The sequence below is a fragment of the Antechinus flavipes genome, chromosome 2, assembly GCF_016432865.1.
Source record: "Antechinus flavipes isolate AdamAnt ecotype Samford, QLD, Australia chromosome 2, AdamAnt_v2, whole genome shotgun sequence".
NCBI lineage: Eukaryota > Metazoa > Chordata > Mammalia > Dasyuromorphia > Dasyuridae > Antechinus > Antechinus flavipes.
The window spans coordinates 499,469,424-499,613,602 of record NC_067399.1 but is presented as its reverse complement, the minus strand read 5'-3'; the positions used below and the strand labels follow the sequence as shown (position 1 = coordinate 499,613,602).

Here is a 144,179-nt window from a genome sequence, read left to right as displayed (position 1 = left end):
AGCTTATATGGATTTATTGTATCTATTGTATTACCAGGACAACTTTCCTGAAACCAATAGGAATTTAAGCCAAGACCAGTGTTGCAAAGTTAAGGCATACCAAACATACTGATTCCATAATTCAGATTCATCTGAACTCTACAATCTAAATCAGACAATTAGTAGCCTTCAAAGTCAAATTCAACCCCTCCAAGGTCAATCTTTTATCAAATAGTTTGGTGGCTGACCAAGTGTTTTTAGGGAGGAAAACACCAATCATAAAACTTCCAATCAAGGTAAGCAGTCACAAAGAGTGGAGTAGCACCATGCAAATTCCAAAGTCACTTTTTAATTAATAAAAATCCACTTAGCACTTAATTACCAAATGCTTTAATGTAACAGACTTCAAAAAAAAAAATCACTTCAGTTTACCTGTCTATTTCATTCTGTACTTCATCAATATGTTCAATTGCTTCCTGTTGCTCTTTTTCTGCAAAAAAAGAAGTTAGGATAATATATATTTGAAAAGAAAAAAAGCTTGAATTCTTTTGGGACATAGTACTTTAATTTTCAAGTACAATGATTTTACTATCATTTTTTGGAGTAACCATTTCACCCAATTAAAGTTACTCAAATTAATGTGAAAAATATTCAATATTTATGATCAAGCTGCTTAATTTTTAAAAAACCACTGTTGCAACAAAAAACTATTTGTTCTACTAAAGCAAGCATTAAAAAACAGTTCTTTTATGGAATAATCGGAGACGAAACTATATATGCATAGGACTATTCCCTTATAATGCCTTAAAATATCCACAACTTCCAAAATAGACTAGCAGCTGCTAACCAGGAGCCCCCAAGTATCCAACAAACAATAAACACCCTATTAATTTAAACACAGTGGCTATGCTTGGTTTTTTTCCAAGGGCATGATAATCTTGCAACTCCTAAGAACATAAAACAGCAGCGGTTTTATACCAGACATCATTCTACTCGCTTTTTAAGTTTACCTCCTTCTTATATGGTCAAATTCAAATTCCTGCCGGATCAGTATCCCCAAAGACCCAAACCAAAATTTCTGGCGGGCTGTTGATCCTAAGCATTCGGCATGAAATCGGGGCACAAGTATATGAAGCACGTGTTGAAGTAAGAAAACTTTCTTAGGGGAGATGTTAGGCAAAAGAGGTAGACAATGGAAAATGATTTTTTTTTCCTTTTAACAAGTTCTTAATAAGGAGAAAGGCGGGCAAGTTAACAATCAGGCATGAGGAGAAGGTGGGGAAGTGTTTCCGGGAACCATCCAGAGCTCAGGGATAACCCCCTCCCCCCCAACTCAATCTCAAAAAGCCAAGCTAGAGGAAGCCCACCAACCTCGCCTAACTCCAGGTTTTGTTTGGTGATGCCTTTTTAAGGGAGCTAAAAAAAAATCCCCTCAATTCCTCTACCCCGGGGCAGTTTGAGGGAAACAGCTAGTGGAATGAAGATCCCACGTGGGGGGCTCTTCCCCGCAGCCAGGAGTGGCGCTGGCCAGGGTATCCCCCCAATGAGGCCCGAACATCAAGGAGATGGACAGAGCCCAGTGCCTAAACTGGCCGCGTGGTTTCCACTCCCCTCCAACCTCTCCAACACCCCACCCCGCCCAGCGCCCTCGGGGGACGCGGCAGTGGGGGAGGGGAAGGGAGAAGGGGGAGGACAGAACACCGGGCTCATGCTGCAGCCCTTGGAGGGAGCAGCCCGGCCGCCCTGGGCCTGGGGCCGTGTCCAGAGGCAGCCGCACCATGTGGCGGTGGCGGCTGATGGGAGAGAGAAGCATCATGGCGGAACACAATAAAGAGCCGCTTCTCGGGGAGGGGGAGGGGGGGTGAAGTGGGAGGGGGGAAAGAGGAGGAGGAAAGAGGAGGAGGAAAGGGGGAGGAGTGGGGGTGGAGGGGGTCTCCCTCCGCCGCTAGAGCAGCGCGATGCAGGCCGCAGCGCCCCCGTCTTTGCAAGCCCCGTCCGCGGCGGCTGTGTAGCCACATAGGAACACAATGCATGGGGGCACACCACGCATGTACAAACACCATCAAAAAATAAAAATGTTATGATAATAAGAAAAAGGCGCTAACATGGCCTCCCCTTCTTCGCCAACACCGCGAGGACGGGCCTTTCGGCCCGCGCGCCGGCCCTGGCCTCCCCCCCTTCCCGTTCCCTGCGCGCGCTACCTCGCGCCGCCGGCCTCCCCGCGCGCCACCCTCCTACGCCCGCCCGCTCCCCCCCTCCGCCCAGCGCCCCCCGCGCGCCTAGCGCCCGCTACCGCGCGCCCCAGGCCCCCCGCGCACCCCGAGCAGGAGAAATGAGAAGGAGAGAGGGAGGGAGGGGGGATAAAATGGCGGCGGCCCCCGCTTCCCCTCACCTGAGGTCTCATCGGCTCCGTCGTGGTTGGAGTTGAGATCCTTTTTACTGACTTTGGCCGCCGGCGCCGACATGGTGGTGCTCTCTCCGCGCTCACCGGCTCCGGGGAGGAGAGAAGGGAGAGGGGGGGCGGGCGGGCGGCTGCCTTTCACCTCACACACCACACGGGGCGGGCGGCTTCGCTCGGTCCGCGCGCTCGGGGCTCGGGGGGCCTCGGCCGCCTCCTCCTGGGGCTTCGGGCGCTCTCTCCGCGCGGCCTGACGGGGAGGGGAAGGGGGGGGACCCTGAGGCGGGGAAGGGGAGGGGCGGCGGCAGTGTCTTCCTCGGTCAGAGGCTTCTCCTCCTGCTCTCAGAGACGCGTAGACGGCGCTCCTTCACTCACGCTCTCTCCCTCTCTTCCCAGAGCCGCCTCCTCCACCACCACTACCAGCACCACCACTACCTCCACTACCTCCTCCACCACCTCCTCCTCCTCCTCCACCACCTCCTCCTCCTCCTCCTGGCGGCGAGGGGCGGGCGACAGGGCGCAGGCGCGCCAGGCCCCACGCGCAGACCCCGCCCCCAGTTCGGGTGGCTCGCGCCGCCGCCCCATTGGCTGTAGCACCCAAGAAGAGGGGCGGGGCCCTGCGCGGTGGAGACACAAGACCTCGGGAAGAGGCGGGAGAAGGGAGGGAAAAGAACGCGGCGTACGAGATTAGCCCTTTCCCCCTCCTCCCCTTGCCTTTCCCTTCTTCACATACCCTGGACGTCAGCGCGCTAGTAGCGCGCGGCGGCGGCGAAGGCAGGAGGAGGGAGGGGACCGAGGAGGAAAGGAGCGGCAAGGGGGCGTGGCTTCTGTATCCACCTCGCGCGCTGCGGCGGAGCTTCGGCGAAGCGGCTCGCGCGCTGGCTCCGGGAGGGGGAAGGGCGGGGAGGGGGTGTCTGTCACGTGACCAGCCGATCGGCCTCTTTACTCGGTACGGCACCCTAGTCCGGGCCGCGTGCTTAGTTTTTACTGCTGTAGCTCGCGATTATTACTGGAGGCGCGGAGAGGGCGACGCTCTTCAGCTGGAGACCTTGGGCCTCCGCTAGGACCTTCCTAAGTCCTTATGAACCTGCGGCTCCGGAAGACTAAGATGGGGGTTTCTTGTTAATTACATATATGGATCCCCTGTATTACTCCCAGCCTTGCATTCCGGAGAATGAAGGCCAGGATTGCCAAACACAAAGCTTTGAAAAGTGTGCCTTATTAGAGTCCAAATGGAAACTTGTAGCCATGACACTTTGTAGCCATATGAAGGTTAAAGGGCAAGTCCTTTAATCTTTTAGGCCTCCTCTTTTTACTGTAAAATGAGGATAAAGTTTAAAATATCCTTGGAAATGATAGCTGTTATCTAGTTTATTATCTGATGGCTAATTTATGTCTGACTGGGAAATTCTTTTAACCTTTTTATCAAGGGAGGGGTTGGCCTATATGGTCTCTTCCTTAAGGGCTTGAGTTTCTTTTATCCAATGGGTCTATATGTCTATCTAGTGAAAAGAAATATTAAAGTCTCATTCACATAAAACTGGACAGGAATGGAATGGCAGAAATATTGGTTGGATTTCTGCTATCTCAGTACTGCATTAACCCCTCACTTTATGGTCTACCTTCATAGTAGCATAGCCACCTGGCATAGCTATAGGTCAGTCACTGAGCCGCTAGAATTTTCTCGACCCATAAGATCCCTTATCTCGAGTTTGAAGTGATTTGGTGTTTTCTTCCTCTGAACTTCAACTGCCCATCAGAAGAAGAAAAAACCCAGAATATAATTAGGAAATGAACCTAGATTCCTGTAACTAACATTCAATGCTAAGCTATCCATTTCAGTTAGGGTGTTGGTGTTTATCAGAATATCAAGCACTCTGCTTATGTGAAGATAATTTTGGCCTTTGGAACCTGGATTTGACTGTATCCTCATAGCAAACCTTGTTAGCCTCCCAAAGAAGTGTCTGATTGCTTTGTTTTACAGTTTTTCTGGATGTTTCTAATAAAGTTTTGAGGGTTTCAGTTTTAAATGAGAGGTCAGGGCCATATTATAGAAGTGAAAGGAATTTTAGAAATAAGCTAATCTAACCTCCTTAATTTACAAAAGAGGAAACTAAGGTGAAAAGAGAAAGGAAGTGTCAAATTCAAAGTGCAAGGGGAATTACTGGTAGATAACTACCAGGACCCAGGTCTCCTGCCTCTCAGTCTCATGTTAGTTTTGCTATATACCATACTAGGTAATTATTTTTAATAATAATAATAGTAGTAGTAGCAGACTTTAAAGATTTAGACCACTTTTAATATACATTATCTCATTTAATTCTCATGACAATCCTTTGAAGTAATTACAAGGACTCTCATTTTGCATCAGTGGGAATAAGTTCAAGTTTATCTACTTGGTGTCAGAGGTAGGATTTGAACCCAGGTCTCTATTAACTTCAGATCCAGGACCCTTTCCATTATACCACTTTGCAGTATAGTTGATGATGTTATTCATAGTTAGAAAGCCTTGGATAAAGCCTTTTTCTATCTCTGGCCCAGTGCCCTTATTGGGAAAATAAACTGTTTGGCATACTGTTTGGCATAATGATATTTGAGTCTTCTTCTTGCCCTAACAACCAATTAGTTTATGATTTCCTCCTGGGTCACCAGGATCACAGAAGCATAGATAGAGTAGATCTAGAAAGAGATTTCAGAATAAGGGTATCAATAGATACTTATTGACTAATACCTTCCTTTCCCTTTTCATTAGCCTATCTGTATACATTACCTTACCAGGACACACTTCTTCAGTTTTTGCTCTTCACTCCCCTGATTAGTAATTTATCACAGAATCATATCAATACTAAATTCCCTTCCCAAAGAACTTTTATTTCAAGAAGACAATTTTAGATGAAGTGTTAAGAGAATGTGTCACAGGGAAGAGTACACTTGAGATGAACCTTGAAGAAAATTGGGCAAAGCTGGAGACTGTTTTTGTGGCATGAGGAGAGAGCCTGCATGAAAGCAAAACTAGCCAATTCATGAAAAGGAAGAGACGTGAAATAAAGGTGGAGGGTTCGTTGGAGCCAGGTGGTAGAGAGCCTTGTTAATGCTAGAAATAAAGTCTTTGTCCCTTTCCTGGATCATTTTCTGCATTTGATGCCCCTTGTTATTACTGTCTTCTCCATCCTAGAATCAGCTCTTTTTCTGTAGCTGTTGGGCATGAGCAATCACTTGCCATCTCAAGATTTAGGAACCAGGTGAGAGGTGTAAATGGAGAATAGAGCATAATTCCTTCTCAGTGCCCTGGCTAGTCCCATGAAATAAATTAACTACAGATATTTGTGCTTATTTACATGACAGTTGGGAATAAATCTCTTAGAGGCAGTAATTAGCAACTTTCAGAAATAACATTTAGAATGGCTATTTGGTAACAGCTATCTTTTGTGAGTGGGGGAAAAGTGAGCTACCTGTAAATCATTTCATATTTGAGGAAATTTTAAGAGAGAAGCTGTTATGAGTAGCAGTAATAAACTATAGTGAAAAGCTCACAAATCCAGAAAAATCTTAGTTTGAATTTGCCCTCCATTATGTATTAGTTAGGTGACCATGGACTAGTCACTTAATTTTTCTTTTAGCCCCAGTCTTTTTAATCTGTAAAATGCAGGTAAAAATAGCCTGCTTCACAGGATTATTATAAGGACCAAGTGAGATAATAAATATAAAGTACATTATAAACCTAACTAACATTAAGGAGGCCAATAATAGTGTAAGTACCAAAATAGTGCTGTTATAGCAAAGCATTACAAGAAACAAAGAGCTTTGAGTCCCAGACATTCTCCTTATTTCCATTTTTTTCAATCAAGAACAATGACCCAACATATCTGATAGTGACTATTCATCTGGGATGAAAACATCTGGCAAAACCAGCAGTCTTCAGAGAAAGAAGTATAAACCATTTGCTAATGGTCGTCTGTACTCTCTAACAGTTTTTACAAAATCTCTCCTAATGTGGCACAAAAGGATTAGTACAAATAATTTCCCTCCTTATCTTAATACGAGGTGCTTTCTCTGTGTTGATAAAAATTAATAATCTAACTCCCCTCTTATCAATGAAAATGAGTGAACAAATCTAATGGATGAATTGTTCCTGATAGAATTGACTATTAATTTGGAAAGAAATTATGTTTCATAACTGTGAAAGTGTTTGCAGAAATTTAGACTGATTTAAAGGGAAAGAGGAGAGCACCATTATAGTACAATCCATAGTTTTATTCTGTTCATTTTTTAGATAATTATGTAGTATGTGTTAGGAATATAAGAACAAAAATAATCACAGAACTTACCTTAAAGAGCTTATTTTCTATTAAGGTAGATTGTGTAGGAAAGAAGGGAAAATATGACTTGTACACAGATGGATGTAGTACAGAATAGATTGCAATGGGGAAGGAAAAAAACAGACAAAAGTGCTATAAAGAAATCTAAGGAGAAATGACCATTTCAGCAGAGGCATTATGGGAAGCCTTCAAAGATGTGGCTCTTGAGTTGAATCCTGAAGAAAACAAGTATTTCAAAAGGTAGGTTGAAGCCAAGTTGTAGAGAATCAAATATAAGGGCAAAAAACACCTTCTAAAAAGAGTCTAAAAGAAGAAACTACACACAAATAACTATGTATAAACATACAGGATAACTTGGAGATACTAAATAAAGAAAAGGAAAAGGTACCAGCACTAAGGGGAATCAAGAAAAGCTTCTTGTGGAAAGTTGGACTTTACAGAAGCCAAGGAAGCTGAGATAAGAAGAGAATTCTGCATAAGAGAGACAAGGGAAGACTTAGGATTTAGGAAATGGAGTATCGTGTCTGAGGAATTAGGAGGCTGGCATCACTGAATGATGGAGAGGAGTAACGTATAAGAAAAAGGAAAGGCAAGAAGAGACTGGGATAGATGTCATAAAAGAGGGGAAAGTACCCACATGTGCAAAAATTCATGGCAGCCCTTTTTGTAGTGGCAAGAAACGAAACTGAGTGGATGCCCATCAATTGGAGAATGGTTGAATAATTATGGTACATGAACGTAATGTTATGTTATTGATGATGCAGACTGATTTCAGAAAAGCTGGAAAAGAGTTATATGAATTGATGCTAAGTAAAATGAGCAGAATCAAGAGAGCATTGTATATAGCAATACTAAGATTATGTGATGATTAACTGTGTTGGGCTTTTCAACAATAAGATGATTCAAGGCAATTCCACTAGACTTGTGATGGAAAGAGCCATCCACATTCAGAAAGAGAGAACTATGAGCACTGAATGTGAATCCAAGCATAATATTTTCATCTTTTTTGTTGCTTGCTTTTTTTTTTCTTTTTCCTGTTTTTCCTCCTTTTTAATCTGAGTTTTCCTATACCACATAACGAATATGGAAATTTGTTTAGAAGAATTATATATGTCTAACCTTTATCAGAGTGCTTCCTATTTAGGAGAGGGGGCAGAGAGGAGAGAGAGAAAAACTTTTGGAACACAAGGTTTTGCAAGGGTAAATGTTGAAAACTATCTTTGCATGTATTTGGAAAAATAAAATACTATTTAAAAAAAGAGACTAGGACTTGAAGGATGTTAAAAATTAATCAAAGACAATATATTTGATCATGGAGGCACTAGGGAACCACTTGAATTCATTAAATAAAGGGCTGCTATGATCAGATTTTCACTTTAGGAAGATGAATTTGACAGCTGAATGGATAATGCCCTAGATGGGAAAGATAAGGCAGGCAGACAGGAAATAAGCATTTACTAAATGCTAAACATTTTACAAAATTGTTAAATCTTTGAAAAAACTCTAGGAAGTAGTTACTATTTTTATCCCTATTTTATAGTTGAAACTAAAGCAGAGAGATAATATGACTTGCCCAGGGTCATACAGTCAGTGCTTGAGATCAGATCTGAACTTAGGTCTGACTCCAGACTCAGCACTCTATTTGCTGCTGTAATACCTAGCAACATGATATTTTGAGAAGGGGAAGAATATTATTAACTAAGGGAATCAGGAAGGGTTTCCTCTAGAGCAGGGGTGAGGAAACTTTTTTTCAGTTGGCCATTTTGATATTTTAAAAATTATTATATTAATCATTAATTTAAAAATTCAAGCACTGGGAGGTTATTGTACCTAGCTTTTAACTCATCATTGCCTGCAGTTATCTTGGCAGGGTAAAAGCAAATGGTTTTGAGGTTCAAACATTCCCCACCCCTGCTCTAGAATATGGCAAAACAGACCAAGATAAAACTAGACCTTGAAGAAAGGTGGTCACTTTAGGAGTTGGAGGAGAGAAAAAAAATGCATGGGAAACAATTTAGGCAAAGGCTTGGAGATGAGAGATCAATCAATCCAGTTAGCTGTTTGTCCAGATGACATCAAGGTGATGTATAAACTTTCAAAGGAGTTGAATTTAACTGAGGCACTTATGCAAAGTCATTAGCCTCATTTTTTTTCTATCAGATTATCTGGGTCTAGTGGTCAGATACAGATCAGAACAACTAGAGATGGCACTGAATGCATTGGGAGACCTTGGTCTTTTTAAGCTAAGATCTTTATAAATTTGACTGAGGCCACACCCATTCAGTGATTAAGGCTGGGTTGCAATTGAGGCAAAGAATGAACTCTTTTACCTAGTCAAAAAAATCAATCACTCAATCTGGGAGGGGAAAACACTCAAGCTTCCTGGCCAAAACAGAAAAGGTTGCCATTTACATTCACTCTGAGTGAATTAGGATTCAAACCTATTGGGATTTGGCCTAGGACCTTGTTGGTCAATCTGTGAGAGTTTGAGTGATTTGGGTTTAAGACATGATCCTTAAGAAAGAAACCTAGCAAGTAAACCCCAAGATATCTTAGGAAGGTTCAGTGATCCAAAAAAAAAATTATTTTAAAGAGCATTGTAGGTATTTGTGATACTCTATATGGACAGAAGGAAGGAAGGGAGGGAAGAAAGAAAAGGAAGGAGAGGAAGAAAGGAAGGAAGGAGGGAAAAAAGGAAGAGAAGGAAGAAAGAAAGAAAGAAAGAAAGAAAGAAAGAAAGAAAGAAAGAAAGAAAGAAAGAAAGAAAGAAAGAAAGAAAGAAAGAAAGAAAGAAAGGAAGGAAGAAGAAAGAAAGAAAGGAAGAAAGAAGGAAGGAAGGAAGAAAGAAAGAAAGAAAGAAAGAAAGGAAGGAAGGAAGGAAGGAAGGAAGGAAGGAAGGAAGAAGGAAAGAAAGGAAGGAAGAAGGAAAGAAAGGAAGGAAGGAAGGAAAGAAAGGAAGGAAGGAAGAAAGAAAGAAAGGAAGGAAGGAAGGAAGAAGGAAAGAAAGGAAGGAAGGAAGGAAAGAAAGGAAGGAAGGAAGAAAGGAAGGAAGGAAGGAAGGAAGGAAGAAGGAAGAAGGAAGAAGGAAGGAAGAAAAAAGAAAGAAAGAAAGAAAAAAGAAAGAAAGAAAAGAAAGGAAGGAAAGAAAGAAAGAAAAAGGGATAAAAGGAGAGAGGAAGAAAGGAGTTTCCTGACAAGTTGGGTCTCTAGTGGGGCACTTCTCACAGAGGTTGTTGTTTGTCCTATCTCAAGGATCATGACATCGGGGATGATGCCATGATATGCAAATGAATTGGATTTAAGTAAGGGATGGCTGTGCAAGGCCAACCATCTCACTTTTTTCTCCACAGCCATTTGGGACTAGTGACCAGATGTAAATCAGGACAACTGGAAATCAATGAGCATTTATTAAATACCTATTTTGTGAGTCACTTCAGACACTTAATACTTCCTAGCTGTATGGTCCTGGGCAGCAAAAAATCCACCTATTCTGTCTTGACACTGGGCATACAAATACAAAAGTAAGATCCTCTTCTTTTGAAAAGTTTACATCCTAATGAGAGACACAACATTAAGAGGAATGTTAGCCCAGGAAGGAAGTTTTAGTCTAGTCAATCAAGCTTATGAGTAGAATCATAGGACAATAGATTATTATGCTCTTTCCAGGATTGAGAGTAGTTTTAATTTGATTGTTATTCTTAAAGCTAGAACAAGAGATATGAAAAAAATGATATCAGAATAGATGACAAGATACATATGTTGGATTGGCCTTGGTAAATGGTTAGATAGGTTCTGAAACATGGTCCTACTGAGATATCTTGGATTAAATAATTGTTGATAACTCAATCATGACAATCATGAATCTAATCTCAGTTTCCTGCCACTCACCCCATCAATCATGACAGTTCAATACTAGGATAAATTCTCAAAACTGAGTTGGTTAATAGCACCACCACCTCCCCCTTCCTATACTACTCACTCTCTCTCATTCTCTCATGGCAGTTAAACAGTCTCTGGTGATCTGAGTCCTCAAGGTGCCTCTGTTCCTGGTGGAGATAAAGGACTATTGGCAATGCAGATGGGAAGATCAACTCCTCTCCCTTTACTGAGGAAGTTCTAAGGTATAGGGAAATGGAATGGAATTCATGCTGAGATGAAACACTAAATTCCATCACAAAACTGTTTGTTTTTCATATTTTTATATTTGTTTTCATATTTAAATATTTCCCTTGGTTTCTAGAGAATAGATCAATCTGACTACAAGGGGAATGAATAAATAAGCTTAGAAAGATAAGCAGGAACTAGATTATCAAGGCCTTTAAATAATTTTTAGGAGTATATAAAGAACACTGATGGGGGAAATGTATTGATAAAACTAGATAAAATTGATAACTTATTAATTTGGGCAGCATTGGTTCCAGAGGGAAGAGTTGATTTTGAGATTATGAATTTAGGGGACTAGAAGGATGCTAGTACCTCAATAGAAATAGGGAAGTTTGGAATAGGGAATATAAGGAAATTCATTTTGTACATAATGAGTTTGGGCTGCCAATAGGACATTTAGTTGGAGCTGTTCAACAGAAAACTAATATGGGACTGAAGTTCAGGGATCCTTTGTATGGAAATGATAATTGGTCCTGATTAATCATTAATTGAGAGAGAAAAGAAAAGGGGCTAGGACAGAGCCTTGGGGGGATACCAAGTATTGGGGAGAAAATTCTAGATTATAATTCAAAGAGAATGAGAATAAATCAAAGTAGGAAGAGAAAAAAAGCAGAGCAATGATCTCTAGTAACAAATGGGGATAATCACAAACGGATGATGGACTAAGACTGATAAAAGGCCATTTGACTTAGGAATAGAGATATCATTGTTGACCTTGAAGAGAATTGTTTCAATTGAATGATAAGCACTGAAGCCATTTTGCAGAAATCTGAGTATATGGGGAAAAAAGGGAAGGTAAAGAGTGTGGATGACTAAAAATTCATCTGATGCTTTAAAATTTACAGAGTGCCTAACCATATTATCTCATTTCATCCTCACAATAATCCTTAGAAGGGGGTGTTATTATTATTAACTCAGTTTTTTAGACGAAGAAAGTGAAGCAGAGATTAAATGACTTGACCAGGGTACTACAGCTTATAAATGTCTGAGACTGAATTTTAATTTGGGTCTTGGCTCTAGGTCCAGTGTTTTATCCATTGTGTCACCTATCTGCTGCTAAAAAAGGAATGAGAAGATAGAGAACAATAGCTTGAAGAAATATAGTCTCTGAAGATCTTTTTTTTTTTAATATGTGTTTTTTAATAAGAATGGGAGATAACTGGACTTGTTTGTAAACATCAGGGAAGGAGCCTGTTGATAAGGACTGATAGGGAATAATTGAAAAGGCAGTCTTCCAGATAGATACCAAAGACCTAAGTAGAGAGGTTGACCTTGGAGAGAAGGGACATTTCTTCCCAGAGACTGAAAAGGAAATGTCAAGAGGGTTTGAACTATAAAATAGAGGAAGAAAGGTAACCATGATCTCTATTTTCTGAAAAAGTATGAGATGAAATCTGGTACTCAAAGGAATAATAAAGGGGATTTGAGCAAAGAAGAAATTTTGAACAATTGCTGTAAGAAGAGTGGTAAACAGTCAACTGGAAAAAATAAAAGAACCGTTATTCAGTAGTGAGAACCCAGATGAGAAGAGAGAACTAATTTGTCACTGTGATTTCTCAAAATGGATTGTAGTGGAAAACAATGAGTATTAGTGACCTGATTGGAAACTGACAAAGCATTATCATTAATAGAAGGCAAGGGAGCAACAGATTTGACTGTAAAGGACAGTATAAAATAGAACTTGTTAACTCTTGGCTCTGGATGTCAGTCAACACCTTTACTGTTAACTATTAGTAGAAATTATCAGAGAAAATAAGCATTCATCTAGAAGAGGAGGTGGGAGGAAGGAGGGGAAAAATTGGAATAAAAGCTTTGGCAATTGTCAATGCTGTAAAATTACCCATACATATAACTTGTAAATAAAAACCTATTTAAAAAAAAAAAAAAGAAAATAGGCATATAGTGTTCAAAAGGAATTTAGGAATCAGTGGATACAATTTCCTTATGTTACAAAGGCCAGGAAAGAAATGATCTGCCCTAAACTCTCAGGGGCAGAACACCAGAATGCAAATCTCCCTGACTCCCTCTCAGCATTCCTTTCTTCTTTGGCAGCTCTCAGTATCATCTATTCTTTTTTCTTTCACTTTTTAAAGTTTTTTTTGTTCTTTATCCAAATGAGGGATTGTGAGAGGGAAAGGAATTTTTTTCTTTTTGGATAAGAACTCACTATTTGAGAAAAACTGCTGGGAAAATTGGAAACTAGTATCTAGAAACTACGCATTGATCCACACTTAAGACCGTATACCGAGATAAGGTCAAAATGGGTTCATGATCTAGACATAAAGAATGATATTATGAACAAATTAGAAGAACATAGGATAGTTTTTACCTCTCAGATCTATGGAGGAGGAAAGAATTTGTGATCCAAGAAGAACTAGAGATCATTATTGATCACAAAACAGATAATTTTGATTATATTAAGGGAAGGGATTTTTTAATAAGTGATCTCTGTGGTCCTTACTAGCTCTAAAAGTCTTTATTCTTAGGGCATATCCAGTCCTGTTGTTTCAAAAACAAACAAACAGGAATCTAGTATCAGAAAAGCCAAAAAAGTCAACTCTATAGAAAGAGATGCATGGTAAGTTGTACAGTACAGCGCATCAGCCCTGAAGTCAGGAAGACCTGAGTTCAAATGCAGCTTCAGATATTTATTGACTATGTGATCCTGGGCAAATCATTTAACTCTGTTTGCCCCAATTTCTTTATTTGTAAAACAAACTGGAGAAGGAAATGGCAAACCAGTCTAATATATATAGTATAAAGAGTCAGATACAACTGAACAACAACAATGATAATTACTAATAGAAAGAGACAATATTTACTAGAACATGCCTTGACAATGTGGCAAGCTTTCTTCCTTTTGCCCGACTTTGATTGGTTCTCTCTTTTGATGAGCTACAAAAAAAGCATGCTGAGTAGTTATCCCCTAAACCATAAATTATAGAAGAGGCTACAGATGTTATTAAAAATTTTTTTTCAAGGAAAACTTGTGATGGAAAGAAAGCCTTAACAGTTTCAGGAAAACATTGGAAGACATGAAATGATACAAAGTGAAGTAAGCAGAACCAGGAGAATATTTTATAATAATAGCAACAATAATGTAAAGACAATGGATACAATGTGAAGTTTAAAGTATTTTTTCCTTCCTTTTCTTTCTTTCTTTTTTCTTGTTTCTTCTTCTTCTTCTTCTTCTTCTTCTTTTTTTGATATGGCTAATGTGGGAATTTGTTTTGCATGATTATACATATTTATAATGGGCTTAGTTTTTCTTACCCTTTCAATGAGTGGAAGGAGAGAATTTGAAACTGAAAATAAAATTCAATTTAAAATTTTTTTCCCCCTCATTTACCTCCCCTATCCAATCAGTTGCCAAGTTTTGCTTACATTATCCCTCCCATCTGTTCCCTTTTCTTCACTTACATGACTACTATACCAGGTGCTTTTATCATCTCTCACCTGGACTGTTGCAACAGCTTCCTAATTGGTCTTCCTGTCTCAGTCTCTCCTCTCTCGAATTCATCTTTCACAATGATGACAAATTGTTACTTATAATGCACAAGTCTGCCCTGTTCAAGCAGTTTCAATAGATTCCTAATGCTTTTAAGAAAAAAAAATACCAAGTCCTCTGCTTATCATTTAAAACCCTTCTAATCTGGTTCTAAATTACCTTTTCAAACTCTTTTTAGACTGCCTTTCTTGTTCTTTATGTTTCAGCTAAACTGGCTCTGACATAACTCTCCACCTCTTATCTTTGCTTAACTATTCCCTTTGCCTAGAATGGTTCCTTTTCTCACTTCACCTTACTTTTTAGAATCTCTAGCATTTTCTAAGGTACCACTTACTTGCTATCTCTACCCAAAGATTTCCATAGTTCTTATAGCCCTCTCCGCTTTAAAATTGGTTTATATTTACGTTGCATATATTTTGTATTGACCTCTATGTCACATGTCATTTCTTCCCTATAGAAGGTAAACTAGTTGAAGGCAGGAATTATTTAGCTTTTGTCTTTCTATCCCCAGATTCTAGCAAGTTTGTTTGCATGTTGTTCAGTACTTTTCAGTCATGTCCAGTTCTCAGTGACCTCATTTAGGATTTTTTGGGCAAAGATACAGAAGTAGTTTGCCATTTCCTTTTCTAGCTCATTTTATAGATGAGAAAATAAAAGCAAACAAGATTAGGTGACTTGTCCACAGTCACATGGGTAGTAAGGGTCTGAGGCCAGATTTAAACTCAGGAAGATGAGTCTTCAGTCCTATTACTTGAGTAGGTGCATCATCTAGCTGCCATCCTTGTACTTAATAGCTGCACTTGATGAATAAATAAATAAGAAGGGAATAGGGAGGAATGGAGATTTGTAACCAAATTTCCCCATCTGTAAAATGAAGAAGTGGGACTAGATGACATCTTTTTTTATTTATTTTTAATTAAAACCTATTAAATTATTCTAACCAAACAAGAGTTGAACTTTAAGGAACCAGAGAAAATCATTCCTTTGACTTTATACCCACATTTCATATTTTGATTGAAAACAGAATTTCAGAGTTTGATAGCTGACCAGACAAGTGCATGTGACTTCATCAAATGACTAGAATGAACTTAGCACTTTTTCATTATAATTTTCCTAGAATGCTATAAGTTTCAGATCAAATCTCATCTTTTACAGATCCCCGCTCTTCCCATTTAATTCAATTTTCTTCTTCAAGATTACCTTTCTTCTATTCCCTATGCATCACTGATATACTTGTTTATTTACATGTAGTCTCCATCATTAAGATTTCAAGCTGCTTGAAAGTAGAGGTTATTGTTCTACTCTTACTTCTCTTTGAAAGACAGTGATAGTGATGCTAAAATCTTAAATAAGATATTAGCAAAAAGACTACAGAAAATCATCCCCAGGATAATACATCATGATCAAGTAGGATTTATACCAGGAATGCAGGGCTGGTTCAATATTAGGAAAATTATCAATATAATTGGCCATATTAATAATAAAATTAACAAAAACCATATGATCATCTCAATAGATGCAGAAAAAGCATTTGATAAAATCCAACATCCATTCCTATTAAAAACTCTTGAGAGTATAGGAATAAATGGACTTTTCCTTAAAATAATCAGTAGCATCTATTGAAGACCAGCAGTAAGCATCATATGTAACGGGGACAAACTGCAACCATTCCCAATAAGATCAGGAGTAAAACAAGGTTGCCCACTATCACCGTTACTATTTAATATTGTATTAGAAATGCTAGCTTTGGCAATAAGAGTTGAGAAAAAGATTAAAGGAATAAGAATAGGCAATGAGGAAACCAAATTATCACTCTTTGCTGATGATATGATGGTATACTTAGAGAACCCCAGATATTCTACCAAAAAGTTATTAGAAACAATCTACACCTTCAGTAAAGTTGCAGGATATAAAATAAACCCACATAAGTCATCAGCATTCTTATATATCACTAACAAAACACAACAGTTAGAGGTACAAAAAGAAATTCCATTTAAAGTAACTACTGATTGTATAAAATATTTAGGAATCTATCTGCCAAGGGAAAATCAGAAACTTTATGAGCAAAACTACAAAACACTTTCCACACAAATTAAGTCTGATCTAACCAACTGGAAAAATATTAAATGCTCTTGGATTGGGTGAGCAAATATAATAAAGATGACAATACTATCTAAATTAATCTATTTATTTAGTGCTATACCAATCAGACTCCCAAAAAACTACTTTGATGAATTAGAAAAAATAACAACAAAGTTCATATGGAAAAACAAAAGGTCAAGAATTTCAAGGGAATTAATGAAAAAAAATCAAATGAAGGTGGCCTAGCTGTACCAGATCTAAAATTATATTATAAAGCAGCAGTTACTAAAACCATCTGGTATTGGCTAAGAAATAGACTAGTTGATCAATGGAATAGGTTAGGTTCAAAGGACAAAACAGCCAATAACTTTAATAATATAGTGTTTGACAAATTCAAAGACACCAGTTTCTGGGATAAGAATGCATTATTTGACAAAAATTGCTGGGAAAATTGGAAATCAGTATGGCAGAAACTAGGCATTGACCCACACTTAACACCGTACACCAAGATTAGGTCAAAATGGGTTCATGACCTAGACATAAAGAATGAGATTATAAATAAATTGGAAGAGCTTAGGATAGTTTACCTTGCAGACCTGTGGAAAAGGGAGGAATTTATGACCAAAGAAGAACTAGAGATCACTATTGACCACAACATAGAAAATTTTGATTATATCAAATTGAAAAGTTTTTGTACAAACAAAACAAATGCAGACAAGATTAGAAGGGAAACAATAAACTGGGAAAACATTTTTACAATCAAAGGTTCTGATAAAGGCCTCATTTCCAAAATATATAGAGAATTGACTCTAATCTATAAGAAATCAAACCATTCTCCAATTGATAAATGGTCAAAGGATATGAACAGACAATTCTCAGACGAAGAAATTGAAACTATTTATAGACATGTGAAAATATGCTCCAAATCGTTATTAATCAGAGAAATGCAAATTAAGACAACTCTGAGATACCACTACACACCTGTCAGATTGGCTAGAGTGACAGGGAAAGATAATGGGGAATGTTGGAGGGGATGTGGGAAAACAGGGACACTGATACATTGTTGGTGGAATTGTGAACATATTCTGGAGAGCAATTTGGAACTATGCTCAAAAAGTTATCAAACTGTGCATACCCTTTGATCCAGCAGTGTTTCTACTGGGCTTATACCCCAAAGAGATACTAAAGAAAGGAAAAGGACTTGTATGTGCCAAAATGTTTGTGGCAGCCCTGTTTGTAGTGGCTAGAAGCTGGAAAATGAAAGGATGTCCATTAATTGGAGAATGGTTGAGTAAATGGTGGTATATGAATGTTATGGAATATTATTGTTCTGTAAGGAATGACCAGCAGGATGAATACAGAGAGGACTGGCGAGACTTACATGAACTGATGCTAAGTGAAATGAGCAGAACCAGGAGATCATTATATACCTCAACAACGATACTGTTTGAGGACGTATTCTGATGGAAGTGTATCTCTTCGATAAAGAGAGCTTTGATCTCTTAATTGATCAAAGATGGACAGAAGCAGCTACACCCAGAGAAAGAACACTGGGAAATGAATATAAACTGCTTGCATATTTGTTTTTCTTCCCGGGTTATTTATACCTTCTGAATTCAATTCTCCCTGTGCAACAAGAAAACTGTTCGGTTCTGCACACATATATTGTATCTAGGATATACTGTAACCCATTCAACATGTAAAGGACTGCTTGCCATCTGGGGGAAGGGGTGGAAGGAGGGAGGGGAAAAATCGGAACAGAAGTGAATGCAAGGAATAATGCTGTAAAAAATTACCCTGGCATGCGTTCTATCAATAAAAAGTTATTTAAAAAAAAAAAGAAAGAAAGAAAGACAGTGATAGTGAAAGAGAGAGACAGAGAGAGAAGAGAGAGTAAGAATTTTCTTAAAAGTGTTTTCTTTATTTATTTTTCCAGGTTACATATAAATATAGTTTTTAGCATTCATTTATAAAATTTTGAGTTCCAAATTCTCTCCCTTTCTCCCTCCTCATCCTACCTCATTGAGAAGATAACAATTTGAAATAGGTTATACATATGTAATCATGCAAAACATATTTCCATATTGGTTATATTATAAGAGAAAACATAGGACCAGGTGACTTCTAAAGTTCTTTCTAGTTCTTGATCTGTGGTACTATGAACTCTTTGTTATTTAAAAAAATAATAATATTTTATTTTTTTAAACACATGCAAAAATAGTTTTCAACATTCATCCCTGCAAAACTTTGTGTTCCAAATCTTCCCTCTCTATTCCCTCCTTCCCTGCTTCCCAAGACAGAAAAAGGTTACATGTGCAACTTTTCTAAATATATTTCCAAATTCATCATGCTGTGCAAGAAAAATCAGATCAAAAGGGGAAAAAATACACGAGAAAGGGGAAAACATGCAAACAAACAATAACAAAAAGATGAAAATAGTATGCTTTGATCCATATTCATTCTCTATAGTTCTCTTTCTGGATGTGAGTGGCACTTTCTATCCCATGTCTATTAGAATTGTCTTGAATCACTTCATTGTTGAAAAGAGCCAAATCCATCACAGTTGTTCATCATATAATCTTGTTGTTGTGTACAATATTCTCTTGGTTCTACTCACTTTATTCAGCATCAGTTCATATGTCTTTCCAGGCTTTTCTGAACTCAGTCTGTTCATTTCTTATAGAACAATATAATAATATTCCATTACATTCATATACCATAACTTATTCAGCCTTTCCTTAACTGATAAGTATCCACTCAGTTTCCAGTTCTTTGCCACTACAAAGATGGCTGCTACAAACATTTTTGCACATGTGGGTCCCTTTCCCTCCTTTATCATTTCTTTGGGATACAAATCCAGTAGAGACATTACTGGACCAAAGGGCATGCACAGTTTGATAGCCCTTTAGGCATGCTTTCAAATTGCACTCCAGAATGGCTGGATCAGTTCACAATTCCACTAACAATGTATTAGTGTCCTAGTTTTCCCACATCCCCTCCAATATTCATCATTATTTTTTCCTGTCATTTCAGCCAATCTGAGAAGTGTGAAGTGGTGTCTCAGAACTCTTAATTTGTATTTCTTAACTCTTTATATTAATATAAAGGAATGGAGATCTCAGAGAATGAGTTTAGATACTATAAATAGCAGCTAGAGGGCACAGTGTATAGGCAGCTAGGAGGTGCAGTGGATATTGTACTGGACTTGTAGTGAGGCATCTCACCAAGTGAGTTCCTGAGTTTCAATCTAGTTTCTGACATTTCCTAGCTGTTTGAGGCTAAGTCATTTCACCTCTGGTTTAGTTTCTTCAGATATAAAATTTGGGTGATTATAGCACCTATCTCTCAAGGTTGTTGTGAGGATCAACTGTTTGTTTTAATATTTGTATCCCTAGCACTTAGGACAGTGCCTGGCACCTAGAGGTTTAATAAGTGTTTATTGACTGACATCTCTTAAGTTAAATTGTGAACTTCTGGAGGGCAAGGGATTTGTCTTGGCAAGTATCCTAAATAAATATTTGTTGAATGAATTAATATCTCTATTAAGTTCCTACTAAGTATCAGAAACTATATTAGGTCCTGGAGATACAAATATAAAACTGAGACAGTTTTTCCCTTCAAAGAACTTGTATTCTAATAGAAACAAAATATATAGAAGAGTGGTATCAGTGGAAGAGTTTTAGCCTTTGGATTCTCAATTCTTTGAAGTGGAACCAGAAAGCAAAGTGTTGTCATATCCTTTCCAATAGCAATATCAGTCAATACTATTGATACTATCAAATGTTCCCAGCAAGTAGTGTTACAAGTCTAGATTTCTCTTGGTAAACAGAGAGGGAAATATGGTAGAAAATGTACTGGCCAGGCAAAGTCAGGAACTATATAAACATAACTACATAACACTTTCCACACAAAGTCAGATCTAAACAATTGGAAAAATATCAAGTGCCCTTGGGTAGGCCAAGCTAATATGATAAAAATGACAATACTGCCAAAATTAACCTACTTATTTAGTGCCATACAAAGTTCATCTGGAAGAACAAAAGGTCAAGAATTTCAAGGGAATTAATGAAAAAAAAGTGCAAATGAAGGTGCCAGATATAAAACTATATTATAAAGCAATGGTCATCAAAACCATTTGATACTAACTAAGAAATGTAGTAGTTGATCAGTGGAATACGTTAGCCTCGCAGGACAAAATAGTCAATGATTATAATAATCTAGAGTTTGACAAACTCAAAGACCCTGGATTTTGGGATAAGAACTCACTATTTGACAAAACTGCTGGGAAAATTAGATATTAGTATGGCAGAAATTAGGCATTGACTCACACTTAATACCATATTCCAAGATAAGGTCGAAATGGGTTCATGATCTAGACATAAAGAGTGATATTATAAGCAAATTAGAAGAACATGGGATAGTTTACCTCTCAGATCTGTGGAGGAGGAAGGAATTTATGACCAAAGCAGAACTGGAGATCATTATTAATCACAGATAATTTTGCTTATATTAAGTTAAAAAGGTTTTGTACAAACAAAACTATGCAGACAAGATTAGAAGGGAATCACTAAACTAGGAAAACATTTTTACATATAAGTTCTGATAAAGGCCTCATTTCTAAAATATATAGAGAATTGACTCAAATTTATAAGGATTCAAGCTATTTTCCAACTGATAAATGGTCAAAGGATATGAACAGACAATTTTCAAGTGAAGAAATTGAAACCATTTCTAGTCATATGAAAAGTTTCTCTAACTCACTATTGATCAGAGATATGCAAATTAAGACAACTCTGAGACACCACTACATATCTCTCAGATTGCCTAAAATGACAGGAAAAAATAATAAAGAATGTTGGAGAGTATGTGGGAAAATCAGGGCACTAATATTATTGGTGGAATTGTGAACAAATCCAACCATTCTAGAGAGCAATTTGAAACTATGCCCAAAGAGTTATCAAATTGTGCATACCCTTTGATACAGCAGTGTTTCTACTGGGCTTATATCCCAAAGAGATCTTAAAGGAGTGAAAAGGACACACATATGCAAAAATGTGGCAGCTCTCTTTGTAGTGGCAATAACCTGGAATTGATGTCCATCAGTTAGAGAATAATTGAATAAGTTATGATATATCAATGTTATGGAATATTATGTTCTATAAGAAATGATCAGCAGGATGATTTCAGAGAGGCCTGGGAGAGACTTACATGAACTGATGCTAGGTGAAATGAGCAGAAACAGGAGATCACTGTACATTGGCAACAAGAAGATTGTATGATGATCAATTCTGATGGACATGGCTCTCTTCAACAGTGACATGATTCAGAACAGTTCCAATGATCTTGTGATGAAGAGAGTCATCTACACCCAGAGAGAAGACTGTGGGAATTGAATAGCATTTTCACTCTTTTTGTTTTTGTTTGCTTGAATTTTTATTTTCTTTCTCATTTTTTTCCTGTTTGATTTGATTTTTCTTGTGCAGTAAGATAATTGTATAAATATGTAAACATATATTGGATTTAACATATATTTCTTACCATGTTTAACATATATTGAATTACTTGCCATCTAGGGAAAAGGATGGGGAAAGGGGGGAAAAATTGAACCCAAGGTTTTGGAAGGGTTAATGTTGAAAAATTATCCATGCATATATTTTGAAAATAAAAAGCTTTAATTAAAAAAAAAAAAGAAAATGTACTGACTTAGAAGTTAGGAGCTCTTAGGTCTGTCATTAACTCACCATGTGATTTTGGACAAATCGTTTCAATTCTCTGTACCTGATGCCCTCTGCCACCATCTTATTCTTCACCTGTCTCCCATACTGAAATGGCCCTTTTTCTTGACAAGGTAAGCCCATCTACATTCATAAGCAGTCATATTTTTCTCCAGCTATCATTCCCAGCTATCTTCTTACTTATCTACTTACTAGTTCATTGACCACTGGCTATTTCCCAACTGACTACCTAAAAACATGTACACCGATTCCCCATCCACAAAAACAAAACAAAACAAAACAAAACAAAACAAAAAAAACAAAAAAAAAAATTTGATGTATTCACTATGTCTCATATCTCTTCTGTCTTTTGTGATTCAACTTCAGAAGGTTGCCTATAATAGGTCTTTTTACTTTTGCTCTTTACAAGTTGTTTTCCAATTTCCACAGTTCAACTGAAACTACTCTCTCCTAGTTACTGTTGATCTCTTAATTGCCAGATTTAATGTCTTTTCTTAATCTTTATCCTTGATATATCTGCAGTCTTTGACAACATCCAACATCTTTTTCTCCTTGATACTCTTTTTTATGTTTTTGTGATATTACTCTCTCTTAGTTCTTCTACTTTTCTGACAACTTCTCAGTCTCCCTTGCTATATTTTCATCTAAGTCCTGCCCTCAGGATTCCATCCTGGATCTCTTAGTATTTTTCTCCAGTGTTATTTCACTGGGTGATCTCATTAGCTCTCAATAATCCAATGATCATTTCTATACTGATGACTCTCAAATCTGCTTATGTACCCCTAACTTCTTTGCTGCTCTCCAGTCTCCAACTGCTTCAAACTAGATGTCCTGAAACATTTAGGGTACTGACTTAGGGTATCATTATTTTCACACATACCCCTATCAAACCTTCCCTCCACTCCTAATATTCCTGTTATCATTGAAGGTACCACCATTGTCCCAGTTATCTCAACTCCTTACTTTTTCTCACGGTCCTCATTCCCCATTATCCAGTTTGTTGCCAAGATCTGCTGTCTTTTACCTTTGTAACATCTTTTTTATTTGCCCCCTTCTTTTCTCTGACACAGCCATCATTCTGGTACAGGCTCTCATCATCTCATGCCTAGATGATTGCAAGAGCCTGCTGACTGGTCACCTTGCCATAACTTTCTCCTCACTTTAATCCATCCTACTTTCAGCTATCAAGATGATCTTCCAAACGTGCAGGACTTATCGTGCACTTCGTTGCCACATTCAGTAAACTCTAGTGGCTCACTGTCATTTTCAGGATCAAATATAAAATCCTCTGCTTTGCATTCAAAACTCGTTATAAACCCCTCATATACACACACATTCCTTTCTAGTCTTCTTAAACCTCACAACCCCTCAAGACTGTAATCCAGCAGCATTGTCTTTATTGCTACTACTAGAACAAAACCTCTCCATCCCCCAATTTGGCATTTTTACTAGCTCTCCTCCATACCAGGAATGTTCTCCCTCCTCATTTCTCTCAGTTAACCTCAAGTCTCAATTCTACCTACTTGCAAGAAGCCTTTCCAGATCCCTTTTACACTAATGCCTTTCCTTTGTGGATAATTCTTACTTTATTCTAAATTTTGCTTGGCCCATGTTATCTCTCCTGGTATGATTTTTGCCCTGATAGATATTTAAATGCTAGTTAGCTGTTTTACCCAACTGTAAAATGAAGGGACTAAATGACCTATAAAGTCTCTTATCAACTTGATGGAATTCTGTATTTGATTTTCTTTTTTGTTTATTTGATTTTCTTCTGGAAATTCCCACCCGAGTCTCTGACTTTCTTAGAGGGTTATAGAAGAGTAGAGTAGAATATAATATTGTGTAGTATAGTATAGTATAGTATAATATAGTATAGTATAGTATAGTAGTGGAAAATATGCTATGTGTGTAAGAGAATGAATTCAGATCTCATTTTATTATTATAACTTAGCTCCTTAGTACCTAAATCATCTATGTCAATAGGAGGAGGTGATTGAACTAGAAGACTTTTCAGGGCTCTTCCTGTCCTAAATGTGGGATCCCAGGAACCATCTATAGTTATAGGACCCCGTGGCTAAATTCCATTCCTCACTATACCTTCCCTGGGAGACATTCAGATTTTTCACTTCCTGGTTTGTGGGTAGGAGAGTGGCAGTAGTTGCTCAATAGCAGTTGTAAACAGTGGCGCTTCTGACTGTGGGGGAGAATGGCCCCCTGACTTTACTAGAGAAAGAGCCTTGGATGGTCCTTCTGTCATCTTCCAATGCATTTTGCTTTGTGTATCTCTTACAAAAGTGCATACTTAGCATGTGAATGTATATTTCAGTTAGCTGGCCTTAGGAATAGGGTCTGGACCTGTGCTTTCATGGGAAACTTCCTCTCTCCGATACCTTTTGGCATCTTTTTCTGCAATTTTTAGTCGTGGTTACCTGGAGCACTGATAGCTTGAATGCTTAAGATTCCTCAGGATCACAATCAGTGCCTATTGTCACAGGCAAGACTGGATTCTAGGAATCCTTGGTTCTAAAGTCAATTGATAAATTCCATTGACACATTGCAGTCCTTTGTAACTTGTTCAATTGTGTGCAACTCTACCTGACTGACCCCTTTTGGAGTTTTCTTGGCAAAGAATTTGACCACTGAATCAAACAGATTTAATTGACTTGCCCAAGGTTACACAGCCAGTGGTCACACAGTCTGAAGTCATGTTTAAACTCAGGTCCTTCACACTTTAGGCTGGTACTCTGTCAGCTGCGCCACCTGGTTGTCGTCTAAGACTTAGTCCTCCCTGCAAACAGAGAACCAGGTAGGACAGATCCTTAGATCATAGGTCAATGAAAGGAACTTTAGATTTCCTTTAGACCATAATCAAACAGGCAGCCTGAGGCCAGCACCTGACTCTAATCCAAACAAGATTAAAATGTAATTGAGAAATATTTAATAATATAAATAAAAATATACTAAAATATTAATTTGAAGTTTTCCTAAGCTAATATTAGACTCTTCAGGGATCAGTTTCTATTTGAATTTGACCCTTTTGATCTAGGACACATCCCCCCACTGTTATTTTACTGATAAAGTAACTGAAGCTTAGAGATATTGTTATTTGCCTAAATAACAGTAAGATAATAAGTGGACAAGCTGAGATTTGAACCTATGTCTGCTGCTCCAAATGTAACATCTTTCCTATTATATCTACCTACTACTCCCTTGTGTTTTGTATCACCCAGAGCTATATAGTGCTTTCCAAAAAATAAAGGGCTTCTCTTCAACAATGAGATGAACCAAATCAGTTCCAATAGAACAGTAATGAATTGAACCAGCTACATCTAGGGAAAGAACTCTGGGAGATGAGTATGAACCACTACATAGAATTCCCAATCCCTCTGTTTTTGTCCGCCAGCATTTTTGATTTCCTTCACAGGCTAATTGTACACTATTTCAAAGTCCGATTCTTTTTATACAGCAAAATAACTGTATGGACATGTATACATATATTGTATTTAACATATATTTTAAACATATTTAACATGTATTGGTCAACCTGCCATCTTGGGGTGGGGGTGGGGGGAAGGAGGAGAAAAATTGGAACAAAATGTTTTGCAATTGTCAATGCTGAAAAATTACCCATATGCATATATCTTGTAAATAAAAAGCTCTAATTTAAAAAGGGGCTTAATGTTTGTCCCAGAGGATGATAAATGAAGCGTACAGCTCAATGTTACTTCTATACTTAAGAAACTTCCTTTGACTCCCTATTGCTTCCCAAATAAAGTACACATACCTAATTCTGGCATTCAAGACCCCCAAACAATCTGCCATTGTCTGGATTGTCTGTAATTTGGCCCATCACCTGTTATTTTCCTTTTTGTACTCTCTATTAAACCCAAACAGGACATTTTTCTCTCTCATCTTCTGTTTTCCTCTTTGCTTTTTCCTGTATCTTTGCCTTTGCTGACATTATCCTCTGTGCTTGGGGAAAATGCTCTATATCCTCCCTTCCCTTCTGTCAGATGAAAGTGATCTTTCTCTTCCAAAATTCTTATATGACTTTGCCAGTCTGTCTCCTTACCACCTATCTCATTGAGTTAACATTGTCTATGTCTTTTCTGCTGACTTGATTTTAAATTCTTAGAAAGCAAGAGCTATGTTCCCAGGGTCACACATATTTTGAAGGAACCATGACCTCATCAAAGTGAGCACTCCTTTCATTGGTACAGATTTCAGTCCCATCCTGTGGGACTCTTGTATGGTCCTCCTAAAAACATGCCACATGGGGGCACTCCACTGCTGGACGCTTTCCTCTTCATTGGAGTCTTCTGCTTTAATCCTTTATTTGTAATGTGCTACAGGACACTCAAGTCCTCTGCCCCACTCTATTACCCTTTGAATGATCTTCAACTTCATTTCTTCAGATCCTTGCAACATCCTGTGCCTTTCAGTCATCCAATATCATTGGAAGAATATTGTTAAAAAGAGGATTTAGGTGGCACAATGGGTGGAATGCTGGGGCTGGAGTCAGGAAGAACTGAGTTCAAATATGACTTTGGATATTTACCACCATGTTTGCCATTTTTCCTCAACTATTCAAAGGGAATAATAAGAGCCCCCTTCTCCCACAATATGAAGATCAAATGAAATAATAGTTGTTTAAAAAAAAAAACTGCTTAGCTCAGTGCCTAGCACAAAGTAGGCACTTTATAAATGCTTCTCTCCTTCCTTTCTCTTGTTTTGGGAAGAAAATATATAGGCCTTTAATAGTTGTTGAATTTAAATTTTCTCCTCACTTTTCATGTGTAATAGTTTCAATCGTGCCTACCTCTTCATGACCCCATTTGGGATTTTCTTAGCAAAGACACTTTCAGATGAGGAAACTGAGTCAAACAGGGTTAGTGACTTGGCTAGGATCACACAGCTAGTAAGTGTTGGAGATCAAATTTGAACTCTGGAAGAGGAATCTTCTTGACTCTAGACCAGGAATTCTATCTGCTGTGCCATCTTACTGCCCACTATGGCTCTTGCCCTCTGAATTTCCATGCCATTCTATCTGCTGTCCCATCTAGCTGCCCTTTTCATATTTATAAGATGTGATTATAAAATAATGTAACTGATTGGTTCTTAAGCAGAGAATTAGAGACATCCAAAATGAGTCGCAAACTACACTTTGAAGCATAACATTTAATAAGCTGTACACTTACTACAATAATTCTTCCATTGCTCAGAACAAATCTGGAACTCTTTTTCAAAAGTTAAGATGAAGCAACAGAAGAGTACTGGATTTGGAGTCAAGGGGTCCAATTTTGTTTGAATTCTGTGTGGCTTTGGGCTGGTAACTTTTGCCTGTCTGGGCCTCAGTTTTGTTAGCTCTAAAATTTATAAAATTCAAGTGTCAAGGAGTAATTGACTTTTGCAGGTTTTGTTTTTTGGGTTTTTTTTTTTTTTTTTTTTTGAGGGAGAGTAAACTCTTAAGGAAAATCTATGACTCATCCAAAGTAATTCTAAAGAAAATCCATTTTTTTCTTTACTAATTATCATTTTACATTTATTTTGCAGATTTATCATGCAGGAAGCTGCATGATAGGAGGGAAATGAGTTTGTCATATCCTGAACTGAAGTATTCTTTCAAAATCTATACATTTCATCAGCAGATTTCTCAGTGAAAACAGCCCTCCTGATTCTTTAGACTTGGCTCTAAATGACTTGTGGCTATCTCTAGAATTCCAGTTCATCTTCTTCTTCCCCCTCACCCCCCAACTCATTCTCAAAGCAAATTTTGACATTCACAAGAACATTCCAGTTCAATTCAACAAACATAGTCTTTGAATGTTTCCAAATAAGAGGACACTTTTAAGATGCTAAAGTTTGGACTGTTTGTTTAAAAAATATCTTCTTATTTTATGGTCTCATCTTCTCACTACAGATGGGAAATTTATTGTAGCTTAAAATTCTTCCTGTTGACCACAATGCCCAGCATGTCTGGGTATCTAGACAACTTAATAAATATTTGTTGGAAGTATGGAGATCAGCAAAGAGTAGAACTTGGATGTTAAAATTAAGGTTATCTTCTCAGTTATTTCATTTCTGCTCTCTGAAAGGGCCAAAACCTATCAGTCTGTTCACAGAGTAGCTGATTTAGCCTGGTGAGCAAGACAATGAAACCTGCTAGACTCCCCATAGACCTCCCAGCCAGTTCCTTAACCATGATAAAGCCATGTTAATGGGTTTGTTAAGGTGCCCTTTGTCTTCTTTGTAAATTCTTTGTGCTTTTCAGGACTTTCAAAGTGAAACTGGAGGAGGGCCAAGGTTCTGAGGGATTGAATGGGGAGGAAGGTGAACTGCCTTATGGAATGAGTGTACAAAGGAGTGTTGAAATGTCATTATTTTTACTTGACAGCTTTAAAAAATATAATATTTTATTTTTCCCAATTATATGTGAAGATAATTTAAAGCATTCATTAAAAAATTTTTTTTGAGTTTCAGATTTCTTTTTTTCTTCCCTCATTTCCCCCCTCCCTGAGACTGTAAGTAATTTGATACAGGTTATACATGTTCAATCACTTGCAGTTATTTTTGTTTTTGTTTGGTATCTTTGGTAATCTTTGGTAACATATTACCTAAGGTTGGGCCTCCTGGAAGCCTGACTTTTTTTTTTTTTTTCCTACTTTTGCCTTCTGATCTTTTAGGAAGCCATGTTATTTCAAACAAATTGAATTTATAAATCCGAAGGAACATTACCCTTCAAAATGATCATTTCTCATAGCTATACTGGCTATAGACAGTTGTTTCTGGACTTGTGCTTAGGGTGAGTTTTATACATGGTTTATGTCCTTGGTAAATGTTTATAATAGTGAATTGTAAAATTGAATTTTGAGAGTTGCCTGGAGAGCCTGTAATAGATTCTTCCCCTTTAAAGGGAGAAGAGTTTTTCTTTTGAGGACTGATTTGATCTGAGGAAACAGCCATAAGTCATTCAGAAACCAAGTCTCCATAAGGTGTGAGGTCAAGCTAGGTCATAACCTTTTCAGTCACTACTAGGCACGTACCCTAACGAGGTTAAGAACAGAGGGGAAAATCCACATGTATAAAAATATCCATAGTTGCACTTTCTGTTGTGGCAAACAACTGGAAACAAAATGGGTGCCCATCACTTGGAGAATGACTGAATAAATTATTGTATAAGAATGTAATAGAATATTAGTAGCAAGAAATGGAAAAAACGGGATTCAAGGAAATCTGGAAAGACTTGTTTGAAAGGATGCAGAGTTGAAGTGAGCAGAACCTGATAAACAATTTATACAATGGAAATGAATGAAAGGAAAACATATGAAAGACTTAATGACTATATCAATTCCATCACTATAAAATCTAATGGTGAAGCATGCTTCCCACCTCTTAGAAGAGGTGATGATTAGAGGTGTAGAGTGAGACAGTGCTTTTCAGACAAAGCCAATGGATAAATTTGTTTTGCCTGTCTATACTTATTTGTTAGAAGGGAAGATTTTTATTTGAGGCAGAGGAGGGGATAAAGGGAAAAGTTATAAGGGAATGAGAATAATACAAAAAAGAGAAGAAAAGATTATAAGTAAAACATATAAAAATACACAGAACAGAAGAAAGTAGGTCAATGTTGCTATCCTATGCTTAATTTATTAATATATATGTTTAAAAACAAATTGTAGATATTCCATTTCAGACACAGGATTTTCTTTTCTTTGTATATGACGATATTCATATTTGTCTGTCAAGTTTAAAATTGAAACAAAAAAAATTAAAGGACAAAATATTGATGGAGACAGAGGGAGTGATGAAGTATCCTTATGCGTATCTATTGAAGTTCATTTATTTAAATGCATATAGTTGTTTGAAAATTGTTTATTGGTATCCTTTGACATTTTTCTTTCTTTCTTTTTTAAATAATAGCTTTTTATTTACAAGATATATGCATAGGTAATTTTTCAGCATTGACAGTTGCAAATCCTTTTGTTCCAACTTTTTCCCTTCTTCCTCCCACTCCTTCCCCCAGATGGCAGGTTGACCAATACATGTTAAATGTTAAAGTCTAAGTTAAATACAATATGTATATATATATCCAAACAGTTATTTTGCTGTATAAAAAGAGTCAGACTTTGAAATAGTGTACAATTAGCCTGTGAAGGAAATAAAAAATGCAGGCGGACAAAAATAGAGGGATTGGGAATTCTACATAGTGGTTCATAGTCATCTCCCAGAGTTCTTTCACTGGATGTAGCTGGTTCAGTTCATTACTGCTCTATTGGAACTGATTTGGTTCATCTATTTTCAAAACTTTACTAGCTTTGGATCTGCATGAGTCCAGACTTATCTATAAAATAGGCTAATAGCATTTGTACTGCATTTCTTATGGAGTGGTTGTGAAGAATGTGCTTTGTAAATCATACAGTGCTATATATTGTGAGCTATTATTATCAAGAAAATATTACATTAATGATTAAGGGGTTAACAAAATAATCTCCAAGTTTCCTTTCCACTCTAGATCTAGGATGCTATTGCTACTTAAGTAAATAAGCCAGTCTTAAAGATGGAAAATTAAAAGAAATCTTTTTTTTTGTTGTTTGGTTTTTATCATTGAGGAATCAGAGGCTCAGGGAAATTGTAATTTGCTTAAGGAACCACTCAGTCTAGGAATATATCCTCTTCTTGAACCCTTTTAGCAACAGAGAACTCATTCCTTACCAAGGATATCTTTTGTATTGTTCAGTGGGTCTGTGAGAGAAGGAATGTGACTGTCTAATATGAGTCTAATATGAAATATTTTAGACTAACATATAGTCTATGTTATCCTATATGTTATGACACTATCCTTTCCCTCTGACTTCACTCATAAAGACTTGGTTTAATTCTGATGTTGGATCCAAGAGGGAAATTTTCTTTTTTTGGTTTACTGCTTTCAGCCAGGATTTACTCTGTAAAAACTTCTAAATATAGATTGTGTTTAGGTTTCCATAAATATTGATAACAGGAGTTCTGAGATCCTGTCTAAGTATTCAAAATAAGAAATACATATTGGATATAGGACAGACTTTATTTGAATACACAGAAAATATAGAATATAAAAAGATTTCTTAGGAGCTCTTTCAGTAGTTCTCCAAGGAAAGAATATATTCTGGGCCAAGTATGTCTCAGAATAATGTGTAGGTGTGTACACAACACTTGCATGGAGAGAATGTTCAGCAAAAATGTAATATTGGTTCAGTTGGTAAAGCTTCCTATACATTCAGTTTTGCCAGGACAGGGCACTTAGTCCAGAAAGTTTATTGCCTCACAAGGCAGTGGAAGTCAGTTAAGCCTGAAGGGATCGGAATACTCACACCCTGGACTTTTATGCTTTACATGTCAGGGAAGCTATATCCAGGTTCAATCATTGAAGCACTTCAATTTCAAAAGTAATTTTATTGCCTTTTAAGAGAAAAACTAGCTTAAGTTTGAAGAACCTTTTAGTTCTTCCTAACACTACCGCCTTAGATTGTAATGGTTTTGATCATAGCCTTTTAACCTGGCACCATAAACTTGTTTTGTTTTTTTTTAATGTTGTGATAGCTGTATTTCAATATAATTGGCTCCTTTTGTTGTCCTATATATTTTGCTTTATGTATTAAAAACATTCTAATCATTGTGCCATTAGAAATTACAAAATAGATATTTTCAGAGAAAACTGGGAGACTTCTACAAACCTATACAAAGTAAAATAAGCAGAGTTAGAGCAATCTGTATGTTAAGAACATTATTTTAAAAACGATAATAAAACTTTGGAAGATCAGTGTAATGATAATTAAATGAAATGTGATACCTACTTCCTGCCAGAGACATGATGGACTTAAAATTCACAAATAAACATTACATTTTTGGACATGGTCAATGAGACTATTTATTTTACTTAATTATGCATATTTATTATGAGGAGTTTCTTTTTCTTTTTCTTTTAATTGTTCATTGGAGGGGGAGAGAAAAGGGAAGGGAGAAGAGAGATCATTTAAAAAAAAAAAACATTATTCTGAGAAGAGGATCATAAACTCTACCAGGAGGTCCAAGCAGTGTCCCTGAAACAAAAATGGTTGAGAAATCCTGGTTTGGTTTAAATGTTGCTCCTGTGACATAACAAAATTTGAGATCGCCTCTAAGATATCAGCAACATTCCAGTGAACCCCAGCTCTTCGGCACAGTCTTACCCAAGGAAAGACTTGTAATGCTCCTTGTATTTTAGATAATCCTCAGGAAGGGAAATACATTTCATGCTTCTATATGAACAGTCCTTTCCCATTGGATTTGCTTTGTTTGAATAACTAACAGTAATAGCTGCAGAAGTTGGTAAATGGCAAGATCCCCACAATTTGCCCTTCTATATTGTGGCTCTGCTCTCTATCTGCAGGAGCCATGTGGACAATCTTTTTCTTTTTCTTTTTCTAATGCTTGGGAAATGCCTTTTCCCATCCTTCAGGGCTTGATCTCTGAACTCTCAAACTTGAGGCTACTTAAATTTTTTATTTTAATTTTTATCTTGTTTCTATATCACTTACATTTCTCCTAATATCCTTCCTGATTTGCTACTCCTCTCCTATTCTCTCCCAGTGAATTAGCTTGTATAATAAATACTTTTTTTTCCAAAGGGAAAAAAATAGAAGAGGAAAAAAATCAGCAAAACTCTTGAAAACATCAAAAAAGATCTGAAATGTATGCAGTATTTTACAACCTCCTACCTCTGTAGGGAGAGATATAGGGTAGAGTGGATCTCTTGTATCTCTTGTCTGGAGCCATATTTGTTCTTTGAAATTTTGCAACATTCATTTTAATCGTTTTGTGATTGTTCTTTCCATTTATATTGTTGTCTTTTGTATATTTTCTTGGGCCAGCTTACTTCATTCTGCACCAATTCATTTAAATCTTTCCATGAAAATATACATATTCATCATATCCATTTTTCTTATAACATAATATTCCTCTATTCATATAGCACAATTTGTTTAACTTTTTCCCTATTGATAGGCATTTACATTGTTTCCAGTTATTTGTTACCACAAAAAGTGTTGCTATAAATATTTTTGTGTATGTGAGAATTTCCTTCTTATCAATGTCCTCATTGGGATATGTGCCTGATATAGAATCTCTGGGTCAAATTATATGTTCATTTAATTCACATAATTTCAGATTGCCTTCCAAAATGACTTCCTGAATGACAGCTCCCTTGACAAAAGTCATTATCATGTTTATCTTTCTACAAACCATTTGATATTGATTATTCCTATCTTTTGGCTATTTTTAAAAAATACTTTTATTGATATGTTTTGTTTTTACACCATCTACATTTTCTGATATATTTTTCCTCCTTTCTTACCCAGAGAACAATCTCCTACAGCAAAGAATAAATAAAAGAAAACTACATCAAAACCAACTAACACATGGAAAAACTCTGATGTTATATACCATGTTTCATATACCTGGTTTTATATACCTATTTTCCAAAGAAGAGCAGAATTGCCTTCTATAGTGCTTGGGGCTAGTTTTGAAGTAATCGTTAAAGCTGATACTGCCTGGAAAATCTGTTTTCTAACTCAAAGGCTAGATTTTGTATTACTTTACTAAGAGAGTTCTCCGAATGGCTGGATCATAAAACTCTAAGCCTTATGAGGAAAACTCTGACCAAGAAATTATTCTTCATTACTTAAAAGTTTAAATTCTAGGATCACATTGTCTAGAAAACAAGTACTTTACAGAGGAGGTTAGAATTCAGGAACATTGTCCATAAATTCCCCTCTTGGACTCAATGGGTCAGCATGTGTTTTTTTTTTTTTTTTTTGTCATGTGCTTTTGAAGGAAAACACTCATTGATCAAGTTACCCCAGTTTCTGACCTGTGGTTAGAAATGAACAGATGAATGAGCATATGTAACTCCTTTTATTTCTGTCAAGAACATCACTAATTTTTTATTCGCTCAGTATGGAAAAAACCCTGGAGTTATCTTCAATTCCTCATTCTCCCTCACCCTAAAGAGGTGAGACCATTTTAGTCTAGTCAGTGACCATTGATTTTGCAAAATCTTGTCGAATTTATTTCACAACATTCCTCGTATCAGTCTTCATCTCTTTACTTGTGGTCATCTACTTTAGTTTAGACTCCCATTGCAATATTATTTGGAAAACTGCCTCTCAGTTCATCTCCCTGCATCATGTCTTTTCCCTCTACAAAAAATCATTTTTTCCTAAAGTATAGTTCTGATATTACTCCCTTGTTCGATACACTCCAATGTTGGCTCCCAACTGTCTCTAGGATCAATCCCAAATTCCTCAGTTTGGCATTAAAGTCCCTCACTTTCTGTTTCTATTTTTTAGTAGTGTCTAACCAAACTGGTTTTCTACTCTTCTTCACACAGACTATTCCATTTCTCCATTACTAATATATATTGGTTTTTTTTGTCCTTAATTCTTGGAAGAAGACCAATGATATGAGGAGGATGTCTTGACTTGCTAGTGAATTGGATTTAAGTGAGGCAGGGCTTATGCAAAGTGATCAGCCTCACTCCTTCCTCCAGATGCTCTTTATATCAGCATCCATTGGCAAGACATAATTCAAGACAACTGACCATTGCCTAGTGTAAATTTATGTTATGTAATATCAGCTCATTGCAGTGAGGCCCTCACTAAAGGAAGGCAATACTTTTACACCTTCCTTATCAATTTACTATTGCTACAATAGGTATTCCTAACAGTTCATTCCTCCTCCAGCCTTTCATCGCTTTCCATCCTTCATTCTCTCAGCAAAGGACCTAGTCACATATTGAAAACGATGAGAACATTCTTTAAAGGCTCCTTCATCTTTTCTCAAGTCCCTTATGTACTCTCATTCTCTCCTCCACCCTTATCTCACATGAATAGGTAGATGTTCCCCTTGCCAAGGTAAATCCTTCTACATATACATTCCCTAATTCCATTTCCTCTTTACCTTGCATTCTTTCCTTCAATCTCTCCACATATTTCTCTGCTGCCTGCAAATATGGCCATCTCTTCTCTACTTTTAAAGACCTTTCACTTCTCATCTTCCCTATTAGCTATTATGCTATATCTTTACTCTCATGACTGAAGACTTTGAAAAAACTGTCTATTGTGGAGGAGTAAGAAATTTGTGACCAGAGATGAACTAGAGCCCATTACTGATCACAAAATAGAAAAATTTGATTATATCAAATTAAAAAGCCTTTGTACAAACAAAACTAATGCAAACAAGATTAAAAGGGAAGCAACCAACTGAAACATCTTCACAGTTAAAGGTTCTGATAAAGGCCTCATTTCCAAAATATATAGAGAATTGACTATAATTTATAAGAAATCAAGCCATTCCTCAATTGATAAATGGTCAAAGGATATGAACAATGTTCAGATGATGAAATTGAAACTATTTCCATTCATATGAAAGAGTGTTCCAAATCACTATTGATTAGAGAAATGCAAATTAAGACAACTCTGAGATACCACTACACACCTGTCAGATTGGCTAAGATGACAGGAAAAAATAATGATGAATGTTGGAGGGGATGCAGGAAAACTGGGACACTGATACATTATAGGTGGAATTGTGAATGAATCCAACCATTCTGGAGAGCAATCTGGAATTATGCCCAAAAAGTTATCAAACTGTGCATACCCTTTGATCTAGCAGTGTTTCTACTGGGCTTATACCCCAAAAAGATACTAAAGAAGGGAAAGGGACCTGTATGTGCCAAAATGTTTGTGGCAGCCCTGTTTGTAGTGGCTAGAAACTGGAAAATGAATGGATACCCATCAATTGGAGAATGGTTGGGTAAATTGTGGTAAATGAATGTTATGGAATATTATAGTTCTGTAAGAAATGACCAGCAGGATGAATACAGAGAGGCTTGGAGAGACTTACATGAACTGATGCTAAGTGAAATGAGCAGAACCAGGAGATCATTATATACTTCAATAATGATACTGTATGAGGATGTATTCTGATGGAAGTGGATTTCTTTGACAAAGAGATCTAACTCAATTCCAACTAATCAATGATGGACAGAAGCAGCTACACCCAAGAAAGAACACTGGGAAATGAATGTAAACTGTTTGCATTTTTGTTTTTCTTCCCGGGTTATTTCTACTTTCTGAATTCAATTCTTTCTGTGCAACAAGAGAACTGTTCGGTTCTGCACACATATATTGCATCTAGAACATACTGTGACATATTTAACATATATAGGACTGCTTGCCATCTGGGGGAGGGGTGGAGAGAGGAAGGGGAAAAATCGGAACAGAAGTGAGTGCAAGGGATAATGTTGTAAAACATTACGCTGTCATGGGTTCTGTCAATAAAAAGTTATTTAAAAAAATAAAAATAAATAAATGAATGAATGAATGAATGAATTTCTATTCTTATAGGAAAAAAAAAAAGAAAAAACTGTCTACAATCAGTTCTCACACTTCCTCTCTTGTTTCTCTTCTAAAACCTCTTCATTCTGACCTCAACATTTGACTGAAATTGTCCTTTCTAGTTACCAAATATCTTAATTTAATCAAATTTAATGATCTTTTTTCAATCATTATCTATCCTTCTTTGCCTTTCTGTAGCTTTTGACTCTGCCAATTACTCTTTTCTCTTGGATACTTTCTCTTCTCTCGGTATTCATTATACTGTTCTCTTCTGGTTCTCCTAGCTATATAACTGATTTTCATTCTCCTTTGTTGTTTCTCTGTCTAGGTGATGCTCATGTTTATAACTCTGTATGTCTGGATGTCCCAAAGTTCTGTACAAGACTCTTCTCTTTTCCCTGTATACCAGTGGTTCTCAACCTTTTTGGTCTCACTCTTAAAAATTATTGTGGATCTCAAAAAGCATTGTTTATGTGAATTTTATCAATTTTATCGATTAGAAATTGAAACTTATTAAAAACAACTAAACTATTATAACATATTAAAGTAAATAACATTTTTAATTAAAGCTATTTTTTCCAAAACAAAAAAAAATTAGTGAGAATTACTCTCTATATTTTTGCAAATTTCTTTAATATCTGGTTAAATAGAGAACTGCTAGAGTTTTATATGTTTTTGTATTCTGTTATGTTGTTTTGGTTAACATATGTGAAGAAAATGAGCCTTCATACAGATATGTAGTTAGGATGGGAAGGAGAGTTTAAAGGGAATTTTTTCTCTATACCAAAGCTTCTTAAACTGTGAAACAATGTGAGAGTCATGAAATTATGAGTTATTGTCAGTAAATGTTTGATTTGCATATCTATTTTATATACCTTTATACCCTGAGTTATGCAAAACTTTCTTGGGTGAAAATGGGTCACAAGTGGAAAAAAGTTTAAGAAGCTCTGTTTTAAACTTTTTATACTGTTGATTTTAATAACTCCCATAGATTCAATTATTATCCTTATATAGATGGACATAGATTTTTTTTTTTTTTAAACCTAGCTCTAACCCCCTTCCTAATTTCTAATCTTATTGCCATCAAATGTTTGCTTGATCTGGATGTTTTATAAACATCTCAGATTCAACATGTCTAAACATTATCTTCCCCCCTAAACTTTCCCCTCTTCTGAACTTCCCTATTATTTTGGAGGGCACCACTATTCTCCCAGTTGATCAAGCTCAAAACCTGGATATCAACTCATTTGTATTTATCCCATATTGTCAATTCACTTTTAAATCATCTTTCTACATCTACCACATTTCTTCTATATAACCCCTTTATTACTGTGATACAGAAGCTACATGGTGCATGTCCTTATCACTTTATGCCTGGACTATTACAGCAGTAGTTTGTTGTTTCTCTCCACTCCAACTCAGCTAAAAAGATGATCTTCCTGAAGTTTAAAGTGAATGTCATTTCCCTATTTAGTAAAATTCAGTATTTCCCTATTATCTCCAGGATCAAATATAAAATCCTCTGTTGCACATTTAGATCATTTTCCTATTGGTCCATTCTTTTTATACTTTGCTCCTCTCATTAGAACATAAACTTCCAGAAGGGATGGACAGGGACCACATTTTCACTTTGAAATATATATATATTCCTAGCCCTTAGTACAGTGTCTGGAATACAGTAGACTCTACTTAAATACTTGCCTCATACCTGGAATGTATTCTCTCTTCACTCCTACTTATTAGAATCTCTAGTTTCTTTCAAAACTCGGTTCAAATGTTACCTTCTATCTGTAACCTTTTCCTCTGTCCCCCATTCCAAAGCCTCTCCCAAAAGAGGTCTAGGGTAGGGAGCAAAATGTTTACAGAGAAAGCTTGAAGTACTGATAAGATTATAACACTCTCCTAGACAAGCAGTGAAAGGAATTGATGAGATCAAGTGACTTTTGATTACAGTCCCACCCCAAGGGGAGCCACACATATGTTACTTACATGGTATTAAATGGGGAATACTCAAAATAAACACATCTGCAACACAGTACATATATAGGACTTCTAGCTGGGGCTGGGAGGAGAGCCTACTTTCACCTGGATGCTGAATCAATCTTTGGGGAAATCTGTGATCCACCCTTCCCAGAACATTGATAATACTGGTTTGATTTGATTATTGACAACAAGCAAGAATTGAAGGTAGGGATGAGGTAGGGTGGAGAGAAGGGGGTGTTATGTACCAGGTAAAGTACATGGTGTCAGAGTGAATGTTGATTTGGAAAAGTGAAGCATGGTCCAGTCTCATCCCCACTGAGATTTTGATATATTGCAGATCTGCATAAGAAATTAAGAATTTTTGGAAGTTTGTGGAAGCTGCAAATGACATGCAAAGGTCATCAGATAACACAGAAAACGAAATGAATAAAATATATGTATAGTATTTTTAAATATTGATAAGGTCCATCTGGTAAGAGAAACTTAAGTATTAATGAAAATTAAATTGTACACTGGGGCAGGCCAGAAGAAGGCTCTGGTAGAGCTAAATTTTGATAGAAATAAGTTTAATTCCACAATTCCATTCTTTGTGGAGGTAATCAAATCAGAAATCCAACTTTTATGTCAAGTACCTGACGTTAAATTTTCCTTATAAAACAACTTATGGCCTATGGCTTTGCTACAGCCCTCCTTTGGATCAGTCTACCATTGGCACTCTCATAGTATCTTTCCCCTTACCTCTCCCCCATGCCACATGGCATCTCCCCTAACTCCACCATGCTTCCCAGCCCCACTTCTAACTAGTTCTTTTAATCCCTTTCAGAATTTGGTCATTAGACAATGTAGATTTTGTGGAACTGTCCAACTTCCAAAGCCACTGTCCTTTGTTGCTGTCTATCTGAAAACATATATACATAGAGATACATGTTTCTTTAGGACACCAAGTTAAAATCTTATTTGCACATGTGTTATCAAATAAAAGCAATAAATATACTTTTATTATTATTTTATATTAATTTTATTACTAAATCTTTTGTAATCAATAACCTTCTGACACTAGCTATCTAATTCTAGGTAAGCCATCTTCACCTTGTTTGTCTTAGTTTCCTCAACTGTAAAATGAACCGGAGAAGGAACTGGCACAATTCCAGTATCTTTGCCAAGAAAACCTGAAATGGGGTCACATGACTAAAAAAATCGGACAGAACAAGAAATCTGCCTAATATAAAAAGGGGTAAAATTGTCCCTGCCCTCAAAAAACTTAAGCTCCAACAAAAATATACACAACAAACTATATAAAAATTAGGAAATAATTAACAGAGGCAAGTTACTGAAATTAAGGTGTTCAGGAAGGCTTTGAGACTTAAGATAACATATAAAGCGTTCTGCAAAACTTACTCCTCGATTATCACTGCTTGCTATTGCCATTATTATTATTTCAGTTTTCCATTCTTTTTTTGGAGTACTGGGGCCTAGCACATAGAGGTATTCACAGAATTAGGTTGAGGCTTGCCGGAGGCTGAATCTCTCCGGTTCAGTATGAGATTTAAGGAGGTTTTCCTGACACGAGGCTGATGGGAAGGGGGGTAGGGGGAAGGAGAGAGGAGGTCCTAGGAATCTGCGGGGGTTCTTCCTTCCCACTCCCATTTTTAAGCTTAGAAAGCAGAGATTCGGGATGGGGAAGGGATTTGCCCAAGGTCACGCAGTAGTGAGTGAAGAGCCCTTCCATGCCCAGCCTTCGGATGCTGCAAGATCTGATTCAGCTGCCGCAGCAGCTACTGCAGCGCCGCCCCCCGCCCTCACCGAATGCCTCCCAAGCGACCTTCCCCTTCGCCGCCATCTTAGAGCCTGGTACAGGCTCTTATATACTGTCTCTTATATATCAAATAAGCGCTGGGCCTTCTTTCCCGGCCCTCAAAGATCAGCTGGTCCTCTCATGGCCACCACGCCACCTTCCTTGAAAGTGAAGTCCTTTAAGTAGTACGAAACTTGCCCACGGTCAAGATGGCGGCAAAGGCATCAGCCCTCGCCTGAGGCCCCTGGTGCAAGGCGTCATCAAGAGGCGTCAGCCTCTAAGGGGAGAGGAAGCGGTCGGGAACCGTCTCCATGGAAACCTCTGGGCGTAGGGCGCGGCCAAATACTAGAGGCTGGCGGCGAGGGAAGATCAGAAACGCCTCCAATCCCCGGCGACCCGATTCTGACCCTGGCCCCCATCTAGGTTGGAGGTGCAATCCTGAACCAAACTCCTGCTCACTCTCGAGTCTCCGCTCACGTCCCCATCCCGAACCAGAGCCCAATCCTGATCCCGCCCCCTACAAGGCCCCTAGCCCCGATCCTGTACCCGGTCCCGATCTTGACTTTGTCACTGATCCTGACCCTAACTCCAACTCCAGCCCCGACTCCGGCCCCGACTCCGGCCCTGGCCCAGGCCCCGGCCCTAGCCCCGGTCCTGGCCTCGGACCCGGCCCGGGCCCTGACCAGGCTCCCGGCATGTTGCGGGACGAGACCCTGGACGGGGCCACGGTGCCCTCCCTCTGGAGAGGATCCCTGGAGATCCGGAGTGAACCGGTGAGTGAAAGTGGGGGGATTCCTCGACCCGAAGAGTTGGCGAAACCCATTTCCCTCTCCTCCGTGCCCTCAATGGCTCTAATGTCCCTCTATCCCTCACCTCTTCCCAGTCTCTTAGCCCTGTTTTTCTTCCAATTGTATAACCTAGAAAGAAACACTTCCCTTCGCCTGGACCTCTGTTACCTCATCTGTAACATAGTTCGGGGAGTGGACACTTGGTATTGTATGTCAGATGAGGTGAAGAGATTTCAGATATAAAAAATGAAATAAACAGTCCCTAATCCCAAAGAGCTTCCATTTCATTTGCAAAAATAGACACGTATTTGTGTATACAAAATAAATGTATATAGTATCCATGAATGAAATTGGTGATTCTAAATCTAAATTGAAATCAAACAACATAACGTTCTCTAGTAAAACAAGTCTGTGTTTTGGAACTTTGGTTACAATAATAAATACTGTTATCCAGCAAGGTAGCACAAGCAGGGTATCTATATGGATTCAGAAAGGATCTGTACAAATTTTTAAGTGATGGACAGCTTTACCTAACAGCTCCTTCTGGAAAAGGCTGAGCTCTTGGGGTTGTTGGTGGCAGCAGAATGCCAGATTTGTCTGCTTGTAGCTTGGTGTCTGTTTCTAAAGGAGTGAACTGGTTTTAGTTGGTCTGAAAGACCCAAGGATGGATTTAAGCACTTAATATTTTTTAGGCCTCAGTTTTTTCTGTAAAATGAGGGGCTGGAATTTTATGGTCTTTTACTCAGTTCCAGAATTTTTAGATTCTATGTTTTCTTCTTTTTTCTTTTCTTAGATTTTATACCTTCTGATTTGGAGAGTCATCAGCTTCTTTTAATGCTGGAAAATTTTCTGCTCAATTTTTGAGCCATTTTTACTGTTGTTTGGCCCTTCTGAAAGTTGGCAGAACTTGGGACCTCACAAGGGGAATTGAAATAATTTCAAAATATTCCCCAAGGAGAAATTGTATAAAACTACACTTCCCAGTTCACCTGTTTCCCCCTACCAGGCTCCAAGACTAGCTTTTAAAATAATTTCCCCATTTCCCCCTTCCTGGTTGCTCCCCAGAACTTCTGTCTTTTTTCTTGTTTGATCAAGAATTTTGCTAACCTAATTGAACTCTACCTCTTCTGAATTCTCCATTTAATACCTAACACTCTCAAAAGAAGTGAGATACAGAGACTTAAGCGAATCCACTCTAAGACTTCAGATGGCCTATTTGTGCCTTACTTGTGGTGGAACGTTTCATGTTCATATTAGTCTGATGTAACTTGAGTCTAACATAGTGATGTCATTTTGGTCCTCTTCAGAAACAAAGGACAACAATCAACTAAGTAATAAGGATTCAAACCTAGGCCTAATTACACCAAATTTAGACTCCATAGTTTTTTCCTTCTGTACTACACTACCTCCATCCTAGATCTCAGTTTCTTCCTTTGTAAAATTAGGGGCTAAAACTCTCTGAAATCCCATGTAGCTCTTAATATGTTAAAGTTCTGTGGTCCCCTAGGTCAGGGATGATCTCTTAAGACATTTTGTATCTTAGGTAGTGTCATGTAGATATTGATTGATTAGCATACATGTCCCTGATATACCCTAACTATAGTCATCCTTACCTCTTCTCCCAGTGTATTTACTGATATTTACTGAGGAAGATAGATCTCAAGTGATAATATCTTGATTTCCTTGAGGTGAAGTGGAAGTATACAAAACACTTAACATCTTTTTAAAACAGTGGTTTGTGTTCTTTTCTTTTTTATCTCTGTGTCGTGATTTCTTGATGACTATTTCTCTATATATACTTCATTAAAACATATTAACACATTGACTGTGTCTGAAAAATCTTTGTCTCACTCCACACCTATAGTACTTCACCTTTCTGCCAAGAAGAGAGAAACACGAATCACCTTTAATCTTATGAAATAGAAATTGGTCACTTTTTGATCAGAGTTTTGGAGTCTTTCATTGTTTTCAGTTAACACCTGTCCCTTTAAAGGATGTCAAGAGACTCAAAAGAGATAATGTATATAAAATGTTTTGTATACATAGATATCAACTATTTTTATTGTTGTTATATTGAAAAAAAGTGTGATCCATAGTCTGGCAGATGATGGAAGATGACAACAATAAAGACCTGGACAGTATATTGCAGACAGAGGGAAGTAAAAGAATTTACTGAGCAATGGCAACATGGGGGGAGGGTCTGGAAATAGAAGTATATAGCAAGACGTATGCTTACTTCTACACCATTCTGTTAGGGGAAATAAAATAAGCACACGGGATTAGAGGGAATGGCTAGAGATATCGTGTATTTCAGAGGAAGCCAGGTTTCTGTAATTATGAGAAGAGAGAAACATTTTTAAAAGGTTTTGGAGAACTAAACAAGAAGAATTGGAGAATTCTTTTCTCCTTGTTTTCATAAAAGGGGAAAGAACAACTTCTGTACACTATATATAGCTTTAATTTCAATCCTTATACAACTCTTATTTAACATATTATCAGTGGTTGGTAAGTGAATAGGGAAAAGGATTCAATGATCACAAAGAAACAAGAAGATCAGTTCATTTGGGACTAACTCATTCCTTTTTTGGCAATATTAAAAACTTTGGTAAATCAAAGCAATGATATTTATGGAATTTATCTAGATTTTAGCAAAATCTTTGGGGGACTAGATGGTCCAGTGACTAGAGTTGGATCATGAATACCTGAGTTTAAATTCAATTACTTACCAGCTAGGTGATTTGGGGCAAGTGTTTACTTCAGTTTCCTCAACTATAAAAAGAGCTTAATAGTGTTGTAAGGATCAAATAAGATAATATTTGTAAAGTGCTTCTAGGTGCTATATAAATGATGGCTATTAACTGTTATTGGTACATTTGCCTAAAGTGACATACTATTTTAATGGGAATGATGGAGACTTGTGGCCTACGTGAATAAAATAAGTGAATAAGAATAGTCATTCAAGGTTTCATGCCTACTTGGTTAGAATTTTCTAGTGGAGTGCCTCAGAGGGATTGATGAAAAGCAGCTTAGATCTCCTAGAGCCAGCGTGCTTTCATCAAGAGAAGTATGGGATAGATGATAACACAATCCAATTGATTCAAAGCTAGTGGAATATATACCCAGGATAGATCCTTGGAAGTATTGAAAAAGTTTTCAATGATAGCAAGTGAACAAATTTGACTAGATTTTAGGGTTTATTTTGGGAGATACAGGTAGAAACTTAGGTAATTAGGTAAGGACCAGATTGTGAGAAGTCTTTGAAGTCAGGCTCAGCTGCTCAGAATTTATAGTAGTTTTTGTGGTTTATTTCCAACTCTTTGCTACCACAAAAAGTGTTGCGATAAATATTTTTGCATATATGAGAATTTTCTTTTTATCAATATTCTCCTTGGGGTAAAAACCTAGTAATACAAAATCTGGGTCAAAGGGTATGGATATTTTTGGAAAAAAAGAAATGATCATTTAATATCTATCTGTGTCAACTATGTTCCAGGTTCTATTAAATACTTTATAAATATCTCATTTGATACTCCCAACAACACTAGGAAATTGATGCTATTATTTTCACCCCCACCCCCACCTCCATTTTATAGGTGAGGAAACTGAGAATTACTTGCCCAAGGTCACACAGCTTAGTAACTGTGTAAAGCCATATTTGAGCTCAAATATACCTTATTCCAGATCTAGTACTTTATCTATTGTGCCATCTACCTGTTTTTTAATTTTCATTTTATTTCCAAATTGCTTTCCAAAATGGTTTTAGTGATTTGCAACTCTACCAACAATGCATTGGTGTAGCCTTCTTCCCACAGTATTAACTATATGTTTATTTTATCATCTTTGTCAATTTGCAAAGTATGAGGTGAAACCTCAGGCTTATTTTGATTTGGATCATTCTTTTTATTATTTTGAACATTTTTATATGATTATGATGAGGTTCAAATTCCCTCAATTCCTGGAAGTGATGAGGTTCGATTCCCGGTCAGGGAACCAAATGATGAGGTTCAGCGCAGGGCAGGGAGTTGTGGGAACCCCTTCTGGTGGCACAGGTCCTTCTTAATTTATAAACCCAAAAGTTAAGCTGGCAAAAGAAGTTTATCATTGGCATTAGGAAGTCAGCCTTTGCTAGAAAGACTGAATTCCTTGGTGGCAAGATTCCGACAGGGGAGATATAAAGTTTTTAGCAGAAAAATCCTATCCTAGCAGAAAAAGTGAGTAAGATCTTGGTAGGGAAATAGGAGAGAGAGATAGAGGGGGTAATGCTGAAAGAGAATGTCTTTGAGTGTGCAGAGAGTCCCTTGCAGGTAGCTATGCCAAGGGAGGTCCCTTGGCTTGGTATGATTCCTGCTTTGAGATCCTCTACTGCCAATGATTGAGCTCAACTGCCCCCTTTTATGGCTAGAAGCTGGGGGCAGCTTTTGGTGGGAGCTGGAAGCAGTTTGAGCTGAAATCAGAATAGAAAATCTTGGAACTGAATGAGAGTCTCTGGGTTAATTTCCAACTCAATAGGGTTGGATAAAGATCTCTAGCTTGGGCTAAGTAGGAATGGTCCTGGACTCAACTAGTCCTATCCAGATAACAGAATGAAACCACTTTATCTTGATTTCCTGGGGCAGGTGTCTCAGGGAAGAGCTTAGTGTTCCCCCCAAAGTTAGAGAGAGGGAAAGAGAAAGAGTTTTGGGGCTCCCTTTATCAATGATTAATAGTTTGCAATTCTTTGAGAATTGTTTATTTATATCCTTTGTTAACTTATCTATTAGAGAATGGCTTTTCTTCATTTATATGTGTATATGTAATTTAAACATATCTATATACACACATACATAAGCATTTTTTTCATATTCATCATGCTGCACAAGAAAAATCAGATCAAAGGGAGAAAAAAAGAGAAAGAAGAAAAACAAACAAGCAAACACCACCAACACCACAACAAAGATAAAAATACTATGGTTTGATCCACATTCAGTCTCCATAGCTCTGGATGTAGATGGCATTTTCTATCCCTGAAAGAATATGGAATTCTGCTGAGAGGGAGTACCAAGGCCATCTCAACCCTTGATAAAAGCACAATTAGTTTTCTTCCATGTTGCAGAAATGCCCTTGTTGAGCAAGGATCACTGAATTGTGATCCTGGGAACGAGTGAGCTGGAGGGTCACAGCCAGTGGCTATGTGAACAGGGATGCCTGAACAGGGCCTCTCATCTGTGAGCGAGCTGCTGAATTGCTGGATTGGCTCTCCTCCCATTGGTAGATTCCATGTTTATGCAATGCCCACGAGCTGCTTCTCTGAATGGTGACTGGAGATTGCCTACTGCCCACGGGCTGATCACTCTTGCAAAAAAGTATATTAATAAGGCTGTATGGCATAATAAACTGGAGCTCTTTTCACACCCTATGAGTCTCCCACCTCATTCAGCTCGCCTTTGAGATCAAAGGGTTTATGTGCGATGAGCTCTTAAAAGCCAGCCACAACATATTCCAAACATATTGAAATTGTCTTTAATCACCCACTGATGAAAAGAGCCAACTCCATTACGGTTGATCCACATATAATCTTGTTGTTGCTGTAGATAGTATTTTCTTGGTTCTACTTACTTCACTTAGCATCAGTTCATGTAAGTTTTTCTAGGCTTTCCTGAAATCAGCTGGCTCATCATTTCTTAGAGAATAATAATACTTTATCACATTTGTATACCATAACTTATTTATCCATTCCCCAATTGAGGGGCATCCCACTCATTTTCCAGTTCCTTGCCACTACAAAAATTTTGCTACAAACATTTTTGTACATGTGTGTCCTTTTCTCTCTTTTATGTTTTTTTTGGGATACAAGCCCAATAGAGTCACTGCTGTGTCAAAAAGTATACACAGTTTTATAGCCCTTGGGGCAGAGTTTCAAATTACTCTCCAGACTGGTTGGATAAGTTCACAACTCTACCAACAATGGATTGATGTCCCATTTTCCCATATCCCCTCCAACATTTATCATTATCTTTTCCTGTCATCTTAACCAATCTGAGAAGTGTGAAGTGATACCTCAGAGTTGTCTTAATTTTCATTTCTCTGATCACTAATGATTTACCTGTTGATCCTCAGGTTCAACATTTTTTCTTCTATCTCTGAGCCTTTGCAAGAGACTATATTCTATGAGGTGAAAATAAGGTAGCAGAAGTGATAATAGGCAGAAATATGAAGTAGATTTGGAAGAGGCACAATTGTAAAAGAATATTATAAAAATAATATAATGGAAATTTAGTTTTTGACGTGAAGCTTTGTTATTTTAGTACATGAATATCACATAGTCTCAAAGAAATATAACTAAGCAAGATAGTCATATGGATTGAAGTTTGCTTTGGGAGATAATTTTTAAGGGTTTCAGGGAAAGAGGGGGAAATAAAGGCTGAACTTGGGAGTAACAAAGGTGTGTATTGATATTGGGACTGTCTTAAAGACAGTCTGGGAAAACTGAGTTCCCATCAAGGTTGTCTTAAATATGTTAATAAAAACAGTTTAGGAAAACTTCAGACCCAGTATTAGCATTGCTGGATCAAAGGATATGAACAATCATATAACTCTTTGGGCATAGTTCCAAATTACTCTTCGGAATGGTTGGATCATTTCACAATTTTATCAACATTATTAGTATTAGTATCCTAGTTTTCTCACATCCTCTCCAACATTTGTCATTATTTTTTCCTGTCATCTTAGCCAATCTGAGAAGTGTGAGATAGTATCTCAGAGTTATTTTAATTTTCATTATCATTTCATTATTAAATCAATAGTGATTTAGTCATTTTTTTTATCTGACTTTAGATAGTTTTAATTTAGATCCCTGAAGTTGGATCGACCAAAGCCTACAAAAAATAAATCTAAAAAGCGGATTAGGGACAATATCATTGGAAATTATGAGGCATTTAGCAGAGAAAATGACTGGTTGAGAAGTTTCCAGTTGGAGATATTTTTCTTTTTCTTTTTCTTTCTTTTTTTTTTTTTGAGTTGGATTATTTATTTATTTATTTTTAATATTTTATTTTATTTTATAATAACTTTATATTGACAGAATCCATGCCAGGGTAATTTTTTTTTACAATATTATCCCTTGCACTCGCTTCTGTTCTGATTTTTCCCCTCCCTCCCTCCACCCCCTCCCCTAGATGGCAAGCAGTCCTATATATGTTAGATATGTTGCAGTATATCCTAGATACAATATATGTTTGCAGAACCGAACAGTTCTCTTGTTGCACAGGGAGAATTGGTTTCAGAAGATAAAAATAACCCAGGAAGAAAAACAAAAATGCAAATAGTTCACATTTGTTTCCCAGTGTTCTTTCTTTGGGTGTAGCTGCTTCTGTCCATCATTTATCAATTGAAACTCAGGTCTCTTTGTCAAAGAAATCCACTTCCATCAGAATACATCCTCATACAATATCGTTGTTGAAGTATATAATGATCTCCTGGTTCTGCTCATTTCACTTAGCATCAGTTCATGTAAGTCTCTCCAAGCCTCTCTGTATTCATCCTAATGGTCATTTCTTACAGGACAATAATATTCCATAACATTCATATACCACAATTTACCCAGCCATTCTCCAATTGATGGGCATCCATTCAATTTCCAGTTTCTAGCCACTACAAACAGGGCTGCCACAAACATTTTGGCACATACAGGTCCCTTTCCCTTCTTTAGTATTTCTTTGGGATATAAGCCCAATTGAAACACTGCTGGATCAAAGGGTATGCACAATTTGATAACTTTTTGGGCATAATTCCAGGTTGCTCTCCAGAATGATTGGATTCATTCACAACTCCACCAACAATGCATCAGTGTCCCAGTTTTCCCACATCCCCTCCAACATTTGTCATTATTTTTTCCTGTCATCTTAGCCAATCTGAGAAGTGTGAGATAGTATCTCAGAGTTGTTTTAATTTTCATTATCATTTCATTATTAAATCAATAGTGATTTAGTCATTTTTTTAATCTGACTTTAGATAGCTTTAATTTAGATCCCTGAAGTTGGATCGACCAAAGCCTACAAAAAATAAATCTAAAAAGCGGATTAGGGACAATATCATTGGAAATTATGAGGCATTTAGCAGAGAAAATGACTGGTTGAGAAGTCTCCAGTTGGAGACATTTTTCTTGATAGGGCTTTTGAAATATTTAGGGGAGGTTCATGTTATAGCCTTTAGTTTGGCCAAAGAGTAATTTCCTATTTGTGGGAGCCCATGAGTTGGGGCAGTGAGAGTGAAAGAGGAGCACTTAAAAATAAAGCCCTAATTCTTGATGTGTTATTAAAGGGCAATCAAGAAATGTGGGAGAAAGCAGATGATCTGGATAGAATTATGATCTATTTTCACTACCTTCCCTAAAGATAAATAATACCAGGTAGAGTGAACTCTATAAAGAACTAGTTGGGCATAATCTCTTAAAATAGAGACTACATTTTGTGCAGGAAGAGATCTTCCAATCAGTTGATAAAGAAACCCGGAAGTAATTACTAATAAAAGGAGAAAGGCTGGGATGGGGTCTCCAGAGAACTCAGTTTTCAGAGAGCTCTATCTGCAATCAAAGGTCCATTGAACAAAAGACCTACTTAAGCACAAAATGTCCACTTAAGGCTGAGACAGTGATTACACTTAGGGTGCCAAGCAAAGAGAGTAACCAAAATCCCAGTGAAGACGATTGCTTTGGGAAATTGGAAGTTATATTTAATTCAGAAGCAAATTTCAGAAAGGGGGATCCCTCTAGGACCCAGGGGTCCTCAGACTTTTAAAATAGGGGTCCAGTTCACTGCCCTCAGAAGGGCCTGACTATAGTAAAAACAAAAACTTTGTTTTGTGGGCCTTTAAATAAAAAAACTTCATAGCCTTAGGTGGAGGGAGATAAACGTACTCAGCTGCTGCATCTGGCCTGCGGGCTGTAGTTTGAGGACCCCCTGCTCTAGGCTAACAGAAACATTCACAAACCATCTTAGTTTGTGCAGCGGCTGTGAAGCTTGATTAACAATTAAATGTCAAAACCAGACCGTTTGATATAGAAAGACCAATCCACAAAAGAAAGAGTAACACAAGTGGGGCTGCAAAGAGAAAAGTTTTTGCAAAAAATTGCATTTCGTTGGAGATGCTGAATTTGGGTAACATCCAAAAATCCTAGACTATTTCTCCCAGTTTGTGAAGCTCTTTTTGTAGCCTGATGAAGTGATGAAATCACCCATAGCGTGAAAAGATTATATCCCTTTATTTTGCAAGGGTCTATTATTGGATAGAATATCATCAGGGGGTAATGATACCAATCATCAGCTTGGTCTGTGCATATCAAATAAATTGTTTATGAGAAACACAGTATGAGCAGATGTCATTTCCACATTAATAGTAAACTTAAATAAAATTGACTTTACATCAATGTAACACAAAATAACCCATGAATTATATCTTCTAAGAAAACTGAGTACACTAAAATTTTCTAAATCATATTGAAAGTGTTTAAGGTTTCTTATTATCAATTATTATTATCCTTAATCATTATAATAACAGCTGGATCTCATAAGTAGTTGTACCAATAGCTAAATGTTCTTAAATTTTGAAAGATTTAAAGACTTTATTTCATATAAGCATATATTTATTTCTAGTAAGTTATATTGAAATATATCCAGTAACAGGCAAATGCCTAGGCCAAATATTCATTTATCCAATGATTTACCTATTTCAGATGGAAAATAAGCATTTGATTAATGACTACATATTTTCAGATAGAAAACGGCAAGATCTTACATACTTGCATTGTGTTCATGGCTCTTACACTGATCACTTACTCTGAATGTAAAAATGTTTTATAAGTAGGGATATAATTATAACAGGACAAAATAAGTATCCTTAATTCTGTTTGACTTCAGGTATGAGTCATAAATGATGACTAAACGTGCACTAACAGTCTCACCAACTCAGGAATAATTAGGGGGGAAACATTCCTATCCAAAAGAACACAGTTGGGAAACTTGAGCCACAAGGATCCCATCTTAAGGAGACCTCATAGTTTCATTGCCAACCTCTTTGCCCAGATGCAAGCCTCCATACATCGATCACATCCTCATATTTCCTGTGGAATGGTGGGTTGCTGACTTAATGGCTTATTGTCCACATCTTCATTCAAACTCAAAAGAAGTATCAGTTATAGTTATGGTCCCAAGAAATTTTCTTAGATAGCCAAGTCTCATATCAGAGGTTTCAGGTAGGTTCATATCTAAAGGATCAAAACAGGTTTGCAAATCCTGAGCAAGCAAAACTCAATGTTTAGGAACTGAATCTAACCTATCTCAGGACTGATATTGGAGATGAGATATGATGGGGGCAGGCACTCCCATGCCATGCTTTCTTTTCATGTGCATGGCAGAGAGGGAAATGAACTTGCAGAGAGGAGAAAAATATAATTTGCAATATGATCACAGCAAGAATTGGCGATATTGATCTCCTTTCCTCCAGTATTGTTCATAAGGTGAAGGGCTTGTAGGGCATAGACAAAATCAGGTGTAGAAAAAGTAGAGTTTTTGGTTAAAATTATTCAGCATAGATGTATTGTTTATAAAGTGGTATCCAGTTTATAAAGTAATTCCAATTACTTGTAAAGATAATTTTTAACATTTTTTAAAAAATTGAGTTACAAATTTTCCCCCTTCCTCTCTAAAATAGTAATTTAATGTAGCTTATATATCTATGATCATGTAAAAGGAAAAGAAAATATGAAAAATAAGTGAAAATAGTAGGGGGGGCAGCTAGATGGTACAGAATAGAGCACCAGCCCTAAAGTCAGGAGGACCTGAGTTCAAATCTGTTCTCATACACTTAACACTTCTTAACTGTGTGACCCTGGGCAAGTTACTTAACCCCAATTGCCTCAGCACAAAAAAAAAAAAAAAAGAAAGAAAGAAAGAAAGAAAAAGAAAGAAAGAAAAGAAAATAGTATGCTTTATTTTTTATTCAGACTCTTAGTTTTTTCTCTGGAAATGGATAACTTTTTCCATCATAAGTTCTTTATAATTGTCTTGGATCATTGTATTGTTGAGAAGAGCTCATTCATAATTGATTGTTGCACAATTATTATTATGTATACAATGTTCTTCTAGTTTTGCTCATTTCACTTTACATTAGGTTCATGTCATTCTTTTCAGGTTTTCCTCTTCTTCATTTCTTATAGCACAATAGTGTTGAACTCAACTTGTCCAGAAGAGAATTAATCCTCCAAACATATTACTTTTCCAAAAATTACTATTACTAAAGAGGATACCACCATCCTTGCAATCATCCAGGTTCTTAACATTGTCTTTACTGATTTCTTCTTCTCACTTACCTATTCATCATTTGGTAAGTCTTGTCATTTCAATTTTCCACATCTCTTCCATGTGCTTCTTTTCTAGCACAGTTACCACCCTTATTCAGTCCCTTTTCATCTCTCCTGTAAGTCTGTTGTAATAATCTCCTATTTATTTATTCTCTTTGCTTCCAGTTTCTTCTACTCAACTGCCAAAATGATTTTCCTAAAGTGTCGACTATATCACATTCTCCCTTCATTGCTCTCAGTCTCTTAGTACCTCCAGGATCATAAAATCTTTTGGTATTCAAACTCTTGGCCTATACACTGTACTGGCCTCTTCTTCCTTAAATAAAATACTCCATCTCCTATATTCTTTTTCTTTAAAAAAAAATCAGTTTTATTTTCAGTTATGATTTATCTCCCCTCCAATCCCCCTCTCCCATTTATTGAGAAGACAAGAAAAACAAAACCCATTATAAATACATATAGGCATGCAAAACAAATTCCCACGTTAGCTGTGTCCAAAAAAATTAAGAAAAAGAATGAGAGGAAAGTATGTTATAATTTGTTCCATTTGTAGGAGGATAGCATGTTTCATTATGAATCCTTTGGAAGTATGGTTGGTCATTGTGTTGATCAGCATTATTAAGTTATTTTTTAGAGATGATTATCTTTCAAAGTTTATCTTTTCATGTGTTGTTACTGTAAAATTGTTCTAATGATTTTGCTCACTACACTTTGTATCAGTTTATGTAAGTTCTGCTAGGTTTTTCTGAAACATCTCCTTCATCATTTTTTAGAACACAATTGAATTTCATCACATTCATATATCATAACTTGTTTATCTATTCTCCAGTTAATCGGTATTTCCTCAGTTTCCAATTCTTTGCTGCAAGAAAAGTTGCTATAACTATTTTTGTTCCATTTTCTCTTCTCTCTTTCTCATTCCTTTAATTTCTTTTTTCTTGACTTAATTAACTTTTTTTTAGCATGATATTGAATGATAATTATGATAGTGGATATTCTTATTCTTTCTTTACCATGTCTTGCCCCCATTACAGATAATACTTGTTCTTGGTTTAGAGCAGCAGTGTATAGAATGACAGACCTGAAGTTAGGAAGACTCTTCTTTTTTTTTTTTTTTTTTTTTAATTTTTATTTAATAATTACTTTATATTGACAGAATCCATGCCAGGATAATTTTTTTTACAACATCATCCCTTGCACTCGTTTCTGTTCCGATTTTTCCCCTCCCTCCTTCTACCCCCTCCCTTAGATGGCAAGCAGTCCTATATATGTTGGATATGTTGCAGTATATCTTAGATTCAATATATGTTTGCAGAACCGAACAGTTCTCTTGTTGCACAGGGAGAATTGGATTCAGAAAGTATAAATAACCCGGGAAGAAAAACAAAAATGCAGATAGTTCACATTCGTTTCCCAGTGTTCTTTCTTTGGGTGTAGCTACTTCTGTCCATCATTTATCAATTGAAACTCAGTTAGGTCTCTTTGTCAAAGAAATCCACTTCTATCAAAATATGTCCTCATACAATATCGTTGTCAAAGTGTATAATGATCTCCTGGTTCTGCTCATTTCACTTAGCATCAGTTCATGTAAGTCTCGCCAAGCCTCTCTGTATTCATCCTGCTGGTCATTTCTTACAGAACAATAATATTCCATAACATTCATATACCACAATTTACCCAGCCATTCTCCAATTGATGGGCATCCATTCATTTTCCAGTTTCTGGCCACTACAAATAGGGCTGCTACAAACATTTTGGCACATACAGGTCCCTTTCCCTTCTTTAGTATTTCTTTGGGATATAAGCCCAATAGAAACACTGCTGGATCAAAGGGTATGCACAATTTGATAACTTTTTGGGCGTAATTCCAGTTTGCTCTCCAGAATGGCTGGATTCGTTCACAACTCCACCAACAATGCATCAGTGTCCCAGTTTTCCCGCATCCCTTACAACATTCATCATTATTTTTTCCTGTCATCTTAGCCAATCTGACAGATGTGTAGTGGTATCTCAGAGTTGTCTTAATTTTCATTTCTCTGATCAATAATGATTTGGAACACTCTTTCATATGAGTGGTAATAGTTTCAATTTCATCCTCTGAAAATTGTCTGTTCATATCCTTTGACCATTTATCAATTGGAGAATGGCTTGATTTCTTATAAATTTGAGTCAGTTCTCTATATATTTTGGAAATGAGGCCTTTATCAGAACCTTTAACTGTGAAGATGTTTTCCCAGTTTGTTGCTTCCCTTCTAATCTTGTTTGCATTAGTTTTGTTTGTACAAAGGCTTTTTAATTTGATGTAATCAAAATTTTCTATTTTGTGATCAGTAATGGTCTCTAGTTCATCTTTGGTCACAAATTTCTTTCTCCTCCATCTTCTTCTTGAGCTCAAAGTTTGCCTCAGAGATTTACTAGCTGTGTGTCATTCTGGATTGTGACTTAACCCTAACCATTCTAGTATTTTTGCCAAGAAAACACCAAGTGAGGTCACGAAGAGTCAAACACACTGAATAACTTAATATTTTTATTTATTCCTATGTTTATGTGTGTGTGCATACATGCAAGTGCTTAATAAGAATGGATGTTGAATTTTGTGGATATTGAAATAATTGTTATTTTTGTTGGTTTTGTTATTAATATAGTCAGTTATACTTATAATTTTCCTAATACTGAACCAGCTCTGCATTCCTGATATATATCCATTCTGGACATAGTATATGCATGGGGGGTAGCAGCTTGATGGCATGGTGCATAGAGCACGGCATTGGAGTTAGGAGAGAGCAGTTATTTAACACACAGCACAATGTGATCTTGGGTTAAGTCACTTACCCCCAATTGCCTTGCACAAAAAACTAAGTAATACAATCCCTTTCCCCCAAAACATAGTATAAGCATGATCTTTGTGATGTATTGCTCCAGGTGCTTTGTAAATGTTTTGTTTAATTTTTTTTCATCAGTATTCATTAAGTAAATTGGTTTATAGTTTTTTGATGATTTGACTCTGGTTTAAGTATCAAGGCCATATTTATGTCACAGAAGGAATTTTGTAAGATTCTTTATTTGCTTAATTTTTTTTTTTTAGTTTTTAGGTTGTCTCATTTTTGTTATTATTTTTTAAAAAATATCATCACATATATATATTATTTTTTATGATATAACATATTTCCCTGTGAGTCGTGTTGGGAGAGAAAAATCAGAAGAAAAGGGAAAAACAATGAGGAAAAAAACAGGAAAAAAAAAGTGAAAATAGTATGTATTTCTTCACGTTCAAACTCCTTAGTTTTTGTCTTTTTTTTCTGGATGTGAAAGGCTCTTTCCATCCAGAAAATTCCAAGTTTATTGGAATTGCTGAATTGCTGAGAAGAACCAAGTCTTTCATAGTTAACCATTGCATAAACTTGTTGCTGTACACAGTGTTTTCCTGCTTCTGCTCACTTCACAGCATCAGTTCATATAAATCTTTATAGACTTTTCTAAAATCAGTCCATTCATCATTTTTATAGAAACAATAATATTCCATTACTTTCATATACCATAATTTATTCAGACATTCCTCAGTGGATAGGCATCCACTCATTTTCCAATTCCAATTGTGCCACCACAAAAATAGTTACAACAAATATTTTTAAATATGTGTATCCTTTTCCCTCTTTTATAATTTCTTTGGGATACAGATTCAGTAGTGGCACTTCTGGATCAAAGGATATGCAGAGTTTCACACCCCTTTAGGCAAATTGTTTCTCCTCTAGACAGCAAATAATCTAATACAAGTTAAAAGTGTAATTCTTCTAAACATATTTCCACATTTATTGTGCTGCACAAAAATCAGATCAAAAAGGAAAAAAATGAGGAAAAAAACAAGCAAACAATAACAAAAATGGTGAAAATACAATGTTGTGATCCATATTCAGTTTCCATAGTCTTCTCTTTTTGGATACAGATGGCTCTCTCTATCATAAGTCTATTGGAATTGGCCTGAATCACCTCATTGCCACATCCATCAGAATTGATCATCACATTATCTTGTTGCTGTATACAGTGTTCTTTTGGTTCTACTCACTTCACTTAGCATCAGTTCATGTAAGTCCAGGTTTTTCTGAAATCATCCTGTGGATCATTTCTTATAGAACAATAATATTCCATAACATTCATATACCATAACTTATTTAGTCATTTCCCAGTTGATGAGTATCTACTTATTTTCCAATTCTTTGCCCCCACGAAAAGCTGCTATAAACATATTTGGGTGTAGTTCCAATTTGCTCTCCAGAATGGTTGGACCATTTGTGATTTTGACTTTGAAAATTAGAGACATGCCCTAAATACCTTTTAATATTTAGGGTGAATTCTTGATTTCAACTTTGCCTGTGACAGTATAGTGGGTCCTTGTGGATGGATGAGGGGAAATTGTTTCACTCAAGGCTTAAGCTCTTTATCACTTGACCAGGAGAGTTATAAAATATAATATTAGTATTTGTCAATTGCCTTCTCAATGTGATGTCAATTTTTTTTTTTTTTTGCTATCTAGGAGTTGGTATGGAGCTTTTATCACCTTCATAATCATCATTATGTTTGGTTGGATCCTGCTCGTCTTGTTAGAGTTTACAATCTAAGATAGAGAATAAATCAGCATCCATTTATTAAGCTCCTGTATTTCAGAAGGTATTTCACTGTACACTGAGGCTCCACAACAAAGCTCCTCAGGGAGCTTATACCCTCTAGGAAGAGACACTTGCATAGAAGGATCTATATGGACATAAATATGGACATATAAGTGAGACACATACCTTGCATAATGAGCAAACACATGAAAATGGGAGTGAATATTTTCGTGTCATGAATTGTTGTAGAGCAAGTGGAAAGAGTTAGCCTGGAAGACAGGAGATGTGATTTCTGATCCTGATTCTGCCTCTGACTAGCTGAGGCAACCTGAGCAAGTCACTTAACCACTATAGTCTGTTTCTTTATCTGTCAGATTAAGAGTTTGGACTAATTGATTTCAAATGTCCTTTTCAACTTTAAAATTATGTGATTCTTTTTAAAAAATAATCATTAATGTCTTTTTAGTCACCATGTTTTTTTCCAGTTACATGTCTGCCACCTTCCTCCCAGCGAGTCATTCCATAAAACAAATAGTACTTTTTTAAAAAATGAAAAAGAAAAAGAAGAAAAATAAAACTGATCAATAAATTGAAAAGTCTGAAAATGGGCATACTGTACAACATTTCTGGACTTTCCATTTCGGCAAAGGGGTAGATTGAGACTGTTTTCTCTTAACTTTTGAGCATTGCACGTTCTTTATAATTTTTCAACATTGACTACTGATTTTTTTTTGCATGTGGTGATTCATTCTTTTTGCATTTTTGGAATCTATGTATTATTATTATTATTTTTTTTAGCTCTGATTGCTTCACTTTGCATCAGTTCAGGAAGATTTCTTCATGCTTCCCTGTATCTAGCCCATTCATCATGGTTTAGAGTTTAGATCTACCTTGCCCTGAATACTATGTTCTTCCTTATTGCTCTTCCCTAGAAAAGTTGCCAGACTGCCAGCATTTCCACTTCAGAAGCAGCCTGCCAAGCCCGTGAACAGGTTGATGCAGAGGTACAAACTGATCCACCTTTTCCTGTGGCCCTACGATATGCATCCCAGCAAGATATCCCTGGGTTGGCCTCCTTCCTCCGTCGGGTAGAAAACCTTATCATCCGAGAGCTGGATAAGAACTGGCAGAGCCATGCATTTGATGGCTTCGAGGTGAACTGGACAGAGCAGCAGCAAACGGTATGGAGGGGTAAGGAAAATGGGATTTCCCATGTCCTCTGACAACTCCAATGTCTCTTCTCTTTTTTATTTTCTACTTTCAGGTTTTCCCATTAAAATTTCTGCCTTGCCTCTAGAACTCAAAATTGTTGTTTCATGTAAATCATTATCTGATCTTGTAGAATTCTGAAAACCTAAGACTCAGGAAAGTTTGAATGATTTTTTTCCTCCTCAGTTTGCTTTCTATTCCTTCTTTGTGTCTCTAATTTGCTTTCTCAGGGTGACTGAGGAAAAGAAATCAGTTTAATAATAACATTTGATAACAAAGATAAAAATATTCATTGAAATAATTTGAAAAGACAACCATGATTGTTTTAGTAATTTTTCATCTGTTTGAGTCTTGTAAGATAACTGGCTAGCCTTAAGCAACAAAATTTAATTTATTTTTACCATTTGGGGTAGAAAATTTTCTAAAATATGTCATACATTTCCCTGCTTACTTATACAGAGAATATCACACAAAATGTTATCTCTTTTTAATAAATGTTTTTATTGATGCTCTGCTTTTTAATGAAGTTTTATTGAAGATTTCAGTCATCTCTGAACATGACAACACTAAGGTACAGTGATTCTCAGTAGGATTTTCCCTTGACTTATTACAAAATCTTAGTCTCTTCTCTTTTTGATCTAGATTTTCCTTTTTTTACTTGTATATAATTTTAAAATCAGCTTGGATTTGTAGTTTATACATTATATTCTTTTGCTTGTGAAATTTCAACTTTGTTGTCATTTTAAAATAGTGATTATTGGGGCAGCTAGTGGAACAGTGGCTAGAGCACTAGTCCTGAAGTCAGAAGGACCTGAGTTCAAATCTGGTCTCAGACACTTACCACTTCCTAGCTGTGTGATCCTGGGCAAGTCACTTATTTTCCCAATTGCTTTAGGAGGGGAAAAAAAATTAGTGATTACTTTCATGGATTATAGTATAAGTTTGTAGTGAGGTTTTGAGGCCAGAATTATAAATTATAGATTTTAGAATTTGTACATTTAATGAACAGAATTAAATATATAAGTTTCTAAAAGTTTTGGATATTTCCTTTCTTTCCAAAATTTCATTTAGATACTTTTAACTTCCATTGTTAAGCAATTTGGAGAATTTGGAGAACGCTTTTACTGTAAGTAAAAGGGTTAATATGACTAGATAATGTCTGATGAGGTCTGCTAATGTGGCAAAATATATATCTTGAGTTGAGAAATATATCTTTGAGTTGAGAGCCAAAAAAAAAATCAGAACACAAAAGTTCTTATTATAAATGTATCTATAGATTAAAATGAAGCTATATGGATTGACAAGTTTTTGTGGCTAGTATTGATTTTCATAGTCATTTTAAGAACTTCCAAAAGAAGCTACTAACAGGTACTACCATGTCTTTACTCTAGAATCTCTTCTGTGTACTTGCCTATATTATTTCCACAGAAAAAAATTTTAATTTCTAAAATTTAAATTTAAGTCCAATTCTTGCTATATTTAGACTTTCATCTAAGATGTTACTAACATGATTAGGAACACTCTTTTGAGGGGAGCACCTTCCTGTCTAGTAGCATAACATAATATTGATAAATTCAGGGACATATAAATAGTGTTATAAGATTAAGGACCCAATCATTGAGTGTTTAAGAGAAATTATTGTAAAAACACTGTAGTCTTTGTCCTTCTTGTATATATAGAGAACCTATTTCTTGAATTAAGAAACTTTGTCCTGAGACTTGAAATACAGCAATCTGGAAAGTTTTCTTAGCTTCTTTTCTTAACTTCTCCCAGATTGTAAGTCCACAATTTTGTAGAGGAATGCCCATGAAGGCAGGTGAATTTTGAATATGGGATCTGATAATCTAATCCTAGTTCAGTTCTTGTTGTGCATTCATCTGTATTATTGTTGTTGTTGTTTTGTTTTTATTATTATAGCTTTTTATTTACAAGATATATGCACGGGTAATTTTTCAGCATTGACAGTTGCAAAATCTTTTATTCCAACTTTTCCCCTCCTTCCCCCAGATGGCAGGTTGATTAATACATGTTAAATATGTTAAAGTATAACTTAAATACAATATATGCATACATGTCCAAACAGTTATTTTGCTGTACAAAAAGAATCAGACTTTGAAATAGTGTACAATTAGCCTGTGAAGGAAATAAACAATGCAGGTGGACAAAAATAAAGGGATCGGGAATTCTATGTAGTGGTTCATAGTCATCTCCCAGAGTTCTTTCTCTGGGCGTAGCTGGTTCAATTCATTACTGCTCTATTGGAACTGGTTTGGTTATCTCATTGTTGAAGAGGGCCACGTCTATCAGAATTGATCATCATATAGTATTGTTGTTGAAGTATATAATGATCTTCTGGTCCTGCTCATTTCACTTAGCATCACTTCATGTAAGCCTCTCCAGGCTTTTCTGAAATCATTCTGTTAGTCATTTCTTATAGAACAATGATATTCCATAATATTCATATACCACAATTTATTCAACCATTTTCCAGTTGATGGGCATCCACTCAGTTTCCAGTTTCTGGCCACTACAAAGAGGGCTGCCACAAACATTCTTGCATATGTGGGTCCCTTTCCTTCTTTAAATCTCTTTGGGATATAAGCCCAGTAGTAACACTGCTGGGTCAAAGGGTATGCACAGTTGGATAGTTTTTTGAGCATAGTTCCAAATTGCTCTCCAGAACAGCTGGATGTATTCACAATTCCACCAACAATGCATCAGTGTCCCAGTTCCCACATCCCCTCCAACATTGCACATTATCTTTCCCTGTCATTCTAGGTATGTCATCTGTACATTGTTTAATCAGTTTTGAATCTATAAGATTTTTGTTTTTTGGAAAAAATCCTGGCCTCGTTTATAATGAACTGTTTTTCTCTGATACAGTGCCTTCTGTCTGTCCCGATGTTGAATGCCATTTCTTTGCAAGCCTGAAAATCTTGTGGTACAGATGAGAATTTCTTTGACATGTTACTGTTGTCATCATTGAATCATTCTGTATTCTTTCCAATGATCCCTAAATAAGATCATCCTCAGGATTGTATCCATCATCTCTCTCCTCTTCCCCCAAATACACACACACACACACACAGACACACACACACACACACACACACACACACACACACACACACACAGACACAGACACACACACACTGCCAGGGTGAAAAGAGGGAGCATCATTATCTCCATGGAGCTAATGGGGAAAGACCAGGATCTGGTGTGATGCTCTATTTTTTTAAAAAACTTTTTTTTTGATTTTCTTTTTTTCTGGTTTTATATATATATATATATATATATATATATATATATATATATACACACACACACTAGTTTTTTTTTTTTTTTTTAATACACATTGCTTTATGAATCATGTTGGAAGGGAAAAAACAGAACAAAAGGGAAAACCATAAGAGAAAAAAAAAAGTGAACATGGCATGTGTTGCTTTACATTCATTCTCCATAGATTTCTCTCTGAATGCAGGTAGTGTTTAAGTCCAAAGTTTATTAAGATTGCCTTGGATTACTGAACTGCTAAGAAGAACCAAGTTTTTCATAGTTGATCACACAATCTTGCTGTTACTATGTACAATGTATTCGTTCTGCTTGTTTCCCTCAGCATCAGTTTATATAAATCTTTCCAAGACTTTCTAAAATAATCTTGTTCATTTTTAAAAGAACAATAATATTGCATTAATTTCTTAAACCATAATTCAACCATTCTCCAATAGATGGGCATTTACTCAATTTCCAGATCTTTACCACCACAAAAAGAATTGCTACAAACATTTTTGCACATGTGGATTCTTTTGCCTTCTTAATGATTTCTTTGGGATATAGACCCAATCAAAGATTTTGCAGGTTGATAGCCCTTTGGGCATAGTTCCAAATTGCTTTCCAGAATGGTTGGATCAGTTCACAGCTCCACACTAACAATGTATTAGTGCCCCAGTTTTCCCACATCCTCTCCAATATTTATCATTATCTTTTTCTATCATCTTAGCCAATCTGAGAGGTGTGAGGTGGTACCTCAGAGTTGTTTTAATTTGAATTTCTGTAATCCATAGTGATTTAGAACATTTTTTCATATAATTAGAAATGGCTTTAATTTCATTATCTGAGAATTGTTTGTTCAGATCCTTTGACCATTTATTAATTGGGTAATGACTTGTATTCTTATAAATTTGACACAATTCTTTATATTTTAGAAATGAGGCTTTAGTGATACAATAGATTTTACATTGCTTTCACTCCCAAAGACTTTCTTTTCCTCCCAAAAGAACCCTCTTTTTTTTCCCAATCAACAAACATTTATTAAGGATTTACTATTCCCCAGGCATTGTGCCTGATGGTTAATATAACAAAAGAGAAAAACCCACTCCTTGACCTTGATAAACCTAACAATATCAACACACAATTGAATATACAAAGAAAAACAAACAAACAAAAAGAGTCTTGATGAAAGAGCATTATGAAGTTTTGAACTTCAGTTTGATTAAATATATATCTGTATATAGTTTGATTAAAAAAAAGCATATTATATATGCTTTTTAAAAAATATATATACATACACACACACACACATACATATTAAATTTAAGGTGGTCATAGAATTGTTGTTTTTATCTCCTGAACTCCTATTCATTTTCTTCTGTGAGATGTTTTTCTTTTTTTTTTTTGATCTTTTTGTAATATTGTTGTTTATAGTGCTGTAATACATGATGACAAAATTTTGCCTGAACTAATATTTCTTGATGCTTCTGAGTATATGCTAAAACACACTTTATCAGCTCTTTTCTTTTCCTTCTCAATTTGTACTGATGAGCTATAATCTACTCACTCTATTCTGTTTTCATTTATATCAAGAATGCCACAATTGATATAATTCAGCTATTCTAACACCAAGCCCATTTGTTGGTCACTGGACAAAGATCTTGCATTTATAGTACCAAGAGTTAAATAAAAGTTTAAAAATGGTCTATAGAATTTGTGATTTTTAATGTCCTTGGTCACCTTTTCCCCTACTCTGCCATTAAAAATGAATAAGCAAATGAGGGCAACATAGGACCAGTTATCGTTTTACATTTCTTTTTGTTTTTGTTTATTCACGGGTTGAATTGGCCTTAAAAACTTCCTCACAGGTGGATAGTCTTCTGGTGATGTTGAAGAACCCTTTCTTATAAGCAATAAACACAGTTTAGTGAAATAAATCAACATACTGTCCATGTTTGAAATTGTATGCCTTATCCTGGAAGTGTAGTCCATCCACACTTACCTTTCTGCCAAAGGCTGGGGATGGACTTTCCTTTCAGCCTTTTGAAGTTCTCATTGCTCAGTGTATTGATAGAAGGTTCTCAAGGCTTTCACTGTTATTTTTCTTTACATTATTATGGTCAGTATGTAAATGGTTCTCTTAGCTCTGCTTATTTTGTACAAGTCCCCTGAGTCTCAGTGAATTCTTCAGAAATAATACCTTCTTGGGAAACAATAAACTGGGAAAACATTTTTACAGTCAAAGGTTCTGATAAGCCTCATTTCCAAAATATATAGAGAATTGACTCTTAATTTATAAGAAATCAAGCCATTCTCCAATTGAAAAATGGTCAAATGATATGAACAGACAATTCTCAGATGAAGAAATTGAAACTATTTATAGACATATGAAAATATGCTCCAAATCATTATTAATCAGAGAAATGCAAATTAAGACAACTCTGAGATACCACTACACACCTGTCAGATTGCTAGAATGACAGGGAAAGATAATGCAGAATGTTGGAGGGGATGTGGAAAAACAGGGACACTGATACATTGTTGGTGAAATTGTGAACACATCCAGCCATTCTGGAGAGCAATTTGGATCTATGCTCAAAAAGTTATCAAACTGTTCATACCCTTTGATCCAGCAGTGTTTCTACTGGGCTTATACCCCAAAGAGATACTAAAGAAGGGAAAAGGACCTGTATGTGCCAAAATGTTTATGGCAGCCCTGTTTGCAGTGGCTAGAAGCTGGAAAATGAATGGTTGCCCATCAATTGGAGAGTGGTTGAGTAAATTGTGGTATATGAACGTTATGGAATATTATTGTTCTTTAAGGAATGACCAGCAGGATGAATACAGAGAGGACTGGCGAGACTTACATGAACTGATGCTGAGTGAAATGAGCAGAACCAGGAGATCATTATATACCTCAACAACGATACTGTTTGAGGATGTATTCTGATGGAAGTGGATCTCTTCAATAAAGAGAGCTAATTCAGTTTCAATTGATCAAGGATGGACAGAAGCCGCTACACCCAAAGAAAGAACACTGGGAAATGAATATAAACTGCTTGCATTTTTGTTTTTCTTCTCGGGTTATTTATACCTTCTGAATTCAGTTCTCCCTGTGTAACAAGAGAACTGTTCGGTTCTGCACACATGTATTGTATCTAGGATATACTGCAACATATCTAACATATATAGGACTGCTTGCCATCTTGGGGAGGGGGTGGAAGGAGGGAGGGGAAAAATCGGAACAGAAGTGAGTGCAAGGAATAATGCTGTAAAAAATTACCCTGGCATGGATTCTGTCAATAAAAAGTAATTTAAAAAAAAGAAAAGAAATAATACCTTCTTAAAGATTTGTGGTCATGATTGTGGACTTCTATTATTGGACCATACCATCTAATGTTGAAGTATACAGAGATATTTATCCATAAGCTAAATGGCGCTAGATCACTGTGCTCTTTGAGTTTTACACTTGCTTTTTAAAAATTATATTTTTCCCCATGGATTCCTTTAATCCCATTGTTGGGCATTTGTGATTCTTCTAGATTTGTTATATTGTAAAGAATATCTTCTAGTAGATCCCTTCCCTTTACTGATTTTCCTCCCAAAAACCTCTACCCCACATACTTTAGGTTATTTCCTTGGGATTTTTCCATTAAGGAAGGATTAATGTGGGTGTGTTTGTATGTGCATGCATGTACATGTGCATATGTGCACATGTAAATATCAGAAGACCCTTGATTTATTTTTGGTGTTTGATTTGTCTCTTCTAAATTCCCAAATTTAATTTTTTTTCAATTAACAAACATTATTTTCCTCTGCTCACTTCTCCTTCCAATGAACTTTTCAAAAGAAAAGAAAAAGGAAATCCTTAAGATAAATATGCGTTGTTAAACTAAACAACTTCCCACATTGGCCATTTCTGCACATGTGCAGAAATATGTATCTCACTGAATGAAAAGTTCATCACTTCTCTTTGGTCTCTGGAAGTATCATTCATCAGTGCATTGATCAGAATTCTAGTCTTTCAAAGTGGTTTTTCTTTTCTGTTTTCCTCCTGAGGCAATTGGGTTAAGTGACTTGCCCTATACAGATAGGAAGTATTAAGTGTCTGAGATCAGATTTGAACTCAGGTCCTCCTGACTTCAGGGCTGGTGCTCTATCCACTGTGCTACCTAGTTGCCCATGATTTTTCTTTATAATATTTTCATTGTTTTCCTAATTCTCAATTCATTATGCATCATTTCATAGAGATCTTCCCAGTTTCCCCAGAAACTTTCCATTTCTTTTTTGTTTTGTGGTATAACAATGTTCCATTACATTCACAGACCATAATTTGTTTAACTATTTCCAATTGAGTAGATATGTCTTTTAGTTTCAGGTCTTTATTAATTTGAAAAGAGCTTCTTTAAATATTTTTGTACATATGTATCTTTTCCTCATTTTGTGAATGGTATCAATGGGTCACTGTTGAATGACTTTTTGAATATAATTGCGAATTGTTTTGGATATTTTGAATGGCTATGCCATTTCATCATCTGTCATCATCCTCATCCTCATCCTTATTAAATATGATGTGATATGATATGATACAATGTATTACAACAAGAGTATAATTAATATATATAATTGTACACAATAGAATTATAATATGCACTATTATATAATTATTAATTATACCAATGATAGTCGTAACTAGCATTTACATAGTACTTTTAAGTTTGCAAAGCACTTTTTTATATATATATTAGCTCATTTTATCTTCACAATAACCCCAAAACATACTACTTAGGATCTCTGTAGATGTAGACAAATTAAGTCACTTGCCTCTGGGGTCACCCAGTTAATAGGTATCTGAATCAGGACTTCCTGATGTCAGGGCTAGAGTTCACTAAATCACATAGCTGTGTCAATGCATTAGTGTTTTAACATCTTTCATTTTTTCTTTTTTGTCACATCTGCCAATCTGATGGATATATAATTCTGTAATTTTTAGTGATTTGTAATATTTTTACATGTTATAGATGGCTTGGATTTTTTTCCTTAGAAAACTGTTCATATTCTTTGATTATTAATTGGCCAGTGACTCTTTATTTTTATAAATTTGAATCCATTCCTTTTTTATATTAGAACTGAGACCTTCATCAGAAAAACTTGCCGCAAAAATTTTTCCTTATTATCCCGTTCCCCTTCTAATTTTAATTGCATTGTTTTTGTTTGTGTGAGCACTTTCAAAATTTTATATGATCAAAATTGTTCAATTTGTTTTCTCTTAGCCTCTCCTTTGTTCTGTTCTAAATGTGTTCCCTAATTAATAGATCTGAAAGGTTAGAAAATAGGATCTGAAAGATTCTTCCCTTTTCTCTCCAAGCCTTCTACTTTTTGGTTATTTCCTTAGGGTCTTGTCATTCCTTGTCATTTCTGAGACTGTCGTTCCCCCTCCTCCCGTCCCCCCTCTGCCCTGGTGCAGGCCCTCTTCATCTTGCACCTGGATCATTGTAATAAGCTGCTGGTTGTTCTTCCTGCTTCCCTCTCCCTACAGGCCATCCTCCCTCAGCTATCAAAGTGGTCTTCCTCAAGCAGAATCTGACTGTGTTACCTCCTACTCATTTAATTCTAGTGGTTCCCTGTTACCTTTAGGATCAAATATAAAATTCCCTGTTGACTTTTAAAGCTCTTCACAACTGGCTCCTTCCTATTTTTTCATCTTTTTTACACTTTCTTGCTTTCCTCAGCCTCCTTGCTTTTCTTCACACACAGCACTCCACGACTTAGCTCTGTCTTGTTCCTGGCCACTCGATTTTACTTAGCTTTAATTACTGATTCTCTTGGAGAATGCCCTTGCCCAGAGAGCTCTCCCTCTTGCTTTTCTGACTTCATCCAAATCTCAGTTTAAGCTCTGCGTTCTTTGAGCGGCCCTTCCAGTTCCGCTTAATGCCCGTGGCTTCGGCCTAATCTGTCTTTCCTCTGTGTTGTCTCCCCAGCACTTAGTTCAATGCCTGAAGTACTTAGTAAGTGTTGTAGTAGTTCCCTAAGGTGGAGTTATTTTTGTTTTTTCACAATTTGTGCTTCACCTCATTGTCAGGGTACTGCTGATCGTTCATAGACTTGTAAAAATGGCTGAGGTTTCAGTAGTCATTTAGTTCCACTTGTAGGTAAGATTTCTTTGTAACTCCGGTGTAGCATTTTGTGCTCTAGCAGCTCCTTTTCCTGCTTCTCATTTGCTTCCTTTAACCTACCTAAATCTAGGGATAGGGATAGGGACTGAACCGGGGATTTTATTGATTTGGGTAATCTGTGGATAAAAATTTTCTTAACCCAGTGCAGATTGGCATCATTTCTTTGATTTGTTGTCTAGGAGATTTGACTTAAGTCCCAAGAGCTTAAGTGATTTGCTAGAGGTGAGACTTGAATCCAGATCTCTGTGTCTTGCAGCCACCAGTCTTCTGTCCACTTAGTGTACTGCCTCTCTGCCGAATAGATCTCTTAGGTTGGTTAGAATGGCGCATAAAATAGGAGACAGTGGAGGATGATGGGCTTCTGGTGAGGAAAAGCAAGATGCATTAGAGTATTAAGTTCGGGACCTGGCTGATCAGAGGACTCTTGGGCTTCTTTCATAGCACTTTGCTTTGTTCCATATAGAAAGTGAATTAACTGTATTTGACTCTGTTTCTCCCAAGTGCAGGACAGAAATGTGAGGGAAACTTTTGGAGCAGGCTCGAAGATGTTTGTATTTCCTTGCACGGCTTGTAAGCTTCTTCAGCCCAGAAGGAGTTTCTCTTCCCTTCTGGCATGGAAATGCCTCATCTCGCAGGCTAAGAATGTATGGCTTCTTTGTTTGGCAGGTGACCTGCCAGCACACTCTGTGCTACCCCCTGGCCCAGGCTCAGAAGCTGCAGGTGACCGGCGTCTCCTGGAATGCCACTGGCTCCGTGGTGGCCTGTTCCTATGGTCGGTGAGTATCTGTGAGAGGGCCATTAGGAGTTTCAGCTAGTTTGGGGCTGGAGCAGAGACTAGTCCCAGCTCTGCCATGATCTGCTTTTTGATCTTGGATAAATTATTCTGGACTCTGGATTTTATGTTTTTATTTTCATTGAGCAAAAATCTATTTTCTCCCTCTACCCTCATCGAGAACAAAAGAAAATAAAAAACTAATGCGCACAATTCAGCAAACCAGATTCCCAAATAGGCTACATCCAAAAACGTGCATTTCATTCTGTACCCTGAGTCCATCACCTACCATCAGCCCCCAGGTGGGGAGCGTCGCCATCAGCACTCTGGAATCACGGAGGCGAGCCAGGCAAAACTCAGAAACCCCCACCCCTGACCAGCCACAGAAATGGCAAGTTTGACACGTCTGTAGGCCATCTGGGGGCAGCTAGTGGGCGCCATAGTGCACAGAGCACCGGGTCTGGAGTCAGCTCAAATCCAGCTTGGGACACTTCCTGGGCAGGGGAGCCTGGGCAAGGCACTTTATCCTGTCTGCCTTAGTTTCCTCTTCTGTAAAATGAGCTGGAGAAGGAGATGGAGGGCCTCTCCAGTATTTCTGGATACCATGAAGAGTTGGGCATGACTGGAAGTGCAGGCTTTGGATTCACCTGCACAGACCCAGTGATGGAATCCACAGGAGGAGGGCAGAGCATAGTGAGAGAAGGCCCATACGGCCGTCAGACTTGTAGAAAGGGGACCTAAAAAGAACGGTGTCAGGAGAGTTGTGGGGAGAATGTTTGGGAAGGGGGCTGGTTGGGAGTATTAGAAGTGGCAGAGAGGTCAGATGAAATGAGGGCTGAAAAAAACCACTGAGATTAGCAGTTAAAAGATTGTTGGTAATTCTGGTGCTAGTGCATCCCCTGGTGGGATCAGAGACCAGATTTCAGTGAATGCCTCTAATTGTTTAAACATTCTTCCTTCTCTTGTACTAATCCAATGAGTCAGTTCCCCTCCTCAGGGCTGAGCACAGTAAGTCTTTTCCACTTGACAACCCTCCAGATACTTGAATGTGCCCATCCTATCTTTTCTAATCATCTCTTCTTCAGGCTAAACATTTCTTCGTTCCCTTCCTTAATCCTTATATGGCACAGTTCTGAGTTTCCTCAGCATTCTGTTCAATCTTCTTTGAACTTGTTTTGGCAGGTCTTTGGTCTTCTTAAAATGTGGCATTCAGGCCTGAAATAGTCTTCGGGGTGGGTTCTGCCCTAAGTGGAGCACAGGAGGATTGTCACCTCCCGCGTGGAGGACTATGTTCTTAAGTTAGTCTCACGTGGTTACTGCATCATCCATGTTGAGCTTAGATAGTTAATTACGACCACCAGGATTTTCATTTAACCTATTGTCTTGCAATATCTCATCCATTTTGAACTTTTAGAGCTGATTTTTTTGCACTTAAGTTCAAGACAGAGTATTTATCCCTTTGATTACATTCACTTCATCATCCTAGGCTGCCAGCTCCCATATTGGCCATCTTTGTCATAGATGCCATCTATATCTTCATTTAAACCACTGATAAAAATGTTGAGCAGAATGTGTGATCATCAGTTTGAATCCATTGTGATCCTTTTCATTCATCCATTTGCTAGACCAGACCAGGCTAGTTATATAGCAGGGATCCAAGAGAGTGTTAGAGAGGGGATGGGGACAGGACAGTCCATAATGTGTTACCCTGTTTGTCCAGAAAAGGCATCTGACTGGCCCCCAGGACCCAGTTCATTGTTGTTAGATTGTTGCTGCTGCTGTTACTATTATTATACTTATTTCCACTTCATCTTCAGTGGGGTTCATATAGAAAGTTGCTATCCTGCTAGTATATTCTTTAGTCTTCAGTGCTCTCTTGCACAGGTAATTAAAGTAGCATTTTTGTGTTTTTTTTTTTGGTTTTTGGTTTTGAGTAAAAGTATTGTAATGTTTAGCTCATTTTTTGTGGTCTCATTGAAAGTATCTTTGGCACAATTTCAGAAACAGGCAGATGACATGTACCTGCCACATTCTGTTCCAACATAGCATTGCTCTCTGCTATGTCTCTATATTTTGAAAACTATTTATTGTGTGTAGCTTGGAGATTTTGAACAATGGTTATGGAGAGATCTATTGAAAACATTGTTAATTTTTTATTAATTAGGGTTATATCCTAACATTATTGTTATTGTAATGCCTAAAATAGAACACATTACACAATAATTATGTAAAATATAATGATAAATGACTGATATTTCTATAGCACTTTAAAGTTCGCCAAATATTGTTACGTGCATTATCTCATTTGATCCTCAAAACTAAGAGAGATTGAAGATGATATTCCCATGGGGCGAAAAAAAAGGATCAGAAAGTTTAAGTGACTTTTCCACAGCTCATAAATAGCAGAGGTGGCCTTTGAACCCATATTCTGGGTTCATAGTTTCAGAGATTCTTAATTTAGGTGAGGCTGTGCTTCTCTTTTCTTTTTTTTCTTTTTTGCTGAGGCATCTGGGATTAAGTGACTTGCCCAGGGTCACACAACTAGGAAGTGTTAAGTGTCTGAGACCAGATTTGAATTCAGATTGTCCTGACTTCAAGGCTGGTGCTCTATCCACTGTACCGCCTAGCTCCTCAAGGCTGTACTTCTCAACTCCTTCCTTGTTGGGCTTTTATTTGTGCAGCCTAAGTCAGTTTCTGTTATTTGGAGGATTTTAAAAATTAATTTTTTGAGCTAAATATTCACATTTATGACACAATATCCTCATTCCCTCCTAGGAGATCACAAATTACAAATAGCATTTTTTAAAGATAAAAAAAAAAAAGAGGGGAAAAAAAATCAGCATAACAGATCAATACCCTGAAAAAGTCTAAAAAAATGTGAGTGGTAATTTCTTTTTTTTTCTTTTCCTGGTTAGTGACTCATTTCTGGAAATTCCAGAAAAGCCCAAAATCACTGGATTCTTTTTTTTTAATTAAAGCTTTTTGTTTACAAAACATAAGCACGGGCAATTTTTCAACATTGATCCTTGCAAAACTTTCTATTCCAAATTTTTCCTTTCTTCCCACCACTCCCTCCCCTAGATGGCAGGTAATCCAATACATGTTAAATGTGTTAAAATATATATTAAATCCAATATATGTATACATATTTATACAGTTATCCTGCTGCAGAAAAAAATTGGATCTAGAAAGAAAAAAAAACCTGAGAAGGAAAACAAAATGCAAGCAAACATCAACAGAAAGCGTAAAAATTCTGTGTTGTGGTCCATACTTAGTTTCTACAGTCCTTTCTATGGGTGTAGATGGCTTTCTTCATCATTGAACAACTGGAACTGGTTTGAATCATCTCATTGTTGAAGAGAGCCATGTCCATCAGAATTGATCGCCAAATAGTCTTGTTGTTGCCATGTATAATGATCTCTTGGTTCTGCTCATTTTACTTAGTATCAGTTTGTGTAAATCTCTCCAGGCCTCTCTGTATTCATCCTGCTGGTCGTTTCTTACAAAACGATAATATTTCATAACATTCATAGACCATAATTTATTCAGCCATTATCCAATTGATGGGCATCCATTCGGTTTCCAGTTCTAGCCGCTATGAAAAGGGCTGCCACAAACATTTTTGCACATGTGCATCCCTTTCCTTTCTTTAAGATCTTTTTGGGATATAAGCCTACTAGTAGTAACACTGCTGGATCAAAGGGTATGCGCTGTTTGATAATTTTTTGAGCATAGTTCCAAATTGCTCTCCAGAATGGTTGGATCCGTTCTGAGTGGGTAATTTCTAAGGATCTCTCACCTTCACAAAGGAGCAGTTTCCCTTGTATCTCGGTAAACTTTGATTTTAATTTACATAAATAGGGGGATTAGGGAGACATTTGATTTGATCTGATCAGATTTGGAGCTACCCTTGGTTAATCTGCTGCTGAGACCCTGAATTTATAACCTAGAGAAAAGTATTTATTCAATTCCTTATCATTTCACAGTCCTCCCATGGGATTTTGGGGAGGTGGACAAGGTATATTGTGTCATTACCCTGGAATCAGATGCCAGATTAGGTTCTTTGTTCTCCCCTTCCTTGCTCCATTCCTGATTCAGCCCACAAGGGTCAGGCTCTCACTTTGAAGGCACTCCACTTCCAAGGAAGCAAGTCAGTAGACTGTATTCGAAGGAATCTGGTTTGAGGATCAGGGGACTTGATTTTTGCCATGACATTCACTGGTGTGCCTTTGTCAGACCAGTCACTATCCAGCCCTGACTGCTCCATTTTTTCACCGTTCTCCCTGGGCTGTTGTATCTCTGTTAGTGTGTGCCTACCTGCTATTTCCTTGGAATAAGGACAGTGTAGGGATCCCCAAAGTAATGAAAATCAATTAAAAGTCAGAAGCAATGCTTGGCTTATTGCAATGGTGTTTGCAATAGAATTTATCTACCCTTGGGATGTTTAAAGTGATTTTTGTCTCCTAATGTCCTAAAGTGCCAGCATAGTGAATTTTTTTGTTTTTTCGGAAGACGTAGTCCTGACCATCCAGTTTTGCTTTCTAAGAAGGGAAAACTGAGTCTTAAAATCCTGTCCAGGGTATGTGTGTCTGGTGTAAGATAAAAGATCCTTTCACAAGTCTATGGAATTGATATGAAACCTCATAAGCAAATGGTAACGATTGGTAGGAAATGCCTTTTCTTTGCTTCTTCCTCCCCCTCTCAGTTTAGATGATGGTGATTGGAGCACTGAGAAGTCTTTTGTGTGCACCTGGAATCTGGATCGTCGTGGGCTGAATCCCAAGCAACCTTCTGCTGTGGTGGAGGTGCCCAGCTCAGTCATGTGCCTGGCGTTCCATCCCACTCAGCCCTCTCACATTGCAGGTAAGTCCTACCATGTTTTCTCTTGCTTATTCTATTAGCCAGCACCTTGTTCTTTTCCAGTCCCCTTCCACTCTCCCAAGTCTTCGTCCCTTCCTCCCCCAAATGGGCAGACAGAAGGGCCTCAGGGAAACAAATCTGTAGCTCTTTGTGGATAAACTGCTGTGGGCATAACATCCTGTTAGGAGTTGTGGAGAAGTTAGCTCAATTCAGTAACTATCAGATGCTCGTGCTCAGGGTGCAAAGATAGGGAACAATAACAATGGGCCTGCCATCAGGAAGCTTACATACAGATAACAAGATGATTTGGGGAGAAAGAGAATTAACTATTAGAGGGGGCAGTTAGATAGAGCACTGACCCTGAAGAACCTGAGTTCAAATCTGGCCTCATATACTTGACACTAGTGGTGTGACTCTGGGCAAGTCACTTAAACCCAACTGCTCTGCTTAAAGAAGAAGCAAGTTAACTATTAGAGAGATCAAGAAAGGTTTCATAATATGTATAGAGGAATTGCACATGTTTAACATATATTGGATCACTTGTTGACCAGGGGAGGGAGTGGGGGAAGGGAGGAGAAAAATTAGAACACAGAGTTTTTGAGGGGTGAATGCTAAAAACTATCTATGTATATATTTTGAAAAAAAAAACTTTAAAAAAAAAAAAGAAAGAAAAAAAGAAAGGCTTCCTGGAGGTGGCCCCTGAACTAAGCCTTGAAAAAATCTAAGCATTATAAGAGGCAATATGAGGAGGGTATGAGTTCCAAACCTGGGCCTGTCCGCATGGAGGTTGCTGATCGGGGAAGATGCTGGAATGTGCCTGGTGATGGCAATGGAGACCTCAATAGAGAGAAGGAATACTCTTCGTTGGTACGGGTAGGAGCCAAGAGTCAAGGCTTTGTGGGCAATGAAAGGCAGCAGTGGGATGACTCGTGGAAAGCAGGGCAGTTTTTATGCCCATCTATGTGTTTTAGAATGTGACATGGTGGGGAGGGACTTAGGTTGGGGCAGGAAACAGAGGGGCTTTTAGCTTGGGCAGCCTTGCCAAAATCCCCTTGCTTTTCTCTCAGGTGGCCTCTATAGCGGGGAGGTGCTAGTCTGGGACATGAGCCGGCCTGAGGACTCCTTGCTCTGGAGAACTGGCATGACGGACGACACTCACACAGATCCTGTCTATCAGGTCAGCCCAGCCCCGTTGCAGGACATAAGTACATAAATGCCCAGGGGGCCAGGAGCAGCCCCCGACCTCCTTGCCAGGAAAGAAAGTCCATGGGCTCACCGGCAATGCAACAAAATGCGAAAGCCCAACCTCCTAGGAATGGAATCACTGGGAATCAAGTAGATGGTAGCTAATGAATAGGTAGATTGCTCATTGTCATCAAAGCCGCCCCTACCTCCTCCCAGAGGCTCCTGGCCTCTGGCCAAGCCTCCCCCTCTAGAAATGTCTAGACAGAAGTGGCATTGAGCCGCTCTTGTGCAGGCTTCTGGCTGGCATGAGAGCCACAGCACAGGGATCCCACAGCTGCTGCTCTCCGCCTGCCTGGGCTCCAGAGGAGGAGCCTCGCTCGTCCCATCACAGGGCACCGGGCTGCCGAGGGCCCTGGATTTGCCTCTCTTGCCCATTCTGCCTCCCCTGGGTTAGGGCTGAGTGATCAGAGCAGTTGACAGGGCGGCCAGTGGTCCATTTTCTTCTGCTGGGTGGGTGAAGTTTTGTGACCTGCTACTCTTGTGCCCAGGGAAGGCCTAGAGGGCACAACCGGGGGACGCTGGTTAAATCGGGGGATGCTAGTTACGGGAAAGCAGGATTAGGCTCTCAGGAAGCACACCCTATGATTAAAGCTGCCCCAAACATACAGCTTACAGAAATATTAGGTTTTCCCATCCCATAGAAGCTGGGGATATTTCTGAGATTTCTACTTGAGGTTTGGCCAGAGGAGCAATGAAGTCCCTTCCAGTTTGTGATTTTGTTCTCGTGAAGGAAGGGCCATAGATGGCAGGGTGCTCTGTGTCGTCACAACTGGGTGGCCTCAGGAAGTCCCCATGCTGGCTCTACCCTGGAGCGTGCTGGAGCCTCCAGGTTCTGTCCTTGGGCTCCTTGGCTCTCCCCTCGTTTTTTGTGTCAGCGCAGATGGGGACCGAAGCTCGAGTGGGAGGAAGGGTGTCAGACACGCTTAGGCAAGTGTTCTGCAGGCCACTGAAGCAGCCGCTTTCCACCATCTGCCCTTGTCGGGCGTCCTCCGCCATCTCCCCTGAACTTTTTCCCTTCCTTGCGGTGCCCACAGGTGGCGTGGCTGCCAGAGCCGCGGCACAGCCACCGCTTCCAGCTGCTGAGTGTCTCCACGGACGGGAAGGTGTTGCTGTGGCAGGCGGCTGGGTCGGGACAGCTGCAGCTGACGGAGGGTTTTGCGCTGGTGGTGCAGCAGATCCCCCGAAACACAAAGCTGAAGAAGGTGAGCCGAGGCTAAGGTGCTGGGCCTGGGGAAGGGCCCAGAACACCCTCCCGGACCTGGCGTGAGGGTTCTCCCAGGCAAAGGGCCCAGTCAGAGCCGGCAGTGCCGCTGCCCCTCTTTAATTTGCCTTTGTCTTTCTGAGGACAGCAGAGACCTGAGCACCAGGAACTGGGGACCCTAATATGGCAAAGGCCTCCCTTGTACCAGGGAAGTGGCAGGGGATACTAAGCACAGGAACAGGAAGGCAGAAGCTGAAGAGCCTGACCCTGAGGCTGCCTAGCCTGGCTGGTGACTTCTTGGAGAACAAAACTGTCTCCAGCTCTGACTTCCAAAGCCATGGCTAAAACATGCTCTAAATTTGGCAGTCAAGCTCCAGGTTCTAGTCCTCGGGATTCACTGTGTAAACTTGACCAGATTCAAAAAAAGGGCTGGTCTCTATGATCTTTAGTGTCCCTCTAACTTGGAAATAGTTCCCAGTTTCATGTCGGGGGGGAGGGAGGTTGTGCATGTTACTGCTGGCCACAGCAATCTAGGGCTGACACTCCTGCTGATGTCTTTCTGTAGCCTACCCGGGGTGAGACAGAGGTAGGGGTCACAGCCCTAGCCTTCTCCAGCTTTGACCCCAGCTTGTTTATCCTGGGCACCGAAGGCGGCTTCCCACTCAAATGCTCGACGGCAGTAGAAGTGGCGGCCCTTACCCGAATGCCCAGTTCCTTACCCCTCCGAGCACCTGCCCAATTCACCTTTTCCCCTCACGGTGGCCCCATCTACTCTGTGAGCTGCTCACCCTTCCACAGGTAAGGTCCAGGTGTTCATCAGAGCCAGGTGAGTGCCCGCCTTCTAATTGTTTAGAGCAGGGATCTTAGACTTGAGATCCATGAACTTTTTTTTTCTCTTTGCTGAGGCAAAGTGTCTTTCCCAGGGTCACACAGCTAGGAAGTGTTAAGTGTCTGAGATCAGATTTGAACTCAGGTCCTCCTGACTTCAGGGTGGTGCTCTATCCACTGCATCACCTAGCTTCCCCTATGAACTTTTTTTTTATAGTTTAATAGTTAAATTTCACTATCACTGGTTTTCTTTTTAATACTATGTGTTTTATTTTATGCATTTATAATATTGGCTTCACCAGATTGCCAGAAGAGGGTCCAAAGGCCCCAAGTTAAGAATGGTTGTTCAAAGGGCCCTTTGGCAAGTCCCCCCTTTTTACTCAGTGGGATTGGATGAATAAGCTTAAGCACCCCCCACCCCCTTTCCTTCCTGAGAAAAACTCTATGTTCTTTAATGATTCAGAGTTTTGATCCCTATCCTCTTCTCCATTTCTTGTGGACCAGTCATCTTTTTAAAGATTAGGGGGATGTAAGATGTGGTGCAGTCCTGGGCTTAGGGTTCAAGAGATGTGGGTGAGGGTCCAGCTCAGATACATATTTGCCGTGGGACCTTGGGCCCATTGGGCCTGACTGAACAAGCTGGGCCAGTCATTGTCCTTAAGTCTCCCCATCAGTATAGGAAGATGAGCTTTTAATCCACCAAGTTTTAATTAAAGGCTCTCTAAAATGTTGGCTGTGTCCACTCTTCACTTCTACCAGGGGTGGGGAACCTTTTTCCTGCCAAGGGCCATTTGGATATTTATAACATCATTTGCAGGCCATCTCAAATGATCAACCTGTGGGGCTCAAGCTCGTTACCTGCTGTAGTCCTAAGGCCCTTATACTCTCCTCCTCAGTGAAATGCTACCCCACTTCATCAAGGCTCAGGACAGATCCCAACTCTGTGCTCACACCCAGTGGGAGCTCTTTTCGTGTCTGACCCCCTTTGAGGCTTTCTTGGCAGAGATGCTGAAATGGGTGGCAGTGCTTACTTGTCAGCTGAGGAAAACAAACAGGCTTCAGTGACTTGCCCGAGACCACACAGCATCTTTGAGGCCAGATCTGAACTCGGGGCTGACGCGAGGCGGGCTCCACCTCGCTTCCTGATTTTTGCAGCGTGTGCACCTATGCTAGGGTTTTGAGTGCGACAATGACACGGGATGGACTGACTGGCTCTCTTGCTTTTCCCTAGAAATTTGTTTCTGAGCGCTGGCACGGATGGCCACATCCACCTCTATTCTATGCTGCAGGCCCAGCCCCTGACGTCGCTCCAGCTGTCCCACAAGTACTTGTTTAGTGTGCGCTGGTCTCCTGTCCGACCCTTGGTCTTTGCTGCCGCCTCTGGGGAAGGTAAGGCTTTTCTTTTAAGAAGCCTAATTATTCTGGAGAAGCTTCCACTCCAAGGGAAAGAGAGGGGGCAAATTACTTTTGGACAATTTAATTTTTGTCTCTTTATGGGGTATGGGATGAGATTATTAAAGTTGTAGTTGATTTTAGTTGCTTTTAACTCTGGTTCTGGAAGCCTGGCTTTTAAAGAGAGACTCCAGTGATTCCAAGGCTAAGAATCATTTTCTTCTTTGTACCCTATCAGAACTGGCTCCCCTTTCAAAGGCATAGTTGGATAATTCTCACCTTTTTCTTAAAGGAGACATACAGCTGTTTGATCTCAGAAAGAGCTCCCAAAAACCCACAGTTTCTATCAAGCAAACTCCAGATGAAAGCCCAGTATACTGTCTGGAATTCAATCTTCAACAGACTCAACTCCTGGCTGCTGGGGATGCCAAAGGTGTCGTAAAGATATGGCAGCTAAGCACAGAGTTCACAGAACAAGCACCTCGGGAAACAGAAGATCTGGACCAATTGGCAACTGAGGTGGCCAGCTGAGGACACCCAGCCCACTTTCCTTGACCAGGAAGGTGGTGACAAGCAAAAAACGAGCAGTATAAGGCATTTAAATTGCACAAGGAATGTTGTTCAAGGCTTGTGGGGAGAATTCTGTTCCTAGGGGCAGAAATTCGAGTAGGTCTTTGGGTGTTGTTACCCAGATAGATATACCTTAAAGTGGAACTTTTTAACAATTAAAAAGAAAAACAAAAAAAACCCTCTTTTTTTGGGGAAGAGTCATTTATTTACCTTTTGCATACAGAAAATCAGGAAGAAACAGGAATGAAGTGAAGCCAGCTTTATAGAATTTTTCCCCTTCAGGTCCCATTTGGGGGTGGGGTGGGGTGGGGTGGGGTGGGGGAAGACGTGTTTTTAGGACATATAGGAGACAGGGTGAAATCCCCTAATTTTAATTTTAAACATAAATCTTCTGACAGTGATCCAGCAATTTCATCTGGACTCAAAACATTTTGTTGAAGCACCGTTTCTCTAATCCCCCAAGCTAAGCATTTTAAGGTTACATTTGGAAGTAACACTGTCTGAATTTTTTTTTTTTCCTTTGAGCACAAAGATGGACAGACATGCAGTGAGGCAGCAAGACGAGCGATGTTTGGCTGTGACTAACACTAGGGATTGTGAATCAATTCACAAAGAGAGAACGGGTAAATTCTACGTAGTCAAAAGCAGAGGGGAGTTCTCGGCCTTTGCCATCAACGTAGGGCTTCATGTGCGAGATGCAGTAGTCTGCTTGCTCCCTTGTCAGATTCTGAAAATGGAAAAGAAAAGAGAGATCAAGGTTATTTCATTACCTAATCCTGAGTCCAAGAAAGCTGAATTGTTTTGAGGACAGAATCTCTTGGGAGCCCCAGTCAGTGGTTTGTGTTTTAAAGAGAAGGATAAAAGAAAAATTGTAGAAGAACTTGTAGAAATCTATGGCCTCTGTAATCCCTACACAGGATAAGAATATCAGTGTGAAAATCATGACTTCACAAGTGCAAAAATGAGTCAAGACCTGGCTTCTACTCGAGTCACAAAAGTCTGGTTCTCAAATATTCCAAGTGGGGGGACATTCCCACATACCTAAAAGGGAGTTGTTAAAAGTGCTTGTTATTAAAAATAACAAGTGCTACACGTTTAACCTATATTGCAATCCTTGCTGTCTTGGAAGGGGGACATCAGGGAGAAAATTGGAGCATAAGATTTTTGCAAGGGGGAATGTGGAAAACTCTTTGCATGTACAAGTGCTAGATACATAAGGTCTCAGGTATGGCCTACTATTTCTAGATCTGATGAGATGAGATGTGTTCAAGTAAGGCAAGCTCAGTGGGAAGGGTAATATAACATGGAATGGAGCTGTCCTATGAGATTCCTGTCACTGGTGAGACTAGTTCTCTACTCTGGTCAGTTTGTGTATTCCCATTATAAGCCCCAATGCTTTCAATGTTCTCCTGACACAAGAATGCCCAATAGTCACCCTGTATTTCATATGTATATACCTGGTATAATTCCTCCTTGGTCACATAGGGTTTCCCCTCAGAACTGAGGGCACGGAAAGCACTTTCAATCTCCTCGCTGGATTTGACATTTTCAGTCTCCCTGCTGATCATAAAAGCCATGTATTCTTGCAGTGATACATGACCATCCCTGGGAGAAGAAGAGAGGGAAATGAATGGGTAAGATGATAGAACATCTACTCTAGAGGCTATGCAAACGGTTTTAGCCTGGAAATGCTTTGCTCTTATTTCTGGCATTGTACCTGTTTGGATCCACAGTGTCGAGGATAGCTTCAAACTCAGGGTCTGGTTCTCCTTCTTCCACCATAGGCAGGTCATAACCCAGAGAACGCAAGCAAGATTTAAATTCTTGGTGATTAAGTCGGCCAGATTTATCCTTGTCGAAATGCCTGTAATGCAAAGAATTGGCTCAGTTTTGTCATAATTGAGGAGGAAGGAGGGCATGAAGCCTAAAGTGATGCAACTTTTAGAAACCTCCCTGGGGAATTGTGGCAGTACTCACTTAAACATCATGCTAAACTCCTTTAGGGCCTCTTCAGTCACACCAGTTGTATTCCTGTAAACAAAAGCATAGTTATGGATCTGTCCATGGAGTCCAGGCACTTGCCACTGGGTGACAAAAGGTTTTTGGGTTTTTTTGGCCAACAAAAACATGGTCACCAAGTCCCTACAGAATCCCGATTACCAGATGAAAGACTAAGTGGTTGTCTTTTTCACTAATCTTTCTGTTGGTAGGAAGATCATTACCTCCTTTTCCCTAGAATCACTGAGACCCACCCAAGTTTTCATGAGAAATAAATAGAAGGAATTTTTTCTCATCTCACCGCAAAGCTTCCAAACATCTGGGAAGGATGCGGTAGAGACATACCTGGCCTGGATCTGCTGCTCCAGGTTGTGTTGCATTCGCATCCCAAGTTGGTCCAGTTGATCCCACTGCTGGGCCAGCCCTACAGTGCTATGCTCAGTGTATTTGTTGTCCAGGATGAGGGCTTCCTCCATGGCTGCCCCCAGGTCCTCAATCTTCTTCAGCTGACTCCTCATGGCCCGAATCTCCTGGTGTTTACGCTGTGGGCAAGAGGAAGTTCACAAAGATAGAGGAAAAGTTGAAGGTGAGAATAATCATTTGCATATATTTTCTTCACTTTCTGAGAAGGGCTGTTGGATTCAGGGCTGATTCTTTTAAAACTAGGATAAGAGGCCCAGTGAAGGCATGAGGAAGAATCAAAGAATCCCTGGTTCCCTCAGAGCAGGGTCCCCCGGGTAGCTCTCTTATGAGCTAAACGCCTCATACCAAACTATGCATAGTCTTTTTAATTAAGCTAAGGAGGAAAACACCATAACCTTGTGAAGGAAGAAGAGGTTCACTAGCAGGGCCATTCCAGTGAATGACTTGAAGCAGATGCCAGAGAACGGGAGTCACATCTAGAACACTTACTTTAGTGGCTTCCAGCTGCGATTCCAGGGTACCAGATTCTTCCACCATACAGGACCTAAACAAAGAAGTAGGTTTACATTTTGGGAAAGAACAACAGATTGGGAGGGCTTGCATTAACCCCATCCTCTCCGGAATGAAATGCCTTTTGTATTTCATTTAAGCCCCTTTACTCATGAAGCACAAAACATCTTTCATCAGCTAACATTCTTTCACAGACGCCTATGGGGTAGTTAAGGCAAGTTATCTCCATTTTATGGAGTAGAAAAACAAGCTCAACAGGGGTTAGGCAACATTGAGAATGGAGACAGGAATAGAACCAAGGCCTCTCACTTCCCCAGCCTGGTTTTTTGACCATTTACTGTGTTTTAACTACACCTACCTACCACCAAAATCACATCTTCCCCATGTTTTCCCAGTCTCAAGTGTTTTAAATGGAGACTGTTCATTTAGGTAGCCATTTTAGTGATCTTAGGGACCTGGGAATTAACTTCAATCCCCATGATCCCCATGGAAAGAACTGATTTTATGCTCAATTCAAAGTGCTCACCTCTCATAAGATTAGAAACAGTACAGCTCCAACAACAGTGCTCTATATACTAGAACAATAGGAACATCTCAGGAGAAGGACTACATATATGATCAAGATGGGAAAGGAGGGCAGAAGCCAAGAGCTGCTGGCCAAAATGTTTCCTTAAGGCTTGGTTGCCAGGGACTCAATCTCAAGGCCTTTTTTGCAATCAATCTATTCAATGTGGGAAGGGGAAATATGGTACCAATCCCAAAGTGCACGGGTATGTGCGACACTGAGAATGGGGCCAATACCTTAAAAACTTCATTACTGAATCAAATACTCTGTGTAAGAGTTGCTGAGACCAAAGACATTTGTTGGTTTTATTACAAGTTTTAGTAAAGCCCTGATGGTTTGGCTTCACGAGCCGTGGGTTATGTATCTGGCCCCAGTTTGGATGCCGATGTGCTGAGGGGTGTTCCATGTGACTTGTGATCATTTGCTTTGGTTCGCAGATACTCTGGTCTCTAATATGTCAGCGTGAGGTTTCACAGCAGGTAACCAGTGAATAAAGAGCTTGTGGTTACCATGACAAGAATAAGGTAACACAGCATTATTGATAGAGAAAACAAGTTTACGAGCCATCTGCGACTTCTTCCCCAGAAACTACCTTTCCATACATATCTCTGGGAAGTTGGAAAACATGACTTCATTGGGATAGAGACTTTCTGGTTAAAAACAAAAAAACAAAAACCCAACCAAACCAACCCCTTCCCCCTCCCCCCCAAACCCAACCTCCCTCTACCAGCAGTTATGTGCCTGTCAGAAGGACTTCAAACTCAGGTTTTCCCGACTCCCAGGATCCTTCTCTAGTCCCAATACCCTTTGCCCCTTGAAACTGAGAATCAAAATTACTCTAGCTATGGAAATCAATCAAGCTTTCCTCTAAAACAGCAAGTCAGAGCCTAGTTATGCCCTAATCCCATGGGAAAAGCACACACCAGGATCTGGGGTGGGGTGGTGGGCAGGGTGGGGGTCCGGGCACTGGTGCAGGGGAAAGGACCAAGGCCCCTCCTTCCCAAGCGGCCACAGGGCAGTGAGTTAGTGAGGAAGCAGAGCCGCCCAGGAAGTCAAGAGTGCATTGGGAAAAACCACAGTGAGGTAAAGAAGAGAAAATAAGAGGAGAAAAACCTTCCAGACAGATCATCCCCAACTTCATACTGATAGACACGAATGACCCGACGATATGCTATGCTATTCAAAGAAAAGAAACCAAATGAATACACACCAAAGGAGGAAGAAGGGAAAAAGGTCAGAGCACACAGATGGAAACACGCTATGGTCTGAGCTGGCAGTGCACAGAGAACAGGAAGATCAAAGCCAAGGCAGTGTCCAGTGGGGGACTGGGACCTCTAGCCACGAGGGACCACAGGCAGGTGGACCAGAGTCAAAAGGGACAAGGACTTTTTTGGACCCACAAGGAAAATGGAGCATTTTACATCACTCAGACACTACTGGCAGATAGAGACGCGCGGGCTTACAGGGTGGGAGTCTGGGAAGGAGAGCCAGGTGGCCAATTGTTCCAGAGATCTCTAGTTCTTTTGGGGTCAACCTTCTTTCTAACAAAGAAGTGACAGTCCTAAGGGGTTTAGCTTAACTTCAGTGGATCAAAGGTTATGAGCGTGGGAGTTCCTATCTTGTACTGAAAGAACCACAATGACATTTTTTTTCTCAACCACCAACTTAAAAATTCAGTGTTCAAAATATCTTTCTAAGAGCAAGACAGGATCCTTCTAAGAACCTTTACATTTCCTCGATGGTTCAAAAAAAAAAAAAAAAAAAGCCTATTTTTCTTTCAGAGAGCTAAGTCTTAAAATGAGGCATCATACAGCTTAACAAATTTCAAGTAATTTGCACAAATGATACCAAAATTGCCAAATGGTGTTTCTATTTCAAATTACATTCCACCTGGCTTTGCAACAAAGAACTTGAATGCAACCATTTTCCTACTGAGTTAGATGGAAAAAAAGACACTTAGACATGAAATACTACTACATTAATGGAGAAAGAATAGATTAAAAACTCAAGACACGCCAATCAATGACTTGTCCCTTTCTCTTGTCCTTCCCTACTTTTACCAAAGGAGACTCTGGCTTACAAAAAAAAAAAAAAATAGAGAAATGACTCTCCTCCCGAGGCTTTAGGTTCTGAAGGAAACAGGCAAGAAGCTGGGATATCCAAGCTGGACGTTAGGGTCAAGGGGATACTCTTGAGGAGGGATGGTGCTTGGCACAGTATTTTGAGAATGGTACAATCTACTCCTGGGTAGGGATGCCCATCAAAGAAATACTTCAAACCAAGCCACTGGGCAAGGGGAGAGGGGAGGAGGAGGGCAGAACAAGCACACAATACACCAATGCCACAATACAAGCCTGGGGAGAATAAAAAGATGATATTAACCCATCGAGGAGATATGTTCTGTGGAGACATGGATCCAAGAAGCCGAAGGTGGTATCAGGAGAAGCAACCATTAAAAAGGGAAAAAAAGGAAGAGAAAAGAGACATTAGTATAATGTCTACACACACTAGTTCATCAATAAGTAGGCATCGAACAACTGCTATAACACAAGAAAAAACCTTTCTGTTCCCAACTTCTGGATTTACAATTGACCCCTCTGGGAAAACAGTATGAATACCTGTTTTGTCTTCCTTAGCCAATGTTTTCTCTGACTTGAAAAACCTATCTGTGTCTATGTTTTCTTTTTGTTCCCTTCCCAAGCACTTACTGTGTATTAGAGAGTGAGGGTATTTAAAACAAAAAAATCACAAGCACCACAATAGGGAGGCCAGTTTGACTGCAGTATGGGGAGTGGCTGCAGTGAGACTCCCATAGGCTTTAAGAGCCAAATTTTAATTTGGTTGCAAGTTTCAGTGACAAGATTTAAGTAATCGTTTCTAATCATAGAGCTGGAGATTTTGGAGGACAGGTGGTACCCGCCTCAGAATATAAAATTTGCAAAGAATCCATGGTACCGTGATTTGAGCAAACGACTTGCTCTACAAACTCCCAATGTAAAGGGAATAGGTCTCCCTGGAGAGCTGCTAGCCTGAACAAGGTCATCCTCACCCCAGCTTTCCCTCAAGACCAATGAAGTCCACAAGAAGATGGGCACCTGGTCTCCTGGATCCACTGGTGGAAAGCATTGGCATGCTGGGCAAACTCCTGTCGCAACTTGTCATTCTCCTCTTGCCTTCGCTGTTCCTTCTGTAGTTCCAGCTCCCGCTCCTAAGAACCAGAGGGTGATGAGAAGTAGCATCCAAAAGACGGCAAACCGATTTTATGTCTTATAAAAATTAGCCAAAGGAACTAGGAATACTTAGCTTGAAGAGAAGACATAGAGGACACAAAAGCTGCCAAGTATAGGATGAACTGATATTTGGAAACAAGGATCAGTCTGATTTCTAATTGGTACCAGAGGATAAAAGAGGCTTAATGAAAAGAGTACGTTGTACAGAGAAGCAGATTTCTTAATCTTTAATAATCGGCTCTACCAAGGAGCCTTAAGATAAATTGGTTGCATTTTATCACTTGTTGGAGATCCGGTAGAGAAGGTGTTCTCTTAACCTGGAATCTGTTTTGATAATTGTACTTCAATGTGATTGATTGGGCTACTTTATGCATTAAAAATATTATTCTGAGAAGGGAATCAGACTGCCAAGGGGTCCATACTCCAGCAAAGGTTAAGCAGCCTCTTGTTTGGAGATAAGAGTTTTCTCAAGTGGATGAGAGTGCCTTTTTCTTTTCTTGAAATTATATGATATGTTGGCAGGAAAGAGCAATTTGGGAAGGAAAATCAGTGGGATGAGGCTTAAAAGGATAGAAGACTTACTTTAATGATTTTCTGTAGATTCCTCCAGGTTTCTTCCAAGGCCTCCATGGTAAACCAAGTATAAGGATTAGAGGCCACCCGGAAGCTCTTGATTTGTCTGTCTAGTTCAGCCAGTTGATTAAAATCTGCCTGGGCAGAGCTGAGGGAGGAGCGGAAGGCATCATGGGCCTCTCGCAATGCTTTGATTTCCTCCAGCGAATTGCAGCGAACAGGGTCTGTTAGGTCTTCCTCAGCATTCTCAAACCAGCTGTTGAAGGCTGAAGCCTTCTTGGCAAAGGTCAGGAAAAGATCTTCTACCTGGAAGCAGACATGAACCTGGTTTAAGATACTTCACCTGGTGATAAGCTTAGTCAAAACACAACTTACAAAAATATGGAAAATTCAGGAATCAGGAATACATGCTGTTGTGGGGTCAGCTTTACCATTCACTTCTCTCAGATTTCTCTCATTCTCACTTTTGTAAATTGGCATTCCTAATCAACCTTATCTCCTCTTTTAACTTTTCCTATACAACAATAAAATTGCAAAGTCTTTTCTGTCTGCTTTTTAAGGAAATTTCCTAAACAGTTTTCAGATGCCTGCACATTGTCTCTGTCTCTCTCTCACAGTTATAATCACATCATTTCATTTTATAATTTTTACTGCAACAAATAAAACTCTGGTTCACACATTATAGAAAAAAGGGCAGTTGCCCAATTAGCATCTAACTTCAAAGAGCAGATTCATTTCGATTTTTACCTTTCGGAAATGTTCCTGGGCTTCTAAAAGCTTCTTCTTCCGGGTGGCTGAATTGGCCAGCAACTGGTTCCAACGCTTCATCAGAGAGGCGTGCCGTGCCTCGATGGCTTTGGACTGAACATGCTTGGCAGCCAGCAGCTGATCTTTGAGGGCTGTGATGTTGGCGATCCCTTCCTGTTGGAAGGCCTGAAGCCCTGCATCAAAGGTTTCCTGTAAATTAACAAAGGGGGTTAGGGGTGCTGAGACACAGAGGAAGCAGCTCAACTGCTCTTCTAGGAAGTGAGGGCCACTGACCTGTTTTGTGAGAAGAGTCTGAACAGAAGAGAGGTCCCGGCCATAATCATCTGTCTTCAAACTGTTTTCTTTCTCACCTGGAAATTTTAAATTTGCAAAATATGTAGTTCCCCTTCCCCATAAAAGAAGAAGGGCAAAGGGCATTTTGAATAAGCTCAAATTCTATCAAATTTCTTCCAAGTGGTTTTAGTTAGCTGTGTGATAATAAGCAAGTAACTATAAATGACTACAAAATGAACTGTACAAAACCAGTTACAGCAGTCTGTGATGGCAAATAATGGGAAACTAAAGGCATTTTCATCAATTAAAATGGCTGAACAAATTACTGTATGTGAATGTAATTAAAATATTATTATGCTGATGAACTGATGTGAACAGAAACAGGAAAAAAGTTTATAGCAGCATAGTAAAGACAAGAAATTTGAAAGATTAAGAATTCTAATCAACACAATGATGAACCATATGAAAAAACATGCTACACATCTCCTGAAAAATGATGGCACTTGGTGCAGAATGTCTCATTTTGCAAGACCAATGCAGAAATCTGTTTGACTAACTTGACTATATATATTTGTCTCCCCCACCATGGATGAAGGAGAGAAAGGGAAAGTAGAAGATACAGGTGTTGGAATCCTTACAAAGTGTTAAGTCATTAGAATTGATAGAGACAGTAATTATCTAATTTAGCATGGTTCAGTATGATTGATCTGAGCCTACAAAGAGATGTTATGGGCCAGAACTTGAAACAAGGTACTAAGTGGAATTGATGGAAGCAATGCTTGTATGCTTGGGTTTGCACCTTTAAGAGTTTATACATTGAAGCTCACACATTGGAGTTCACAAGTATGAGAGATTTACAAAGTTAACTTTGTAACTTTGTGAATTCACACCTTCCATAATCCCACTCTCGGAGGAGTCCATGTTTTACACCAAGCACAAAAAGAGCTTCAGTGAGTCAGTCACAGTCAGTTTAGAAGAAGCCACCAGTCGGAGCTAAGCTAGAGCCAGAAGTCACTTCGGAAGATTGACAGAGTGAGAGTTCAGTTCGGGAGATTGTGAAGCTAATCTGCAGTCGGGCAGAACCAAGATTCAGAGAGAGGCTGAAGCTAGCAACAAGAGCTCTCAGAACCAAAGAAAGCTAACTGGGCTATTTTGGGAGAAACAATAAAGAACTATTTTAACACCTGGCTGCATTTGGAGTGATTATTACTCGGAACCGAAACTAAGGCTGCCTCCAGAAAACCTCCCCAAGAAACCTGCTCCCAGAGAAAACAATTTTAGAAAAGGAAGAGAACACCACATACAGGCAAAAAATGCTTGCTAAGTTAAAGTTAAAAATAAAGAGATTAAACACTATGAAATTGAGAACCTGCATTTTATAATTCATCTATGAAGAAAATCTAATTGACTATGACCTGTACCAACTATATTCCTTAAACTTCCAGATCTAGATAAATCATGTGATCTTAATGATCAGAAAGGACAGAATGATAGATCTTGCTGAAATACTACTTACCAATCCAAGATTCCACCACATCAGCCTTCCAGTTGAACTGAAGGAAAGCTGAATTCTCATCTAGCTTGGCCTTCCTTTGAGCTGCAGCTTTTTCTAGGTCAGACACTTTCCCATTCAGGCCCTTCATTTTTGCAGAGATATTTTCCTCATGGTGATTATTCTATAGTATTAAAAAGCAAACAACAAAAAACCAAACAAAACATTGTCAACATTGCGCCCTGGTCTAGATCCTAGAAATGGCCACTTCAAATTCTACCCTGCCATTTAAAAACTAACACTAATGCAAGAGGACAATTAGCTAAAATATTAAAACAAGAGAAGCTTTCATCTTCTTCTGTGTTTGCCTAATTAAAGTTAGTATATATTATTTCATGGCCTACTAAAAAGAAAATAACGAGAAAAAAAAATCAGCTTTTAGTATTAGATAAACGTCTTACAGAATGTGGGAAAGAAGTATAAGTCTATATGGGCTTTTTACTTGGAAAAAACGCTGTAAGTCAAGTTTTCAGCATCCATCACTAAACAGAGTAGGATTAGGAGATAGGAAATAGAATCTTTCTTTTAATCTATGTTTACCTTCTTAATGAGGTCTTGTCCATTGGTACAGACATCATTCACTCGATCTTTGTGAACGGTAAAGTCTGTCTCAAATGCTTCATGTTTTTTCAGTAAGCCCTGTGTGGGAGAGACAGTACCTGTGGCTATGACTCAGAGCCAGAGCAATACTATGATTCATAGTTTGCTGGCTCCAAATGTCCTCCAAAAGACAAGAAATAAAGCACAGGTTTTAATGAAATAAGTCCAGCAAAACCAAAGCCAACTTAAGATATTTTAATACAAAGGTAAATTTTTTAAAAATTTCATAAGGTATTTTTTTCTTTTTAATCCAGTAATAATTAGAATTCAATTAAAATTAAATTAAAATGCGAGTTTGAAAAAGTTATCATTTGCTCTTCCATGATTTTCTTATAAAACATGGAAAAATAAGTTATTAAAGTTTAGTTCAGACTAAATAATCATGACAAATAACTACTGACTGACTTAGTGGTTCAAAGATTAAAAAGCCTATTCTGTAATAGCAGGTTAAGGAATTCCAATTCCAATTAAGCTTTTGAGATGCTGCAACATTGAGGTGCGTTCTTGCTATCTTTCGGAACTAATATCATGCTCTCATAAAATGTCCTTTTGTGATAGTATTTTAGCATTACTTTGATGACTGAATGCTGGGTAGATGGATCTTAGGTCTGACCTAACGGAACAGTTTACTTCCATGGGAAGGATGAAATATGGATGAAATATGGTGTGTCCAGGTAGGCATCATCAGCAAATGGAAAATGAGATCACTTTCATGATGTTCTGAGCAAAAAGAATTTTTAAAAAAATAGCTAGATAGCTAATTAATACATAAAAATGGTAATTTTTTTTTTTTTTTTAGTGTCTTATTTACCTGTATAGCAGCAAGTGTATCACCATAATCCTCACTAGCTACTAAGGTCATTTTTTCATTAATCCAGGCTTCCTCTTCCTCCACATTGGCTACAAATTGCTGATACTCCAAGGATTCTTCTAAACGTTGGCCCCTATTAAGAATAAAAAACAGCCATTCTAAACCATACTCCGGTATCTGTCCACCTGAATATAAAACAAGCCACAATCTGATATAGAAAAAAGATGGGAAAACTTTGTAAGGTAGAACACAAGTTGGATCTACATGCAATTTCATATCCCTTTCTTCCCTTGTAATCAGGGTATAATGTAAACTAGGACTAGCTTCATATATGTTCCCATGGGGATAGGAAGGCAGCTTCAGATTTGCTGGGTACACTGAAGGAGGATCCAGGAATGGGCTATCTCAATTCAGTCTGACCCAGACACTGTTAGTGATGCTGCACACACAGAGGGAAAAAGGAGTCCTTGTTCGCTCCATGAAACTCAGACAAACAGCTCAGAGTCTCACTCACCGAGCAGCTGCCAGCTGCTTCAGCTCCTTCCAGTGCTCCACAAACTGCGCCAGACGCTGCTGGATCTCCTCTTTGCCGATCGTGTTGTCGTCAGACAGTTTCTTTCCAGTGTCCAGAACAGCCTGAGAGTGATCCCAGTGTCATCACAGTGACGCTGTTCTCTGGTTCTCCCCTTGCCCCTTCTCCCCAGTGCTCTTTTAGCCATTGGCTTCCTTTATGACCACACCAGATAGCATCTATGCTTTCCTGATTGTCATCCACCCTGCTTCTTTTTTCTCAGCCTGTCCTGGGGACCAGACAAGGTCACCCTTTGCTTTGTCTGAGTAAGGATGCTACTTTTCTAGCTCTGACCAAAAGTTCACTGCTTTCCGTCATCCAGATCTTACCTGGATGGCAGGTTCGTGTGCAGCTAATTCAGCTTCTAGGCGTTTATGTTTTTTGCGTAGGTTCTGTACACCTGTTAGATCACGGCCATAATCCTCTGAACTCACTAGAAGTTTCTTTTCTCTGTATGGGAGAGCAAAGGGAAAAAATAAAATTTTAAGAACATAAAAACTCTTGGAAACCAAAAAAATGCCAGACTACAATACCCACTTAGGAATTCAGCCTGATTTACATGCATGGTCTCATTTATTTTTTCTCAAAAACAAAGGAACTTAAGAATTTAAATAGAACTTAAGAGACCTAGTTCAGCCTCCTCATTTTACATTATCAAGAAAGTGAGGCCTGAGAGACCTTCCCACAGTTGCACAGTGTCTCAGTCGTCCTCCAAAACAGAGATGGGTTGACAACCTGTGCATGGCCCAGAGATCAGAGGTGGGCCTGAGGGCACAGGGCCCCCAGAAAGCCTCCTGCTGGCCCGGCCCACTGCTTCTGCCTCTCTGCCTCCATTACAAGTCTCAGAAGCACATACTTGATCCAGGACTCTTCATCATCCATGTCCCGGAAGAACTGGTGCAGCCGATGACTCTCGTTCAGGTTGGCTCGCCGGGCAGCCGCCATGCCCTTGATCCTCTGGAAGCGGCTGTTGATGGTGTCACGCTTCTCCTTTACCTGAGAAGTGTCAAAGGCGCTGCTCGTCATCAGGCTGTCCGCTTGGCCATTCAGGTCTTTCAGACGGTCCTGTGGATACAGGGAGAGCCATGAAACAAGGAAACTATCAGCTGGGTGGATGGTCCCAGCATCCCACGGTCAGCTTATTTGCTCATTTGGAGAAGCAGCTCCCAGAAGGCTGGGCCGGGTAAATGAGGACTCAAAGGTGTACGCTGCAGACTCAGAGGCATCCGATCACAAAAGCCATGTGTGTCACTGTCACAGAACCCCCCCTGGCATGCCCTGCGTTCTTCGCTCTAAAAGGTCTTATCTATCCTTTCTGGAGGCAACCTTACCTCATGGGCTGAAATGTCTGCCTCAAGTAGCTGATGCTTCTTCAGTAGATTGTTGACAGAAGCTAGGTCTTTACCATAATCTTCTGAAGCTAAGAGAGCCTCCACCTGGTGGGGGAAGGACACAAGAAGATGGTGCCACTTTATATAAATCTAAACCTTTATGAGAATAAGACTATAAAGTCACCTCCGAATCACCTGCATTATCCAGCTTTGAACAATTTAAATCTAGATTTTATATCACTTAGCACATTTCTAAGCTAAGCTGGTCACCTATTCAGCATATGATTGGGACAGTAGCCAACAAATCTTAATACCAGCATAAATAATGCAGTTCTATCTACTGCAGAAACATTAAGCTTAATTCTAAAATCAAACAAATAATTTTGTGCAGCTGCTGCCTTGGTTTATAAATTATGAACTTTTGCAATCAAAGGTAGGACAAGTACAAACTCTTCTTTTCAAACCAATTAAGGAAAGTAATTTGCAGTTGATGACCCATCTAGGTCAGGTTCTGTTTGAAAAAAGCTTGCTTTCTTTGTTAAATAAGGCAATTAAGGGCTAGTCTCCTAAGTTCTTGGTTAAATGACCAAGAAATATACCAAACTATCTTACCTCCGAGAGCCAAAAATCAAAATCCTTGATGCCAGTGTTAAAGTTCTGCTGCTTATTGGCTTCCTTTAGCTTCTGGCTCTTTTCGGCTGACTTCTGCACCAAGAACTGCCACTGGTCAGCAAGGGCTGCCAGCCGGGCCTGTAAAGGAGAGAGTAGAGGACTGAAAGCTGCCCAGAGCTACTGCTGTCTGCTCTGAGCACTTGTCAACCTATCTAGCCTAGGATTTCCTATTATATCATGGATCTTAGGCTATGTGATATTTAAAACTTAAATCATTTCTTCTCCTGCTAAGTGAGACTGGCCAGACAAGGCAATGCATGAAGTGGCAGAGGTAGAGATTCACCTTAACAGCATCTTCACTGCCAGCACAAGCCCCTCGCTCAATGAGGGAGTTGCCCATGTCAATGACACCTCGGATTCGGTCAGCATTGGCATGCAGTTCGGCTTCGAAGGCTTGATGCTTCTGGTGTTTGCTCTGGAGAAAGCAAAAACTGAGTATCATTACACAGCAAGTCAGACTGGGCCCAAAGCTGTTCTCATGGACAAGGTTGGTAATGAAAAATTCTCTCAAAAGAGGAAATTTGGAGGAAGTTTGAAAAAACACTGAAATGACAAAATTTACAAAGGCTACAAATGACAGAATCCTTCCCTTTTCTTCATGAGGTAAAACAGCTTTCAAGAAAAGATCTAAAATTATATGTTGTTGGGGGCAGCATATTTCTCTCACACAGAGACATAGATCTCAATCTATATGCTGTTCCATTTTATGTATCATTTTATATATTGTGATAAGTAAATTTCAACTTTGACTCTATTTCAAATTACTTTCCCCATGTGGATTTCAGATTTACAAGACAAACCCAATTAACAATATTTTATATATATTTTATATATATATATATATATATATATATATATATATATATATATATATATATATATATATATATATATATATATATATATATAGTTTCATATTTGAAATTCATGTTGGGGAAAGTAATTGTTTTGGGAATTCTAATTTAGTGATTCTTTTCAATCCATCTGAAAGGCCTCTTGTGTCCACATATTGCAGAAAACAGAGACCAAGCAATTTAAGTCATCTGGTAACTTTAATTAACCTAAAACCACTAAAGAATCACATCTTGTTAAGAGTTTGTCTTGGCTAAGAAATGAGAAGAACAAAACCATGAGAACAACTGGACCCTAATGGGGTGAGAATCTATCATGTTTACTTGAAGAATCCATTAAAAAACAAAACAAAGGGGCAACTAGGTGGCGAGGTGGATAGAGCACCAGCCTTGAAATCAGGAGCACCTGAGTTCAAATCTGGCCTCAGACACTTAACACTTCTTAACTGTGTGGGGGGGAAAAAAAAAAAAAACCCAAAACAAAACAAAACAGAGAATTGTACTCTTATTAGCATAAACAAAAACCCAGTAGCAATGATGACTGCTACAACTCCCCAAATCTGAAAAATCACAATGAGGGTAGAATTATATTATTAACAAACAAACCCCAAGAGAACTCAAAAGTACAGAAGGCAGAAAAGAAAGGTTCTACTGTTGCTGAGAATTCTGCATCAAATGTTTATTTACCGAGGCAGCAACTGTTCAAGGACTGAGGATATGTCACAAGCTAATAAATCCACTATTAAGAGTTAAAATGGAGGAAGGTTATTTGAAAAAAGGAACTTACCAAATAATTTTAAAAGGGGAAAAATGTCACTTCTATGACAATTTCATCTTCAGCTTCTTACTACAAATTCAGAAGGACTTACATATCTGAAACAGCCTACAATCTGTTATAGATTAAATTCTTGTTTCTAGTTCTGAATATTTTATAATTCAAATCCCATTCTTATCAAATCTTTTTAATTTTTTCATTTGCTTTTCACTTATCCATTCATTATTCCATAATTCTATGATATCTAAATTTAATTTCTCTTACTGTCCTCTAGGTAAACAATCTCATTAACTTAGCTTATTATACTGTTGTTCTACCAGGCCTTTAATGCCAAGATTTGCATCTCTTTAGGCCATAAGACAATTTCTTTTTATTAAAATGGCAACTTAAGGCTTCATAGATATTATGATTTTTCATGCCTGACCACAGAAGAATTGAAGACCAAATCAAAAGTCTAAAGAGAAGATTGGTTAATGTTTGCTAAAAAAGAAGATAGTAACACTTATCAATGAAATATGAAGTGTGGTATTTTCTGATACTAAAAACTCCTCTGAAGAAAACCCAAATATTGCCTCAGAATCAAACAGATCATGCAGAACATGCCTAGACAATGAGTTTTTCCAGCCACATGATTAAAACAAAGAAAGCCACATCCCACAAGGGACACCTAGATGGAATATGATGGATGATTAGAGAAACCAATAAACAGATGACAAAATGAACATGATCATGTATCAATCTATACAAAAAGAACACAAATACTGGCAGCTAATGAACCAAGCTCTAGAAAAACCCCAACTTACCAGCAGCTTGGAAAGCTACAAAATAGATGAAGAAGAACAAAAATTCAGTATACTGACCGATCTATATTCTCAGTTACCAAAAAGAAAAAGAAAAAGAATTCTGCTATTATACTTCCCCCCAAAAGCCAGCATTATTAAACAATTAAAGAATTTAAAATGTTTTATTTTAGCCTAATTAGTGCTACATGGTCTCATACTATATCACCAGACAATCAGACAAAAAGCTTTATCAATATCCAAAGTCTGGGAACAACTTGACGTTTTCTTGAATTTTTCCACGAGTAATAACAAACTAAGTTGCTTCACTTTTATATCTCTTGTAATATGTTAGAAGTACCATTCTGAGGCTAAGATTTCCAATCAATAACTCACCTGAATGTTGGTAGGATCCTTATAGGATTCATCACTTGCTGTTTGTAGCTTTTCACTAATCCAGGCCTCAATCTCATCTACATCTCGACTGAACTGCTGAAGAGTTTGAGATTCTCCCAGCTTGGATCTCTTCTCAATCATTTGGGCTTTTAAGCGTCTCCACCTAGAGAAAGAAAAGCAGACCACATTAACACAGTTCCACATCCAATATGAGATTAAAAAGCCAACGATGATGACCAAAGGCCAGGGGTTGACATGAAGCTGTCTTGAATGGTTTTTAATTTTAAAATAAAGTTTGCAGTTTGCCAGCCTTTGACTTAAAGGGTCAAAATTAATTATCAGAGAAATTTTCATCGCTAAACCTAGGATTTACTTAACAATGAAATTCACATTTTCATCCTCACCTGTCCAGAACCTCATTTCGACGATTAGAAATGTCTCCTTTAGCATAATGATCTGCAGAGATTAATTGATCAGCAAAAGACTGCAGAGCTGCAATCTTCTCTTCCTGTAAAAGAAAACCACAATTTGAAGTTGGGAAGCATATAGAGGATGAAATACCTAAAAAGAATAATTATTAAGCCAACATGTGAAGCTGTTTGAAAGAAGGATGACTGCTTTGGATGATTCACAAAACCTGCTTGACCAGAATGTTAAGTGTTACAAGATTTCAAAATCTTGAAGAACTTGACTAAAGAAGAGCTCACAGCATAAGAGAAAGGACAGCAAGGACTGAGGTGGCAGTTAAGAGTTTGATAAATACATGCTGCCCCAAGATGAATCAGTGTCAATTTTTCTCTGGATGAATCAAACCAGTTTACATCTAAAACAACCTCATCACTCATAGGCCAATTGTTCTGTCCTCTCCCCTCTTTTCTGTGACAACGTATTATCTCATTCTAAATTTGGTCAAAGGTGAATAAAAATATGCAAATAAAAGGCAAAGAATATTAATTTGGGGAAGGATGTTTCATCTTATCATTCAAATTCCATACCTGGACATTGATCGCTTTATCAAAGTCTTCATGTTTCTTGATCAGTGCCTCCACACTATCCAGTGAATCCCCCTTATCTTCAGTATTCAGGAAGGCCTCCCGAGCAGCCATCCAATTTTCTGCTTGTTCACAATCCCAGTGAAACAGCTAAAGAGGAGAAAAGCCTGATGAGAGCTCAGTTACAAGGAGATTAATGTGGTAAAAAATAAACAGAAGCCAAAGGTAAACAGGTACCTGCAGTTCAAGACACTGATCCAACATCATTCTGCGCTGAACCCAGGCTTTCTCTAGATCAGCCCTCTCCTGATCGAGAATATCTAGTTTCTCTTTGATCTCTGGGCTGGCATAGTGCCCACGAGCCAACAGCTGTTGCCCAAACTGCTCAAATGCCTGGAAAGTGCCAGCTCTGGCATCAATTTCTGTTCGATGTTCCTGCCAAAAGAAGGGAAAGGATTAAATAACTGGCAATGGAATGCCCATTCCAATGTTATCAACCTACTCAGAACAAAAGGTAGAGAGAGGTCTTCAAGAGATAGTGAATAAACTGAATTCAAATACACGGTGGCTTTAACATCCAGCAAGAAAATTTCACCTACCTGATGTCTTTCCAACAAAGCTTCAGCTCCTGTGACATCCTTGGCTAATTCATCAGAGGATACTAAGCCCCGGATACCATTGATCCAAGACATGAGGTCCCTAGAAAACCAACCCATGGAGAAATATTACATTCTCTGGCAGGCAGGCCATCTGTCCAAGAAAACAGTAATTTGTAAACACTGAGCTAAGATACTCATGAGACAAGCTGGACCGTATTTAAAAACCATTAACTCCACAGAGAAAAGTTTCCCTGGTCAGCTTTTTTAAAAAAGATAGACACCTAGAAATCTTCTAAAAGCAACAACTTAAGAGGATGAGAGAGATTGGTTCCGACTTTTTATTCAGGAACATAAAAAATCCCATGTCCAAATGGAACCTTAACACAGCAAACCACCACATGGTATATGTTTGTGTAAAAGAGCTTTAATTTTTTGGGTTTTTTTTTTTGTTTGTTTGTTTGTTTTTACCGAAAATCACTGAGGAAACGTTGTAGGTCATGAGAATCCCCCAGCTTGGCTTTACGCTGGTCAGCTCTTTTTCCTAGGCTATTCCAGGCCTGATTTAGCTCTGTGCATTTCTCTTGAAGGTCTTCCGCTGATTCGGGATGAGACTGAATTAGGCGCTCAGCAGTTTCTCCAAGGGAATTCACCTATATCAGAAGAAAAAAAGTCACGAACCAGGCTCAAGAGAATCGCAATTCTTTTGGTGTCTGGGTCAGAAAGAGGCTTACCTTATCACCTAATGCAGCCAAGTCTCTCTCAAAGCCCTCATGCTTGCGCTGTAATGCCTGGACACTGGCCAGATCATGACCATAATTGTCTGTATTTAGAGCTTGATTCTTTTCTTCAATCCATTCCTTGGTTTCATCAGCATCTCTACAGAAGGAAAATAATTATTCCAGATGTGTCCAAAGACCAGTTTATGTGCGTTAGAACTTTTTTTTTTGAAACATTAACCATGGGACTTTATCCCTTGTACTATATTTTAGTGTTATTTAAGGAATAGAATCATTTTATTTTTTAACTTATCTCTATACCTTGCACTCAATTCCTGACCCTTCAACAGAATCTCCTTTTGTAACAACAAAGAAAGCACAAAACTGTACAACGCCATGGCCACGTCTAACAAGACTTGCTTCATTCCACACCTACAATTTATTACCTTTTCTGCTGAGGGGCAAAATATATTTTATCCTTCGTCCATTGTAGTCATTTTAATCACTAGTAAGCCTGCTGCACACTAAAATACTCCCTAGTATCAATGGCAGTCACACCTGTGCCCATAACAGCATTTTTCATGGCAGCAAACCAATGCCCTAAGTGGGCACCCACTAATAGGGGAGGACTAAATAAATCATGACACGTCCATTTAATTCTGAGGAACAAAACAAAGCATGGGAAAGCATCTATCAAAATCTGTATGAGCAGAATCAGGGCAAAATTTAGAAGAATTTAATGAAATCATCATTAAAAGGTAGCCGAGCACCAATTAACTATAGTGACCAATCTTATGAACATATTTTTTCCCCTTGTAGCAGCAAGTCAGGGCACTCAAGGAGTAGAATGTTGTATATGTAAAGGAAAGCATCAAGCAGCAAGCGCTTACTGTGCTAAGGCACACTGATGTCACATATAATCTTTTGTACATTGATTTTTAACTGTTTTTCTTTAACATAAGGAATCATTCCACTGGACAGAAGTAGAGGAAAATACACAGATAAATAAATGGCTGTGATGTAAAAATCAAGGCTTTTTTTGGGGGAAGGATGGAGGTGGGGAAAGGCATTCAGAGTTAAGTGACTTGCTCAGGGCCACATAACTAAAAAGTGTCTGAGATCACATCTTTACTCAGGTCCTCCTGATTCTCGGACCAATGTGCTCTATCTATTGCACCACCTAGCTGCCCCAATAAACTTTGAAAAAAATCAAATAATATACATATTTTTGTTTGACCAAGATTCAAAATTTTGGTTTTTAGTTGCTTTATTTACCTCATATCCGGTTTGTTCATGAATATTTTATTTCCTATTCACTATAAGGCTCTACTCTATTACATTCTTGACAAATTACTCAATCTTTGCATGAAGAACATTTACAATAAAGGTGATCACTAAAAGTGATTTGTAAAGTAACATTTACATAGCATTTTATAGTTTGAAAGAACTTTACATGTGTACCTCACTTGATAATCACGACAAGTTAAATAATATATCATTATCACCATATTACGGTGAAAAAACCAAGGACCACAAAGAGAGAGCATACTTGCTGTGGTCACACAGACAGCAGCAGGTGTTCTTTCCATTACATGGCACTATTTCTTTCCCCTATGAGACGGGCTCAGTTCACTCGTTTTAAAAATATCTTTGTTAAAAAGTCCAACAGATCTAAATAAATTTCAAGTCCATATACTAGACTTTTACAATGAAGAGTACAAATTCTATGATATTCTAAGAAAAAAAAACACACAAAAAAAACAAACCCAAAGAACATATGATCCAGGGGGCCAGGAAAAGTTGGGCTACTACACCAAACAATTGAATAACACTGACTTTTTTGTTGTTGTTAATAATTATAACTTTTTATTGACAGAACCCATACCTGGGTAATTTTTTACAACATTATCCCTTGCACTCACTTCTGTTCCGACTTTTCTCTTCCCTCTCTCCACTCCCTCCCCCAGATGCCAAGCAGTCCTTTACATGTTAAATATGTCACAGTACATATTTAGATACAATATATGTGTGCAGAACCGAACAGTTCTCTTGTTGCACAGGAAGAATGGGATTCAGAAGGTAAAAATAACCCGGGAAGAAAAACAAAAATGCAAACAGTTTACATTCATTTCCCATTCTTTCTTTGGGTATAGCTGCTTCTGTCCATCATTGAGCAATTGAAACTGAGGAATAACACTGATTTTTAAGATTTATCTAAACTTTACTCATCTCATACCAAATATGTGTATGCTACAATTTTTTTTTGAGGTAATTGTGGTTAAATGACTTGCCCAGAGTCACACAGCCAGGAAGTGTTAAATGCCTGAGACCAGAGTTGAACTCAGGTCCTCATGACTCCAGGGCTGATGCTCTATCCACTGCGCCACCTAGTTGCCCTAACAATTAATTTTTAATGTTTAAAAATGTACAAACAATTTTTCACTTATAAGCCCTCAAAATGCAATAGAAAAAAAAAAACAGAATTAGGCAGCAGATTGGATTTGGTCTGCAGGCCATAGTTTGCTAACTTCTAAGTCTAAGTAGGGAAGAATCTTCCTTTACTTAGCCCTCTAGGGACTTAAATCACTCAAGTTCTAAGAACATTACAAATCAAGTATTCCTTTTTTCTTCTTCTGTTCTCTGCCCCATTCCTAATATGTCATCAACAAGGACCTCTCACCTATGGAATCTCTGAACTTCATGGGCACTGCCTAGAAGTTGGCTCCGTTCTTCAGCCAACTGCTGCAGGGACCGCCAGCGCTCATTTAGTTCCTATAAAAAAGAATGCAAACCATCAGTTTTGCTGGAGGTTTTTGCCCTTTCAATGAGGTTTGAAATCTTTCCTAAAACATTCCATTGTTGGTGGTGATGATAAAAAGGAAGATGAGATAAAGGGAGCTAATGGGTTATGTCAAGTGCCAATATACATGTAATTGTTCCTCAGACAAGGAAAGTCTTCTGACTTGACTATGAATATACAGGTGAAGTCATATCCTAAAACAGCAAACCACAAAATAAAAGTAGCAGAGTTTGGACTCCACAACAAAAACCTCATAACCGTATTCAAAATGATAGGACTATGGCAGCTAACACTGAGCCTTTGAGTTGTGCTGGATTCTTCCTAGTCCTTGAGTTATATTCATATCTTTCAAAAGCAGCCCAGGGAATAGTCTTAACTTCCAAAATCTCTTAAGGAGTAAAAGCTAAACCCCAAGGGGACTCAAACATCCATGGAGAAAAATCAATCTCATGTTCAAGAACGCCTTAATAAGTATAAAACAGGCTATATTTTCCCCACTTCAATCCACTCTGGAGCTTCACAAATTAAAGAGAAAGGACTAACACTGCTTATAAAGTAATTTCTCAAAAGGTTTAGTTTTAATGTAAAATGGGAAGTCACGCAAGGATTAATGAAAACTACTTTTTTGGGACTAAAGCAGATAGTATTCTTCATCAATGCCATGAGTAACTTGAAAATCAATGTGTGTATATGTGAGTGTGTGTGAGTGTGTGTGTGTGTGTGTGTGTGTGTGTGTGTGTGTGTGTGTGTGTATCTATCCTTCGTGAATTTTCTATGACAAAGAATATGAATAAGAACCTCAGAATTAGCATTTGAAATTTAGCACTAATTCAAGAGACTCCTGAATAGTGGAGCCCACAAAATTGGATGGTTAGTCATAAAAAATGAAAAGAAAAGAGAGAAAAACAAGAAAATAACAAGTAAAGCAGCTGTTCATTGGTTCTTACCTTGATTGAATTAAAAGTGGCCACTGTGTGAACCATCAGACGTGCAGACTGCAGGGGAAAGGAAAGCAGGAGAGCAAAAGTAATCAAAGATCTGCTAATCAGGGACAGGAAATCAGACTTTCAACATCAATTATGCCTGACTAATTGTTAAACAATATGATGTTAAAAGGAACTGAGTTTTTAATCAAAGACATCCACTGTAGCATTGATTACAACATCCAATATCAACAATTAGACATATTTCATTGGTTCATTTTCCCCTCTGCATAATAAGATTAAAAGAGTTTAACTAAAGCCATAGTAACTTATACGTAGGATATTAAAAAATAAAAATCCAGAACTTACAGCATGGGGAAAAACATTGGAGAAATTATAAAGGCAATTAAGCCTATTTATAATCAAACAGATTAACCAATCAGTGAAATTACTAAATATGGTCATGAAGTTGTTTAAATCAGTACGGTCAACACGAAGTGCAAGAAAAGAAAAGATTAAGAAAGAAAATAGGAATTTCATTGAAGTAAGTAAAAGCAAGAACAAGGAAAAACAACAAATCTGGGGAGGAAATATTGAAATCCTATTTAGTGGCCCTCTCTGAAAGTTTTGTGATATGTCCTTTAGATGGCACTATGAATAAGTGGGTAGGATATGTGCCCAACCATGCAAAACAATACTCACTCTTTTTAAACCTGAAACAAAAAACTACTTTACGCAGTTTAAACTGTGTCCTTGGTTTCTACTCTGTGACTGAAATGTTAATCCATAAAAGAGATCTATCCATCCACTTAATGAATATGTATAAAAGCAAAGACCTAAATAAGTTCAAAGCTCAAGTTCAAGAGAATCCTTAATTTCTCAGTTGTTCCAGAAGCGATTAAGAATATATCCCTTTTTTCCTTGCATAGGAGACTATGGGTATGGGCTATTGCATATACAGTCAATCTTGGGTGATAAGCTAGTTTTTGCTGAATTTTTCCCCACTGGATGGGGAAAAAAAGGATATATTCTTAAGTTGAAGGGGAAGGGAAACTGTTCTCTTTAAGAGTATCACTCTGAAACTGTGTTCCCTTTATTGAAACTGTATTCCCTTTAAGATAATCATTCTGAAACTGTGTTCCCTTTTGATCTGTGATTCCTTTTGGAGTCTCAGCCCCATCCTGGGGAAGGCATATCCCCCCAGATAAGTTATCTTTCCAGGAAGCCAGATCCTTTGATTCAATTAGAAATCCTCGTCAAAAAGTACCCCTTGGAAGTGTTGTTAATTCTAGGCCTGGGAACCTTGGCTTCCTGAAACCTCAAGACTCCTTTTAAAGGGCAGTTTCTAAACTTATTCTTTGCAGAGGCCCAAGCAGCTTGCTAGGACCCTGCCCTCTGAGAAAGCATTCTCTTCTCAGTGCCAGACTCCATTTCCCTAATAGGACTTTGCCACTATAGAAGTCAGTCTCTTAGCAAACTGGTTTCTATCCAATAATAAACTTTAATTTTTGTCAATTAATAATTCAGGGTTTCATGAATTCTTTCATGAAGAACCTTTGCACCAATCATAAGAGGATTTTTAACAACTCTGTGCCACTAACCTTATCAAAGTGAAGGTAATTTTAAAAAAACAAAAGATAATATACAATTTAAAAATTTAGGCAATATATTGTAGGAGAAAGCCAACAGTTTGAAATGGTTAAAAAGATAATATAAAAAAGCAACATAATGTAATAGGGTTCTTACCTTCCAGGGGGAAGCAGTCTTGGAATCAGTATCATCCTACCCAAAATACAAAAATGAATTTATATCACCCTTGCAAGCCAGTACAAAACATTATCAAGACCAGCTCCATTTTATTAGTTCTTTCCCCACCAGGTGATTTAAAAAGCAAATTGGCTAAATCAGCATTTTTATCTGCCTAACTATCTGCACCTGACTATTGAACTAGTCATTTGCAAGATTAGTTGAAAGTCTGGCAAACAAAAATGACAAAACATCCCCTTCAAGGGCAAATGCAGTAATTGGACAATAGTGCTGAAGGGAGCCCTAAAGTTTCCGGGAGGGGACACCCAACCTAGGGAGGAGGAGAGGAGAGAAATCCATTCAAAAATTCTGGCAGTTTAGTTAAAAAATCTCTAGAAATGTAACAAAGAATAAAGAAATCCAATGATACAAAAATAGTTTTTAGAGGCTCTGAGGAAAGGCAGGAGCTGCGTAAGGAAAGTGAGTGTGTCATTATCTATTTATAAAGACAGATTTCAAAGAACAAAGGATGAAAAAGAAAAAAGTTATTTCTTATGCCACACTTTTACTACTTTTTTAAAAAGGGGGAAAAGTGAACATTGAAATGACAAGATAATCCTGAAAGGTTAAAATTACAGCTTCTTTTGCAGCATGGACAAGAAAAATTTAAAATCTTCTATTTCCTTACAAAGAATTTATCTATTTAAGATATTTTTCCCCCAAGGGGTCAACAAGAAACATTTCCGGTAGTTTTAAAATCTCACTCTATTTTAGGTCTTCAAAAATTCTATTTGCAATTAATTTAGACTTACCCTGGGCATCATTCCATACACTTCCTGCAAAGGAAAAAAGATATAAATGTTTACTATCATAGGAAGGGAAACTACCTGGTGTTTTAGATAATTTAGATTTACACAGTACTTTAATGTTTGCAAAGTACTCATATGTGCATTTTTTTCACATGATCACAATAAATACTAATAAGAAAAGTATTCTTATTTCCATTTTAGTGATGAGGCGGTTGTGACTTGCCCAGAGACACATGACTACTAAGTGTCAGAATCCTGGTCTCTTCTGATTGAGTCCAATGCCCTTTCTATCACTCACTCTACATTCTATCTCTCTGAGGAATTATGCACATTATTAGTGCTAGGGTAGAAATGGGTCTAATGGTTTTCCAAAAGTGCTGTGCCTGGAGTATGATTTCAAATCCAGCCTTAGTGACACTTTGCTGTGTGACCCTGAGCAAATCACTTAATCTTATTTGCCTCAATTTCTTCATCTGTAAAATGAGCTGGAGAAAGAAATGGCAAATTACTTCAGTTATCTCTGCCAAGAAAAGTCCAAATGGGATCACCACAAGTCAGGCATGACTGAAGTGAATGAACTATCACCTACTAACAGTTTTGCATAATGAAAAGCAAAGACATATACAACACCTGAGTAAAGAACAAGAAAGAAATTGATTACAATACTTGTTCTGTTTGCTCATTATTTCCAAATTAGCACACTAATGCAGAATTTTAATGCAGTATAAGTATACTTATAGATAGTGTAAAAAGTTTAAGTGTTTCATTAAAATCTTGGTTCTCAAAACCATGTCAGCAGAATGCCATCTTGCTGGAGAGATGACTGCACAAATACTTGATGACAGATAGGTGGGCTATCACCCAAACTAGATGATACAGCCTCAGGTTGGCTACATAGTAAATAGTTTTTACCCAAAGAAACTCATGATGATTATCTATTAATCAGTGAAGTACATAGCACCTAGAATAAAGTTAGCATTTAAAAAATACTTCTTGACTGATTAAAGGGATTTACAATCTATCTCCACTGATGAAGCAACAGATCCTTTTGTTCAGAAAGAAATTTCTGCTTTCTCTTGGTCAGAAAAGAAATTTCTTTAAAAGAAGAGGTTGAAAAAGAGGGTTCTGATGATTAATATCGTTACTTAAAGTACTCATCAGAAATCAAAGAAAATGCAGATAATATTTACAAATCTAAAAAAAACTTTCATGAAATAATGCATGGTAAAAAATAAGAATCAAAGAAATGAAATATATATATATATATATAAAAATAAAACTGAAGAAGGGACCCCAAAACTCTCTAAAACTCCTTGAGGGAGAGATTCTCCTTGAACCCTGTGTCTGTGAGAACCCGCCTGAAGATAAACAGCTTCATTATGTTATCTAGGTGGGGTTGGTTCAATCCTGAGCTAAAGAATTCCAACCCTATTGAATTAAAGAGATTCAATTCAAATTCAGCTCAACCCTCCACTAACCCCCTTTAGCTAGTAGCCAAGGCTTATAAGAACTGCAACTTGGAACAACTCTTTGCAGAGGATCTGACATGCCATGCTATGCTATGCCAAGGAAACCTCTGCCTGCTGGGATGATATTATCTTCTTTCAGCTTACCTTCTTTTTATCCTCACCTATTTCCCTAATGAAACTTTATGCCTCTCTGTCAGGATTTCTCTACTAGAAATTTTACTTAGGCTGACTTCCCAATGCCTCTTTTATCAATCTAGCTTTTTCAGGTTTGTAAATTATTTTACAGAATCTCTGCGCGGCCAGAAGGGGGTTCCCCAAAACTCCTTACCCTTGCCCCAAATCCCAAGGGGGTACAGGGGAACCAAACCTTTCCATTTGGTTCCCTGAATCCCAAACCTGCCACTAGACCATATCGTTTAAACTCCCTGACCACCAAGAACCCTAATCTCATTTTGGTTCCCTAAATCTAGACCTCATCATTTGGTTCCCCGAAGAAGGGAACCCCAAAACCTAAACCTCATCATATTCATGAAGAAGACACTTAAAGGGAATAACTAAAAAATTATTATGATACATCATATATTGAAGTTAACTGAAGGAAACATTGTTGTCACAGAAAGTTTGCTTGATGGTTCTATTTCATACCAAGTTTTTTTTTTTTTTAAATACAACATAAATAACAAAATAGCATTAAGTAACTTTCATGTATAAAGAAAAAGGTTTGGATGTGATTTTCCCTCCTGATTCAAAGAATTAAACAATCGCATAAACTTGCATGGAAATCAGGTTTAGGTAATCTCAATGTATCAACTTTGATATAAACTGTCAGTCACCTGTACTTACTAAAGATTGTTAAAGGTTAAAGATGTGTAGACATCTTAGTCCAGAAGAAAGAAAACTTTCTACCTGTTGCTGTACAGCTTGAACTTCCTCTGCCATTAATCCTTCTGACTCCAAGTCTTCAGCAACCTTGTTAATATCCTTTAGTCGGGATTCATTGGCTTTCAAATCCTTTAATAGGAAACAAAACAAAACAAAACCCAACATGTAAATGAACACAACTCCAAGTCAAATAGAAACAAAGAGAGAGGTGGGCAACAATTAAAAGTTGATAAAGAGAATCCCTGTTCATTGGGAACTCTTCATCATAACCCTGTCATTACACTCTTCCACAATGACTTAGATCAGGAAATCCTAGCTACAACAGTCAAGAAAATAAGGGTATGATGGCAATTTTTTCCATCTCAAAGGAACAGTTATTAATTATCTATGTTTAATTATCATAATACTTTGGACAAATGGGTAATGTTATTTGAGATGAGTAACTGTATATTCAATGGATAGCAGCTGAAATGCTGAAAATATAACAATGTGTTATTAGAATTCATTTTGACTATATTTTAGATCTAGAATGGTCCATTTTTATCTGTTGTGAGCAGCACCCAGATAATTGTTTTCTTTACATCCTAGATAGGAAAACAATTATCTATAGTTCTTGCAAACCATAACTGACACTGGGGCAGACAAAGGGGGACACCCACATGGACTGAGGGTGTGACTGATATTTTAGATCTAGAATGGTTAATATCCATTGTTGTATACAACAGTGAAATCTCGGTACTGTACTGCATTTAAGTCATATTATTAAGAATCCTGAAAGTCAATAAGTTTCGGTTTGCAAAATAAAAATGATATTACAGACAACAATACTAGAATGCCATATTTCAATCTAGACTCACAAGAGCTGTACCTATTTTCAAATGTTGGCTAGTTTGGAATTTTGGATAAATGTATACTTGTAAAGAGAATCAATCTAGAAGAAACACTTTTCTCCTGTGTACTTAAGTTATTTAGTTAATTCCCCATCCAAACTATCAGTATCAAAAAACCCAATTACCCCCTACCTTCTGGAAGTCATCAAACTTCTTCTGTAGCACCTCCACCTGTTCTAGGTCTGTGCCAACTTCCTCATTGGTCAATGTGGCCTCCTTCTCATTGATCCATTGCTGCAGCTCGTTAGCTTCCCGGAACAGCATGAACTTCTTGCAGCTCTTCTCCAACATGCCTTTGCGCTTCTCACCCAGTTCCAGAAGGGAGTGGTACCTGGCAGGAGGAGGAGAACGCAGTTTAGCCATCTCATGATGCAGACACACAAAGCCAGCACTGGGGAGCTGCCAAGGCACAAATACAAAACTGTTTATTACTGCACATAATACACACGGTAACCAAGGACCCAGATCTGTGCAGAAGTCAAAACTCCAAGTTCCGATACAAGAAGACCAGGAAACTGGCAAACGGCCTTCTCATACTAAGAAGCACCCAAGCACAGAACAGCCAAGCATACCCAAGTCTGTCATTTAATACTAACAACTGCAAATGACCAGAAAAAAAGCACATGGTACATGTGGAGCATGCAACTACAAACAAGAGATGAGATGGACATTCTATGAGGTAGCATGTATCACAGAGGGTTTCCTTTTTTCTCCCATACAAATTATTTTCAAGAATCCTGAAGGCCAGTTGGGCCAGAAAGCAGCCTGATATTACAGGCATCTAGCTTATGATTAATACATCACATCCTAAATGATTAGAAATATATATATATATATTTTAAAATTTAATGCAGAAAAGATGATGAATGATTTTCAAAAAATGTGTCTCTAAAAGAATGAACACATGCTGGCATGAATTACAACACAGTTTATGATTAGTTGAGTGTTATTAAGTTAGGTCAAAGATAGTTTTCTAACTTAAAAGTCTGCCAGATAAAGACTTGACACAAAGTATAAGCATCAAAGATGAATATTCTAACTGTTGGTAAAGAAAATACAAAGGCTATAATTTCATTGGTTTCACCAAAAAAAAAAATCTCACATAACTCCAAAATATTGAACGTAAGCTTCTAAGAATGAAGTAAAGCATATCTTGCATTTACACAACAATCAACATCTATTTAAGATTTACTGAATCTCCCTATAATACAGTCAACTGGTTATTAAGAGCAAATGAGTATCTTGTGCTAACAGAATGACTGCTCAGCTAAACAGAACCAAGAGGGTGAAACCCAAGGATACTCTGAACACATAACAAAACATGAAAGCAACTGATGAGAAAAGAAACAACTGAAAAAGTTTTTTTTTTTTTGGATGAAAGATGGATGACTAGTGGACATTCTTCCCACCACTCTAGCCTATTGAGAAGCAATAGGTACCCCCACTCCCTCTAAATTATGCGGCAGAGGCAAGACCAATAAGCACACCAATGGACAGGGGCTCAAGAAAGGCTCTCAGCCTACTCACAGTTCTTCCACCTGTTTCATACGTAGAGATACACTGCCAGCCTCCTTAGTTATGAGTGTCCTGCACAGATAGAGGGGGCACAGCAAAAGCATGCAAAAATTAGTGAGATTAATTCAACTAATATAAAGCAGGAAGCTCCACCAGAGGCCATGTTGGAGGATTAAGGGAAAAAGATCCATTCAAAGATTAGAGTCATTCAAAAGCTATCAGAAAGCAGAGTAGACCCGCAAATGCCAAAGAAATAATAAGCAGGGCATTTATTTCAACTCATTAGTAGGTCAGAATATCTTAGTTCTCTAAACTTCAAGATAACATTCATTAAACAAATATCTTGGCTTTAAAGTTATGGAGGCAATAGGAGTAGATATTTCTTTGATTCAAATCCTGGGTTCAGAATTGATTTCCTTTGGAAACAATGAGAAAGCCAATAAATTCCCTTTGGAACATAATATTTTAAAACATTAGGGTTTAAAAACAATGCCAGGTTTAGCTTGTATTGTTTATAATGGAAACCACAATCCCCCTACCATAATCAAGAACTCTTTATGGAATAGTAAAAATGACTCAAATTACAAACTAAGTGCTATACAAAAGTCCTTTCTTCTTTACTTATAAAGTTGAACAAACATGATTTAAGCCAACTTTACAAATATAGAAACTGAAGCTCAGAGAAGACTAAGGACTTGTTCATCACTGCCTGGCTGAAAAAATGTTAATTCCAGAACTTGAATCCAAGACCTTCTGATTCAAGAATGTTGTCATTTTGAATACATAAAGGTTGCCTCTCTATAGAAAAGAGGAGTTTCTTTAGTCACTGAGTAAACAATCAGTTCTATTTTTTTCCTCCCAATAAAATTAAGAAACGAGGCCAGCTGATACTTTAAATTGAAGTAGATAAGCAGGGAAAAAAAAGATGGGCTAGTTACCAAAGTTCTAAGGTGGTAAGTCCATTAGTGGAATTAATTATGTCACAATATAGCCCACCAAAGATATTTGGGGGAAAGTGCTATTCTTCACAAAACAAATTACACTGAAAACCAGCAAGCCTCATTAGAAAATTTGTCTGTGTGTTTGAGCAGGGCTTGAATAATGGAAGGAGGGATAGAGAGTAGAAGCCTATTCAGAAAGATTCCTACATCAGATGCAAAGATTAAAAAGGGTTGTGATTACAAAAAGGAAAATTGCCTAGGGGAAACAAAAAATACTCCATGAAAGTTAGGGAAAACAAAAACAAAAAAGTATGGAAAATTAGCTAGAAAATTTGGTTAAAATTGGGGTCATTCACATATTAAAAGTGATTTTAAGAAAAGCACCAAGAGTAAGGAAGCACATCCTAGAGAGTACAGATCTACATGAGGACAATGTTCAGCTCCAGAAAAATCAAAATCAAGATCTAAACCACCATGGTTGCTGACTACACACGTGGACATGCTTTGACTTGGTATCTTATCTGCAATGCCCTTACTGGTTGTCAATCTGTTCTTGTCTCAGGGCGATACTGCCCTGTTCTTCCAATAGGTTCTCTCGTGATGCTGACTGGGCTGGGTCCAATTTCTTTACATAAGCAGCAGGTACAAAACCTTGACGGTCATTCACTTCTACTTTCCACCAGTCCTGGAGGGAAAGAGAAGAGCACTTGAATCAAGTCCAACACTGCTCCTCAAAAGAAGCTGAGAATTTAGTTTATATGTAATTCAAAGATATCATACTACTCCTAAAAGTAGTCCTATTAACTTCTACTTTAATTTTAATTATGATTCCAATGTTACACTAAAAACTATCAAGAAAAAAAGGGTTACTATAAAGGAAAAAACTAAATGACAGTTTTTTGAATATAAGCAAAGATTAGGGAATAAGGTATAAGGCCTTGGGGCAATTACAGGAGGACAAGATTGGGGGGAAATCTTTGCCCAATTTGGGAGGCAAAGTTGATGGGAGAAGAAGGGGGTTTATAATGATTACAACTGTAAAAATTCATAAACTACTGTAGTGCTGATGGAAAAGCACGATCTTTTCACCAAATCCTGGTAAAGGATCACCAATCTCTAAAGTACTTTACCTTGTTGGTGCTGTTGAGTAGTGTGAGGATATCTCCCTTTTTCATAGTGACCTCTCGAGGACTCTTTTCTTGATAGTCATAGAGGGCCAACACTAGCTCCTTCCCAGTTTCATCATCCGTGGGAGCAACTTGTTGCTACAATGCCAAGAGGAAATTAAAAAAAAAAAAAAAAAAAAAAAATCAACTCTCTTACAGAATCCCATTTAAATGAAAGAGACTATCATCTTAACACTATTCCATTTATTGCTTTTATTCATTTACAGTTTCTCCACTAGATATGTTGAAATTTTAACTCAAGTGTAATGTGAATGTGTATACACACATGTATGCGCACAAGTGCCAAGTTGAATGTACCTTTAAAATAGGGAAAGCTTCATGATTAGGTGTCATCACTACCATGCCAATCTCTGTATTGTTCAAATTTTAGTTTATATAGCACTGAAGAGAACGCTTAAATTTTTATGCTATTTAAAGTAAATGCTCTTAAACTATATTGAACCATACACCACCTTCTCCTCCTCCTCCTCCTCCTTCCAGAGATGTTTCAAAGAGTACAGGCTGCATTCATTCTGATTGTCAATATACATTCAGTAAGTGCCTACTATATACCAGGCACACATTCACAGTTTATTTTTGAAATACTAATTAGTATATCCAAAGGCATGTTAAATTAAGAGAAAAAAAATGAGAGCTATTATATCAGTCATTTTTACCCGGCATGATTGAGCTTGTTCCCTCAAAGCCTGTATACTGCTGCCATAGGCACTGAGATCTGACATCAAAGCTTCATGTTTCTTCAGAAGAGCCTGAAACCAAAATTAAATGTATCAAAAATATGAATGGGAAATCAATACACTCTACCTGAAGTTTTTTTAAACTGCTTGTTATTTTACAAAATGAGAAAAAAATGCTGGCTATTTAATGTTATGCAAACTGAAGTTCATGGATCACATTAAATGTCACCTACCCTTGTTCTTTGTATCCATCTTAATGACTCTTAACAAATTCAAACTGATGAATGATATGAAAAGCCAAAATTCTACCTCCTACTACGAAATACCTCTTACCTAATTAGAATACCTAGAAGTTAATAGCAACCTTTAATGTTGCTATAGTTTTATGGACTCCCATTATCTACTACAGAAGGACAAAGCGAGGTACAATCAGATAAGTCTCAAATTGAGCGGAAAAAAGGGCAGCTCTACCCAAGTTTTCTATATCTGGTTATTCTAACCAAACGGTTTATACTTATCTGTCAAATACTTTAGATTGCTCAACTCTTCCCACTTTCTGAGAAGGCCTTACCTCAGCAGAGTCCTCATCTTTCCCATAGTCTGTACTGCCCACAATAGGTTCTTTTTCTCGCATCCAAGATTCAGCTTCATTAGCATCAGCAAAATATTGCTGAGCCTGTAAAGAGTCTTCCAAGTCCTGCCTACGCTGAGAAGCTTTTGCTTTTAATGACTCCCATTTCTGATTCAATTCATTTAGCTTGGCCTTCACATCCTCGGCAGCAAAATGACCTGAGGCATGAATTTTGAAGAAAATGGAGAGGAAAAAAAAGGGCAATAATAAAGAGGAGGATGAACAAAAAAGTTCCCCAGAACAATTATTGGTATGTTATGCTGAATCACAATTACTCTGCCTGCTGTAAAGAACACAGATATCTTTGGAATCCCAAGATCTAAGGGAGCTAAAGTTCATTAAGAATCTAGAATCTCATTTCCTTGACCATAAAACTTAGGCATTTGGGCAACATCAAGATCACTCTAAATTAATAAACTGAGAAACTTATGGTAAGATGAGTACCATCTCCCCCTGAGCCTATCAGGTACAAAGAATTCAGAGAAACATGACAAGGTTTGAAGTGATAAGAGTGAGGAAATCACAGTTGAACAACATATACACATAAACTTCAACAACTCATAATAGTTAACAAAACCCTGGTATAATACAATGGTCAATGTTAGGACTGTAACTGTACTAAGATGCTTAAGTTCTGTTAACAATAAAGAAACTTTTGGGGGAGAGTTTGGAAAGCATTGTTCATTAGGAAGTTTCTGTTGTGCCAAAACAAACTACGTCAATAATATTTTAAAACTGGAAGAAAATATCTGCCTTTGAATTCAAAAAATGATCACAATTTGTCAAACTCACCTTCCTCTACCATAGCATTTCCTTTCTGTGTGACAGCTTTGATACGGGGCTCATGACCAGCAATTTCGGCTTGAAGGGCCTGGTGTTTCTTTAGGAGATTCTGGACACCAATTAGATCCTTGCCTGAAAACGGAAATCATAATTTTTTCATCCAAGTCATTAAATAAAATAAATCAAGGCTGAACTCTCCTATTCAACTTAAAAAACATTAAAGGCAACTATATACAAAGAAGCCATCATCACAGTTGAAATTTGTACTATGCATTTTTAACTAGCAACAAATAACATAACAGCAGTTTAAAACTTTAAAGAATACAATTTACATATACCATCTTATTTAAATTTTAAAACTCAATTAGGGGGGCAGCTAGGTGGTACAGTGGATAGAGCAACAGCCCTGAAGTCAGAAAAACCCAAGTTCAAATCTGGCCTCAGACACCTGACATTTCCCAGCTATGTGACCCTGGGGAAGTCACTTAACCCTAATTGCCTCAGCAAAAAACCCAAACAAACAAAAAACTCAATTAGAATTGGGTATTATCTCTTTAAACTTGTTTACGTATGATGGAGATGGCCTGACCTCTGTTAGTGGAAGCAGCAATGGGTTCTTTTTCCCGGATCCATGTTTCTTCATCCTCAACATCCCGGAAAAGCTGCTGTAAGCGCAGGGAGTCAGCTAGCTTCTGCTTTCGAGCAACCATAGGATCCTTAAGGGCTTCATATCGAGCTACAAGGGCCTCTTGCTTCTTCTTGATGTTGTCAGCATCAAAGTGACCAGCATCTTGAAATTGTCGAGCTTGGATGGTAATGCCATCAATTCGATCCTTGGATAAGACAAAAGATAAGAAGAGATAAAACTGATTAAGATGGTCTCCATTGTTTACTTTCTGTCATCACGTTGGACATTCTGAGCCTAGACAATTGCTTTAATTCTGAGCTAAAAGGAAACCAATGCAGGACTTTGGCAAATTTAGTAAATTTCATCACTGCAACATTCAGAAGATGTCAATTTCTTGAGGGCAGATACTCTCTCTTTTGTCTGTCTGACTTGACAGAGTAGAAGCTTACTAAACTTTTAATAAACTGAATGAACTCTCCCCTGTGAATTATTTGGCATCTCATGACCGGAGACTCTAGTTTAGGAGCATTTTTTCTATATTTCCCAAATTACAGTGCTGAAAATCCCAATATCCCTAAGAAAAAGACTCTCTACCTGATGGGCGGCAACATCAGCCTCCAGGAGGGCATGCTTCTTCTGAAGGTTCTGGACATTAGTAAGATCTTTCCCATAATCATCAGAGGCCAAATGACCTTCTACTTCATAAAGCCACAATTCAATATCCTCCACATTACGGTTGAATTGCTGTTGTTGGTTAGCTTCACGAAGTTTTATTCCTATTCAGGGAGAAGGGTCTGAGATTCAGAATTTCTATATGCTAATACTGATGGTTCACTTTTATGTCAATACTTGCTTTAAAGAAGTCATGTGATACTAGCATAGAAACTGTGATCAAAAATTTATTTCATATTCTTTTCTTGTGATTCAATAACAAAAAAGATTACTACTTTTCATATATTTCTTATTATGGAAACACTAATCTCTGCTATCTCCTATCTTTTTAAGGATGGGAAGTTGAATCAAGTATTTCTTAAAGAGTACTCTGAGCAACATGAGAAAAAAAAATCATAAGAAATATAAAACATAATTGTTCAATTGAATGTTCATTTTTATTTTTAGGTATAGGATGAATCTGTTTCTGTCAGATAACTGAAACTGAGCTCCATCTCCTCAGATTGCAGTTTATTAACCATTTTCTTCTATTTTTTTCCCAATGGTAGGAAACTGTATTTATCACATCTACTATGTTCAATTACATTTATTACCATAAGCCTAGCATCTAAATCTGTTCCCAATAATTTTTTCATAGAATTATTAATCCTAATACTGAAACTATCCTCAAAACCACTCTTCTTAAGGCATAATTTTCTCCAGTATAAATTTTTAGGTCACAATAAATTCAACAAAATTGATCAATATATTGTGCAATGTCTTAAATTAAGAGAGTTCAACTACCCATGAATTCCTATTCTTAAGAACCCAACTATTTTGGAATGAAGTATTTCTTACCTTTCAGTTCTGTAGCTTCCAACAGTTTCTTCCACAAACTGATTACCTCATTCATTCGAGTTGCCACCTCATCCTTGGCATAATGATTAACATCAATCAGCTTTTGTCCTGCTTTCTCCAAGGCATCAATTCGACTCTGATTAGCTGACAGCTCAGCCTCAAAAGCCTGATGTTTCTGAACTTTGCCCTGCAAGTTGGATGGATCCTGAGGGAAATGGCAGAAAAATATTTCTACTTGGAATTTTAATTTCAACATGAACTTGTAATGGAAATTCACATTCACAATGTCTAACCTACAGTCAACAGTCTTGAATTAGGAAGCACCTAATTTAGAAGTCTAATTTCTGGGGCAGCTAGATGGCGCAGCGGATAGAGTATTAGCCCTGAAATCAGGAGGACCCAAGTTCAAATCTGCCCTCAGACACTTAACACTTCCTAGCTGTGCAACCCTGGGCAAGTCACTTAACTCCAACTGCCTTAGCAAAAAAAAAAAAAAAAAAAAAAAAAAAAAAAAAGGTCATCTAATTTCCTAAAATTATTTACATCATTATAGCCTTATAGCTATCTCTCTCCTAGTAGTTATACTAACACATTACCTTGTAAGCTTCATCTGTTGCAGTTTTCATTTTCTCATTCACCCAACTTTTGAGCTCATCAGAATCTCTGAAAAACTGCTGTAGATGGAATGAGTCAGCCAGTTGTGCCCGGCGATACATAGCCCGTTCATGAAGGGCATTGCGTCGGCTCAGTAACTGAAAGACAAGGATCATTTGTGAATTCCTGGTTCTTGGCTCCCAGTGTTATTAAATTTTGTCTAGGAGACTTTCTTTCTTTATCTTGGATGGTCGACTGTTTCTAGATTACAGATTATAAAGCACTTAGAAACTTACTGCATCTCTACGTGTAGCCACATCTTCCATTGCATAATGGTTATTTTGAATTAGCTTGGTTGCAAACTCATCCAGTGCCTAGAAAGACAGAAACATTCATTAATAATAATATGGTATCCCTTAAGTTGAGCTCGCTTTGCACTAGGGTACTGCAGAGATTTATAGGATTAGATTACATACCACTTTAAAATTCATACAGAGGCAGTTAGATAGTGTATTGGAGTCATAAAGACCTCTAAATTCAAATTCTGCTTCAGCTATCTATTCAGTTTCTTGATCTGTAAAATGTCGTTTTGTAACTGAATGTGGGGGCTACAACTATTATTATTGTAATTGTTTGATTTGTATACCTATTTTATATGCCTCTATTCCCCCAATTATGTTTTAATCTAACTGTGGTTGCACTGAAGAATTTGTGGGTTTTGAGTTTGATGCCAGTTATTAGAGGATCCTGACCTCTCTCAGTTCTGCAGGTGGCAGCTTGTTTCTACAAGTTAGACAAGGTTATGAACCTGCCAATGTCTACCTGCCTATCTTTAAGCAAAAGATCAATTCCAAATTTGGAATCAAATATACAACCTGGCTTCATGTCACCTAACTCACCATGTCAATGAAGATCTCTGGTTCAGATTTTGGATATCAATAAAAAACCACAAAGTACCTTCCACAAAAACATTTTGTGTAAGAATTTCTCTTAGAAGATGATAAATTTTATAGAATATTTTTGAGATCATTATGAAAGGACCAGAAGATTAATCAACTATCTTACTGTAATTTTTTCTTCCTGAGCACTGAGGGATTTCTCAAAGTCTTCATGCTTCTTGAGAAGAGCTTCTACACTGTCCAGAGAATCTCCCAAGTCTTCATTTAAAAGAAATGCCTTTGAAAAGGAAACAGAGGGTTGGGGATAATGGTGTCATTTCTAAAAGGTAAATGGTATGAACTACTTCAATCTGAAAGGGAACAAGAAGCTATGAATGTAAGCCTTCAAAGAAAACAAGGAGACACTAATAGAAATAACAAAAGAGAAAATCAAGTCAGTCCCGATAGTCCTCAATAAAATGAATAATAGTTATTTTAAAAGACTGTAAATATGAAGTTTCTTTTAGGGAAGATCCAAATGCATCACTGGCTGAGGGAGAAATGCTAGTAATTTAAGAACAGTGACTCAGTACTTTCACTTGCTGAGTAAGACCTTTAACTCCAATGGAACAAAATTCACTCAAAAAGGAAAAAAAACAAGATTTTTCTTCCCCCAAGCATAGCACGAAAACTTATTTCCTTAACAGATTCTCATTCAAATTCTACCTCTTGTTTGCTCATCCAATTGTCCACTTGTTCAGTATCTCTGTAAAAGAGCTGCAGATCCATGCACTGTTCATACTGCTGCCGGCGAAGTTCCCAAAGTTCCAGGAGGGCAGCTCTTTCATCAGAAAGAATAGTGAGCTAAAGGTGAGAGAAAATTATCATTACGTTAGCTTAATAATTATGTTGATAACACAATTAAATGAAAAATTTTGAGGTTGGAAAATTCTATTACAAGAATGTTGACCTTCATAGAGCCTAGTTTTCTCACCTCTAATCACTTATTAGGATAATGGGTTAATAAAAATAAAACACATGGCAAACCTATGTATGTACATATACATCCACAATAGGATAAAAATATCAGTCTTTAGACTAATGAAAAGAGGAAAACTCTATTTTTATTTTGGGGTTAATTTAATCCTACATTACAATAAACTTATTTAATAGGTAATTGTTTAAATAACATCTGCCTAAAGAATGAAACATAATGAATAACAAAGATTTTAATCTAAAAGATAAATATCAACTTAAAAATTTTAGTTTCTTACCCATTACTAAATAAGCCTTCTATTTATTAATGGTAATCCCCCAATAATTTAGGTTACTCCTTAATTTTTATGCTTATAGCTTAAAATGCAAAGAAAGTTATATATTTTGGGCCAATATAAAAAGGTTTTGCTGGAATATGCATATGTTTTTGATGAGAGTTTTCCTTTCCTTTTTTTTTTTTTTTTTTAAGTTGGGAGTGGGGTCAGCAGTAGGAACAAATTGTAAATACATGTAATAACAAACCTAATTTTGAAAAAAACTATTTGCTCATAAGATTGTGTCACACAATCTGAAGGCTGGATATAAGACTGATATGTAGAAATGTACATCTAGATCTGTAATTATAAATATTTGGGGGATGGTTGGGAAGAGAGTAGATGGGTAAAAGAAAATAATCGTTTAGAAAATGAAGGCTAGAAAATCCTCCACAACTCCACAATCTTATTTACCTTCTCTCTCACTTCATCAGAGGCATAATGACCAGCAGCAAGAAGAGCTTGTCCTGATTCATCAGCAGATTTAAAACTATCTTCATGAGCATCAATTTCACCCTAGGAGAGGGGGAGAAAACTCATATAAGTCAAATTCTACACTTTGCAAAAGTGCTTTACCTCTTTATTTCCAATTCTTTTCAGAATATCATATGGAATTAGAAATAAAACCAAACATTATGAAAAGTTTCTTTAAAAATCAATAGCAAAATCTCTCAAAATTATTAGAAGTCTGAAATAACAGCTTAGATTACTGAATCTCATTAGTCTTTCTAAACAAAGTATTTCTTCAAAAAAGAAAAAAAAAAGTGGGGGTGGTAGAGTTACCAAAAAGCTTACGGGAAGGAGAAGGGAAAAAAGAAAGCTATTATTCAACAACACTCCATGGAGAAACAAAAATATCGAAGTTTAACACCCAATGGGCATGTAATAAAAAGACCAGACTGCAATAGTATAAGAGCTTTAAAATGTCACCAAAATATATAAAGTACATAGGATCACAGATTACTGTTGGAAAGGGTATAAGTACATAGAATCACAAATTAGTGTTGGAAAGGGTGTAAGTACATAGGATCACAGATTAGTGTTGGAAAGGGTATTAACAAGCATCTAGTCCAGACTCCCTCATTTTTACAGATGAAGCCCAGAAATCATAGTGCTGCCCAAGATCCTAAAGAGACTAAATGGGAAAGTTGGGATTTGAAACTGGGATCACTGGAAATTCAAAAATATGTCTAAATGTATAATAAGATATACATATTTACAGAAGATCCTAGTGTGGTTACCTTATGCTCTTGGTGCCTATCAAGTAAAGCTTCAGCCCCAGCAACATCATTGGCAAGCTCATCTGCATTGATGAGAGCCTTCATCTCAGTCACCCAACTGGTGAGATCTCGGAAGTCTGCAAGGAAGCGCTGAAGTCTTTGAAAAAATCAGAAAGAAATAATGAACTTTTCTCCCTCTGGTCCCAACTTGAAAAAAATACAGGGCTATCCCTGAACCAGGTTGATACCTCTCTATTACATGTCATAATATAGTAAAGGATTAAAGGGCATATGGTAGGTAGACATGGTTTTAAAAAATAATTTCAATTTCAAATATAAATTCAATGCAAATCAAAAGAATCTTCAAGTTTTACCATATTTCTGGTAAATTGGCAAAGGCGACAAAAGATGAAAAGAGAGCTAAAAGAGTTGTATAAAAAAAAAAATTACACTAATGGACTATTGGTGGAACCATAAATTGGTCTCCAAAGACTATGGAAAATAATCTAGAATTATGTGAAGAGAATGACTGAAATATTCATTAACTAAGATTCTATTGTGAAGTGTATACTTTAAGGAAGTTATTGACAAAAAGACCCCACGAACACCAAAATGTTTTTAAAAACAGCACTTTTGTGATAGCAAGGAATTGAAAACAAAATAGATGTCCACTAACTGGGAAATAGGTAAAGAAATGCTGGCACATGAATGGATAATAATGGAAATGAAAAAGCATGGAAAGATTTAAATAAACTGATGCAAAGTGAAATCAGCAGAGCCAGAAAAACAATAAACAAAATTATGAAGAATAAGCTTAGCACCTCACAGAAAAAAAAGAAAGGATATATCCCCTACTCCTGAAGAGATCAGAGTCCATAGGTGTTTAACATTATATATCTAGTCAGATTTTATTCTCATGTGTTTATTGATTTCTCTAAATTTCTTCTCTTTTAAAAAAGAATTGTTATAATGGCTCTTTGTGATGAGAGAAGAGGAGGAATGCAGAAAGCAGTAGAAGTGATATAGAAAAGTTTTTCCCTACCTATAAGAATCATTGAGGCGTGCATGTCTTTCAGCTGCCAGTGTACGGATCTGCTCCCAATTTGTAATCAGTTCTTCTCGCTTAACTTGGATCTGAGTAGCACTCAGAGGGTGGGATTGCTGCAGACGGTCTGCCTCAGCACACAAAGCTTTGACCTATGAACACATTAACTCTAAGTAACTACATCTTCTAGACCACTGTTTACCCAAAGGAATGAATCAGTTTCCTGTCAAACCTACCTTGTCTTCTAGGGCAGCAAGATCTCTTTCTAGTCCCTCATGTTTCCGGAGTAAAGCCTGAACACTGGCCAAGTCTCGGCCAAAATCATCAGAGGCCATTAACTGCTCTTTCTCTTTAATCCAGCTGATAGTTTCATCCACATCTCTAAAAGAAACACATACTAGCTCATTCCCAAGAATTCAGGAACACCAAGGAGAAGGAGCCCTGGGATTTTTCTATGACTGCTGATCTCTACACATATCAAATCTTATTTGTTCCGCTGCTTGTTACTAGTCAGTCACAAGATGCCCACCTCTCTTTCTCTCTTAAGGATCTCTGGGATTGGTTGATACCTGTTAAACCGCTGTACTTCAGCTGCTCCAAAGAGCTTCCCCTGCCTTTGGAGGGCCAGGCCCTTCAGTCGTTGCCAGGCTGCATTCACTTCATCCTGCTTGGTTTTGATCAGGTCTTCTTCAGGATGTTGCTCCTAAAAGAAATAAGATGCAATAAAAGGGACATGAATGAAGAATAACTTCTGGATCATTCAGTTACAGAAAATCACCTTGGGGTTGTAATGGCATTTCTTGAAAGCATAATTTCATGTTAAGAAATATGAATCTCATGACATGGCTTAAAATTAATGCTTATGTGAACCTCAATTATTTCTTTGATAATTAAGATCAATGATCTTTGAGGGAATTAACTCAAGTAGCATTGTGAAGTAACTGTGACACAAAATATAATTTTTACAATTTCTGATGTTCTACCAGGAACAAACAAAATGAATATAGGTTAGTAAATTCAAAATAGATATGAAATAAATATAAATATAACTGGGAGTGGAGGAAGAAAGTAATTATGTTAGACTCTGGATCAGAGGTATCACATGAGCTAAGTAAGGTCTGAAGGAAACTAGGGATTCTGAGTAAGACAATGTGCTCCAAGTATAGGCAGAAGGACAGGGATGGAGTGCTCTGAAAGTGGACAGAAAGCAAGAATATAGAGTACACAATGATAGGTAATAATTCTGGAAAGGTAGTCTGAAGCCAGATTATTTACTGTAGAGGCAATTTAGAACTAGTGAAGCCTCTGGGCCAGGTCACACCATTAAGAAGTTGTATGGAAAAAGGAGAGGATGGAGAGAAATTCAAAGGCTATTCTATAGTCTGGATAAGAGGGGGTAAGAATCTGACCTATGGGAGAATACAATAAAAGAGACCAATATAAGTAATGCTGAAGTATGATAAACAAGACTTGGCAGATAATTAGATATGGAAGGTGTGGGAAAGAGGAGAGTTGAGGATGACTCAAATTGTGAGCGTGGGCAACTGCAAGGATGCCAGCACGGATCTTCAGAAATATGCAAATTACAAAAAAATGTTTTGTTATGAAGATAATCCCTTCTACTTTGGAGATGCTGAATTTGAGATGCTTACAGTATGAGATAGGGCAGTTGTTGCTGGAACTCAAGAGAGACTATAGCTGAGTGTCCATACACCTGGAAATCACTGGTATAGAGAAGACAGGTGAATGTGCAGGATGCAATGAGATCAAAGGAGTAGAGAGAGGGGGAACTAGGAGAGAGTTTTCACACAGATAGGCCAGGGCACAATGGAGATGATGGCAGCATTAACTAAGTGCAGCCAAAGAAGGGGGCAGCTAAATGGTCTAGCTGTGTGATCCTGAGCAAGTCACTTAACCCGACATTGTCTCACCCAAAAAGAAAAATTAATTGAAAAGTACAGCCAAGTAAGTGGCAGAACCAAGAGAAAGCAGTGTCAAGAAAACGTAGAGCAGAGCATAACCAGGAAGAAGGATGTTCAACAGTACCAAATGCTGCAGAAGCCAAGAATGTTGAGGACCAAGAAGATGACACTGTATTTTCCAATAATAGAAGTACCTGGTAACTATGAAGAGATTTTCACCTTAGTAATGAGGTCACAAGCCAGAATGCAAAGGGTTGAGGAGTGAAATGAAGTGAGTTAAGTGAAGTAACAAAATAGAATGTTGTCTCAGAATTGGCTGTGAAAGGGAGAAAAAAATATAGGACAAGAGCTTGGAAAAATAGGAGCAACTGAAAAAGCATTTATAGAAGTTCTCATCAGAAAAAAATTCTATTGATTTGTCTTCTCATAAATGCTATCTAATTTATTCCTTCCATTGAACAATATTTTTATTTGTAAATTCAAGTCATTTGTTTTCATGTTCTGTGCTTGTGAATTATTTATGTCTATCAAGTAACTCTGCTTGCACTCTCAGATATCCAAAGCAATCAATCTGCTCCCCATTTCAAAATGTCCAAAGTTTCTAAAGAGTATATTCTTTTTTTAGGACACAACAGATGATCTACAATGGGAGTGGGGACTTTACAACACCAGGAAACAAGGTAGTGGATCTTTTACAGTATTTGGTGTCAGGTGAGAGGGTCAAGTTTCACTGGTAGAATGAAAGCCAATTTATTCCATTCAACATAACTAGGTCCAGATAATCTAAGAATATATCTTCAGCAGAAAGCATTTAAAATTGAAATTGCCCTATAAGGAACAGATGGAAAAGTTATGGCATGTAAATGTGAAGAGAATACTACTGTGCTCCAAGAAATGATAGAAGGGGATGGTTTTAGAAAAACAAGGGATGACTTGTATGAATTGATAAGAGTAAACAAAATCAACCGAGAGAGCAATTTGTACAGTGAAAAAAATATGGTAAAGGTAAACAACCATGAAAGAATTAGGTACTTCCATCAATGAAATAACCCACCACAAATTCAGAGAATTAATCATGAAACCTCTCCTGAAAGACAGACTGGTGCAGAATGAAACATTTTTGGACACAGCCAATGCATACATTTGTTCAGTTTGATTATGTTTCTAAGTGGGATTTTGTTTTTTGTTCATTCTCAATTCAAAAGGAAAGAGGATTAATGGGAAAGGGGAGGAGTTTTGTTATTTGGAGAAAAATACCCCGCCCATAAACATACACAATTACCTCAAATACAAATTCCTATAAAAACAAGTAGCCAACATATGTATATTAATACACTAAGTTTGTGTAGAACTTTATACACATTTATTCCATTAGTTACAAGCTAGAATTGAGGTACAGAGTGAGTTGCACAGTACGTTTTGAACTCTATAGAAGAAGTTAACAGACAGGGAAAGGATGTTTTTTGTACTGTAAAAACAGTGAGGTAAAGTTTAGTTTTCTTCCATTTTGTAGGATTCCATTTCTAATATTTATTACAGTGCCTTCCCTAAGCCAGAATACCTCAGGGACCTGGGAAGACTTCAAATCATAGTGGAAGCAAAGAATAATCAGGCTTGATGGAAGCTTGCCAATCCTTTCTAAGGAAACTCTCCCTACCACACCCTCCCCTGAGAAACCCTTTGGGCAGAGCTTCAAATAAAACTTGATTTTAAGCCTCACCCGAATTGGGTGGAGATGAGAAAGATGCCTTTTTTTGCCCAGTGACCAGTATAGGTTAAGAAAGTAAACATTTTAAGAAAAATAAAAGAAGTCTATCAAACTGATAAACCAATGTACTGAATCGTCAGTCAACGTTCTATTTTGGGATCTGTGATCATTCAAAAGATTATAAACAATACCTAAATTGCCTTTTTTATTTCTTTTTGAATATCCTAGAAGTTGGTATTAATGATATCTTAGAATTCTTATTATTCCTTTGCTGTTTACCTGGATGAGTTTGGCAGCAAACTGATTTACTTCATTTACTCTTTCCTCATGAGCAGCCATATCTGTCTGAAATTCTTCAAATTTCTTCTGTAAAACTTCTACATGTTCCAGGTCCTGACCCAACTCCTCTGATGTAACAATTGCTTCCTGTCCAGTAATCAAATTAGAAAGTTATCCACAAAAAAAATTCTTCTTTATGAAGAATCAGATATGGGGATACATTTGTTTACAACAAGAAGACTCAGAGAGTTTAAGCCCTGAGAGCAGGACAAAATCAAAATCACCCACATTTTTGTTGTAGATCCTTCTGTGATCTAAAGGTATGACAATCCCAATCATCATGATCTCTACCACAAAATTCTACTCCTCTTGCCAGATATTATCAAATACTGCGTTTTCCTTTACATTCCCAAAATCTGGCAAGGAAGGTATGGCAGGCTGTCTCACCCAGACCTACTTTGTCAGTGATCCAGTCCATCACATCTTCGCACTCTCGTAAATATTGCACCAACTTCTGTGCTTGCAGTAATTTTACTCCCTTTTCCCGCATCTTCTCCAGGAGTAGCTCCCACTGACGGTGTAGTTCCATCAAACGAGCCTACAGAAGAAAAACAAGCCCTATAAGCACAGCCAGCCTCAGGGGCCCTGGTGGGGAACAACAGCTTTTTAGAAGAGTAAGAAGTAGTCTGAAACATAATCAAGCTTTGCATCAAATCTTTTTTGATAAGAGCACTAGAGCAGCAAGAAAAGAATATGAGCAGTAATAATGAGGAAGTGATTCAAGTTTTTACAGTCAGATTTATAATGGTCTGTTTTAAGTTAGTATTCTCAAATTGGGTTTCACAAGCTAAGAGACTCCCTGATAGAAGAGATGATGCTCTAAAAAGTGAAGAATAAAATATTACTGGAGATTATCTAATGGAAAAGATTCCCAATTAAGGGAGCATATTGGGCATGAAAAATACATTATGGGACTTAAGGAAAACTGAAATAAGCATAAAGACCAAAAAGGAAGAGGTTCCTGAAATTTAGGCAGATGACAAAAATGGATTCTTGGCAGAATAAGTTTGGGAGCGTGTTTTGTAGAGATTATTGGGAGAACACAGTTATCAAATTTGACTCAATTCGGATATCATACAAATAACAATCTTAAGTCACATGCTCTTTTACCAAAGTAGAAAGAAATATATCTTAATGTTCCCAGCATCATTGGGTTTTTTTGGTTAGGACCTGGCCAAATTTAGACTCTTACACTAGGTTCAAGCAGACCAAAACTCTCTAGTCAGATTTGGAGTAAACATCTCTTCTTAATATGGTTGTGCCTAACCCAAGATGCTGGAAGTGTTACCATAACACCAATAAAAGCAAAGAAACTAAACACAAAAGAGAAAGAGACATAAAATCCCACCCACTGTTGATAATGCCACTCCCATTAAAAATGTAACTTGAAAGTCAAGTTACTGTGGCTAATGGACATTCAACACAGGAGGATTCTTAGGAGATCACTGTGGATATTACTATGAAAGGAGAAAGGAATGGTGGGGGAGAGGGGAAGGAAGTTCACGCAAAACACTTCCAACATTGCTCACTAACACTGCAACTAAGTCAAGAAAAAAGATAGTGGCATCTCCAAGGAGTAGAAAGAGAGAAGGCACATATGGCACAGTCTACCTACTCGTATGTGTGACCCAATGTGGGTAGCCGTGACTATGGGCCGACATGCAGTCCGGTAAGGCGTGAAAGTCTGAACCAGTAATAGATAAGTTACCCACAATACAGCATACATACAACTTTTATTCACCTACCCAACTCCAAGTCATTAAAGACATTGTGCAGATTTGCTTTGTAAAAGATCAATAAGGAATTACTGATTTTTGAAAACAGAAGGAACTGACAACACTAGGGAAAAAGAGTAGGGAAGGAACCAGTCCAAATTTAAAATGTTACAAAAGAATAAAAGTATGTCTTACAAAGAATTTTACTCCAAAATTAACTCTTTATCCATAGCACATTTAATTTTCACATTATTGAGTAAAGGTTTGATAAAAAACAAGGTACTATTTCAAGAATAGTTTTTTTCTTTCCTGATTACTCTGATCTTCTGAATTCTGTAAATTAGACATCAGTTTCACAAAGCTATTATTATAAGATTGTAAGTGGATATGGTGGTAAGAATTACTAGGCTGAATAAAGACTCCAATACTAGTATCATAACACTTGAGAAATGTAGTAAAGGTTGACTAGCTGGAGGGAAATACTGGTCTTGATTAAGATAGATTTCTCAATAGCAATTTGATGTAAACAGCAATATTTTTTCAAAGAAGTAGAAGTTAAAAAAAAAGATGAAAAAAAAAAGGACAGGAAAACTAATAGGGATTATTAATCAATGACTTGAAATAAGAAAAAAAAATATATGTATATATATAAATATAGGTTAAGAAAGACAAATAGAAGAAAATAATATTTTAATGACCCATCTAGGATTTCTCAGGAGCTCTTAGGTGATTTAACAAATCTGGATTTAGGAATGGTTGGATTTTGACACCAACTGACTGATGCTTTAGAAGTCGCTTTTTCTTTCCTTTTCCATTAGTAATGTAGCATTTCTTCTTTAATAGTAGTAATAAATGATTGATTCTTACGACATTGGTTACATGTATTCACTACAGTAATTCAAAAGAAAAACTGACGAATAAAAAACTGACTTCAAAAAATAAAGGCTTACAAACGTATAACATATTTTACATATTCTACATAATACGGTACAGAAGATGCTTCCTCACACTTGGTAGTAAGAGCATCTACTAAAGTCTAAGTCCTGAGAAAAACTTTTATAGAATATAGAAAAGCTTTGGTCAATTCTTCAATAAAAGCAAGAGTGTTCTGAAAAGCAAAAGTGAATAAGAAGCTCATTGAAGAAAACAGGATCGAAATATTATCTTATAGAGAATTATTTTCCCCAAATTCCCAGCATTAGAAATCTGCACAACAAATGAATCAAAGACCAGTTATTATCACACTCCCTTCCATGTGTTTAACATCGAATTTAGTCATGAGGTAAAACACAACTGCTACACAGTTCTACACAAAACACAACTGAAACAATAAGCATGCTTCAGACTCATGGCTAACAGAAGTTGAGTCCATCTATTTGCTGTGACTTTTTTTCTAACGGATTTTTTTTTCAGAGCAATGACACCATCTAGAATAAGTCCAAAGATAGTTGACCTCTGTTAATGTGTGATTAATCCTATTCATCATTATGTCAATCCTCATCTAAATTGTCATTGACATGTTCCTCATTCCTAATTACCTCTTCAAAAAATATAGTTTAATTTGTCCAATCCTGTTTCTAGCATTTCATTCTAATCACTTTTTGGACTTCTGTCCAAAAAGTAGAGTCATTTCTGCAATGAATACATAATTATTGTTTATTATGTTCCCTCAGAATCACCAAAGTTATCTCTTTTGAGGATTCAATGAACTTCTTTAAAGCATTTGAAAAATCCAAAATCTATTAAGTGAACTAAGCAGCCATGACCTTCATCAAATTCTTCCTACTCTTCCAAAAAGTCACTGTACTGTGTACTCATACTTACTCTTATAGTTTCAGATGCAAAATGCCCTTCTGAGATCATCAAGTTGCCAGTCTCATCCAGTTTCACGATGGCACCTGAATTGGCCTGCACTTCAGCTTCAAAGGCCTGGTGTTTCTGAAGCTTCCCCTATTGGGAGAATGAGAGAAGATGGAAGAAAAAACATTCAGTTCAATATAGATTTCTTCCTAAGGCTCACTCTCCCCACTATTTGGCTCAAAACCCACAATGTTTTAAAATATAAATTGTTCTACAAAAAAATGAGTTTGTGGGTAAAGGAAAAAAAAATGTATGTATATATTTTATTTACATAGATATGTAAATATATAAATGTAAAAGTAAAAATAAAAATTTAATTCTTAAAGTATTTTGCTATTTTTATAAAACTTTTGTTCTCATTTTTCTCCTCAACATGACTCATAAAGAAATGTATATTTTAAAAAAAATTATTGTACATGTATAACCAGAAAAAAACAATAAAAAAGGAAAACCCAGTGAAAAAAGTTTCTACACAAATAATATCCACGCCTCCCCAAAAGCTCTTTTATTCATATTGATAATGACTGTCTTTATCTTCATCATTTTTAATCACCATTATCTTAAGATGAATGTGATTATAGGCTACAAGGTTTTATGATGACAGATATATATAACTGGGGAAACTCCTTGGCTTACATTCACATGAAGCTTCCAAGGGAAAGACTCTGGCAGATCCAAAACTCATACCAACCACACCCCGAAGAATGGATTTGATGAAGCTGCAAAACCTACTTATTTTATATAAGTCATATTAAAAGCTAAGCACACCTGTGGAATGCCAAGAAGAGTATGTACAACGAACATAAATCAGCTAGTCATTTCTAATAATGCCATCACATTGCCTCATGTACCAAATTTATACCACAAAAATCTTTCCCCTTCACAGACTATTCGACAGTGGCTTGTTACAGCTGCAGGGGCTCTATAATCCCACATGGACTCAACTTTTTAATATCTCTAATTATTCAAATTTTCATAAAATATTAAGCTCAGATGAAGCTTTAGAATTCTAGGGCCAAATTCTATGTAAGGCAGTTCTACCTAAATACTTTTAAATCGTAACATTCTTTAGGCAGGACAAAAGGATCCCAAACCCCATCACTTAATACTCGAAACCATAAAAATTATTTCTCTCCAGAATTAATAGAAAGGATGTCTTTTTTTTTTTTTTTAAATAATAAGCCACTGATGAAAGATCTTGTAGTTATTAAATATTCTACAGTAACTGCCTAGAGTAGTATGGGATAGTGATATATAATTGTGATATATAGTGATATAGATGGGATAGTGAAATATAATGATATATAGAGGGCAGAATTAGCAAGATTTAGGTCCCAAACCCATCTCTGACACTTAACCAGCTATATGGCTCTGGACATGTCATTAATATTTCTGTTTCTCAGGTACCTCCTCTAGGACTAATTTTTTTATATAGTAAATCACAAATCAGTTTTGATCTGCATTAGCAGAGGGGATTCCCTCACAGAGTTTTGTCTTTCATCACTTTGAATTCATATCAGCAACAAAAATATAAACAAAGTTTTAAAATTAATTCCATAAAAGATTAATGAATGGGACACCCAAGATGATGTTGATAGATCATTCAAACAGATTTTGCATGCCTTCTTATAAGATTTTAAATAAGTTCTAGAGACACCTCTAATATTATACCATAGTTTCATATGAATTCATTTACTAGTTGTATGACGTTAGGCACCTCACTTAATCTTTATTTGTCTCAGTCTCCTCATATGTAAAATGGGGATAATTACAGTCCCTATCTCATAGGCCTCTTGAACATCAGATAAAATATTTGCAATTATGTTTAACACTGGGCCTGATGCATCACCTTTCCTATATACACACACTCCTGAACACTGAGATATTTTATAGCTCATTTCTGTATTTAATACTCTGAATATTTTTAAATAAATTATATGAAATTAATACAGCAAAATTGTGAATCCACACTGACAATATTTACCAAAAATTGAACTCCCTTACTAATTTCTCTTGGAATCATCTTTAAAAAAAAAAATCTTTTGCCTTAAGCCTAAGAGTTCTTGAATTTAAACAGACATTTTGAAAGGCTGAGACCTACCTGCAAATTGGTTGGGTCCTTATAATTCTCATCTGATGCAATCTGTAGCTTCTCCTGGATCCATTTTTCTAACTCTTCAGCATCTCGTTGGAAAAATTGGAAACGGTAAGAATCCTCAAGCTTCTGTCGCCTAAGGGTTGACAGCTCCTTAAAGCGGTGGTATCGGTCCAGAACCTGCTGTCTCCTTTCCTGGATGTCTTCGGCTGTTTCCAGCACTTTGACCCCACTTGGGTCCATTTTCTGGAAAGCAAAGTGCTTTGAATTATAATATGCTCAGAATAAATGGAAGAGAATCAGCATGAATATTCCCAACACTTTCTTTTTTTCCCTTGACCAAAATTGATTTGAAGGGGTTGCTAAATAGGGGAAAAGAAGAATAAATCTTACTGAGTAAGGAATTTTCTACATCAGTACAGGTCTATAGTTTCTCTGTAGCTCAATCCTACAAAGTGCCTGGGACCCCAAGAGATTAAGGGCCTTGCCAATCATGTCCCAGAAGGCAGGCTTGAACCCAGGTCTTGCCAACTATCCACTCTCACATTGTGGCCTCTGCATTCCCAACATATCTAAAGGAAAAGAGCTTTCCAGAAGATTAGCTCATCTAAGTGAAAATAAGAAAGAGGAGTACCTTCCTAGCAAGCAACAGTGTTCAGATGTAATTGCTTACCTTTTTAATTTCTAAAACCTGCACATGTTTCCATGTATTCCTCAAATGACTAACCAATGTAGCAGAGGGAAGAGGAGATGGGAGTGGTTAGAATTCTAAAAGGCCTTTTGAGAATTCAAAGACTGTCTTATCTATAGTAATCAAGGCTTATTGCCAAATACATTCAAAAAGTCCTTTCATTTATTTTTTCCATTTCCTTGTGCAAAAAGTAGAGAGAATTAAACTTTTCCACTGTCAGTTAATTTTTTTTATCCCTGTTCTCTCAACCTCATTTAGACTTTCAATGAAGTTGAAAAGTGACTATGATATCAATTTTTTATTATCAATAAAGTTAAATATGAAAACCAAACATTACTGGCTGGTTCAGTCATATCATGATTTAACATCAAAGAAGTTAGGTAAATGTCAGATTAAATCAAATTGAGCAAAGTGGCAAGAAATCTAAAACAAAGTACATCTATTTACATAACTGTGCTCAAGAAAATTTAACATGCATAAGTTAAGATAATAACCCCTAGGGTTTGCTTTGCTTAATCCCTACTTTTCCTTTCAAAAAGGGGGCAGGGAAATAGGAAGTAAATTTAGCTTTAATTTAAAATTCATTTAGTGGGGAAATCAGCTTGTCAAAAGCTGGCAAATGAAGAAGGCAGAGTTTTTCTGTTGAACCCAATTTTTTTTTAAATTTTCAATAGCAGTTTATTTTTCCAAATACATATAAATAAAGATAGTATTCAATTCACTATTGTAAGACTTTTTGTCTCCCCCTTTTACCTCTTCCTCTCTAAGACAGCAAGCAATCTGAAATAGGTTAAATATTGTAGCACCTATCTTCAAATTATTAAATGATAGTTGAGTGGGCAATGTCATTGAAATTTAAATGTCAAAGATGTAGTAACAGGATTTTCGGGTTTACACAAATTAGAATTGGTGTTGTCAGGAGGAATCCAAGAAACTTTTACCAAATAAAAGATCCATTCTCATTCCTCAGATGATTTGATAATAGACAAGTAAAATAGGTACAGAGAAGGGTAATACCTCTCCAAATCTGTAAAAGGTTCAACAATTTGTTACTCAGAAAACGGTTAAGAAACTGAGTACAGTGTATCTCTTTGTATTATGTGAACTGTAAAAAATTTGCACTTGTCTAGCTTTGGGACTAAATAATCAGAGATGAAATGAGAAAGAGAAGAAGACCACTTTGAAAGGTTAAACAACAAAACTCAAATTAATCTTTTTTTTTTGCTGAGGCAACTGGAGTTAAGTGACTTGCCCAAGGTCACACAGCCAGGAAGTGTTAAGTGTCTGAGGGCAGATTTGAACTCAGGTGGTCTTGAATTTAGGGCTGGTGCTCTATCCACTGTGCCCCCTAGCTGCCCTTATTTTTTTGTTTTTAAAGAACACATCTACATATAACAATCATGAGTACCAGAATTTCCTGTAAAATGCCAACACTACTGAGAAGAGATCTAATCATGGTCAGAATGTTTCCAATAGACAGTTTTGAAGAAATACATTAGTCAGTCACATTATGACTTTTTTCCCTCACAATATCCTGAGAAGACTAGTTATTGCAGAAAAAGCAGGAGTTTTAAGTGTTTTAAGTTAAATTAAAGGTTTAATAATCCATTCACAATTTCATTTTCCAAACTGAAAAACTGTTGTTTCATTGGAAAACAAGCTGTACTATTGATTTAAAAAACAAAGCCAGGAAATATTAACTAGAGAAACAGTAAACCTAATTAACAAGTCTGAATTACATTTAATGAGTTCAAGCCACGGAAAGCATGGCTCTACCAAAGGACAACATTTTGAAAAAATTTGCTGCTCTTTTCACTGTAACTAGTTTTGCCACATGGAAAATTTCTTACAGTGTTAGAAAGACAATAAGTAAAATTGTTTCTAGAAAAACAAATAGGAAAAAGAAATAGTATTGTTGTTTCTGGCTTCTGAAGAGTGTTTTTCCTTTTAAAAAAAAAGGGAGGGAGGGAGGGAAATGAGTGGGGGAAAGCCTTGCAATGAAAAACAAAACAGATTATAGTGAAAACATACACCAGACAGGCACTGAATCTTTTCTAATGTAAAGATATTAAAAAAAAAAATCCAGAAACATTCCTTTCTTGGTATCCTAGTGTATAAATTAGTGCGTATTTTGGTGAAATTATAGAATAAAATTAGTAAAGTTTGTATCTTGCTGATAACACCATGTATTTTCTATTGGTTCCTCATTCATTATGGATACAATCCTCAATCACTACTAGGGAAATAAGAGTGTTTTCATTCTTACAATTCAATAAACTGAAGCACCTAAGCAAAGTTATTTATTCAATGTTGTTATCATAAAGTTAACAATAAGGCTAAAAATTGATCCCAAGTATCTTTATCTGGATCCATTGCTTTATTTACTAAACAAGGAGTTGCTACTCTTTTTTCTTTTCTTTTTTTAGAGCTAATAAAATATTATGAACTATATCTGTGTTCTCCACCCTGAGCTATATGGCATTTATCTACACTTCAATTAGAATGAATGTCACAGATAAAGAGACATTCATTGCCTGAGTTGACTGAGCAAACCCAAAGCAAGGTGGAATGTTTGAGAATCTCTGCATTAGATCACATCATCCATCATCTCTCATACTGCATTTCTTAATGAACAGCAATAAGGATGAACAACCTTCCTTAAGGAGAAACTTTGCTTTCAAAAATAAAAATTTATAAACAATTCTTGCCAAAAGCTCCATAGCAAGGAATGTCATAAATACAGGCATGATAGAATCACTGGAGTTTCTCAAAGATACCTGAAATCCCAGAGATCACTATTATGTTATTTTGCCCTGCCTCTTCACATTAAAATTTCCATTCCTATTCCATAATCCTTCACAGTTGCTACGGAAATCTCCAAATCATATTCATTTAAAAAGTCCTTTGTGATTGTAAAAAACAAAAACAAAACCCCCCTCAACATTACACTATGTTTGTCTTTTCCTGTCCCTGTCCCTGTCCCTCCTCCCTCTTCCTTTCCCCTCAGCTCACTTGTCTTAATCTACCAATGAGGTTAAGACCATCCAGAGGCCTGTGGCTCAAGTTACCAACCTAAAAGGACCTCTTTGTAGCCCTAGTGAAGTAGAGCCAGTCAATTGTATACCAAGTACTTTGGTCGGGTGATAATGGACTGTTCTTTCCCCCAAAGCAGATCAGCTGACATCAGCAGGCCCGGGTCCTGCCAAGACACAATCAGCAGTCACTAGGGATGTAGGAAAGTCATCCATGCTGCAGAATGAGGTATGCTTTCAGTGTTTTCATTTGTAGAATCACAAAAAGCCCCCAAGTTGAAATGGAGCTCTCTCCAGTTTAGCTGCTATTTTCTATTAGTGTTGTCCCAATCTCACTAGAAGAGCCCCTAAAAGGCAGATTGGGGGGATGGAGGGTGGGAAACCTATCTCACTTGATAAGAATTTTCTGAATTACCAAAATCTATTACCATCCCACAGTGCTACCCCTCACACAACAGGAAATAATCAACTGAATTCTTTATATACAACCCTTATCCCTCCCATAACTGAAGTGGCAAAATTCCAAAAAACTTGCCCCAATCTCTGCTAGCAATATGCAGTGAGCAGGTAAAGTCAAGTTAGAGATAAAAAACATCACCACTTTTTCCCCCAAGTTCTAAACACTTCCTCAAAAACCTCAAATGAGATAATTTTTAGACTATTACAAATATAAAGCAAACAACTACTTATCTCAAATCAGTTTGTAAACTGATTTTAAAAACCAACACTGTCTGAATAAGGGAATTTAACAGTGAGTAAAGCTGGCCTGCTAATAAAAATATGTATTTATTTAAAAAAAATTTATAAACTTACATTTTAAAAATGTATAAATATATACTTTAAATTAGTGAAAAACAAAAAAAGTTTTTAAACAGTTTAAACATTTAAACTTTTTTTTTTTTTGTAAATGGTACTGGAAGAATGATGCTAAAATATAATGACGCCATTCAATGGGAGCTATTTATAAATGCTGCAATGCAACAGTCATGATGTCAGCAATCTTTCACCAAAGAAAGCAGTTTGATCTCAGGGGGTTAAAGAAGAATTACAGCCAAGCCACCAATTGTGATAAATAAAAATTAAGACTTTGTCAGCATTTTAACAGTGCCACTTAAATTCTAGGGAGAGGAGTCTCAAAATGTGGAACGTCCCAGATCCATTTTTCAATTTAAAGCTTAATAAATACCTCATCAATGGACATGCCTGCATTTTGTAGATTTCTAATTGGAGTTTGACATTCAATAACATTTGTGGCTTCTGAATCAGTACCCTAGACAGACTTAAACATGAATTTGTAGAATATATTGTCAATTACAAGCAAAATCCCTTCGTGTGGGACGTGGGATGTTCCCTCCATAGAAAAGATGACTGGGTGCAACACATTGCACCCAAAGGTCAAAGATGTGGGGCACTGCAGATGGCACATCTGCAGTGAACCTGCAATTACAGAATTCTTTCCAGATCTCTTGAGGAGAAAAATTTGTAGTGAAGACAGTCACAAATTTCTAAAATAGGAAAATCTTGGATCAACACCTTTTGAGAAATGAGTGGCACAAAAATTTGAAAGGCATCAAAACCTAACGAATGGTTTGGTATAAATTCAGGCTTCAAAAAAAGTAATGAAATATATATTTTTTAAACTGCGGGGGTCAATCCCACTCTTATTTCATTTGTTTTTATAGAAGTCAAGAATACTTACTCAATTAAAACAAAACTAAAATGTAACTAGGGAGGGGTTCCCATAATAAATATCTTAGTAACAGGATGAACAAGTACCTGCTCCATGGGGAAAATCTTTACATTAAAACAAATAAAGGAGCCATTCATTGAATAGTTTTGCTTTTCTGCTTACTCAGACCTTAGATATTTAGAAAAGAAAATGCAATTTACCACAGCTTTGGAGAATGTCTGTTAACTACCTTTTAATGTTTCCCAGCAAAAGTATTAAATAGTTAGCACCCAGAAAATGTTACACAAATTTTCTGTTAACTAATAGAAGCTAATCAGTAGAAGTCAGCAGGGTCTTAGTTTTGAGAAAACTGTCTAGACTGCATTGCATCAAAATCCAAAAAAGACATGATTTCTGGATAATCTGATTCCTGAATGCTTCCCAAATATCTTCATACCACTTACCTTTTAACCTATAATATTCAATAAGTATTTAAGCACAATATTATCTTTACTGTAGTTCAAACAAGAAAATATTCTATAATACAGCCCATATTTTTGAAAAACTCATTTAAAGAATTAAACAGGGTTGATTTTTTTAAAAGGCCCAAAAAACCTTGGATTTATTGACTATAAAATCACAAGATTATAACTCCTCATTTTACAAATGAGGAAACTGAGGCTTGGAGGGATTAAGTGACTAGCCCAAGGATACACATTATTAAGTAGCAGGTCATGATTCCATATCAAGGGCTCTTTATTGCACACCATTATTCCTCTGGTTTGAAAATCAATATATTTCTTTTTATTGGACATAAATTTTACTTGTTTTTAGAGTAAAAAAAAGATTCAAAGTTAACAAATGCTCTGAAATATTTCAAATTAAATAGTTATTAGCTATTTGGGGTATTTTTTAAAGATAAAATTCAAAAGTCCTATCATTCTAGTGACAAGGTGATAATAAAAATAAAGATAGGAAACAAACCCAAGTTATAAACATATGGAATTGAGAACCAAAATGTCACTTTTACTAAGTGAATTGTGGGTCAAATTCTTTTCCAAACATTAAAAACCTGTTTTGGCCCTTGGTTCCTAAGAACCAAGCAATGACCAGAAAAGAAAAAATCCAAATCCATGACACATGCAAACTATAGTCCAGTGATAAGATAATACATTCATGCGTCAAAAGGAAGAAAAATACAAAAGGATTAAGAAATTTTAAAGAGAAGCTACTAAGAATCCTTTATCAAGGCCACACCAACTTTTCTTTTCACTCCTAAATTCCCCCCTCCCCAACTTGTTCACTTAACAGAAAGGTCCATGCAAATCAAATTCCTCCCTCCTGCCCCCTTCTCTGGATCACAAACCTCTCCGACATCAATATTGTGCCATCACTGCAAAACAGGCAAAACAGAGAAAGCAACACATTTCCTGCATGCTTCATGTCAAATACCTGGACTCTGCGCTTACGAAACGATGACAACATGGTGGAAGAATGCAGAGTCTAAAGGGGGAGGGGGAAGAGCAAGATAATAAACTGCTAAAGGCAAACCCAACAAGAGTAAAAAAATATATATATATAAAAATGACTAGTAATTTCCATTTTCAGATTTTTTTTCCTTCCTTCTTCATGTTTCAAAGAATTAATAATATAGCATGTTATCTGCCACAATGCTAATTTTTTATTTAAAGCATTGTTCCACCAGAATGCAGCAGTTTTTTTATTTAATAAAATTGTAGTTGATTACTTTCAAACTATAGGCAGTAATTTGAATAAAATTCCTTAAGGAAAGATTGTAAAAGGTGATCATACCTTTCCTGTATTCTGTATTGTTTCATTCTCTACATTTATTTTAAAAACTCTAAACAAGAAAAAGATTTAAGTGAAAAATGTTAGGGGTTTTATGTCCACACACTACTATACAGCCCAACCCATTGAACTGAACTGCCCGTAGATGAAGTCTGTGCTTCTTTTTTCAAATATCATTACCTGTTTAAAAACAAAAATGGTCCAAAGGGAATACAAAACACACACACAGAGACACACACAAACATGCAAGTGACTATTCGAAGTGGGGAACAGCTGCTCTACTTAAGGAGCCAAATCAAATGATTAGCCACAGCATTTTTTTGCATTGTTTTTCTCTGAATTTACCATCGAAACATTGCATTCTAAGCTACTGTACATGGCTTACTGCTGCAAATGTACCCTTGCAGCTGTGAGTGCATACCTAGCACAATCCTTGCATATCTCAGAAAGGATTGATTACAGTCAGTTGGGAAAGAAGGCAGACTGGACCTATTGCCCTTGACACAAGTTCAGCAATGGGAGGATTGTGCTGGACTTCTCCCAGTTATCCAACTGCCAGTATCTGCAATATGCTGCTCCCTTTCATAGGGCTTTATTCCAAAAAACCAAAATGTAAAGTCATTTTGAGCAAAACTATATTCATTATTTAAAATGGCTTGTCAGACATTCTGATAAGACATTACAATCTTAAGAGTAAGTATAATTCTTTTTATTAAGTTAATAAAAAACACACCCAATAGGAACTATTTTATATCTGTCCAAAACACCTTCCAATTCTTTTCTTGACTTTGGCTGGGTCCCTAGATAATATCTAACACAATTTAAGTGTCCCTTTGCTAATTATTGATCCACTTACCAAAAAAAGAATTAAATTTCCTGTGGTAAAAAGTTGACTACAGCACAATCTTTCCCGTGATTGGCCTCAATTTGACCTTGCAAAATACACAACCCTAATTAGAATAATTTTTTTATGACAAGACAGAAGTAGCTGCCTTAATTCAATGATTTTTACCTCAGTAATTACAGTGCCACTCAAAATCTGCCTCATTTTCTTGCTGTTATAAAAAATTACCTCCTATGCCTTTGTGCTTTTCTGTCCTCTCTTCTCCCCACCCACAATGGATAGTGATATACTTAAGCCTGCATGCTTATGCTAATTTTTTCAACAGATCACTAAAATATTATACTTTGTTAAGTGGAATTCTCTTCTTCCTGAAAAGGCCTGAGTTTGGGTTTCTCCAATATAACTTGATACAGCTAGAACAATGAGTGCAAGTATTTCAGGAGTCATTATATAAACACCCATTTCTCAAATCGATTCGCCTTATGCCAGTTTTCCCAGGATGCCCAGTAACTTATATAGCTTTTAAACCCAAGAGCAGATTTTTTAAAAAAAGAATCTACACTTCAGAATTAAAGAGACTTTTACAAACAACATCTCTTAAAAAAAAAAAAAAAAACACTAGCGATTACCTTCAAGCAAAACTGCTCTAGCATTCAATAAAAAGTGATGCAAAAAGGTAAATAATTGTCTTTATGGATTCCAAGCACAAGGGGAAAAAATCTAACCTACTAAGGTTTTATTTGAATGTTTTCACAATTTTAAGTGTTGCATGATACCAACCTGACAAACTACCGCTGAGCTGGGAAAAAAGGAGATTTAGTGGAATTATAAAAAATGGTTACTGAGATCCTGTCAAGGGCCAAAAAGAGTCTTTTCTCATATCTTTCACGTAAAGGGAACAAGAAAAAAGGGGGGAGGAGACAGATATATAATAGATCCTTTCGTAAGGGATTTTCCTTTAAGCCACAGGGACATCTTTCTCGATTTGCCCTCAGTCAAAAGACTTGACTGCTCTGAATGTCTAGCACACAAATTCGGACTTCTCTCACCCAGTGGAGATTCGGTAAAGGGGGCTTCCTCAGCGAACCCCACTTCACCCACGTCCATCTCCGAGGAGGTCTAAGCTGCCTCTGACTGGATCAAGGTGAATAGGGGTGAGGCCAAAATGCCCCCGAGTCCCAGACTCCATAGCCCAACAGCCCCGTCAAGGAGAAGGGACGATTCAGAGAGACGGGTGGGCTGGGGCGGAGGCCGGAGCGGCGGGGGGATGGGACCAGCTGCCCCGGCGATCCTCTCAATGACATTCCTGCCTCCATCTGCCCAGGGCGAAACGGCCGCACTCTTCCCCCACGCCACAGAGGCCACTCCATCCCCCGGCCCCTCGAGCCGAGGATGCGGGGGCGCGGGCGGGGCCCGGCGATCCGGAGAGGACCGGCTGGCTCTCGACAGCCGCCCCCGCCCGAGCTCACCTGTCCGTTTCCTGCCGACGCCGCCCCGCCCCTTCCAGCGAGCCCAACGCCTCTATCCCTCTCGGAGACCCTTTCTTTCCCCTTCCCAACCTCCCTTCGGTTCCCCGCATCCTCCCAAAATGCCAGGGTGTGCTCCCCCACCTCCCCCCTCATCTCCACCTCCGCCCTGCCCCCTCCCCTCCGGCTTCTTAGGTTTCCCAGGCTAGGCTCCAATGCAGAGAGAAAACCACCCTCGCCTGCCCCTGCGAGTAGGGGACACCCCACTGCCTCTCACCGATTCTGGGGTGGGGGAGTGGGGTTCGCAGGGACAGAGAAGGGGGGGAAATAAAAGGCTCGGCTCAGCTTAGCTCTGCTCCGATCGTTTCCGCAGCGGCAGTGGAGGCAATGCGCGTTCTTCTGACTCTTTTATAGACAGCTTAGGCGCGCTCCCGACAGCAACGCGCAAGAGGGAGGGAGGAATAGTCGGGAGCGGGGAAGGGAAGAAATCACGCAGCGAGGGGTGGGGAAGAGGGAGTGAGGGGCGGGGCTTTCGGGCCTCGCCCCAACAGGATGGGGCGGAAAGGGCCGAGAGGTTCCGGAAGGAGCCGAAGGGGGATGGGAATTGCAGAGCAAGCTGCGTGGGAGTAGAACGAGAAAGGAAGACGCCAGCGGGTGGGGGGAAGAGAGCGAGTCGGGATTGGCGCGCCTAGGGTGGGGCCGTTCACCCAGTTACCTCCGCCCCTTCGCATAGCTTCCATTCTCCCCCACCCTTTGCAAAGATGCAGTCAAGGGACTAAACGCCGAGTTCCTAGGAAAGGGGGGGAAGGGAGGTAGGAATGATTCTACTAGGGTGGGCAATCAGGAAAACAATGATTTGAAGAAGACCCCTAGACCCATTGTCCCTCTCCTACCCTGAGATTCCCGCAACAAAGTGTCGTTTATGGGAAATTAGCCTGCCTATGCTCCTGTATTCTTCGAGTCTAGCATCCCTTCCCCCCTCGTGAGGTGGGGCTCGTCTTCCAGGCATTCACTGCAGTTCAGCTCGGTAAAAATAGCTCTTGCAGCCTCCGCTGCAGCATCTGCCTCCTGGGAGAGATGGAGCAGACACGGGATTAAACCGAGGGGTGTGAGAGAACCAAAACATCAAGGGGTCGTCATGACAGAAGCACTTTAATACATATTTAATAAAACAGCAAATACCCGAACATCAAGGGTCGTCATGACAGAGGCACTTTAAATACGTGTTTAATAAAACAGCAAATATCTTTTAACTGTAAACCTGAGGGAGATGAACCTACCACTTCTGCTAAAAAGGACGAATCCCACTAGAAAGTTGGGGGGAAAGAGACGCGGAAGGTTGTTTCCCAGAAAAAAAACTGCAGCAGAAGAGTTGGAATCATAAGACTTTTCAAGTATACCATTTATTAATATGGCTACCCTTCAAAATGTTCATCTGTAAAATAGGATAATACCTAGATCACAGATATACTAAGAAATAATACATGTCAAAACGTTTTCTAAGCCTAAAGAGAATAAACGGTGGGATGTCAAATCCCTCCCCTGGAGTGATATATCTGCAGTATTTTTTTTTTTTTTCCTTAATCCAGTTTTGCTAAAGGCAGGAGCTTGAAGGAAAACAACCTTAAATAGTGGGAAAAATCTTTACACTGCTTTTAGGAAGAGGGAGATCTGCAGTGCTCAGCTGGAGAGCCTTAAAGCTGCATCAGACGACAATAATGTTCATTAAATAAACATGCAAGGCAGTGGCCCTCTGCGCAAAAGGTTGGTCCGGGCCCAGCGCCTACTCTTTCTTTATTCATGGGCGGGTTCCTTCCTTTCACTCAGGGAGCTCTGCCCAGATTCCTATACGGCAGTGCAGGGATGGAAATGTTTTTCTAGGGAAAACCATTATCCCAAAGGAAAACAACTGGCCACTCCCAGAAAGCTTTGCAGACTCAGAAAAAACGAGCCAGTGGAGAAAAATATTTCCTAAATACTTATGTGAAGAAAAGGCCAGACAGAGCTGAACGATTCTTCCCTGGAGGAAATCGTTTCAATGAACAGCTGATCCTTTCAATATCTTCTTCTACTCCTTGGCAGCAACAAAATGTCCAATCAAATATTCAGCTCAGTGTACAAAATGGCTAACGTCATCTAATGTGGCATTGACTGCTACGGATCTCCCAGAATGAGAATACCGGTTTGCACCAGTAATGAATGCATTTAATTTCAGTTATAGAGGGATAGCTATAAAACCCTTTTTGTACCTTTGTCTCTTTGAAAAATAACCCTGACCCCAAGAATGCTCTGCAGTGAGATGGGGTTCCAACTACTAATGCAGAATACAAAAAGAGCTTAGAAGCTTCCATACTGTCAAATTACTATACTGATTACAGAAACTTCACTTTAATTAGGTTAAGAAAATGACTAAGGCTTTACGGGGAAAACTGTCAATCAGTATCAGTGATGACCACCTTTTAATTTAATACTATACATTTTAAACGATTTTCTAAAAGATCCAAGTCAACATCTACATTAACCAAATTCCATTTATTTAAAGAGAATTTATCAGTGCTTCCAATTAGGAGGAATGCCTAAGTTGATTATCACAATCCATCTTATGGAAGAGCTCATATGATTAAATACACTTTAAATTGCCTTCATATCTTAAGGGCTTATCAAGTTCTGGCCCAATACCCTTTTTAGGTGAATATATTCAAAATCAAGGAAAGTACTTATTGTTATGATTGTTATTATTTTTAAATGTATTCCACCCTCAAAAATAGTCACTTGCTTCTTAACCTTGGAACAATTACAAGTTATTTGAAGGCAAATCTAAGAGAATACTGACCCTATTATTTCATTACCAAGGTATCCCCTGAGGGAGAATAATGTGAAGTTCCATGGGCTGGTAAAGTCACTTGTTCACAAGTCAACTAAGTAAGTTTTGGTAAAATAGGTCTCACACTTTTTCCACCAGTGAATCTGACTACCCTCAAAGGCCTTATCATGTAAAATTTCATCCAGATTCTTCCATAAATCCTCCACAGGAGTCTTATCAATTCATTAGTTATTGGATGAAGGTTTCATGTATAGTTCACCAACAGTTAAATTAATGTTTGTTGGCAATATAAAAAACAAATACCCACCCAATTGATTCTTACCACTACCTGGCTTCTGTCCTACCACTGTCACCAGTGGAGCAGGAGTAGGCTATACACAAGGCCAAATGGACATTTTACTTTTAACTGTTTCAGAAGAATTTACCACCTGGTGGTCAAAATGTAGGTAAGTTTTTCAGTACTTAGTTAAGTAGTTAAGACATGGTATATTGGAGGAACCATATAAAAAGTTTATCCATCAACTAGACATCATTATTGCTCACAAAATAGAAAATTTTGATTACATCAAATTAAAAAGCCTTTGTACAAACAAAACTAATGCAAACAAGATTAGAAGGGAAGCAACAAACTGGGAAAACATCTTGACAGTTAAGGTTCTGATAAAGGCCTCATTTCCAAAATATACAGAGAATTGACTCTAATTTATAAGAAATCAAGCCAATCTCCAATTGATAAATGGTCAAAGGATATGAACAATGTTCAGATGATGAAATTGAAACTATTTCCACTCATATGAAAGAATGTTCCAAATCACTATTGATCAGAAAAATGTAAATTAAGACAACTCTGAGATACTACTACACACCTGTCAGATTGACAGTCCTGACAGAGGACAGATGACAGGAAAAAATAATGATGAATATTGGAGGGGATGCGGGAAAACTGGGACACTACTGCATTGTTGGTGGAGCTGTGAACGAGAGCAATCTGGAATTATGCCCAAAAAGTTATCAAACTGTGCATACCCTTTGATCCAGCAGTGTTACTTCTGGGCTTATATCCCAAAGAAATACTAAAGAAGGGAAGGGGACCTGTATGTGCCAAAATGTTTGTGGCAGCCCTGTTTGTAGTGGCTAGAAACTGGAAACTGAATGGATGCCCATCAATTGGAGAATGGCTGGGTAAATTGTGGTATATGAATGTTTTGGAATATTATTGTTCTGTAAGAAATGACCAGCAGGATAAATACAGAGAGGATAAATACATGACCTGATGCTAAGTGAAATGAGCAGAAACAGGAGATTATTATATACTTCAACAACAATACTGTATGAAGATGTATTCTGATGGAAGTGGATTTCTTTGACAAAGAGATCTAACTCAGTTTCAGTTGATCAATGATGGACAGAAGCAGCTATACCCAAAGAAAGAATACTGGGAAATGAATGTTACACTGTTTGCATTTTTGTTTTTCTTCCTGGGTTATTTTTACCTTCTGAATCCAATTCTTTCTGCGCAAAAAGAGAACTGTTCGGTTCTGCAAACATATACTATATCTAGGATATACTGTGGCATATTTAACATGTATAGGACTGCTTGCCATCTGGGGGAGGGGTGGAAGGAGGGAGGGGGAAAATCGAAATAGAAGTGAATGCAGGGGATAATGTAAAAAATTACCCCAGCATGGGTTGTGTCAATAAAAGGTTATTAAAAAATAAAAAATAAAAAGTTTATCCATCTTGCTAGGGTATTTCCTTAAAGCTCTCACTGTACTTAATAGTCTCAAGAATCTAGGGTCATACCTCAATGGTAAAGTAAGACTTTTGTGGGGGAAATAAAAATAGATCTGAACAAAACAAAACAAAACAAAAAAACCCTAACACTATTGAAGACAAATACTAATTTTTTTTTTTTTTTTTTTGGTGAAGCAACTGGGGTTAAAGCGACTTGCCCAGAGATACACAGCTCGGAAGTGTTACATACCTAAGGCTGGATTTGAACTCAGATCCTCCTGATTAAAGGGCCAGTGCTCTAGTGAGTTTGCCATCTAACTGCCTTGATAGATAACACTTTTTACAAGGAAAAATGGTTAGAAAAAGAGAAATCTAGACATAGATTTCTAGACATAGGAGGCAAAACATCCTAAATATACCATGTT

General features: G+C 37.7%; 3 protein-coding genes across 7 annotated transcripts in view; 1 reads left to right on the top strand and 2 right to left on the bottom strand.

Moving 5' to 3' along the window:
• The window catches only part of SET (SET nuclear proto-oncogene), a 6,379-nt gene extending 3,600 nt beyond the window's left edge, over positions 1–2,779 (bottom strand). The window contains exons 1-2 of the mRNA XM_051980122.1: positions 2,372–2,779; positions 412–469 (exon numbers count right to left, since the gene is read on the bottom strand). Of these exons, the coding sequence (XP_051836082.1) occupies positions 412–469; positions 2,372–2,444 (131 nt within the window). The 5' untranslated portion in view covers positions 2,445–2,779. The remainder of the gene's footprint in view (positions 1–411; positions 470–2,371) is intronic.
• A 37,882-nt stretch (positions 2,780–40,661) lies between these two features.
• DYNC2I2 (dynein 2 intermediate chain 2) lies at positions 40,662–79,140 on the top strand. Its single transcript, XM_051980121.1, has 9 exons — positions 40,662–41,147; positions 58,034–58,282; positions 68,423–68,532; positions 73,234–73,391; positions 74,456–74,565; positions 75,668–75,835; positions 76,400–76,632; positions 77,894–78,051; positions 78,347–79,140. Exons 1-9 carry the CDS (start codon positions 40,686–40,688, stop codon positions 78,583–78,585), a joined length of 1,887 nt encoding a protein of 628 aa, XP_051836081.1. The 5' UTR covers positions 40,662–40,685; the 3' UTR covers positions 78,586–79,140.
• On the bottom strand, positions 78,807–139,642 carry SPTAN1 (spectrin alpha, non-erythrocytic 1). Of its 5 annotated transcripts, none has more exons than XM_051980117.1 (57): positions 139,474–139,642; positions 129,692–129,931; positions 127,555–127,680; positions 124,413–124,553; positions 123,956–124,102; positions 120,616–120,749; positions 120,283–120,427; positions 120,044–120,198; positions 119,023–119,158; positions 118,196–118,297; positions 117,198–117,335; positions 116,659–116,769; positions 115,890–115,967; positions 115,596–115,751; positions 115,000–115,204; positions 114,085–114,266; positions 113,452–113,695; positions 112,872–112,994; positions 112,020–112,237; positions 111,428–111,520; positions 110,715–110,849; positions 110,121–110,269; positions 108,656–108,715; positions 107,261–107,459; positions 106,263–106,367; positions 103,891–103,914; positions 103,079–103,114; positions 101,357–101,404; positions 100,290–100,381; positions 97,625–97,769; positions 97,362–97,543; positions 96,894–96,993; positions 96,532–96,729; positions 96,298–96,444; positions 95,707–95,810; positions 95,303–95,465; positions 94,931–94,945; positions 92,785–92,916; positions 92,442–92,579; positions 91,830–91,934; positions 91,355–91,563; positions 90,828–90,948; positions 90,442–90,563; positions 89,928–90,060; positions 89,057–89,155; positions 88,481–88,640; positions 86,965–87,041; positions 86,671–86,880; positions 85,933–86,229; positions 85,216–85,328; positions 84,503–84,520; positions 81,535–81,589; positions 80,968–81,164; positions 80,602–80,655; positions 80,342–80,488; positions 80,082–80,229; positions 78,807–79,351 (listed from the first exon to the last, which is right to left on the bottom strand). In XM_051980117.1, the coding sequence occupies exons 2-57, from the start codon at positions 129,926–129,928 to the stop codon at positions 79,226–79,228; spliced, it is 7,434 nt and encodes a 2,477-aa protein (XP_051836077.1). In that variant the 5' UTR covers positions 129,929–129,931; positions 139,474–139,642; the 3' UTR covers positions 78,807–79,225. The 5 variants fall into 5 exon arrangements, with proteins under 5 accessions (XP_051836077.1, XP_051836075.1, XP_051836076.1 ...); XM_051980115.1 differs by lacking the exon at positions 139,474–139,642 and adding an exon at positions 136,530–136,577; XM_051980116.1 differs by lacking the exons at positions 94,931–94,945; positions 139,474–139,642 and adding an exon at positions 136,530–136,577.
• Between the last annotated feature and the right edge of the window lie 4,537 nt (positions 139,643–144,179).

What these genes read in the sequence shown, in the direction of transcription:
- DYNC2I2 (XM_051980121.1), top strand. Translation starts at nt 40,686, where the DNA reads ATGGAAACCTCTGGGCGTAGGGCGCGGCCAAATACTAGAGGCTGGCGG. An exon ending in GAAACACAAAGCTGAAGAAG is followed by an intron (nt 75,836 to 76,399) that starts GTGAGCCGAGGC and finishes GTCTTTCTGTAG; the next exon opens with CCTACCCGGGGTGAGACAGA. An exon ending in AGCTGCTCACCCTTCCACAG is followed by an intron (nt 76,633 to 77,893) that starts GTAAGGTCCAGG and finishes GCTTTTCCCTAG; the next exon opens with AAATTTGTTTCTGAGCGCTG.
- SPTAN1 (XM_051980115.1), bottom strand. Translation starts at nt 136,562, where the DNA reads ATGTTGTCATCGTTTCGTAAGCGCAGAGTCCAG. An exon ending in TGCTGCTTCCACTAACAGAG is followed by an intron (nt 112,995 to 113,451) that starts GTCAGGCCATCT and finishes TTCCGTTTTCAG; the next exon opens with GCAAGGATCTAATTGGTGTC. An exon ending in TGTATGGAATGATGCCCAGG is followed by an intron (nt 103,115 to 103,890) that starts GTAAGTCTAAAT and finishes TATTTTGGGTAG; the next exon opens with GATGATACTGATTCCAAGAC.